We start from the raw sequence: 105,000 nt of genomic DNA, 5'->3' as shown, positions 1-105,000 counted from the left end.
AAGGAGACGGTAAGGCCCGGCCGTCAACACCAGGGCTGGACGGGACTAGGGAGGGGGAGCGCTGTCGGCAATAACAGAAAACACAAGAGCTATTATCACTTATTGAGGAACTATAAATATCTCAGAAATTTGGTTTCCAAACTAGACAAAGACATTGAGAGCAACCCACGCCAACATAGCCTACAGAGACTACAAAGTAATAAAGAATAGCTGTTTGTAGCGTTAGAAGTGATGGACGTCTGATTGTAAACCGCTTTGGATTGATTGACTGATTCGTTTCGAACACAATTGACTAGGCTGCTTGTAAACTAAGGTAGGGGTGTTGTCACATAGAAGCTGTCATTGAACAGAGAGAGAACGTCATTTCATGAGCTATAATCATTCTGATGTCTTTATTTCTCTCCCAAATCCCCCCTCTAACCTCCCAGACAGGTGTAGCCAGGTCTATCAGGTAGAAGAAGGTAGTTTCTGCCATACTGTAAGTACTTAGTAACCTTACACTGCTTGTTGTTTGGTCACACAGTGTGAGATGTGGATGGGCTTGTCTCTGTTTACACTGGCACTACCATGGAGAATACTACCGCAGCAGTTGTGTAACGTAACTTGAGAGGAGCACTTTGTCTCCCAGACCCTGTGTAGAGAGGAACACACCCTCAAAGCTTCCAGGGGAAAAGGCTGTTGGCTAAGGGAGTGGTCTCTGGAATGCCACTCATGATAGTGCCTGGGTTTGATGGTTTCAGAGCTAGGGGTCGGCCAGCTCTCTTTCCCCTCCCCCACCAAACACACACACACACACACACACACACACACACACACACACACACACACACACGCACACTTGAGGCTACTGCTGAATTCCAAATAGCCCCCGGCTATAGGATTAGGTAACCCCTTATCTGTCTGTCTATCTGTCTGTCTGTCTGTCTGTCTGTCTGTCTATGTCCACTCAGATTTGATCTAACAGATACTGGTACAATGATTCCAACTAGCATGTCAGAGGGCAAGATGGAACTACTTTCACATCACAGACGCCTGTCTGATCCTTTCATGATCTGCAGATGCCTAGGGGTAGGGGGCTATCATAAGAAGGATAGCCTACAGGTTCACCCTCGAGCCCCATGTCCCCTCCTGTGACCCCTAGGGGAGAGTTGTCATGGATTGGGTCACACCTTAGAGGTGTGTGTGTGTGTGTGTGTGTGTGTGTGTGTGTACATGCTTGTGTGTTGTTGTGTTGTGTGGTGTGTGTGTGTGTGTGTGTGCGCACCTTGTGATATGAGTCATGACAGATGATACTGCAGGTGTATCTTATAGCCTGAGTAGCCCAGTAAAGATTACACTTGTCGGGAGCGGCAAACAGTAGGCGGACAAGGACATTCATTCACTTCCTTGGCATTCTCTTGGTTTCTCTATAGAGGCCAATATTTGTCATCGGCTCCTGGTCCATGTTTGTGGCACTGGCCGTGTTCCTTTTCATGAATAGGAAGCACTGAAGCAGACATTACATGAGCCGAGGGAGTCAATGTCAGTGTACGTCATCTCCACCTGAGATCCAAAGCAGTGTCTGTTTGAATATTATTAACCCCGGGCTGTGGAGAACCGTTGCTGACTTTCAGCTATAAGCAGCATGCAAACATGACCTGTTTTTAGTCTGTGGTAGAGGTGGGACATTAACAGGTTTACTTGGAAGGGTGTGTTTGAACATGATCAAACTCTGTCTTTGTGTGGCTCAGTGTCACCTGGGCCTACTCAGCAGACAAACCACAGGTTCTGTCAGTTGGAGCAGTGAGTGTTTTTACCCATGATCCTCAGGGAGAAGGACCTGGGAGCCTGTCTGACCGGCTCTGAGCTTGTGTGTGAAACACACACACACAACACTCTCTCTCTCACACACACACTCACACACACACACACACACACACACACACACACACACACACACACACATACACAAACACATTGCCCTCTCGTCATCCACAGAGGTATTTCAGAGAGGGGCATGACTCGGTCACATGCGGTTGCTAGGCAGCAGGGAGTTTTAATGAGTGACGGGGTTGGCTGACTTTGGTTCATTTGATTTAAGGCAGTTTTAGGACAATCGGGCCACAGTTCAGTTCAGCTTCAACTGCAGACCTATGGATTGCAGGGTTACATGAGGCGACCTGCTTTATGTCCACTCAGTGCATTTAACGTTCATAGACAAAGGCCTTGTTTAGGGTCCATAAGTAGGCTTGTGTAGTATACTGTACATTGTACCTGTGTTTAGGCTAGGTGTTCTGTTCCCTTCAGTAGCCAGGGAGAGAGTCTGTCTCTCAGGGCTACACGTTAGCTTAAACTGCTCTGTCCTCTCACAATCAGACTAGTGTTTTTACTACTAGTGATTTAATGAGTAAACAGTTCACGGAGAGTCATCAATTACCTTGTAAGGGGAGAGCTTTGTGTGCTGAGAGAGCCTACTCCCATAGATGTGTATTGTAAAGGCCTCAATGTTGGCAGGGTTTTGTTCTTGCCTTTTGATCAGTGACCTGAGAGCCCCAGGTGTGTGAACTCTTGACTGGGCAATCATTGACATGAATGGACCAGTTTGGCCCTAGCCTCAGGGACCATCAGGGAGAGAACCAAAACCAGCAGGACAATAGTTGCCTAGTCCAGACAAACTGTATGATTAATACAATAACACAACTTTTTGTTTTGCTTTGCTCTCTAGTCCACGACATTTAATCCGTTTGCTTCTTTTTTCTTTTCTTCTCTAAAGATTTCGTCAAAGGAGATTCTGTCTCATTTCCGACGGGCTGTCAGAGAACAATAACAAGAGTGTTTCTCTCCCCCCCCCCCCTTTCTCCAGAACCGCCATGCCATTCGTAACGCCAGTCTCTACAAGAAGCCGTTTGTGGAATCGTTCGAGGAGACGCCTCTCATGGTGGCCGTCTTCACCTACTTGGGCTACGGCATCCTCACCATCTTCGGATACCTCAGAGACTTCCTCAGGGAGTGGGGCATCGAGAAGTGCCATGTGGCCAGAGAGAGGGAGGAGCAGAAAGTAAGCCGTGGCGCATTGGTGCTGCACTGCTCCCACCACCTCAATGACTTCACTTCATAGGCCTACACTGCCTTGATATGCTGCCAAATTAATATTGACTCTGACACGGTGTGCAGTGGGTGTATCTGAAACAGCCCTGAACAATACAGGGGTTGTGTGGGGAAAGTGTGAAAGTGAGCCCAGTTCAAGCAATTTCCACACTTTTTTTTTTTTTGCGTTGTCTAAATGTGTGGTGGCCTGGGAAAACCCGTCGGATGTCGCTGGCGTTCGTTTGTGGCAAAGAGCAAAAATAGATGGAAATGTCCTATTTCGGCGATTTTGATATTATGTGGTATTCTAGTACTCCATACTACATTATGGTGAATAAACATTTTAAGAAAACAAAAGAGAAAGTACTTATTTTTATGTTTTTGTGGTGGGTAGTTTGCTAGCGAAACAACGTCACGTTGACGTACCGTTAACGTCAACGTCACGTCGATCCTGTGGTTTGAAGCCTTTCACTTTTTTTGACATGATACATTAAAATGCTCATAACTTTTTAAAATAAAGGGCTATCTCAGTCATTCAACCAGTTATGAATAGCTGAGAACTTATAATTTATGGAAATATAAAAAATGAAAATGTCAAAATGCCACCATGTGAAGGGTTTTCCCAGGCCGCCACACAAATATGCTCATCGAGGATTCAACGACAGTGTAGACTAGAGGAAATATGACTTTTGAACCGTTTGACTAGTCAAGTGTCTGAAAGCTTGAAAGATTACACATGTGGGGGAAAAAATTTGCATTTACTCAGATGTACACTCAGACTGACTGGTCCTCTGTTCCGTAGGACTTTGTTCCACTGTATCAGGACTTTGAGAACTTTTACACCAGGAATCTATACATGAGGATCCGGGACAACTGGAACCGACCAATATGCAGCGTCCCTGGGGCCAAGATGGATCTGGTGGAGAGGGTCTCCCATGATTACAACTGGACATTCGAGTGAGTGACCTCATCCGGAGCGTGTCTGTGTGTCTGTCTGTGTGTCTGTCTGTGTGTGTCTGTGTGTGTGTGTGTCGGTGTGCTGTATTATGGCTGTTATATGACTGATGAAGGAGTGATCCATTTTATTGATCTATTTGTGTAGGTGGCTGGGTGTGTGTGTCATTACTTCTACAACATGGAAGGTAGGGGTACAAAAGGTATTTTGCTCGCGTCGCAGGTCTTTTTCCTGAGTTGCTGAGCGTTTGTGTCCGTCTCCTTCTCCTACAGGGACACAGGCAGGGTGGTGAAGGACGTCATCAACATGGGTTCCTATAACTACTTGGGCTTCGCCGAGAACACGGGCCGATGCGCCGAAGCCGCCACCGCCGCCACGCACAAGTACGGGGTGGGAGTGATCAGCACCCGCCACGAGATGGGTAAGAGAGACCGCCGCGGTACTACTTCCTTTACCGCCACCGCGCTCGCATCCTGTTTTCGCTCTTATTACGGTGGAATCTTGTTTTCCTTGGAATGGATGAAACAAGTTGTCGTGGTTTTTGACAGTACCCCGTAATGACAGAGCGGACAGAGCATAATCATCATGTTGTAGATCGTACGTTGACATGAAGGCCGAGGCCTCTCCCGTGCCTGGTGTTACAGCACTGTTATTGTGAATTGTGTTCTGTTTTCTGCCGAGTTGTTATTGCTGAGCAGACGTTGTTGCTGTTGTTGAACCAGGGAACTTGGACATACACGAGGAGCTGGAGCAGCTGGTCGCCAGGTTCCTTGGTGTTGAATCATCGCTGGTGTTTGGCATGGGCTTCGCCACCAATTCAATGAACATTCCTGCTCTCACTGGGAAGGTTAGAATGTCCTCTCTCTCTCTCTCTGGAATCATACTGGAGTTGTAGTGTGTCTGTGATCACTCTGGAGTTCTACCGTACAAGTGGGACTAAGCCTATTTCCTATGTGAGTGGAAAACATGTTTTGTTTCTGAAGTTTTGTACTGTGGACTCACACTGGAGTTCACAGTGTTCCACAACACGGTAGTTTCCTCCCGTGTTCTCATAACATTTCCAGTGCATGGAGTTGTTACGGCAACCCATGAATGGCCTTGAGCGAGAATAGGAAGTTCTCTCGCGCTGAATCACATGCACGCAAACACACCCACACCCACACACACCCACACCCACACAAACACACCCACAGAAACCTCACTACTCCACTTCCTCTCCCCTCTAGGCCTCTTAAGTGCTTGTTTTGACAAGTAAAGCTCCTCACTGACAGACACATGCACTTCCTCGTGAGCATAGTTCCCGACAGGCACCAAAAGCACGGCGCTCATAGAGTCAAAGACCAGTCACATGTCAGTGGATAGGTCATGAATTCTTAACCCAGCGACTTCCTCCTCCTCCCTTCCTCACATCTGCTTGTAATTGCGTGATTGCGGTGAATCATTCATATCACCAGATGAGGTGGCGTGATGTTGTGGTAAAAAGGGAGCGGTGTCATATGTCAGGAGATGGAAGAGGTGTCACTAAAAGGAACTGACTGACAGTGTCCTCTGCCCCTCTCCTTAAGGCTAATTGGCTAATTACAATTGGCTAATACAACTGTAAAGGACTTTAACCCTAGGTTTTATGAAAAGTGCTACTGTACGCATAGAAAAATGTATATTGTTTTTTATTATTGTTGTTCTGGTTCTAGGGTTGTCTGGTCCTGAGCGACGAGCTGAACCATGCGTCGTTGGTCCTTGGGGCTCGGCTGTCTGGGTCCACCATCCGTGTCTTCAAACATAATAGTGAGTAAGCGAACACCGCTACGGACACTGTAATTATTCACCACACAAGCAGAAACACCAGGGGCCAATGGGTCCGTTTCAATCATCTCATGCAGGGCCTGCTCCATACAATGCAATCATTCTGTAGTCAGGTGTGTCACGTACAGTAATACAACATACCTGCTGTTACTATTCTGTCACACAGTATCAAACGATACAATATTACATTTGAATTTAGATTGACTGACTGAGGTGAGAAATGAAGCTTAAAACGTTTAGGCTCCATGTAGTAGGCTGTGAGTCATTTGGATGTGTGTATGCTTTAGTGTCATTCAGAGAGAGAGAGAGTGTGTGTGTGTGTGTGTGTGTGTGTGTGTGTGTGTGTGTGTGTGTGTGTGTGCGTGTGTGTGTGTGTGTGTGTGTGTGTGTGTGTGTGTGTGTGTGGCGCGCACGCGTGCTCTCCTCTGTTACATTCCCAACCCCTGTCTGTTCTCCAGATATGCTGAGTCTGGAGAAGCTTTTGAGAGACGCCATCGTCAACGGCCAACCCAGAACACACCGGCCCTGGAAGAAGATCCTCATTCTTGTGGAGGGAATTTACAGGTACAGACACCTTTATCTGTCATTGTACTGAAGAGACATGTACCATTTACCACAATCCTCAGTCATCAATCATAATGGCTCAATCCCAATACACCCCTTGCCCCTACTACTTAGCCCTACCCCTCCGTTTTGTATGTTCACATGTAGGGGTAGGGTGTCCCAATTCTTGTTGGGATGGAGATATAGGGCAAAGTGGTAGAGCTACGTGGACCTCCAAACTGAGGTTTTTCAGAGGCTCAAAACCGAGTGTTATGAGAAATCTCCCAGAATGCCCTGCGAATCATCGGTAAGCAACAAAAGAAACCCACAAATGTAATTATTTTCTTTGTTAATAAAGTTTGAAAAATGATGATAACCATTGTACTATCTTAGTTTAATGTTGTTTAAATGTATTATAGACCTTGTCTTTATAACAAGCATAACAAAAAATCGCTAGTAGGCCTATGCTGATGTCTCTTCGGTCTCTTAGGTATGCTCTCTTAGGTAGCTAATGTTACAACATTGTTTTAAGGCTGAGTTGTGCATGACAGTCCCGCATTTTGAAATATTTCCATGTCACACATGCCCCCTTTGATGGCATATGACGCCCGTTACACACCTTTTTACAACCTTTAGTCAGCAAATGGTCATGACCCATGTTCCTGTTTAACACTCTCTAAAACAGTATGGAAAAGGGTGTGTATTATGGAAGGAGTGTATCTTTACAAGCCCTAGTCATACTACAGTATATATGTTAGGTTAAGCACCATTTCCAACCCAGAGGTATATACAGTACAACATGTGAGGTAAACCTTTTATAGCCTCCCCATACTGTATCTGTTAGGTATACCCCAGCCTTAACAACCTTGTGTTGGATCTGTGATGTATAAGGAAGCAGTATGGCTCGCTGAGGGAAGACATGTCAGCCTATTCTGTTTTACCTGAGTCATGTATTGTCAGTTTCAAGTTTCATTGTTATGTCACATGACGTGTAAGAGAATACAAGAGAGTACAATCCTTAGAGCCCGAAGCACGGCTCCATCTTGATCGGATGATTGATGTTGTATGTATGTCAGGGTGCTGGCGTTTCCTGGTAGAGTACGCCACGGCTCCCAGCTGTTGTATGGAGTCATGCTGCTGACTTGGACAGACTGTAAAATCACTGAGCTCTTCAGAGGGCGACTTCTGTAAAAGGTCCACCAGTCAATGCGATCAATATAGTTCTTAGGGAGGCAATTGGCCAGTCACTCACTAATGTATAGTTAATCGACTGGCTCATCCCTGGGGACCTAGACAAAAACACATTGTAGTGCCTAATAAAGTACACACACTCACACACACCACAAGAAGCTGCCAAACACTTTATATGGTGGTCTTCTCAATGACTGGTTAAGTAGGTGAAGTAACATCCTATGAAAAAGAGTGTGTGTGTGTGCGTGTGCGTGCGTGCGTGTCCAGTATATCTCACCCTGTTTGTCTCCCTATATCCTAGTATGGAGGGTTCCATCGTGCGTTTGCCTGAGGTCATCGCCCTGAAGAAGCGTTACAAGGCCTACCTGTACCTGGACGAGGCCCACAGCATCGGTGCCCTGGGGCCCCGCGGGGGAGGTGTGGTCGACTACTTTGGTCTGGACCCCAAAGACGTGGACATCATGATGGGCACCTTCACTAAGAGCTTTGGGGCTGCTGGGGGATACATCGGAGGGAAGAGGGTGAGGCACTGCTCCATAACCTGGGACCAGTGGTACGGGTCAAGGGAAGAGAGTACTGGGTGTGTGTCCCGAGATAACCTGACCATGGTTCTGATTAGCAGCTGTCTGATTCAGGGTCAACTTATTTGTTTTCTAGTGACACTATTGGTTAGGAATAAGCCTCAGTCACCACCACCCAGGATTAGGGCCATCAGCTCCATTAGGATTAGGGCCATCAGCTCCTAATGGTAGAAAACTGTTTGAGTTTGTCAGAAAGAAAATGTTTGCCGCGTCATTTCCGGATATGAATGAATGAATGAATGAATGAATGAATGAATGAATCGTTTAATGACCACACGACCTAGGTCGGTGGAATTTGTTTTTCGGTACAGGTGGAAAAGCTCAAACAGCAGTGTAAAAAAAAATATAAAAAATACACACATTGCACATAACTATCACATGGACATGTACACACATAACCACAAGACAAGAACATAGTCAATATTTACAATATTGATATGATTGTGCATAGCCAAAGTATATAGACTGAATAGCCAAAACAGGTTTGGCATGGGAAGGACAGTAATAGGAGCTTGCTAGATATACAATATTTGCGTAGAGGCAGGCACAATGGAAGCACTGGAATGGAAGTGCAATTGCTATACTCCACCAACAGATGGCGACCAGGTTAAGTGTTTGTTTTAGAGGATTACAATGGTTGTCTCTCTCTCTTCCTCGTCCCAGGAGCTGATCGACTACCTGCGGAGCCACTCCCACAGCGCCATCTACGCCACGTCCATGTCTCCGCCTGTGGCCCAACAGATCATCACCTCCATGAAGATCATCATGGGAGAGGACGGCACCACACTGGGTGGGTGTCAACAGCAAGCCTCTAGCAGTAGCTGGGAATACACTGTCCTAGTGAAATAGAAGGGGATTCAGTCATGTTTGTGAATAGATTCATATAGATAGTTTTTTGCTTTAGACTGGGGTTTCAACCAGTGCTTCAGGGCTTTCTGTTGGTCACAGCGGGCATGGCACATGCACATTTGGGAGCAGCTGTATCAGACAGTGCTTGGCACTGTAGTGTTAGAAGTGTCATACTATGTTTAACCACAAGATGGCAGCACAGGCTTATGCAGCAGTGCATGTCCTCCATTGGGGTTGTATAAAACCAGCTCTTCTCGTCATGGAAAGTCATGGCTTCTCTAACAGGGTTTGGGATGACGTCATGGGCAGGGTTTTTTAGATTCGCCCCCACCTTTGTTCTGTACTTTGACCCTGAAGCTAGGTGTTTTTATTGACATTGGCAAGTTCTCACCCAGAGCCAAGTGATAAAAGGCTATATATATGCGTCACTGAGGAAGATAAACAAAGGAATGGCTGGCTAGTCATGCTCACATGGCACATGTTGATGCCATTCTATTCCCCTTTGGACCCATGTACTCCATGGGTGCGCGCACACACACACACACACACACACACACTCTTATTGGTGTCTACGGGTAAGTGGATGATGTTGAAAGAGTCCATTTCCTGTTCAATAACAGTCATTTCCTGTTTTTGAGAGAGTTTCTGCAGCTGAGCTGCACATGGATTCGGGGGTCCCAGTGTGCCCAAGCTGAATAGTACAGAGACTGTATAAACAACACTTGTGAGAGCACTTAAAGTATGGATTTTTTTTTTTTTTTTTTTTTTTTTTTGCAAGTCAGTGGAGGTAGAAATCGTAGGACAGGCTTACAATGAGCCTGTCCTCTGACTTCTACCTCCACGAGCCTCCTCTGGTTGGAGTAGAAGTAAGGGAAGGCACCCCTTTAACACACAGTCCACATGTGGAGGTCCCCCCCCCCCCCCACCTTCTCTCTATCTATCCCCCTTCCAGAGCCAGGAGTCAGGGTCAACTCTCTCTGGACAGACCCTTACATCCCTCACATTCCCTGTGATTGAAGCTCTTGAAGTGGTTGTGTGAACTTTCCCACATTGGGCTTTACGGCGTGTGTGTGGCCTCCAGCTGGGTACAAAGCGGCATGGCGCTGGGAGACAGAGCTCTGGTGGCTCCCTACCCTTAAGGGACCTCCGAGTGGGATTGGACTCCGCTCAGCCCATCACACATAGTCAGCCCAGCAAGAGATCAGGTCATTCCAGGGCCGTGTTGCTCTAACAGGGCGTTTCCTCCGGACTCCTGATGGGGGCTTGAGGTACAAGTTACCCGTAACCACAGATGTAGGATCAAATTACTCAACCCCAAACCTAACCTTAACCATTAGGGGACTGGATAAATAGCTGGCCCAGTATCAGTGGTTAGTGGTCAACTTCTACCTTTATTTCAAGCCAGGTGTGAGACTCAGTACAGCATATCTTTCGGCTCTATCCAGACCATTCTCTGCGGAGCAGGAACGGCTGATCTTGCAGTCCTGACTTGACACTTTCCTCATAGGAGAGTGACATTGACAGTCTGATTGGTTGGTTTCAGGCAGCCTCGTGTGTTTTGAAATTCAGGCCTTTGAAGCAAAGCCCCAAGAACATGGCTGAGTACCGTAAGTTGAAATGGCATTGTAGCAGCTAGCTAACGTCGGGGTGTTGTATTGGATGCCAACATAAAATGTCCGTTCCTGGTTTGAAGCCGAGATGAAGTGGATCAGTAGGAGTATGGGACATGAGACAAGACAGGAGGACATTCCTCAACGAGAGCCCCTCAATATGAAAGGAATGTCAAACGAGTGAAAAGCAATCCGTCTGAAAAATATCTCCCTTCTTTTTTTTTTCTTCAGCTAATCACTCCACAGTGCTCAGAATGGCTTTGAATTCCTGGGCTCTGGGAAAAAATTGAATACGTCTGTGTGAATTTCATTTCAGACTTGTTGTGTCTGGGGATACAGCTTTGAAGCTGTAGATTTTCTACTTTGTTTTTCATGTGGCACGAGAGTGGCAGACGTATGAGGTTGTTGTCGACATCGTACACCTGTTTTGTTTGGCAGGTAGATGGAAGATGGCAGGTAGACGGAAGATGGCTTTTTCAATATAACTACATAGTAGCAATCATCAGTGACAACTGAGCATAGGCCTACATATGTAGAATTGGACCAGGAGACTGAGGCCTGGCTCCATTTCAGTCCCTAGTCCTCTTACCCAAGCCCTGTAGTAGTGTCTTCAATAGCTCAATTCTGGAGGGTACGGTGGAGCCATTGCCAAACAGCACTACTAAAAATCACCAATGACATACTCCTCTCTGCTGACTCTGGCCACCTCACCATCCTCATCCTCCTCCTCCTCCTCGACCTCAGCGCCGCCTTTGACACCATCAACCATTCCATCCTCCTCACCCGTCTTCAACACTCCATTGGCATAACCGGCACCGCCCTCTCCTGGTTCAACTCCTATCTCTCAGACAGACATCAATAAATCTCAATAAATAACTGTAAATCCTCCACTGCTCCAGTCACCCACGGTGTCCCCCAGGGTTCAGTGCTAGGCCCCCTCCTTTTCATCCTGTACATCCTTCCCCTTGGACAGGTCCCCCGCCGCCACAGCCTCCGCTTCCATTGCTATGCCAACGACACCCAACTCTACCTCTCCTCCAAAACCATCTCCCCTACCACCCTCACTACCTGCCTCAACGACATAATATCATGGATGCAACAGAACTTTCTAAAACTCAACTGCAATAAATCGGAAATCCTCATCATCGGCCCAAACTCCCTCACCCGTTCCACCCAGACATTCTCACTCAACATCGATGCTTTCACCGTAACCCCCTCCGCAACCACATAACCATGTCTGCAACCTCGGCATCATCCTTGACCTCACCCTCTCGTTCCCACCCCATGCCAACCAGGTCACCAAATCTGCATTTTTCCACCTCAGAAACATTGCCCGCCTCCGACCCTCCCTGTCCTTTTCCGCTGCTGAAACACTCATCCACGACCTCCTAACTTCCCGACTCGACTACTGCAACAGCATCCTCTATGGTTTACCTAATAACATCCTAAATAAACTCCAATACATCCAAAACTCTGCTGCCCGTCTGCTCACCTCCACTCGCCGCTGTGACCACATCATCCCTGTCCTCCAAAACCTACACTGGCTCCCGGTCAAATACAGGATCCAATTCAAAATCCTACTCTTCACTTACAAAGCCATCAACAATCTGGCCCCCTCCTACCTTGCCGTCCACCTCCACACCCCCTCCCGTTGCCTCAGGTCTGCCGACCAAACCACCCTCAAGACCTGGGGTGATGGGGCCTTTTCAGCCACAGCCCCGTCCCTCTGGAACACCCTCCCCAACCACATCAGACAGGCCAACACCCTGCCAGCATTTCAACAGGCCCTCAAAACCCACCTCTTCAAGCTTGCCTTCACCAGTTAACCCTCTCCCCCTCCCCTTCCCATGTCCCCCCAGCGCTACCGTAATTATACCTTCTTTTATTTATTTTGTTTCTGTTTCTCCTCCTCTCCAGGTGGTGACCGTCTCAGGCAGCTGTCAGACAACACAACATACTTCCGCAGGAAACTCCGCGAGATGGGCTTCATCATCTACGGCAATGACAACTCGCCTGTCGTACCCATGATGCTCTACATGCCTGCCAAAATAGGGTAGGTTCCTTTTAATGAAAGATATTGGATAGTTAGGAAATCACCTGTGTGCTTTAATTCAAACCCTAAACACACAGTGGAATTCTAACTCGAGATATGCACGACATGTTACGTATCACTCTTTTACTGTTGTGTAAATCGTACATTGACGTCAATGGGAGATTAAGGCTGGCCTGGGCAACAGCAGTGGGTGCGGTGGAAAAGTCTTTCTAAGTCTTGTTTTGTGGTGTCGTGTTCGCAGGGCGTTCGGCAGGGAGATGCTGAAGAGGAACATCGGCACGGTGGTGGTCGGGTTCCCGGCCACGCCCATCATTGAGTCCCGAGCGCGTTTCTGCGTGTCGGCCGCCCACACTAGAGAGATGCTCGACATGGTGAGTCACCAATCAATCGCAGACCCGCAACCAAGACATGCCTCCTCCAACACACCACACCGACCTTGGGTGTGTCGTAGCTCTTTCTCAATAGTCTCAAAGTGCATTTTTCAAAAGGCCTCCACTCGATTGTTCTCACCTTATAATTCTCACCTTGACTTGATTACTGATCCATGGGGACGAGGCTTACTTTAGACTGGAGATATGCATCTAAAACGGGTCCTAAAGTGGATTGTGGGTACGTGAGTGAAGGCGTTACTTCTCCCTCCTCGAGAGAGGAGCATCCTTCAATAGCGGCCAGGCACTCCCCTTCAAAGTGGTGAGAGTGAGGGAGTGATTCCCAGTGGCGAGTCAGTAAGGCCTCTCTCTCTCTCCAGTAAGGGTTGATGTGGAGCAGGTGTGTTGTGGATAATAAAGGCGTTTCAATGTGTCCTTTATTAGTGCAGCTCAAAGGGGCTTGGAAGGCAGTGCCATAACTATGGTGGAGCCCAGACGTTGTTTATTTGGGGTTTGTGTTGTCCCTTCAAAGACACTTTATTCATATTTTTTGGAAAAGCATGTCAATGTCGTTTTATAATATTACATTTAATGCATGTCAACATTCCTTTGTCGAATGCTAGAAACCATGTTTTCGGTCTTTCTGAGAAAAAAAAACCTGCCAGCTCTCCCCTGCTGAAGTTGTTGAATCTTGAAAGGAGAGAGGGAGAGCAGGAGAGGGAGAGGGGGTAAGGGAAGGTAAATTGTTTCCAGGTGGCTTGCAGTGTTGCAACACAGATAACCTCTCCTGCGGAAGACTAAGGAGTTGTTGCTCAGTTGTTGTTTTACTTTGCTGTGATTTTCTTTGTTCACTCTTACTGTAGATTCTCTCATGGTAGCCCCCCGGTTTACTCCACACACGATCACACACACAATCGGTGATGAATCCTTCTGAGTCATTCTGTATTTTCTCAATAACTTTCCAGCTCATGACCAATGTTGTTTCTCTCTCTCTCATATTACTCACTCACTCACTCTCGCTCGCTCGCTCTCTTTCTCTCTCTTTTTCTCTCTCTAATTACACTTTCTCTCCCATCTCGTTTCTCTCAGGCGTTGGAGGCGATCAGTGAAGTGGGAGACCTGTTGCAGATCAAGTACTCCAGAGAGAAGCAGCTGCTGCCTTCCCAGGGATGGAAGTCTGAGGAGAGCCTGTTGCAGGACTGATACAGCCCATCTCCCCCCAAGCAACGGCCCACCTCACCCCCACCAACAGCCCACCTCATCCTCACCCCACCCACACACCCACAACCCAACCCTCAACCTGACCCCCCCCCACCCCATCTCCTGGACCCAAACCACTCTCCCGTATCCCTATCCTGACCCACTCACCAGAACCAAAGACCACTGGTCCGCCCTGCCCTGCTGCCCCCCCCCCCCCCCCCCCCAAGAACAGTCCACTTATGGCAGTGTCGTTTTGAGCCGTGTGAGTCCCACGCTTGTCTTATCTTAAATTATTGTGACCTTATTTGTGTTGGACCTAACATTTCAAGTCTTACTTCTCTGTGCACACTGCATTAGGATGTTGTTTTCGTGCAATAATAGCAACGTGGAGTTTCTTTTTCGTAAAAGATAAGGAAATCCAGGGGTTAGACATGTGTTGCCATTAAGATATACCACTTGTTTGGTTAAACTTAAACATAGATAAATAAATATAGAGGTCGGCTAATGGAAGATGTTCTAAAACACAATGAAGTAAAGAATTAATTGTAAATAATATTTATCATGACCTCAGTAGAGCACTGTTTTAGGGTAACAAGCCCACAAGGTAACCCACTAAAATAAACCCACAAGGTTCAATTTTAAAGGTGGTACATCATGTAGTGTACCTTGCTTGTTTTGAACTTCAAGCTCTCCATTCTGCTATATGAGTTACTTGAATATTGTCAGTGGGTTCTTTCTCTAACCAAAGTATATATTTTCTATGATCATCTCTGAATGTGACACACTCGGAAAAGATCAGATAAAGGTGAAAAGACAGAACCCAACGGAGTGAACTTGTTTGAAATATCTTTTCTATATTTTCTACATTTTCTACAGCTTTAATTCTTTTCTATACTTTTTCTGCCTTATTTAGAGTTTAGTTTACACCTGCACTCAAAGCCCAAATGTCTTTAACATTTCTACGAGCTAAAGAACTACATGTGATCTGGGTTTCTGTCTTCACTAAAGTGCTAATTGTTAACCAGCGTTGATGTTCATGCCTTAACACAATGAAACGCTGTATAAGCCCATCTGTATATATGACGATGCTGCATTCAAAAGCGATGCTCCTCTGATTTACAGATATGTATATTTATTTAAGATGTCCTCGTTTTTTTTCAAGTGTTTTGTGGAAGATGTTCTTTATTTTAAAGGCAGCTCCAAATATGTTCCAGAGTGTGACGTGTGTGTATGTTGGTAAACTGTACGTCACATTCAGTGCGAGTACTACTGATATGCATTAAGAATGCACAGATGATATAGTCAGAGTTTTTTTTGGGGGGGTGGGGGTGCTTACGGTGCTCAGCTTAAGGAAGAGCCTTTCGCCCACTGTATCACTATTATCTTATCTAATGGCATTCCAGATTTGAGCTGTCTTGTGATTTTGTTTTGTGTTGTGTATGACTTTCTATGTCAGCTCTTGGGTCAATCCAAGTATGGGTCATTTCAAGTATGCCTATTATGTCATTGTCGAATGTCCAGTTTGTAGTGTTTACATGTTGTTTTTATTTTTTCCCCCCACTCTGTCCATTTGAATTGAGATACACTCACTGAACACTTTATTAGGAACACCTGTACACATTCTCATTCAGGTGGTATGATGGTGTCGGGAATGTTTTCTTGGCACACTTTGGGCCTGTTAATACCAATCAATCAACGCTTGAATGCCATCAGCCTATTTGAGTTGTTGCTGACCATGTGCATCTCTTCATGGCCACAATGTACCCATCTTCCAATGGCTACTTCCAGCATGATGATGCACCATGTCACAAAGCAAAAGTAATCTCAAACTGGTTTCATGAACATGACAATGAGTACAGTATTCTTCAGTTGCCTTCCCATGTCCAACATCTGATGGAATCAATGCCACAAATAATTGAGGTGGTTTGGGAGGCCCTATCCAGTATTAGTATAGTGTTCCAAATAAAGTGTTCAGTGAGTGTATACTGTAAATATGTTTGACCTGAAGCTGGCTAGGTGATCATTCCTCTTACATGCTCATTTTGGAACTAATAACTACGATTTGTGGATTTGAATATGAACGGTATTATGAACACAAATAGCTCTTGGTGTCAGAACATGTCTGCTCACCAAAATTACATCACAGTCATGCATTGTCTTCTGAGAATGACACTTATTCTGAAGAGGTCACTGGTCTCTGCATAGCAGCAGATTCACTTAGTAATACTTCAATGACACTTGAGCCAAGCGTTTGATCAAAGAAACACAAGCCACAGAGAATGGTAGTGCACACTAAACGTCTATCGTCTTGTCTATAATTTGTCATGTGGATTGAAACCGTGCTTCTTGTCAACACTGTTCCAAGCTGGGTGGGCCCATGTTTTTTTTTTCCCTCTGTCGGTTTCTTCCTCCTTTCTGTTGAGGCACAATGTGATTGCAGACAGCAACATGACCATTTATCTCAGGAAGGCTGTTTGGGTTGAAACATAACATGTTAAAACACATATGTACAGTTAATCATATGATTTGAGAAAGTAAATGTGTTTGAAACACGGGAAGAACCCTTTTATGTCAAATGTCCTTGTTCAACCTGGCACAGAGAGATCTGTGAACCGACCTACTACTGTATAAACATGTTATCAGTAGATTGTACCCTTGGCAGGTTCAACATATTTGGGTTGAAGATAAACCACTAAAAGAGGTTTTTGAAGCCATGATGTATGTTGTTGGAAACAGTGCAACAATTAAATCAGTCTATCTTTGTATCAAGTCGAGTGTGTCTTTATTGGTCAAGGCATATACACACAAACAAACACTGTTTAATCTGAAGCTTATTACAGGATGTCATTCAATGACATTGCAATATGTGGCTTTTCCTTTGCTCTGAGCACACACACATACACACACACATACACAAGCACAGTGCATTAAAAACCCTATTGATTCACATGGCGATCTATGACATTCATATTGGAGAAAAATGGTTGTGAATGAGTCACACATTTGGATGAGATACTTTTGGTCTGTTTCTAAGTACTCCCACACTCAGTTGATGAACTCTTGAGAAGATAATGAGAAGATATGGCTTCAGCTATTGTTGTGCCTTTGCGCATCTGATGAAGGCTAAACGTGTTGTCTACCTGTCCACCGAGAATCATGTCAGTTGCTCTCCTTTACCTTTATGCGCACCAATTGTCAGTGTTGAGTTCTTATATTCGATGGCATTCGATCTCCCCCTTCGGGTTACTGGATCCTAGAGATAGAATAATTCTGATTGTGTCGTGAGCCACTCCACCTCCCCATCAGCAGTCCGCTAGGGAACACGACAGTGCGTAAAACAGGTTGATGCGTTACGAACGCGAAAGGAGACCCACTCCGGGACAACCTGCGTGGATAAGGCACTTCAATTGGATGATGGATTAGCGCGTCAGAGAGAGAAAAAACCCCACACAGGGTACTCTGAACGCCAATGTCAATGTATTGGAAGAAAACACCCACCCAACCACGAGAAAATGAGTCGAACTCTAAAGTAGCTGAATAAACGTGCACCAGTGCGGACGGGAACATTGCGTGGGTATTTTTGAGAGTTTTGGTACTTAAAGGCTCTAGTCTGGTTGTATGGGGAAGCTTGATGAGCGCCAGACATTTACCTAGACGCGCCATACGGACAGACAGAGACACGTGAAAACAGGCGCTGTGAGGGTGAAGCGAGAGTTGCGTCCTGGTGCGGGATATGTGCGTCGGGTGCTAGTGGACACAAGCGCACTTCTTTATAAATGGGTGACTTCGATGCTCTGGCTGAAAATTCACTTGTTAAGAAACAACTTGCTTTGGAAGGAGAATAAGTGATGAGGGACACAGAATAACGTTCCTTTAAAAAAAAAAAGTAAAGAAATTCTTCAACTAAAATTGACGAATAAGTTGGATAGATTTGAGGACCACGAAAATACCTCTTACTAATCGTTTCAATGGAGAAAATGTGTCAAGTTGGAGGGAGATTCCTGATGCTATTGATTATCTTTCTAATACTTTTCGTTAGTTTGGTGATGGGATTTCCCACCAGACATAAGAACTCAGCAAACAAGGTCCATAACGGAGTTTCTTTGGAGGTAAGCAAATGCATAAATACAATCCTGGTCTGTCTTTATCTGACGCAGTGTTAAAATAGCTGAGTTAATCAGCAAGAAAAAATAACAAACAAACTGTAAATTAATTAATTGAGTCAGTGTAAATTAACTTCGCTGCAATCACTCAAATATACACGTACTTTATTGTAATTAATATTAACAAAATGTTCTTAACCCCATTCATGTTTTCTTTCTTAAAATGTTGATTTATATTTTGGAGGCCAATAACGTTCTGGTCTGAGTGATGCTATGTGATGCATTAAATGCATAAACATGCTAACTTTGTCTCACTAAACCAAGATATCAAAGAGTCTAACAATGTAATGAATGCTAGTGCATAGCCTATTCACTGCATCCCATCTGAGACAAATGAATGAAAAATCTCCTGGACTGCAGGGTGGTGTGTTGTTGGGATTGTTCCGTCTCTCCATGTATAGTAAGGTATCTTGAGCATTGAAGCTAGGTCAGTCTAAGCTGAGCAGGCTGCTCTTGTACAGCACCTTCAATAAATTCAAAAGCTGTGTTTCTTTTGACACACACCCAGGTCTGTTAGTTACCTCTGACTGAGTATCCAAGAGGGTGTTTGTGCTGCTCATGGACATATATGGATGTATAAGTCTGAGTGTATTTATGTGTGTTTATTTGTGTGTGTGTGTGTGTGTGTGTGTGTGCCTACATACATGCCTGTACTGTATGTGTGTGTGTGTGTGTGTGTGTGTGTGTGTGTGTGTGTGCGTGCGTGTGTGCGTGCATGCGTGCGTGCGTGTTTGTGTGTGTGCATGGAGCTGAAGGGTCAATGTGATCAAAATCACATAAAGATGTGAAGGTGCACAGAGACAGACTCCAGGTCTCAGCATGTTTCAGATCTTATTTTATCCTTTTCTGTAGCATTCTGTCAAGATACCACAATCATGCCCTGTCCTATAGCCTAACTCACAGATTGATGTCAGTTGGCATTATGTAGAAAACCAAGAAAGAGTGTCAGAAACGAGGGTGCGTTTTGGGCACTGAAGGGTCAGTGGTGCCATGGTGACTGTGCACCTTTGCCATTGACCTGGTCTATGAATGTCCAAAGGGGGGGTGGGAGAAGGGGGAGGGGGGGGGGGGTGTACATAGCACAGTACAGTAGAGCTGCACAATAACGAGGGCTTATGTAACCGGGCTAAAGCGAGCCGAGACCCAAAGCGGCTCTCACACTGGAATAAGGTCAAAGGTTATCCCTTTGATTGTTTACTTTGGCCCTTTTCTGTGTTAATGTGGAATTTCCTGTTTTTGGTTTCCCTCATCTTAGGGGGGAGGGGGGGGGGGTGGGGGGGGGGGGCTGGGAGGGATGAAGTGTGCATGGCCTCTTTCCCAAATATTGAGACCTGTTTGCCCTATCTGTTTCCCCTCCTCTTTCCAAGCCTGCATTTGTTTTTCCTTTTTTTTTCGGTCCAACATTTCCAAGAGGCGATCAAAGGGGCCCCATAGTTTATTGTTCTTCTGTAATGGTTTGGAAATGGCCAAGTGCAGAGTCTTTTGATATCTGTGGCCACATAAATCAACGCTGCCATCACGCCGCCTGTCTGCCTGCCTGCCTTCCCCTTTCTGCTTTACCATACAGTATGTCAACCTCCTCTCTCCTCTACCATCTGAATGTGTGTCATCACCAGTCCTAAATGGATCCAGTGTCCCACCCGCCACCCCCTACACAGGGACACAAGGCTTTGTTTCACATTGGGAGGGGGGGGGGAATTCAATAGTGCTGTGTGTGTGAAGGAAGTCAGAATAGCCGGGACTATTGCATCCCCGTAGTGGCCTGTAAAGACAGACCACATACCATCAGCCAATAGGCCTTTGATCAAGACAGCCTCTCTGCTGAGAGAGGGAGTGAGGGATCAGAGAGAGGGAGATCAGAGAGAGAGAGAGAGAGAGAGAGAGAGGGAGAAGGGGATCAGAGAGAGGGGGAGGGAGGGAGAAGAGGAGGAGAGTGATATACAGGGTGACTGAATACAGGATCCAGATGTGTAAAAAGACAAAATGAGGAAGGTGTGAAAGTATGTGGCCCTCATGACTCTAGTCTAAGTCTTGTCTGTCTGTCTCTGTGTGTGTGTGTGTGTGTGTGTGTGTATGTGTGTGTGCATGCGTGTGTGCGTGCGTGCGTGCGTGCGTGTGTGCGTTCTTGTTTATGTATGTATGTATGTATGTATGTATGTATGTATGTCTGTGTATGTGTGTGTACACATTTATGTGTGTGTGTGTGTGTGTGTGTGCGTGTGTGTGTGTGTGTACGTGTGTGTGACCTTTTTCCAGTGGTGTCTTACTTCACTGAACAGCACAATGGAGCAAAAATAAATATTGAGTAGGAACCCTAGGCAAACAGAGACAGACTGAGACCCAGATCTAGCTACAACGACACCTCTCTAAAGTCAAGAAAAGATCCACTGAGAATACCGATACCAAGCTACACACCACTTAAACACGGCACAAGTAAGGAGGAGGAGCTTTAAAGGCTTGTCTTGTGGGACTGCACTGCACTGGAACTGTCTGGTTCATTTACAAGCGTTTTGAGCCATGTATGATCATGATAATCCATCTTAAGAGAGAGTGAAAGAGAGAGAGAGAGAGAGAGAGAGAGAGAGAGAGAGAGAGAGAGAGAGAGAGAGAGAGAGAGAGAGAGAGAGAGAGAGAGAGAGACACAGAGCTGACCGGGCTCCTGAGGATTACAGGATCTTCCCTCTGCCACTGACTCTCTGCTCCTCATGATGTTTGACAGGCTTCGGCTCTAAATGGCCACCATGTGTTCCCATGGTTGAATCAGACCGGCTGAATTTTTATGGGACAATTGCAGCCACTGAAAAAGTACGGTCTGTTCTAGGGACCGTAACCACAACATTCTCAACCGTTTTGTCACCGGGCCAGATTTTCTTCTTTTTCTTAAGCTCTCCCCGCATTGTTTTATTAAACAGCATCACATTGCGAAGACCACAGGCTGGCGTCCCTCCAGTCTTGAGGTCCTCTGTCGCATGTTTGTGGTATTTGGTTGCACAGGAGATACTGTACTGGCTTGGTGAAATGGGGGGGTTGGGGGGGGGGGGCGGGGGTAGAACGTCTGGGGTTAGGGGTGTGGGGGGTAGAAAGACTATCTGACTCTATCAGTGGTCATATACAGTGTAACCTATAACCATTCCCACTTTCTGATGGGTGGCCTGTGGAGGACCTGAAAGGGAACCTGTGGCATGTTGTGCTTGTGGTGGGCGATGGCGAGTGGTGGCGGTGGCACGGCAGGTTCAGACGCACACAGGACGGCCCAGGGGTCCCACGCCTCCCAGGCCCTCTCATTAAAATGGGAGAATCTGGCACAGGCTCCTCTTTGTCAAAGGCCTGGATGCCATGGCTGCTGTGGGAAAGGGAAAGAGAAACGGGGGTCGGTTAGTTGGCCGCCCCAATGGTTTTGAGGGGCACCGTCTGAGTCGGTTGCAACATGGGGAAACGTTATAGGGGTTTTTCGCAGTAGGAATCTTCTTGAGAGATTCATCAACCAACCATTAAACCAATTATTAAGACACTAGCAAATGTATTGAGCCAGTCAGAAGCCAGCCAGTAGCTATTTATGATTCATCTTGTTAAACTGACTGCTTGGGGAACCATTCAATAACATGGTTCTTGATTGTGTTTTTTTCCCTCAGACTCGTGCCCAGCAACTCCCAAGTGGGGTCCACCATGCAGGACCTGAGGCCCTGGAGCAGCAGAACCAAGTCCAGAGTCTGCTGCCTGCCACCGGCCTTCACCGCCACCAGAGGAGGTGGTCCCACGCCCAGCACAGGTCCGTGGGGGTCTTACCCCAGCCTGAGCCGGAGGAGGAGACCAAACCCTTCGTCCTGGACCTGAAGAACTTCCCTGACCTCGCCAATGCAGACATCAGCTCCCAAAATCCCAACATCCAGGTGAGTGGTGGGGTTTATGCAATGTGTGAGGTTTAGTGTATTTCAAACAAATATAAACAATCAGTTAACCTGGGTCAAATATACACTACATGTTTGAGGTGTCCTTGGATTAAAATGTTCATAGGCTCTATTTCACCAGACAGACTAAATCAAGCACAGCTCATGTCATTGATAAGACATCAGAGAGACTTAAGACCAGTGTATCCATCTCCATTTACTCTGATTTCAACTGTGATTACCCCTCAACCTCTTTAACATGTCCCTTTATTCAACCCATCTCGCGGTATTTATAGCCTACTTTTACGGAAGTAATCAGATTGTGGTTAGCCCGACATAATGAACCCTGCCGTCTCTAACCCTAACCCATGTGTGCGTAAGTCAGTCCCAGTCTTTAACCCTCCTGTTGCCTAGTTCTAGTCTACACGTCTACAGAAGCTCGGATCCCCCCAGCTAACATCCAGAGATACACTCACACATACAGGCGTATAATGAGATGGAGTTAACTGTAATAAACGTTGACATTTCCCCCTCTGAGACGGAAGGAAGGGAGGAAGGAACTGGCCTCATCTGACTGAGTGTTCATGCTTATGTCTGGCTGGTTGAGTAAGACCACTGAGTTGGTAGTTTCCCTGGAATTCCCCCCCTTGGTTGTGAGATGGTTGGTTTGAATTGAGTTTGCTACTCATTTCTGACTGTGATTGTGGCTTTTGGATAATCCATAGCCATTCCATTGTGGAACATATACTTGGTCTATTCAGAGTCAATGTCTTTTCATGTTTCCTACTTTACGGTCTAGTCCTCTAAAGCAGCCACTCTCCCCCCCCCCCCTCCCCTCCCCCAGGTGACCATTGAGGTGGTGGATGACCCTCAGATGGAGGTAGAGATGGACCTGGCTAAGGATAAAGACTGGCTGCCATCCTCCTCCTCCTCCCCCTCTTCCACAGTGGACTGGCTAGGAGGGAAGAAGCTGTTCTGGCCTCTGTTCTGGGGCTACACCGATGCTGACTCCAGCGAAGACGGGACGGGCCGCTCAGGCCTGGAGGACACTGGAGAGGAGGAAGAGGAGGAGGAAGATTACACGCTGGAGTACGGAAGCGAGGAGCCCCTCCCCAGCGGGGTGGGTGGAGACTGGGACAGCCATTGGAATGAAGGGTGGGATGCGACGCAGACCTACTACGGTGAGCCTCGCCAAGCTGGCTCAGCTGGCACTCCTGTCTGAAAAATGGTTGAACATACTGGGCACATCCAAGCGCTTTGCCAAGTGGTTCACTGCCACTGTCACTCCAGACAACATAACACAGGACTTTATCAACTCAATATAATTTAATTCATCCATTCAGGATCAATTAAGAGGGTCACTTCTGGGACCACTTGACCTAGTATCTTCTACATGCTAGTCGCTAGCAATACACCTGATCAGCTTATAGGAGGGAAAAACGTGATTTAGGTCACTTGATTTAGTTTTTCCATACAAAATTGCAGTTGAAAATGACAAAATGGCCTCCAAATGTCAAAATAGATTATTGTGAATTCATCAGGCTAAAAGTAATACAAAGAAAAAAAGAGAAAAGAGAGACAGACAGACAGAAACTGCAAGAGAGAGAGAGAGAGAGAATGAGAGCGAGAGCGAGAATGGGAGCTGTTGGCTTGGTAGAGGCTAACAGAGAGACAGAGAGAGAGAGAGAGAGGGAGAGCGAGAGAGAGAGAGAGAGAGAGAGATACACAGAGAGCAAGAGGTAGATTGACTGAGGTCTGCGGCGGCCGGGGGGCTGCCTGTCCTGACTGAGCGCGAGCACTCGACCGTCAGGGCATTGTGGGCCCCGGGCCTTTGAAGTCGACACTGGTCCTGCTAGCCGGAGAGGCCTGCCTTTTGAAGACGGGCCCGATGCGCTCGCTAATGGCAGCGTGAGGCTGTTCCCCCCCGACAAAACAGCCCACTGCTTGTGGACAATTAGAGGGGCAGATTGGGAACACAGAATGACAAGGGCCATTCGGCTGGTCTTTTCATCCCCCAGGGCCCCAGACCCTTTTGAGCCAGTTCAAGAATTCAGGGGCTTTCAGGGTCGTGCATAACATTACGCTCTATTGTGTTTTTGTTTCTCTTAATTCTCCTCTTTCCCTTCTGGTGGGAAAAAGAGCAGCGTGCCTTCTGGCTGCACAGCTTGATTCAGCTGAGGGACAAATGAAAAGAGAGGAAGGGAGGAAGGGAAGGGACAGTGGGGTTGATCTGGGTAGGACTGGTCTAGGTAGGACTGGTCTGGGTAGGACTGGTCTGGGCTGATCTGGGCTAGACTGGGCTGGGCTGGATTGGATTCGGCTGGGCTAGGCAGGGCTGGGTTGGGCTGGGCTGGGCAGGACTGGGCTAGGCAAGGCTGGGTTGGGCTGGGTTGGGCTGGGCAGGACTGGGCTGGGCTGGACTGAGCTGGGCTGGGCTGGGCTGAGCTGGGCTGGGCTGGGCTGACCAGGTCAATGAGAGTAAAGAGGCTACAGTGCAGAGAGGGGCTGAGGGGCTGCATCCCTGGTGCTAATGAGGGTCTACATGTATACAGGTATTCTAACTCATTCTTTGTAGTGAATGTGTGATTTTCCTCTCTGCTTCAGATTATCTAAAACAATAGGCTATATTTATTCCCAACTGAATACTGAATACATGGTCTTTAAGTAACCATGGTCTTTAAGTGATCTTGAAATTCTAGCAGACACACAGCATGTACCTGGAATCCCGAAAATGCCACAACATTAAGCTGTATTGAAAAGCACCATGCTAGGGTGTGACATTTACCCCCATGTTTCTAAACCATTAACCTTCAACGTCTAAATGAAATGCATTTCAAGTGGGCCCCATCATGAATGGGCAACAATGTCTATTAAGTGGTCAGATCTAAAGGCTTAGTGAACATAAAGCATGGGATGCCAACCAAATGTTGGTTTCTCCTGTAATTAAAAACTCTCCTGTGGAATCTATTCCTGTGTGTGGCCACTTGGCGAGCTGGCAGCGTCACAAAGGAGATGCGGGCGCACGCTGCACCAAAGCTGCCATTTCTGCGCCCACCTCGTCTCTAATCGAGGGCTAACATGTTTTCAGTATCATTAACACCAGGCAGAAAACCTTTCAGAAGGCACATAGCTACAGCCCCAGCAGCGCTCCTCTCTAATTTGACACAAACCCTACATTACAGGACTATGGGCCTGGGAAAGGTTAGACCAAAGGAAAAGTATAACTCTACGCTGTTTGAGATGGAGGACATAGACATAAGGCCTACTATATGAAAGACTTGTTATGGATTTTGTTTTAGTTAGTTTAGTTTAGTGGTCAATGTAATAACAGGAAATAGGATTTGAGGCAACGGAACCTTTTTCACTGGAATGCCCTCTGTGTCATTAATGCAATGTGATGACATTAGGGAGCTTTCAAGATGTAGCCTAATGTTAAGTTAATATAGTTATCTTTCTACTAATTCATTTAGCCTATTTATGTAGTACATTTTGGTTTTCTAATTTCCTGTAACACAATTTTGTTGGAGGACTTTCACCTGCGGCCACCCCTAATCCCATAACAAGTGCTTTGAAGTTGCTGTTTTCCTCTTCCTCGAAAGCTCGTTAAATGTATGTGGTGAAACGAGCCACATTTTTTTAATGTAGCTCCGCGGCCGCAGGTATGACGTAGCACCCCTCCTAACTGAGAGAGGAATTCAACTCTCTCTGATTACGGAGCGAACATCCTGATCGTCATTGCTCCTTTATGAGATTAAGGGAGATGGGCAGCTCGTAGGTCCTTTATCCAGTTAGGTTCATCCATTCGAATCAAGGACTCTAAATGAATGAAACACGGTGTGTTGTGACGTGTTCTGAGCATTGTGACCTTGTCTTTCCCTATGTACAGAGAAGGAGGATGCAGAGGAGTGGAGTGCCTGGTCCCCCTGCTCAGTCACCTGTGGCCACGGGGAGAGGAAGAGGACCCGGTCATGTGGCTACTCCTGCACACTTACCGAAGCCTCCAAGTGTGACCTCGAACCTTGTACCGGTGAGCTGTTATACTCTATTCTAGGTGTACTTAGTCTTTTGTAGAATTATATAGAAGTAGTTCGCAGTGGAACTCTGATGCAGGCCCGGCGCCAGAACCAACACCTTGGGCTGACATGCCCACTGCCCATAACTCCCTGAGGAGCTGAACGCAACATTTACACAAATGTCAGTTTCTTGTGTCAGAGTTACACATGCATATCTTGAGTTAGAATTCCACCCTCTGAGTCTGTCCTACATGGTGATTGTAAGAGATATACAGTACGTTGTCTGACTGTGTGGTTGTTGTTGTTGTTGTTCTACTCGTCTCTCTGCAGATGATGCTAACACAGTGGTGGAGCCCTTCCCCTTCGAGATGGAGAATGGCACTGAACCTTTTGGCACAGGTCAGTAGAATGTCTTGTACAGGTTAAACAGACAAATTAACACAGACGGGATTAGTTAACTTCTAGGTTTAGCCAAATAGGTTTATCCTAGAAATCCCAGCAAACATCGATAATAAAACTATTACCACCTAGGTAATAATCATGTAATAACCATACATAGGTAGGAAGACTTTATGTGTGACCCAGACATTTTATACAGTATCTCTTTGTTCAACCCACAGATGTGGACAGCTGTGAGAAGTGGCTCAACTGTAAGAGTGAGTTCCTCCAGAGGTACCTCCACCAGGTCCTGTCCGAGCTCCCCAGCTGCCCCTGTGCCTACCCCTCGGCCACAGCCTACACAGTAGTCAGCATCTTCGACGAGGGACATGAACGCCCCTTCCGGTGGCGAGACGCCAGCGGACCCAAGGAGCGCCTGGACATCTACAAGCCGTCGGCGAGGACGTGTGTCCGCTCGGCACTCTCCGGGGACGGCACCACGTTGGCCGCCCAGCACTGTTGCTACGACGACCGCAGCCGCCTGATCACACGGGGGAAGGGCGCGGGCACGCCCAACCTCATCAGCACGGAGTTCTCGCCCGAGCTCCACTTCAAGGTGGATGTGCTTCCCTGGATCCTGTGTAAAGGGGACTGGAGCCGCTTCCATGCCGTCAGGCCGCCCAACAACGGACTGAGCTGCCCGGCAAACCCCCACGAGGACGTGTTCATGAACGAGCTGGAGGAAGCCCGGGAGTACTGAGCAGCCAAAAACATTTCCTGTCGCAAATGCTTTTCAACCTGTTACGCGTCCATCCAGCATGGTAGAATCAAGCTCTTTCTTTCTCCTTTAGTCTGGTACGCACTGTCGTGTGCATGTAACCATGACGTCTCACTCGCCGGTGGCTTTTTATTGGTGTTTAGGAGCTATTTGGCTGATCATCAGCAACAAAAAAAACGAATCAAACTTGCTGATTTGATTTTGCTGTGTGAAATGATGTATGGTACTGTGGTATGTTTTATAATCCAGAGGGTATTGATGAGACAGAATGTGTATGGAAAGTCCAACCTATTATGAATAATAATACAGACTATGCTGCTATAAAGGAGATTACGACACTTGCTAGGTACTGGAGGGGCCTTTTTGATTGAACCAACCTGCATGAATTTGAAGAATGAAACAACACATCAGCTTCAGGGGAAGACTTCCAACCAAATTGCTAGCATTTCAATCAAGGTAACTCCATAGAAATGTTGCTGCCACCTACGTCTCGCATCAAGCCTTAGGACAGTATTTGAGTCAAGGACCACAGGACTCTATCCATGCAGATAGGAAGTCATTCGAGGAGTCATCTCTCGTAGTAAGGTTAAAGGTTAAGGCTGAGATAAAGACATTTGGTGACAAGCTAATACATAGTACATACAGTATGAATCTATTGATAGATAGATCAATACAGACAATACCACCAATCACCTCATGCTCATACCTTTCAATATGCCAACAGAACAGTGGTGTTTCTCTTACAGACTGGTCTCCTACTCAAATCGTATACATATTTATATATACAGTATGCGTCCCAATTGCGTGTACTGCCTTCTTGTGACAACTGAACCTTACCTTAACCATGCAACGTTAATGCCTAATACTGCCTTAACACGCAATTTGAAGTTAATAAAGATTAACTTCTTACGCAAGTCATGTAAGAACAAATTCAAATGGACTGACTTATATAGCGCCTTATTCCAAAGCGCTTTACAATGGCCTCTCATTCACCCACACATTCACACACCAATGGCGGCAAGCTACCATGCAAGGCGCCAGCCCGCTCATTCGGAGCAATTTGGGGTTCAGTGTCTTGCCTAAGGACACCTCGACATGTGGCCAGCCGGGGTTCGCACCGCCGATCTGCCGACCATGGGATCATTAGATGCCGGCTCTACCTCCTGCTCCACAGACGCCCCACAAATTCACTTCCCCTTATGTAGCGTATCTTCAGTTTTTGACGTATCGTCCAAAAATCTCTCAAATGCGTCAACCAGGACACGCAATTGGGAAAATTTACTATCATGCATAGGTACACGATTTAATTAGGAGAGTGTGTTCTTCTCTTCATAGTATCTACTAAGCTGAGCTGATCGTACAGTGCTCAGTGTAACTGACAGTTTGAGAATCTATTCTTCATGGATGTGTTTCTACAGTTTTCTCAGGGGGACTCACATTGTTGTTGTTATTAGAGATTAGTCCATTTACCTCTGCAGTGGAGCACTGTTGGGACCTGGTTCAGTACTTCAGAGTGTGCATTCAAATTGAGAATAGTGCATATAAGGGGACACAGAACGTTTGATCTACGGTGGAAAATGAATAAAGAGTGAATGAATACAATAGTGACTATAAAAATTATAATATGATGCTCTTTGTGCAGTTTTTTGGCAAGCGATTTAACTGTCAATAAATCGAATAAAAATTTGAATAGCTGTTGTCGTTATGATATGATATGTTGCGTTGTATTTGCTGAGGCGTCATAGATGTGGGAACTGTTGGCTTGAAGTCTTCATGTTTATGCTCCAAACCTCTTTCAGGAATTCTATTTTGAAATGTATGCGAACACGCGTTACATTTCTGAATCACATTTTTAAAGGAAGGCACTTTATTTAAGGTATATATATATGTATATATATAAATATATATAAATATATATATATATCAATAACAATACATCAGTATATATACAAGTTATTATGTGTATGATGAATCTCAAATGTACTCATGTTTTGTCATTTGTTTATACATGTTAGTGTTATCATGAAGAGATAACTTGCCAGAAAAACTGCATTGTTCTTTGTAAGTATATATCATGTGAGTTTCTGTTAAAGCATGAACGTTTTGTGATTTCTTAAACTAGTATTACATATGGTCTTGTACAGTATTTATTGTCCTTTTTTTAAAGTTTGCTGAAGCTTTGAACAGACTCTATAATCCACATGGTGCACTACTTGGACTGATATACACACAGGCGACAGCCATAAAAAGGGAAACCACTTGCCTCACACAACTTCAACAGCAACAAGCATTGAGTGTCTGTATATCATTTTATCTTGTACTTCAGTGCTAAAAAATATGTTGTGATAATTACAATGAGGAATATTATAAAGACGTTGCATTCATTGTCTGGCTCATTTGAAGTGTCCTTATTCTATACACAATATCTTCCTTATTCTTACTCTTCTTTTTCTTTCTTATTATATCTTTGTGCACATTATCAGCCGAGTTAGAGAATACTAGTTATCTCTACACTCTTCAATTCAAATTATTCTACCTAGAACAAACATGTGTTCCTCGGCTATCCTCATGGGAGAATCCTTTTGGAACCCTTTTATCTAAGAGTATTTATAGGTCACTTTTCCTGCGACAATCCACTATCCATTCACAACACAGCACAGCAACACCAGTGAACTTTGGTGAGCATGAGCCTGCTTAGTTGTGACCAAAGTAAACATTTTCACAAGAATGGGATCAGAGTAAAGGATCGATGCTCTCCTCCTAGTGTCCCAGGCCAGTCAAGGAGAGAGGAGCTGAATGGGTTTGGATGTCTTTGTTGTTCCACTTGCTGTGCCTTAACCAGGACCATGCAGACATCGCCCACTGATCTTACAGGGCACAAACCCTCAACATATGTGAGCCAATCTGTTTTTAATCAGTAACCAAGGCCTGAAACTTCATACATATTAGACCCGGCAGAATGTTTCATTTTATGTGTTGTTTATTCCTGTCTCTATCTGCTATCATCTTAGACACAAACACAGTGTGGGATCAAAGAGTCTTTTGTGTGTACGAGTGGGAATTGTGGCATGAGAAGAACATTTAGCTTAGTTCACTACAACTCCAAGGGCCGGTTTCAGAGACAAGGCTTAAGCCTAGTCCTGGACTAAATCACACTTTCAATGTAAAATCTCCATTGAAGATGTTTTTTAGTCTAGGATTAGGCTTAAGCCTTGTCTGTGAAACCGGCCCCAAAGGATCAACCTACAGTAAGTGAATGTGGAGACTAACACAACATGGCCTTTACTTGGCTCAAAGTTGAACAATCTTTTTCGAATAAAAAAAATCTAAATAGACCAACACTGTTAACTTTAAACAAAACTATGAAGTTTCAAAAGGCTCTTTCTCACATGTCCAACATTGTTGACACAGAGGAACATATCAGCCAACGTTTTTTGGAGTTTATTGAGAGATTTATTTCTCAACAGTTCGTTTAGGAGTTCAAAAAAAGGCATAACCGCATCACTGTGTCTTCTGAGTGAACTAGGAACAAAGATTTGACTTTGCACCCTGACACAGCCGTTTCAGTAACACATGGATGGCGTGTGTTCAGTGTTAAATTAGCTTAGCGAAAAATACCACGGATCAAAAGAATCAAACATCTACTTGCTTTGATCCTTCCTATTGACTGTGCACTCTATATGACATCAGTTACTTCATCAGTTGAACCCAGATTCTGGTGACATTACAGGCACTAATCTATATGGAAATATTAGGAATAATTACAGGATTTGACCAGGATTTAGAATTTCTAGTGATTATGCATCACTCAACGGATAATTAAAACCAAACTAACCCTAAAACATGTTTTCAATACCAGTTGTTTTCTCTCACTAGGAGAAGTGGCAGGGCACACAGTAGCTGCGGGGCCCGGTCCAGACCACTTGAGGCACAGAGAGCCGGGGACTTCGAATTTGCATCAAGCAGGCAAACATAGTTCAGATTCCAGGAGGCTGGTGGATGCAAAACATCAGGAGAAGAAGGACAGGTTAGTTGTAATGGATGGAATGGAATGAGAAATGGTATCAAACATGTGTGTTTGGGTACCATTGTCTAATTCCATTCTATTCATTGGAATGATTATTTCTGCCTCCACCAGCCTCCCCAGGTTCAGAAGTCTTCCCCCATTAATTCTACATATGGTAGTCGGCATCATGGACATTAATCTCTCCTTCTCTCTTTTCTGGGTTGTCCTGTACGAAATCATGACTGTCTGTATACTCTTACAAGGGGATTAAATAACAGGGATTACAGGGTCAAGGGTCAGGGTAACGTAAATCCACAGGCTTAGTTAATCTAAATACGCTTTCTAGATTCTCAAGTAATTCCTATAGGTCGCCATATGCGTTTCTTTTTGCTCTGTTTGACCTGTATAAGAAGAGAAAAACACCAGAGGACTAGTAATACACTTCCTATGGAACATTAGGTCAGCCTAAGCTTGGGTCAAAAGTGACACAGAGAGGACTTAGTTTGGGAGTGTATAATTAAAATCAGGAAACGCTTAACTAAGAAACACAACATTCATTCACACATGCGAGACGGGCTGATAAGGGGTTGGTGTGTGTAGTACTACTGTCTGCTATGGCAAGTCGAAAGTTGACTACAGATGAGCCCTCTATGGAATGTTGCCAGACAGATGTTGACCACATTTATGGTTCAGAATAATAGATAAATATCCACAGATGTGTAGACAGAACAGAGCCGAAGAAAAAGCTAAAGGAAAATAACATAAAAAGACTGGAGAGATTTTCGGGACTGATGTTATCTGAAATCTTGATCAGGAAAGAGGTGTTTTTCAATGAGCTGAATACATTTCCCAGCATGGGCAGGACACGCACATCATCTCACGATATATCATCTCCATATTTCACAAAAACACAGATGTCCGTCATCGGGTAGAAATACTCATCTATAGATTGTGCATTTACAGTATATACAACTGTGTATGTAAAAACATGTAAAAAAAAAAAAAGACAAATCTTCTCAAAGATGTATAGACCTACAAAAGTCACTGCGAAACCAGTTAAATAAAAAGTGATGATGAAAAGGAAGAAGGGGGAAAACACTGAGATCTGAGGCAGAGTGTGTGATGAGGTGATGTGCATCCATTCCTCCTCTTTAGTCTTAGTCATGGCTGCCCAGGCTGACTGCCAGCTCTTGGTGGTTACAGGCCTGTTTACTCTTCTAGGCTGACAGGAATATGAGATTTCCTCTGTGTACCGCACTGGACAGGCAAGGCAGCACGGCTCCTAGTCCTCCACCACTCCCTATACCACCCACAGAGTCCTCAACCCCCCTGTGGCTCACATGTGAGAGTGATACACAGTCCCACACACATACACACACACACAGACACACACACATACACATGCAAGGATGCACTCGCAAGTATGCAGTTGCACACACACGCACGCACGCACGCACGCACGCACGCACGCACGCACGCACGCACGCACGCACGCACGCACGCACACACACACACACACACACACACACACACACACACACACACACACACACACATACACACACAGACAGAGAAGGGCCTTGTCTCAATCTAGCTAATCTCCAATTCCAGCCTTCATTCAGGGCAAGGATAAACATCTGTGAACTGTGGAGGTCCAGAGGCTCACCTTTAGGGAAAATAGCTAATAGCTTTATGAGCTGTTCTCTCTCATTTCATCCTTAATTTTACCTGACATGGGTTCATATTGCAAAATGTTGCAGGCCTACTCTTGTACTTGCTTATGTTTGTATCATGAGGCAGTTGTAGTTGTAATGATATCAATGCCTTGCTCTTTTGTAGTGAGTGACCAAAAGAACATTATTCAGAAGTAGCATAGGCCTCAATTTGAACCCAACATGGGCAAGCAATATCCTCAGAAAAGTCCTCCAAAATATGGCATTCCTTTGTGGAATGAGACTCTAAAACCTTGTTTCATTGCAATGTCCAGTGGGAGTCTTAAGTCTTAATTCTCTCTCTCTCTCTCTCTCTCTCTCTCTCTCTCTCTCTCTCTCTCTCTCTCTCTCTCTCTCTCTCTCACACACACACACACACACACACACACACACACACACACACCCACACACACACACACACACCCACACACCCACACACACACACACACACCAACACATTATACCCTGCTCCCTGCGACACAAGGCTGACCTGGAGCTGCAGAGCCACTGAGAAGGCAGACAGCCAGCCATAACAACATCAAACAGCCCCTCGCCTCCAGCACTTACACAGGGCCATGGCATAGGCCAGAAATATGATTGGTCCTTTTTTTTTTTTTTTTTTTACTGAGAAAAGACAGTGCTAAGGTTATTGGGAACAATATGTACAGGTATATTGTGATACAGTACTAGAGTTTGTAGTTTGTGCCACAGGTGTAGGAGACTGATTGCCAATTTGGATTTCTTTACAGTATCTAGTCAGTATGGGATACTCTTGAATATCAATAGTGTCAATCCAGTTTACAACAACAATATCAACAACAAATCATGTCAAAGACATTTTACTATAATAAAGTCTTTAGAGTGGTTGGGGGAAGACAGTGCAGAGGAGGCCCTCAGGATGACAGCATCAATTTCAAGACCTAGCACACAGTGCCCCCTGCTGTTCAACATTCTTCAATATGCATCGCTGAGTCATGGGCTGCGTTCCAATCATCTGAAGCAGTGTCCTCTTCTACGCTCCTCACCTTAACCTGCACCGATCTGAAAACATAAACGACTTATTAAAAGAGACAAGGAAGGGGAAGCCATTTGAGACTATGGGGAAGATGCGTCCCTAGTATCAGGCGGCTGTTATCATCATAACGTTTGAATCAAATCAATAAGCCTATGAGTATGACCTGCACTCAGCCGTGGACCTTGTTCTCTCACGAGGTGAGAAAGTGCTGTTTTGGTGAGCAGATCACAGAGAATCACAGTTAACTGACAAGAATCATGAGAGTATTAAAAGAGTGTATTAAAAGAAAAAGTATAGGCCTACAGATTAAAACGAATATTCTGAAATATATCCTAAAACCTAACCACTCACCCCTGCCACCACCACATGTTCTCCACGTCATTCAAGCACACACAAAGAAGAGCCTCTTGTCTTTGTGCGTCTTTTCTGGTTTAGACCCAAGTGGGTCGTGGATGTGAGTCGTGTCTCTATGGTAACATATCAAAGTGGATAACACATTCAATGTTTTCGTTCTACATAATGACTTGACTAAAATGAGAGATGCTCTCTTCTGGACCAATTCATGGTATTTATCGAACGTATCAAAACTTCAGAAGTGATCAACTTTATCCATTGGAAGAATCCCAAACTGCGAAACTGTTATCCCCTCCAAATAAATCACGGTCATCAACCTCCATGTCTAGCCAGAAGACGGCCCACGGTCTACGCCTCTCTACCCCTCTTCACACACTCATCATTGCACTGCACAACAAATTCAACAAAGAGATAGGAACATCTTCAGAGTAGGCTAATGCATGACGGAGGAATGTTCAACCACTCATATCTTTGATTTTTCATGTGCGTCGGTCGGCTGCCCCTTCGGAATTCCCTCCCCACTGAAGCAGATTTGACACAATGTGACAGGGTCTGGTGAAAAGGGCCGCAAGTAGGGGGAGCTCATTTTTCAGTTTTTGACAGATTTTGAAAGGGCAGATTGTAAGCTTTCAAATGATGTGTCATACAACAAAAAGTTGAAGAAGATATGCGTATTTGAATGCACACTAAGAGAGAAAATGCCATTCAAAGGTTTCACACTTATCACAGGCAGGTAATGGGTGGGAAAAGCTGGTTAACTCCACCAAGAAGGATCCATCTGCAACTGCAGCATAAACATGTAGTAGTTTGTAGGAAGCTCTACTACCATAGTATACGTTTGTATCGTCACAGAAGAGACCGTGCCCAGTACACGGTCAACACACAGTACACACAACTGTGGCTGAGGAAGACCATAGCAGATAAAAATAATAATTGTGTTGAGAATAACCCTAACCCTGACCCCAACCCTAACCTTAACCCTAAACCTAACCTTAACCCTAACGCTAATCCTGATCCTAACACATTCAGTTGTACGTGTGTCGTGTACTGGGCGCAGTCTCTTCTGTGACGATGGACCAGCCCACGAACCATATATGGTAGTACAGCTTCCTACAAACTACTACACGTTCATGCTGCGGCCGCTGTTGGATATACTTGACTCCACCCTCAACCAATCCCCCAGGACAACCACTCCCCAATTACACTATCTGTCAGCTAACCTCAGGAAACAAACTTGCAGGGCTGACATGTTTAAATGGCTAAATAATAATAATATTTCAAGATTCATGATTTTTTATTGCCATGTGTGCAAAACGTTTATTACATCCCACTATACAAGAACAAGAGAGTACAATTCAGTACAGTTCAATCTGGCTTCAGTTCCAGCATTATTTATGAACAATAATGCAAAATATAATTGAGCAATATAATAATAGAAAAGTAAAAAATAATAATGTTGTGTCCGTGTGTATGTGTTACAGGTTCCCCCTGAGACTCATAACTCCGACCCAACACAGTTAACGATCACTCTGCACCCCACTCCACACAGAAGACCAGGACAGGTGGTTATAAACATATGTATTTATTATTGCCATTTAAAAAAGGATAACATATACAGGGTCTCCCATGTACTCCCCAACCACAGTTCCTAATGGGGGCAGAGGGACTTCCTTCCCTTAGCTATGGGGATGGCTGTAACGTGGGATAGCAGGGAAGGGTAGTCACACTACACTACCTGCACTTTGTAGACACACTGCACTCTGTGATCATCAGGCACTGCAATCAAAATAACTATGGCACAGCAAAAGAAATGTGGGAGGACACTACAACCGGGTGGAGGCACTACAAACGAATGGGACCCACCCAGGGACCTATCCCAACTACCAGCCCCCCCCCCTAACGTGGGACCCCCAATGGCTATGGGAAGAGAGTGGCCAGGAGACAAACATTCAAGACAGACAATATTAATGTTCAGATTGTGGGGATAGACCCTCGCCTTCCCACACAAAAGAGAAAAAAAAGAAACAACTGTCCGGGGTTGGTTCTCTGGGACGCCGCTCCTCCCACTAGACGCGGCCTTGGTGACATCACCCACTGCTCTGCGTCAGCAGCCACGGGAGGGTGGATCAGGCAGGAGATCCACACACAGCAGGGAAACCTGTGGGACACAGGGCTTTCAGTGCTGGGCGGGACAAGAGGCAAAGACAACTGGGCACCAACAACCGTAGGAATTTATTACGTTCCTTACTGGTTGGAGCTTAGCTCCAGTTGTGCAGGGTATAGCCTCGTAGTCTCCGGTTCTGGCTAGGCACGGCTCTGGTTAAGCTTCACAGAGGAAAATAGTAGTCCGTCGGACAGAGTGCCGCCCTGCACTCAACTTCAGGGAACACAGACAAACATTACGCTTTTAAAGGGGGAATCTGCCTATCGCTATCCTGCTCTGCCAATCACTAATATAGGCAACAGCTGAGCGAGGTAGGCTCACACTGTGACATATGCATTTATCATTATAGTCCATAATGCATCTAGTGGGACTTTGGTGGAGGGCATGTGATGTTTCGTGCCTCATCAGAACAGAATTCTCTGATCTTCACAAAAAGATAATTCTGCCCGGCCATGTCCAATGTTGTCCATGTTCATTGTCCATGTCCATGTCCACAATGTGCGTCGGTCGGCTGTGTCATCCGCCGTGATGACCCGGGACCGATGATCCTATTTTGAGTCATGGAGGAATTCCCTCCCCACTGAAGCAGATTTGACTCAATGATATGTTTGGGCCCTGAGTGAGAGAGGCAGCATAGGCTGTAACAAAGTTTAGAGACTCTAATTCACCTCTCCTTTAGCTCCATTTAATTGGCCATGCATGACTAGATTTTATTGAGTGCAAAGTGCATGCCACATATAAATCTATGATACATCACTTAGACCTAGACTGTATTAGAGCTCCTGGCATATTCACGCTGTGATGCTGCTCATCCTCTCATTTCATTACACTGGAAGTTTGAGCAAACTCTGCTTTTTCTCCCGAAGTTCTATACTTTCTGATAATGATTGTCTATGTACACACCAGTTACTGTACACACTGATGAACTAGAGTGGCCACTCAATTGGGTCTTGGGCATCAAGGGCATTTTCCCCAATTTGTGACCCCTAGTACTAGCAGGCCGACTGAGCTAGGGGTAATTTATGGAGTTGTATGAGACCCTCAGTTAGTCAATTATAGTGAAGGCTGAAAAGTTTCCCTAGTCCAGGCGCCAACAAGGATCGAACTCGAGACCGCTGTTTACAAGAACTGTGTGCTATGGACCCAGCTGCAAGGCTTGGCGACATTGTACGGGTTCCCCTTATCTCACATTCAAAGATAAGGCAGTCTGGGTGTGTATGAGAACGCAGCAGAAATCTCAGATGATACAGTGTTTGATCAAGACTGTCTGGTGGCAACATAGCAATGTTTTATTTCATCAGAAGTTGGATTTTTTTTTTTTTTTAAAGGTTATTTTTTCTGAGTGGGGCAGTCCCACTCATATTTGTACATTTTATTAGACAGATACAGTGAAGACAGACAGGAAAGTAAGGAGAGAGGGCATGTCAGCAGGGCATGGGCCAGATTCGAGCCCATGCCGACATGGGCATGTGTGCACTGCAGACCGCGGTGCTAGACCACTGGACCACCCCAGGCCACAGAAATTGGATTTCTTATTAGCGTGGTCAAACATTCTGGCCACTATACTATCCCTATGACGAGTTGACTGTCAGGCAAAAAATATGAACTTTTTAAATTGTTCAAAATATCCCAAACCAGCAATAGTTGGTCTATAGTTGGATTAGATTAGATTCAACTTTATTGTCATTGCACAAAGTACAAGTAGACACGAAATGTAGTTTGGCATATAACCAGTGCAAATGTGGCAAAGTAAAAAAAACATGAGAACGTAGAATAGATGGTGCAAGGTATTACAGTATAGGTATTACAGTGAGTATAAATAAGAGTGAATATAAGAATGAATATACATGAGAAGAATATCAATATGATATGTACAGTTATGATATGATATGTACAGTATAATAATAATAATAATAATAATAATAATAATAATAATAATAATAATAATAACACATTAGACTTATATAGCGCTTTTCTAGACAGCCACTCAAAGACCCTTTACAAACTGAAAAGATCGAGTAGTAATGATAAAAAGAAACAAAAAATAAATAAAATAAAGTATAGGGGCCTAATTAAGGTAGTGCTGGGGACACATGGTTAGGGGAGGGTTAACTGGTGAAGGTAAGCTTGAAGAGGTGGGTTTTGAGGGCTTGTTTAAATGTTGGCAGGGTGTTGGCCTTTCTGATGTGGTTGGGGAGGGTGTTCCAGAGGGACGGGGCTGCGGCTGAAAAGGCCCTATCACCCCAGGTCTGGAGCTTGTTCCTGGTGGTCTTGAGGGTGGTTTGGTCGTCAAACCTGAGGCAACGGGAGGGGGTGTGGAGGGGGATGAGGTCGGCAAGGTAGGAGGGGGCCAGATTGTTGATGACTTTGTAAGTGGTGAGTAGGATTTTGAATTGGATCCTGTATTTGACCGGGAGCCAGTGTAAGTTTTGGAGGACAGGGGTGATGTGGTCACGGCGGCGAGTGGAGGTGAGCAGACGGGCAGCAGAGTTCTGGACGTATTGGAATTTGTTTAGGATGTTATTAGGCAAACCATAGAGGATGCTGTTGCAGTAGTCGAGTCGGGAAGTTATGAGGGCGTGGATGAGTGTTTCAGCAGCGGAAAAGGACAGGGAGGGTCGGAGGCGGGCAATGTTCCTGAGGTGGAAAAATGCTGATTTAGTGACCTGGTTGGCATGGGGAAGGAACGAGAGGGTGGGGTCTAGGATGATGCCATTGGATGTGGTTGGAGGGGGTTACGGTGAAGCCATCGATGTTGAGTGATAATGTCTGGGTGGAACGGGTGAGGGACTTTGGGTGATGATGAGGATTTCCGATTTATTGCAGTTGAGTTTCAGAAAATGCAGTTGCATCCATGATTTTATGGCGCTGAGGCAGGTAGTGGGGGTGGAGTGGGTGTTAGGGGAGATGGTTTTGGAGGAGAGGTAGAGTTGGGTGTCGTTGGCATAGCAATGGAAGCGAAGGCCTTGGCGGCGGAGGACCTGTCCAAGGGGAAGGATGTACAGGATGAAGAGGAGGGGGCCTAGCACTGAACCCTGGGGGACACCGTGGGTGACTGGAGCAGTGGAGGATTTACAGTTATTTATTGAGATGTAATGATGTCTGTCTGAGAGATAGGACTTGAACCAGGAGAGGGCGGTGCCGGTTATGCCAATGTGTTGGAGACGGATGAGGAGGATGGAATGGTTGATGGTGTCAAAGGCGGCACTGAGGTCGAGGGGGATGAGGATGGTGAGGTGGCCAGAGTCAGCAGAGAGGACTATGTCATTTGGTGATTTTTAGTAGTACTGTTTCAGTGCTGTGTTTGGAACGGAAGCCAGATTGGAATGGTTCATACAGGTTATTGGAATCAAGATGGGATTTGAGTTGGGCAGCAACAACTTTCTCAAATTTTGGACAGGAAGGTGAGATTGGAAATGGGCCGGTAGTTATTGGGGGTGTCGGGGTCAAGACCGGGTTTTTCAAGTATGGGGGTAATAGCAGCGAGCTTGAGGGCAGGGGGGACAAAGCCGGTGGACAGGGAGGAGTTAATTATGTTTGTGATGAGTGGGGTGAGTGTGGGGAGACAGGCCTTGACTAGGGAGGAGGGAATGGGGTCCAAGGCGCAGGTTGAGGACTCCACTGTGGAGGATAGTACGGAATCAGTGATAGGACTGAAAGATGTAAGAGGATGACTTGGGGGTCGTGGGGGGTTGGAATGGAGGTCAGGGAGGGTGGTGGTAGAGGCAGTAGTCAACTGGTTGTGTATTGTGTAAATTTTGGTTTGAAAGAAGTATGATATGTACAGAACAAGGGTGATAATATATCCCCATATATAATATAATATATATATATAATAAACATCTTCAATTACCCCTTGCATGCACACGCACACACACACACACACACACACACACACACACGTACAGACGCAGAAGGGCATTCCAGGTGAATAATAACAATGATTTCTGAGATTGAGAGTTGGCTCGAATCCAGAGTTAGAGATCTGAGTTAGAGCAGCTTGGCCACCTCATGTCTGAGGGTTAGGGTTAGGTTGGGTGCTGTTAATGTGATGTTTCACAGGGCTGAGATACATGGACCAGTATTCATAGCTTTCAGTCACGTGGTTTCTTCCCTAGCAACCACCAACCTGACGGGCAAAAAGTATCATAGCAACTAGGGATGCTCCGATCTGGATTTTTGGGGCCGATACCGATCACCGATTTGTTTCCTCAAGATCAACCGATACCGATACCGATTTTTTTAAAAATACATAACTGACTGGATAGCCTAAATATTTTTAGCTTTTTAGACAAAAGTTTTGATCCATTAGGCACCAAGCAAACGCAGACCCATTTTTATGGCATAGTAAAGGTCTGGCCTATCACCCAGTTAGGGCCTGAAGCCCAAGTCAGTCGATATGGCTGTATAAAAGACATCATAAACGTGGCCTTCATGGTTTACATACTGTTACGTCCTCCTATGTTTTCTGTTCAGTTATCTGTCTTCCCCAGGGGGAAAAAAAAAAAAAAAAAAAACGGTTTTTGCGATCGGCCATTTTTGCCGATCACCGATCGAGTCATTTGGAGTGAAATCGGCCGATTTAAATCGGTGGCCGATAAATCGGAGCATCCCTAATAGCAACATCGCTCAACATGGCTGCCTTTTATTTAGACCACCTCACCCATGAAGAACTATCAAGATACACGACGGTGATAGGAGTGGAGGATTGACTCCATTCAAATAGTGTTGGATTCCCTGTCTTCTACTCTATCCGAACACGTTGGAATTATTTTCCTAACCCCCGGAGAATCAAAGTTATTGACCTGCAAAGGGTGCCTCCTTGACCGGCTTTTCCCGTGAATAACACCGGTTATGGAGGTGGTACAAACATAAGACTATTATTGCTAAATTCACCATCAGTATACGGTCATTTTGAGCCCTTAACCACCGCGCTGACACCCCGAGAAGATATACTTTTAATATGAAACTCGATCAACCGGGCGTTCACCGGCTGCTGGACGAAACTCCCAACTCCCGCTGTCAGCGAGGCAGGGAATATTTATATCCGGGAATTCGCTCCTTGCTGTGTCCACGGTGATAGGAGTGGAGGATCGACTCCATTCAAATAGTGTTGGATTCCCTGTCTTCTACTCTATCCGAACACGTTGGAATTATGTTCCTAACCCCCGGAGAATCAAAGTTATTGACCTGCAAAGGGTGCCTCCTTGACCGGCTTTTCCCGTGAATAACACCGGTTATGGAGGTGGTACAAACATAAGACTATTATTGCTAAATTCACCATCAGTATACGGTCATTTTGAGCCCTTAACCACCGCGCTGACACCCCGAGAAGATATACTTTTAATATGAAACTCGATCAACCGGGCGTTCACCGGCTGCTGGACGAAACTCCCAACTCCCGCTGTCAGCGAGGCGAGGGAATATTTATATCCGGGAATTCGCTCCTTGCTGTGTCCACGGTGATAGGAGTGGAGGATCGACTCCATTCAAATAGTGTTGGATTCCCTGTCTTCTACTCTATCCGGACACGTTGGAATTATTTTCCTAACCCACGGGAAATCAAAGTTATTAACCCGCAAAAAGTGGGTTTTGCCCGTGGGTTTTGCCCGCAAAAAGTGCCTTTTGCCCGTCAGGTGGGCGTTTCCACTATGCTGTGACGTCACATGAAAGCTATGAATACCGGATCAATGGTCTACACATTGTTATGATATGTGTCAGTAATCCAGAAGCCACTAAGGTAAAACTATCCCCAACCTCTCCACACCTGTTTTCCAGATATGCTTCACTGATATGCATCACAACTGCATAATAAATGTATCAGGCTGAAAATTCAAAATAAATGAAATTGAGCTTCTTCACATTTATTGTATGGTAGATATCTTTCTCTCTCTCTTCCATTCAAAGTGTTCTGGAAACTTCTAAACTACAGCTGCCTCTCTTACTCAGGGCCCAAACATATGTGACACTTTGTAATGCTTTAGTCCTCATCTCGGGATCCGATGTAATGATCAAACTTTTCTTTAGAAATTTTTTAATACATTTCCGCTTTATTGAAAATCAATGACACATTGCTAGTTAACTAACACAGCTTGTTTTGTGAGCCTGCTTACAATGTAAAGTAGTATTATAGTTAACTAGGTAGCAGTGGGGATTACTCACCAAATCGATTGCGTTGCAGTATTTTGGCTTGACTAGTGAGTTTGTGTTGTGATTCTCAACAACGTTGAAACGTAGTTCCCTGTTTCAAAAATAAAGTCCGAACATTTTGATTGGTTGCCGATATGAAGACCAAAGCATTAGAATGTGTCACATATCATTGAGTCAATTGCTTCAGTGGGGAGGGAATTCCTCCATGACTCAAGATAGGATCATCGGTCCCAGATCATCACGGTGGATGAGGCAGCCGACCGACGCACATGAACATTGTAAATCAAAGATATGAGTGGTTGAACATTCCTCCCTCGCGCATTAGCCTACTCATGCATTAGGTTTACAAGACCAGTGTCCTAACCACTGTGCTATGGACCCAGCTGCAAGGCTTGGTGACATTGTACGGGTTCCCCTTATCTCACATTCAGAGATAAGTTTCAAGTTTCAAGTTTCAAGTTTATTGTTACGTCATATTACACGTGTAAGATTCTTAGGCTTCGATTCCTGACATTGCAGCACGAGACAATAAGGCAATAGGCATAATACAAGATCATAAAACAGTGACAATAGTACAGGGCATAAGTGACAAATAGGATTATTTACAATTAGCAGTATTTTGCAATTTGTAGACAATAAGGCACTAGGCATAACTCAATAAAAGTGTCAATAGTAAAGGACATAAGTGACAGTAGTAAAATTACTGTGAGCTTAAGTTTAGACCGTATGTATGGGATGTGCTTGTGGATGATAGTCAATTGTCTACAGTGGGCTTGTTCATGAGCCTGATCACCTGGGGTAAGTAGCTGTTGGTTAGCCTCTGAGTTTTGGCCTTGAGGCTCCGGAAGAGGCAACGTCTTTTGGACGGCATCGGTTCAAACAGACAGTGGTTGGGGTGGCTGGGATCTTGATGATCCTCTGGGCTTTGCTGACACACTGTTTATTTTATATGTGACACCGTTTCATTAAAAGGCCCTCATGTCGGGAATTGTGAAACCTCGCAATCGAGCCAAACACGTCTTGTTGTGAAAATATGTTTTCTGGCATAGGACGACAAATGAAGCGATGAAGAACCCACTCGATATCATAACCAATAGTTTTACATTCAATAAATATGTACATTTAGTTAGCAAAGTCGGGTGGGGGGTATTAGTGTGGCACTGTGTGTAGCCACACCCACCCCAGTTGTATTTAAATAGCCATGTGCGTGTGGACCTGTTTGTTGACAAGTTTACAAAATGGATGCTGAAGCTCTCGCTAATGCTATCAACAGAATTTCAGGAGCAGGCAGACAGTGGGCAATTCATGAACTCCTTCATATTGGACAATACATAACGGGAACTCAGAATCTGACAATGACGAATAAGACAACAGAATTTCAGACATTGATCTCTTTGTTAGAGATATAAGAGATAATAGAAAAAGTAAATGCTTTTGTAATGAAGGGTAATGTTGTGTGGAATCAAAAATAATGATTAATTCATTGATTTGTAGATTTGCTGTAGAATAATACTGTGGATTTAAATTATTTCACTAGCCTACTTCTTACAGTACAAGTACAGTACAGTACACTGAGAGTCTATGGAAAAACTATGCTCTTGCGCACCAACAGCTGGAAGCGCTGGGACAACTGGGACAACCCTAGGGTACATAAGGTTCAGAGAATAGGAAATGTTAGAATAGGTATAGCATAGCATAGAGTACAGCACAGTGTTTTATTTGTATAGTATAGTGGATAGTGTACATAGCCTTTATTTATGTAAACCAGCTCTTTTCCCTTCTTGTTTTTAGTTTTTTTTCCTAGCACCAGGGGAGCCCCCCCTCCCAAATGTTGTTGTTTGGTACCTGTACTATATCAATGACAATAAAGACCATTCATTCATTCACTAGAGAAGTGTCCACACCTCTGACCTGAAATTTGTGTTACAGATTGACGAGGTGAGAAGTTCTTAGAGATGACACCTTGATGTGAGTCACCAGCACTTATATTTATTTGTCATTGTCATTGTATAAGCAATTCTATTTTATGAACATAGTAGTATAAATCAAACACGATGCATTGTCTCCACAGGAGATCCTGATGTCCCCAAAGTACCTTAACCGATTAGTCTACGCACGTCTTTTCTACTTGTTTGGACAGAGGTGATTCCTTCTGAATTGTGTTGGTGTATCTACTGTACAGTGATGGACAAGAGGGGAGCCCACATGAACAATACTTTTATATTAGCCTTTTATTTGTCTCTGGACCCACCCAGGTTTCCCTAATGTTGAGCTCATAGGACTTGATTTTACAATCCCTTATGATAAACGGCAATTCACTGAGATCTTGAGTGGCGGTAGGGGTAATTGCTTCATTGAGGTCAGCAGGTGGGTACCATCTGGCATTGGTGTTTCGATGATGAAAACTCCTACAGAAGGCTCATCGGTGTTGTATGATGGTCATCTTGCAGTCCAGTTGGGGTCCTTTCCTTTCAACCACAGCCAGTTGCTGCTTCGCTCAGCAGCCTCTGACAGCGACCTGATGGCTTGCCGGAGGGCCTGTCCTCAGACTCCTGTCTCAGCAGTCTGGTGGTTGATGTGGCTACAAAGCCTCTGCATCCGACCTCTACTGGGAGCCCCTGTGTTCTCCATCCCTGTTGTACTGCCTCAGCCGCTATGTCCGAGTACCTTTTGCGCTCGAAAGCTTCATCCACTGTAGCCTCCCATGGCACAGTCAGCTCCACAATGTACAGGTGCTTCTGCGAGGTTGAACACACAATCAGGTCTGGTCTGAGATTGGTTGTAAGGATCTCAGGTAGAAAAGCAGAGCTTCTGGTCTAGATCAACTCGCATTCTCCAGTCCCGGGCTTTGTCCAGACGATCTGATTCCTTTTTTATCAGATGGATTCTTTGGGAAGTGTCCTGCTGGTACAAAGGCGATGGTGTTTGACAAGCCGGATGTTGGTGTCGGGATGGTGTTGGTGGTAGTTCTCCTTCCTTCTAGGATAATCGCCAGTTGCCGGAGGACCTGTTTGTGCCTTCAGGTATAGTGGCCTTGGGACAGACTTGTTGTGCAGCCAGTGAGGAGCTTAGTGTCACTGGAGATTGGCAGAGAGGACATAATGGATCATCTCCAAACCACTGATTTAGGTTCTTGGGAGTAGGAAGTACATCATAGGTGGCTCTGATGACGAAGCTAAGTCTCCTTCCATATCCCAAATATCCCTCCTGGTGAGTTTTCGATGCTCAAGGTTTTCTTGTCCACTGGCCCAGGTTGGCCTGTGACACCTCCTTTGCGCATCACTCTGCCTCCTCTTGCTACCGGACCTCAGCTACCACCAGCATTCTCCTCTGGGCGGATGTTGCATATTACAGTTCCTACACTAGCCAGAGGGAAGGTATGTACTAGTTAAAGGAAAGCTAGAAAACAAAATGGTGACATTGATCAATGTATATGCCCCCCCAGAGAGTACCAAAGGTTTTATTATTATTTTTTTAACTCTGTTTGACATTATTGCCTTAGAGACTGAAGGTAACCTCTAAAAAGTCTTAAAAAAAGAATCACCTGACCAAGTTTATTAATGTTTCAATGCAGGAAATGGGATTATTTGATGTTTGGAGAGAACTCCCTCTGGTGAGAGACCACTTTTCCAAGGAAATGATATTGCTTGCTGATGTGCTTGAATAAATATTATCTTAATGAACAGTTCAGTAGTGGTGCCTGATATTTGATTGGATCATATCATCTTAAGAAGTGATATCAAGGACGTCTCGTTGAGATTAAACGAACTCGCTTGTAAAGTGACGACTCAATTAAATCGATACTGGAGAAGTTGATCGCCTTACAAAATTGACACTGTAATGCTGCACAACGATGCTAACTGGTTGGAGTTCAGTTGTTACACGAGAAACTTGATGGAAGCTTGCAACTTATTCTCTGATCTGAATCAATGCGGTCCAGAATGCACTGCGCACTTAAGGTGGCAGGTGATATTACGCACAGCTTAGCTCTTAAGGTGGAAATGATAACCAAATATAATAATCATGAATCATGAATATTTTCTACTTATCTTAAATGCATTAAAACCGTTATTAAATCCCTCTAAACTGTCAGAATACGTCCCAGACGAGTTGTATCCAATTGTATCGAACCTTTCGAGTTTTGATACTTTTTTGCCAGCGCCAGCCCAGCACACATATTGTTTGCACGAGAGAGAAGTTTTGTGGGGTCAGCTGTCAAACGTGCGTGTGTGGATGTATCAACTAGTCTGGGACGTATTCTGACAGTTTAGAGGGGTTTAATAACGGTTTTAATGCATTTAAGATGAGTAGAAAATATGTTTAGACACAGACCGCATTTAGCTGGGTTAAAGGACAGCGATGTATAGACGCAATTTAAACCACCTCTTCTGCATGAATAACTATGCTAGACTACATGGAATCTCAGACTAAATGACGGTCTGGTACATATTTTGACAATCTACAGGCGTTTAGGGTATTAATTTAAACTCAACGTGCTGCTAGACTAAAACAGGTTTAGACACAGACCGCATTTATCTGGGTTAAAGGACACCGATGTATAGACGCAATTTAAACCACCTCTTCTGCATGAATAACTATGCTAGACTACATGGAATCTCAGACTAAATGACGGTCTGGTACATATTTTGACAATCTACAGGCGTTTAGGGTATTAATTTAAACTCAACGTGCTGCTAGACTAAAACAGGTTTAGACACAGACCGCATTTATCTGGGTTAAAGGACAGCGACGTATAGACGCAATTTAAACCACCACTTCTGCTAGGATAACTATGCTAGACTATATGAATCTCATACTACATGACGTCTGGGACATATTCTGACAGTTTAGAGGGGTTTAATAACGGTTTTCATGCATTTAAGATAAGTAGAAAATATAGCCGTAATATAGCTGGTTTATATGATGGCCAAGCGTAGACGTGAGGTTGAAAAGACGTCTATTGCTCAGAGGGGCCATCTATTGGTGAGACTCAGAATGAGACCATTACCCATTTACAGTTGAGGAGTTGGATGCTGCAATCAGTAAACTAAAGACCGGTAAATCACCAGGCAGCGATGGGTTTCCACCCAAATGGTATAAAACCTTCAGAAAGGAGCTAACTACGCAGATTTTATAATTGTAATAATAATAACTTTTTATTTGTATAGCGCTTTTCCTGCAAACGTTGCATCTCAAAGTGCTCCAATCGTTATATAATCATAATTTAATTGTTTAGTCATTTAAAGGCAATATTAAAAAGATGGGTTTTTAGTCTTGACTTGAACATATTTACTGAGGTTGCATCCCTAATGTAAACTGGCAGTGCATTCCACAATTTGGATGCATAAAATGAGAATGCAGCCTCGCCAAATCTCTTCTTTTGTACATATATAATATAATATAATATACCACACATCACAACTTCACTAACACATGCAATGATGATGTTGTGTTCTTCTGGTGGAACCACAGACGACCAGGATGCAGCTGAGCCAGCTGTCCCGCAGGGTGGTGAAGGTCATCACTGAGACGGCCTTCAAGGTCTTCCTGCCGGCCCTGGTGATGATCCTGGAGCAAAGCGACAGAGAGGAGGAGGAGGAGCAGTCTTCATCCCCCGGGTCCAGGCACGCGGGAAGGTATTTTGACTGGGGGTGCTGAGGTGCTGTCTATATACGCTACAGGGAAAAAAATTGCCAGGGAAAAAATTATAACGATTTCTCTCCCTCCCTCCCTCCCTACCTCTCGCTGATTGCTCGTTCGCTCACACGCACACAGTGGCATAACGACGGGCCCCAATGCACGGGCAATAATAGTTAAGCATGCACGCACCCACACACTACAAAGACGTAACGTTAAATATTTTACCAACAATGTGTTGGGATTTACAGTAATTTCCACTCAGCTCACAGTGTCCCACAATGTCCACAAACATGATGTTGACCATTATTACAGACAGCACTCCATGTCGATTGTTATTGCCTCTTAACGGAAGCCCTTCGCTGCCGAAGAATCGGATGGATCTGAATATCAGTTCTAATACGTTTCTGGCCGTCTGTTGCTCTTTCTCAACAACGTCCGACAGTAGAGCATTAATGGGAGTGTGCTCAGCATCTTCTTCCAACTCCACTTCAATTGTTCTGGCTGATTTAGCATTTTTGCTAAAGAACTCAGAGATTCCCTAGCAAGATATGACCAAGTGATCACTAACATTAAAACTAACAAACATATTTTTACATTTATTACAAAAAACACATTTATTTTTATTCCCAAAAGCAACAATAGTTATTATATTGTTTTAAATTATTGTTTGAATATTTTTTTTATTTTTTTAATTCAGGCAGGAGGAGCTCCTTCTGCCTGCCGCTAGGGGGTGCTGCAGCACCCTCAGCACCCCCCTTCCTGCGTCCCTGCCCGGGTCCAACCCAGAGAGCTCCTCCAGTACCAGCCCCCAGGGCCAGGAGTCTGGAGCCGCTCTGGTCTCTCCCCCGAGGTGAGGCTCATTTACACTTCCACTGAGGAAGAGTCACAACTACTCTTTAGGGGGTCGATGATAGATGTTTATTTTTTTGTTTTTAGAGGTTCATCAACTACAGCATAAAAAGACCCTCATTAACAGGCCTCATTAGGCTCAGGAGGTTTAAAAACTGAAGGGAAATAGAAGTTACCATTATCATTACATCCAGAATAAGAGACATTGTTTACAAATGTAAAAAAAAATGGTGAACTTAAGCTAAATAGTGGAGATACCTCCGCTCATCCGTAATCAGACTTAGCTGAGGTGCTGGAGCTGAAGAGTATCAAATGGAATGAATAGAAACAGCATCCGCACACTCAAAACTGTGCAAAGATGAATGTTTTATTGCGAGCTTTCGGTCTTTCATAGCCACACCTTCTACAGGCATACAGCAGAGACTGTGAATTAAAATTAATTGTGTGGCATAATGTTCCAGACATCAGACTGTAGTGTTCATGTTTGTGTTTATGTTTGTAGCTCCAAGACGTCCCTGCAGAGAGCGCCTGTGAGTGACCCCCTGAAGGTCTTCTTTGGGGTGACGGCGGACACCATTATCCAGGCCCTGGGTGACGACACGTCTTCCTCACCTGAACTGACCAGAGCTCTGGTGGGGGAAACGCTCAGCCAGCTGAACTCTGCCTTCTCGGTGGTCATGGCATACACCACCTCTGGAAGGTCGTCCCCAGTGATGACCGAGAGCAAGAACGCCGTGCCGGCCACCGAGCAGATGGTGCGCGTGATCTCTGGAACTCTCCAGGCGTTCGGGGTCACCGGACAGGTTCCCTCATGAAGGTAGATGAAGGGATTCTTGCTCCATTGACAGGTGAGGTAATGGCCGCCCTTGTTGAAACCATGGAGGGCTGCAGGGAGACACTGGGAGGGGGACAGGACGCGGCGGAAATGCTCAGGGAGGTGGCACTGAATATACAGTTGCTGTCCCAAAGCAACGACCGAGATGGCTCACATTCCTCAGAAGAGGCCAGAATGACCCCCCGTGATTCTGGAGCCTGTGAGGATGTGGTGAGCCAGCATGACCTGGCCATCATCGGTAGAGACCAGCCTGAGCCCCCTGGTTGTGGAACGTGAGGCGTCAGCAATCGTCGAAACGTTCGCCTCTGACTTAAAGGTGGTTTGCCAGTCAGCTTGGCCTAAGATAAAATCTTTACCTGTAGCTATCAGTCTCTTTAAGAGACTACAGGCTAAGGTTCGAGGGTTTTATGAGCGTTTGGGGGTTATGGCTCAGGATCAGGTCCCACTTCAGGAAGAAGAGCCTCTGGCGTCGTTGGAAGTTAATGCTCAAAGTCCCCTCAGGCTAGCATGAGCCTGCCTACTCTATCAGGGGTGGGGTCAGAGGTCATGAGAGGTCAAGGGTCATCGGGAGCTGTGCTCCATAGGGGGCGTAGCGAGCCACTTAGAGGGTCCTCTCTGGTCAGTCAGGTGTTCCTGGACACCCAGACTAAAGAGGTGGTCCGCAGGCTTGTGGTGTTGGCCAGGACTGACATGTCAAAAGAGGAGGTGTCGTCCTCTACTCCAATGACACGATCAGATGAATCCCTGCAGATCTCACAGTTTGTCGAGGGTATTCTTGGCAGGCTAGATGACATCTCCTCCACCGAGTCGACGTCATCGGAGCGTTTGAATCTCGCTCCGAATGATGTCATTAGAGATCTTTCCACCATTGAGTTTAAGAGGAGGGGAACTCGCGCTATGAGGAATGTCCTCATTAAGTCCTCTGAGTCCGTCACCAGTGGGGTCAGCCACTCCGAAGGTTCTTCCACCACGTCCTCTGCCAATACGGACTCTGCGGCAGCGGATATTTCTGGCACCGTTGTGGACGGTCTGAAAGGCCTTTTCCAGAGAGGCCAGTCTCCTAGCGCTGTTGGGCCTGCAGATTCTGGTCTTCTGCCTGGCAGCGTTATAGACCCGGAGGCCTCTGAGAGTGGGGTTAGCGTGTCCGAGGCAGACATTTGGTCCACTGCACAAAGGCTGTACAACAGTCTGCGGCAGAAGCTGAGGAATTTCCTGTCTTCGAGTAAGCAGCCCCAGACCAAACCCCAAGTAGTGCTGGCAAAGAAAAGCATCAGCCAAATCCTGGGTGTGGTCCAAGAGGAAATATCAAAATCAGACCAGTTGAACAGGACAGGTGAGCTCTCTGGGTTATTCAGTTTAGTGGGAACTATGCTGGAGAACTTAGAGACGACCACCTCCCCTATATACACGTCGTACTCTGAAACATTGAGGTCGGAGAAGACATTGGAAGATATGTCTGTCACACTCTCTGGGACGCCCTCTGCATCTGAGGTCCAAACGGTCATAAGTTGCCCTACTGTGCGTAGGTCAACAATTGACATGAGCAATGATGATCGTCAGAATGATTCGGTGCTAGAATCATCATCGGCTGGTGCTAGGGACACCATGGCTGCCTTTGTGGACGCCATGTTCAATCCTGCAGAGCTGCAACAGGCCTCTTCCCCATCATCTGACCTCACTGCCCCTCTGAATAGACTGGAGGAGCTCCTTTCCGAAGGGAAGGTCCAGGCTCTGTCCCGTGACCTGGTCGACCGACTGAACAGCCTGATGATAGAACACGGAAAGATCTCTGTGGACCATGCGGGAACTGGCAAAAGTCCCTCAGACTCTGCTCTCCTAAAACACACCCAAAGAGGGAGAGTAACAAGAGGACTCTCTTCCTCTGTGGTGATCCACGCTTTTGCTGAGGAGTTGGTGAAGCGGTTGTTGGCTACTCTCCTCGTCCCTCCCATGTCCTGGGGCTTGGATCAGAAAGCCTCCTCCTCCAGTGTCTCCTCCTGCCGCAGAAGCCCCATGGTCTCAGAGAGCAGGTCACAGGTCTACGAACAGACTGTGAACCTGTTCACAAAGGCCTTGGTCCAGCAGGTCACAGTCTCTCTGGAGGAGACACACTGTCTGCCTGCTACATGTCCCCCCTCCCCCACCCTCTTTGGTACCGATGGGCGCCAGAGCAGCGTGAAGGCGAGTGGCCCAGTAGAATCAGGGTCTGTTAGCAGGTGTGTGTTGCCGACCGGATCTGAGGCTGAGGCTGAGCCCAAAGGAAAGAAGAGGTCCAGGTTCCTCACGTTCCTCCCTAAGTTCAGCCAGCTCAAGGCCGGCTTCAAGGTAAACCAGATGTTACTATACTTTATACATTCCTGTCCGAGTTTGACATTTTATAGTCTCTGTAAACATTAAGACCGTTCAATGTTATCTGTCATCTATATACACAATCTCCTCTCATACACAGGAGTTAGGGTGTCTTACCAATTCCATTAATTATAGATACCGTAGGCCTATCACGTAAACATGTTACTTTGTTTTGTAATACTTTCACAGAGCTCCAAGAAGAGTAAGAAGAAGGACAGCCTTGCCCCAGAGGAAGAAGAGGAGCCCAAGGTTCATGGCTGCTTCTGTAAGTCTACTGATTGTAAGATCCTTCTGCTGTAGGGTTGATACTGCATGAATCAGCTAATCCTCAATATTACTACAAGCATCAATATACTATGAGACAAAATGTAATCCTTGAAAAACCAAGAATTCTGTGTTAAGTTAATGTCTCTCTCTCTCTCCCTCTCCCCCACCCCTCCCTCCTGTCCCTAGCAGCCATCTTCAGGAGGATGGCATCAGCCGTCAACCCCTTCAAGAAGACCTCAAAGAAGACCCAGAAGCCCACCTGAATGATTAACTAAATGTGTTTCTGTGGCAGTCAATCTATTGTATTCCTTGTCTTTTCTCATTTCACAGTTGGATTTAATCATCCACCTTACCAGACTGATTCATTGACACTGAATAGGAAGTACTCCTACTGCTAGCATATCAGCCCAATAGAGCTCTCAGGTCTTCTGACGCTGGTTTTCTCTGTGTACCACATGTACAAAAGAAGAGATTTGATGAGGCTGCATTCTCATTTATGCACCCAAATTGTGGAATTAGGGATGCAACCTCAGCAAATAAGTCAAGACTAAAAACCCATCCTTTTAATATTGCCTTTAAATGACTAAATGATTAAAGGATGGTTATATAATGATTAAAGCACTTTGAGATGCAACGTTTGCAGGAAAAGCACTATACAAATAAAAGTTATTATTATTACTGCTTAAAGCCACCAGAGGGTGTTACCACTACACCATTGTGTGGGTCGATGTATTAAGGCAGTAGATCCATTCTGACCAATGCTCCAGTGAGCCTCACACACTCTACCATACCATTATTACAGGGTTCCCGCGCTGGTCTTAAAAAGCCTTAAAGTCTAAAATCCAGCAATCCAACCTATAAGGCCAAAAAAGGTCGCACATTTCAGTTATTAGGTCTAAAAAACGAGGTGCTAGGTCTTAAAAATGAGATTAGCTTGTCCTGCAAGGAAATCAGTCTGACCACATCTATTTACGCGGAAATTAATCAAGCTGGAACCAATATTAATTATCCTTCAGACTTTTTTGTCTGTATGGCAGTTAAATCACTAATTTCATCACCTTGAGGATGACAAATAGCTATCATATGGTATCGCTAATAGGTCTATATTCTATTCAAAGAGGTCTAAAAAAGGTCTAAAAGGGCTTAAATTTGACTTGTTGAATCTTGTAGGAACCCTGTATTAGTACATAGGTCTGAACCTATGAATTGAGAATCAAGGACCCCAATTGAAATAAGCCAGTGGCTTTCTTGGGTTTTTATCCTGTTAGTTGACCTTGTATGTAATATGTACTTTCATGTACCTACTTCTGCAAATCTTCTAATAAAGTTTTCAATCAATCAATCAATCAAAACCACAGCCAGGCAGCTTGTTTATCTCTGTGCCTTAGTCACACAGGATGTATGTGATGTGAGATGAGGTAACATAAGCATTGAACAGTCTATACAGGCCCAGATAAAACTCTGTAACAGGATAAAGGGTTTATGAGGAGAAGCATAAGGAGAGTATGCAATGTTTATTTATAACACAACAGAAAAAAAACTAAACATGTATTGTTCCACATCTCATCCAAGTCACAGGATGCGCAAGCTAACTAATCTTCCTGTCTGCTAAACTCCACCGCTGTTGAAATAACCTTTAGCTTCAGGCAGCTAGGTACAATTCCACACAGTGTGGAGAACACAGTCACAGTAAACTGTTTTCGAAGTAATTGCAGGTGTTAAGTTCAGGGCCTTCTGTCCCCCCTGCCCCCCCCCCGCCAAAAATGTTCTCCTCTAAGGTTAGCCACGCATTGATTATTAGTTTTCAGGCAAAACAAAAATGTGTCACCTTTTTGGGCCATCACCAGTTTGCACCCCTGAATAGTCCTTCCTTAAAAAATGTAACTCCAGCTTTCTGGGCAGTTCGGCCTTTTGGCACTTTATTTTGTATGATGGCAGGCACACATGAACAAGTGGCAGTCAGTGTTTCTGTATGTTAGAGACGAGTAAGAAAGATGTAGGCTAGGCCTAATTTATTGTTTGTTTCATTGTTCACAATCAGCAACAACAAAGTGAATGAATAAAAAACATAATTCCTGCTTTTTGCCTTTATAATGGTATTTTTTATTCAGTTAACACAGATATCGTGATGTATCGTTGATGACTTGTCTTACAATGTATCGAATATCGCAGAATCGCTGTATCATGATACCATCGGTATCGGGCGCAAAATATCACAAGGTTATTGTATCGTGTGTTACCCACCCCTAATGTGAACTGTGACCCTGCATTAAACATGTGGCTCACCTGTACAGAGAGGGCACGGAGGGTGTAATTGGGCCTGTCTGAATACTCTGAAATAGCACTTGTCATTTCACTGATCTGAAATGACTACTGATTGACAGGTTACATTTCTGCCATATTGCTTTTACCCGTACATGCTACAAAGAAGTTAATAGTTGGAACCAATTCTCATCTACTATTAAATATAATGATTGATGTAATATAGCTAATTAACACCGTTTTTTAAGAAACGTGTGTTCTGTAGAGATTTACACACAATCAACAGGCAACGGATCTTAGTTAGAAGTATGTTGTGAGAGAAATCTATGCGCCACACAGCCGGCAACGGTAGGCAGGGGCAGGGCAAGTAAAAATGTAGATGGGGCAAGTAGATTTGAGAAAACCGTAACGTCGAACCCTGCTTTTGTCATGAAATGTTGCCCTAAATATGCGGAGTGCTTCTCGGTAGCAGTATTATGTGTGTAAACAAAGCAACCAAGATAACTGTCTAACAACATAATCTAGCTTTGAGCCACAGGCCTCAGGTCCTGGTGATTCTTCATAGTAGTATAAATGATTGGAAGATTAATGTAGTTTATTGGAGAATGCATAGGGGGGCCAATTGGGGCCATAGGGGGGCCAATTGAGCAATCTCAATTCCTGATGTTTTAGCACTTACCTACTTGGGTGTGAATTCAGACACCTGTTTATTGTTTTATTTTGTAGTGGAAGAATGGGATGTTGATTTATATCTGTTGAGAAGTAAGTAAGTAAGTAAATCTTTATTTATATAGCGCCTTTTGTACATTCGTACAAATGCAACTCAAAGCACAATATTTCTGTTTATTTAGCTTCCATGTTACCAACCATTTGAAACATAACATAATAGGGTTAGGGTTAGGGTTAGGCCCTACGAGCCAGAACGATCGCAAGGATTAGGGTTAGGGTTAGGGTTAGAATCCTTGCGATCGTTCTGGCTCGTAGGGCCTAACCCTAACCCTAACGAATTACTAAACCGAGGGAACAAATTACTAAACAGAGGGAACGGATTAATAAACCGAGGGAACAAATTACTAAACCGAGGGAACGGATTCACACATCAACACACATTTTCTACCATGTGACCCCAGGGGGACCCCAGGATTTATGGGAAGGTGATTAAAGTTGATTTGAGTGTCATATAATTATTGCATCTTAAGATTGATGTAGCTACTTTAATCCACAGGGTGGCGCTATGCTCCTACTGTTCCGGAACATTCTCACATTTTGCACCTTTCTGACATGTTTGCTCTCTTTCGACCTCTTTTGGTATTTAAACACCTGTTGATTGACATTATAGAGTCACGGGTAAGTCCCTCTTGTTTCTTTAGCTTTCATGTTGCAATGATTAACCAAACTGGGTTGACAGTAGAATGGATGTAGGCTATTATTATTTCCACAAATAATATTAGATTGATTGTGGTCAGGAGTTTACATGAGTTTTAGAAAGGGGACACTCCTATAATAAAATAAATAAACTAAAAACTAAAAACTCACTAGAAATAAAATCTCACTAGCTAAGACTAACATATAAATAAAACAAAAGCTGTTAAAATTCACCTAATTAAGCCTAGCATTCATGAAATCTCCTGAAAACAAAATACACATTGTCACAGTAGCCTACTCAGTTTATTTTATTATAGGAGTACGATTAAAAAACAAGTCTCATACTGGCCCTTTAAGAAGGCAGTGCTGTTGCGTCGACCATGCTTTTCATCTCTACCTGCTCACACTGTTTTCCTATGTCTTGATTGGCCGTCTTGGCCGAAATCCTCTTGAATCATTTCAAACCCGAGTGTTTGGAAGCGGCCAGAGGCTATTGGAGGAGGACGAGGACGCTGCTAATTCCGATCTGGGAAGGGATTCCCGTTCACCAACCACCACCACTTGGGGAACGAAAGCTTATCTGTGGGAGAGCTCTCTCGGTTGTAAAGGCATTTATTTCTGCAGTCCCTGTAACAACATGCGGGCGTAAGACTGGACTGTTTATCCTTAAATAATAACAATAATATATATATTATTTAAAAAACGTATATTTTTGTTCGACCTGTAACTGTATTTTCCAATCCGGTGCATTTTTTATTATGTTTTGTATCATCATGGAATAATGTCCATAACAGACTTTCACGGAGAGTAGGCTGTGACAGTTCTGAGCGCGAGGGATAAGTGATGGGCACCTGACACACTGGTAATCATTGTAATCGCTTGTTGTCTGAGTTATATTGTTATTATATTAGGCTACACAATATTGGCTGCACGATTTATGAAGCGCGAGAGTAGTCGCATACCCGAGCTTTTTGAATGACATGTGAGGGTGCGTGCAGCCTGCTGTATGGTTGCCATAGCGAAGACTAGTGCTACACATTTGCCATTTCATTTGATTTAATTTAAACTTTCCAAATTATTGTGACATAGCTATCCTATCATGTATTCGCATTTCAATACAATTCTACAATTGAGGGTCCGGTAGTAAGTAACGGCTATTCTGCAAATTGCCAACCTATTCAACGCATCGAATCAAGAAGAATAGAATCAAATGATAAAAATGGCTAAAAATCCATCCGAGGATGACCTGAGCACACTCTCGGACGAGGAGCTGCTACGATGCAGTAAAGAGGAGTTGATTAAGAGACTGCGAAGGGTGGACGGTGAGCAAATGAACTTGATGATGGAGCACGGCAACATGATGAAAGACGTCAACCGGAGGTTGCAGGTGCACCTGCACGAGATCCGAAACCTGAAGGAGATCAACCAGAAACTCCAAGACGACAACCAGGAGCTCCGTGAGCTCTGCTGCTTCTTGGACGATGACCGCCAGAAAGGCAAGAAGCTGTCGCGGGAATGGCAGCGTTTCGGCCGCTACACGGCCAGCGCCATGTGGAAGGAAGTGGGCACCTATCAGCTGAAGCTGAAAGAGCTGGAGGTCAACCAGGAGACCGTGATCAAGGAGAACTCTGACCTGAAGGAGATCATTCTCATGCTGGACGAGGAGAGGAACGGAGCCGGGTCCAGGAGCTCCATAGACAGCCAGTCCAGCCTGACCAACCTGAACGGCGGCACAGGCACGGTTCGGGATGTCGGGGACGGGAGTAGCACCTCCAGCACCGGGAGTGCTGGTAGTCCCGACCACCACAACCACAACCACATACACAAGCCCACTGAGAACAAGCTGGTGGGTACCACCATGAGGAGGTCCATGGATGACCTGTCGGCTCCACATCACCACAGGAGTATCCCTAATCTACTCAATGGTGAGTTCATACACCTGCCTGCCTGCCACACACACACACACACACACACACACACTTGCCTGCCTCCCTCCCTGCCACGCACATGCACATGCACATGCACATGCACATGCACATGCACACGCACACGCACACGCACACACACTCACTCGAGCAATAACTGGCATGCTGGCAAGGCTTTCATGCCTCTTCCGCCTCTCCATACATCAAGTCAAGGCCCAAGACCACACACACACACACACACACACACACACACACACACACACACACACACACACACTGCGGCTCTCTGTTAGAAACGGGTTTGGAGAGATGTCATGATCCCTGTGTGTCAGGGCCCACTTCAAGTGTACACCGTCCACAAGGCATCATATTAATTATCTACTCTCTTGGATGATGCTGTCCAGCTTGAGAGGTTTGCCTGCCAAACCAGCCAGAGGATGAGTGTGACAGTTTTTCTCTGACAGCACCATATGTGTTAACATACATCTGTAGACTGTGGATTAGGACTGTCACTGGGCTTAGCCTCAAGATGAAGTCATGATTGGGGTGCTTATGACACAGACACACTCACACACATACCTACACACACACACACACACACACACACACACACACACACACACACACACACACACGTACACACACAGAGGACCCCAAAGTCTATTCTCTCCCACACAACCCTATCAGATGGATATAGCCTACTGACTGAGGTCACTGGTATCAGAGCCCTCAAGGAAGAAGACTTAGGTCTGTTCTTAATTGCTTTTAGAAGGGCTCAGGCAAATAGATTTTGGACGCATCCTCTGATTATCATTGTTGTCTGTGGCTGTCGAGGGGCTCCCTGACCTGTTTAAAGGACCTTTTTAAATGCATCGAACGGACTAGAAATCATTGTCCCTGTTCTAAGACTTAAATACCCCAGCTGAGCAGACTGCTGTGGCGGGATGAAAATTCCATAATGAAATAGGATGTTAAGCCTGGTTTTAGCAAGCTAGCACACTAATGACACCATGATCTATTGGCGAGATAAAGTCTCTTTCGTGGAATACGATGCAAACTGAAATCCTGCAACCAGTCTCTTTTTTGGGCACGAATAACATAACACAACACACACACATACACACACACGCGCTAAAGGAAATTGGCATAAAGTCACATAGCAAGTCAGATCCACTACCACAGCTGGTGGTGTTGGTGATTCCAGGACTTCCGGAATCTTCCAAACCAAGTAGGTACATGGGAGCAGAGCTTAATCCACTAATCCATTAATTGTGGATCATTGCATAACAGCAATATTGTTTCTGAGAAGGCCTTGGCGCCTCTCTAAGCTGCTGTGGCTGCTGGAAGGAGTGACCTTGCCTGATCCCCTGAAGCTGTAGTCCTCTGCTCATCAGCGCCTCACAGGCACAGCAGGCTTTAGGCTGCTCCCATCCTCTTCACCTGGCTGTGTGTGAGGACAGGGAGTGATGCCAACCAACTATTTCCCAGCTCAAAATCAACACCTCCACACACACACACACACACACACACACACACACACACACACACACACACACACACACACACACACCGAAGCTGACTGATGAGAAGAGGAGGAGGTATGAACTAGAGCCCACAGGGAGCAGTTAGCCTAGTAAGTGTCCAGACAGAGACATGAGTCTGGATGTAGTATGCCAGTGTGGGTCAGAGCCACTTCACTTCTTGGCATCCAGATGCTAATGACTCCTCTGGGATTTTTAGCAGATAAACACGGAAACCGTTGCTGAGGTGCTAAATGAGCAGCAACTGTCAGTGCCAGAGAGAGAGAGAGGGAGGATGGGAGAACAGAAGGGGGGGGGGGGGGGGGAGTGAATGAGGAGTGGGGGAGTGAGGGAGGGTGAACCCTAAAATAATTAATTTAACAGACTTGTTTGAACTTGGGTATTTACTCTATTTCTTTTTACGTATCATTTTCTGTTTCACTTTCAACCAAAACTTGCTCTGCTCTAACTCAACGACCAGACAGAGAGAGAGAGAGAGACCCTCCCTGCCCCAGATAGAGAGAGAGACCCTCCCTGCCCCAGATAGACCCCCATATCACCCCATAGCGGGCTCCCCTTCTCATACAGAGAAAGACAAGGAGAGAGGCAGCGGGAGTGGGGCGTGAGACTGAGAAGCAAACAAAAGGCCTTCAAAGAGAGGCCCGGTAGTGGGGGGGTTGATGGTGGGGGGCTGGTTAGCTAGGCAGAAGTGGGGGGCCGAGTGGTGAGAGAGGTGGGATTTTTGTGGTGCATCCTGCTGTCAGTGTAATTGAATCGAAGCTCGAAGTGAAACTATGCTGCCACTAGCCTAGATTGCGTACCTTTGTGTGCAGCCCTCAATGACTATTGTTCTATTTAGGACCTAGTGTTTGTATTCAATCGGTGGTTCCGGAATCCGACTCCCCCGCTCGAAGGCCTTTTGAAAAATTATTCAGTTGCAGATGCAGATAAACTTTTGTGTTGTGGTGGCTTCTTGAGTGCAGTCCAGTCTGGTTTGTGTGGATCTGAGGCTGCATACCTGATGAGACAAATGAGACAAAGACATGTGGACACACTGGTAGTTCAGGACTTGTTTGAAACAGGTCAAATGAGCAGATGAACATTCCCCTTCGTACTGAACGCCTCCTGACTTGACTCAAACCTCTCAACGATAGGCCACTGCATTGGAATGACACGATAACAATGTCAATGTTTAAGGAGTCTTTCATGATGACGACTGGCTTTCGTTTACTTTCATCTCGAAAACACCAATGCAAACGACAGATTGTTCAAAGAGATCAAATTGGAACTAAATCATAATAATGCAAATGTATTGTAACCCATTTTTTTTTATGTTAATCACTTGTGATGATGGGGGGGGGGCGTTAATCTAAAGGGGGGTGTGTTGATTTAGTAAATAGTTTTAGTCCAGCTGTGCTAGGATCATCAGAGCTAGGCCTAATCTTGCCAAAGATATGCTAATTAGAAAAACAGCACTGGTCCCAGCAGCTGCTGAAACCTCAGTGGTTAATCCTACCCACAGGCTGTGTTTGTGGTGTGTGTGTGTGTGTGTGTGTGTGTGTGTGTGTGTGGGGGGGGGGGGTTTAGGGGGATGCAGAATTAAGTCCTTGTGAGTGTTAGAGGCCATGAGTTAAAACAGTGGGCCTTAGACAGTTGATAAATGACCCATAGTGCTCTGCTCTCCTCCCTGTCCTCCCCAACTCCATAATGCCTTTCAGAGCTTGTTACCATGGCATTACTCAACAAATCTTTTAAGGTATGCGGGTTCCCTGAGTACATCCAGACTGTTTACGTAGGCTAGCCTATATACATTTTAACCTAATGTTTGCCATTCAATGAGCTAAATGTGAAGTGTAGGCTAATTTTGTCATGAGCAAGAGCACTTTCCTCACATTCAAATTAGACACACACAACGCCATAACATTTAATGGCTGTTTAAACTGTGTCTTTTAACACCTACCCATTAATTTGACTACATCGTTACTTGTCCTAGCCTAGCCCTGTGTGCGTGTGTGAGTGTGTGTGTGTGTGAGTGTGTGTGTGTGTGTGTGTGTGTGTGTGTGTGTGTGTGTGTGTGTGTGTGTGTGTGTGTGTGTGTGTGTGTGCGTGTGCGTATGTGTGTATGCGTATGTGTGTATGTGTGTGTGTGTGTGTGTGTGAGAGAGAGAGAGCAAGAGACAGAGCGAGAGACAGACTCACATCCACATTTTAACAAGTTGATATAGGCTCCCTTCTCGTCCAGCCCTGTTTGACTGAGGGACTGTTGTGTTGCCTCACATCTAGAGGGTGAGGCAAATCACCCGTGCTTCTAGCTAACTGGGTGTCGTTCCAGAGATAATAAAGTCAGCAAAGTGGCTATGATTCATTCAGAAGTGGAGTAGACTCTCAGTCTGAATATGTTTTCTGTGTGAAGTGAAAAGGTGTCTCCGGAAAGAGCTATTTGCGTCCGCTGTTACTAGATGCAATCTAATATTCACAATGCATTACCATAGCACTGCAATGTCTTTATAACTCTTTTGTATAATGAAACTTCTCTCTACCGTGTCCCCATATTGTATTTTAATATCCCTTGCGCTGTGCTGAAACTAACATGAGTAAAATGTCAAGCACAGCCAGTTTTTACTCTTGTGCTTTCTCATTTCAAAGACAACTCAACATAGCAATTTTCTCTTTGCCTTCGGTCCTTTCTATTCATCATTGTATTCAGTGACTTGGGGGCTCAGAGATGTCTGGCTGGTATGGTTTCTACAGCTAGGATCCTGTTTATCCAGACGTGTGTGTGTGTGTGCGTGTGTGCGTGTGCGTGCGTGTGCACGTTCAGTTTATATGTCTCTTTGTCTCACGGCTCTGATTTAGTTTCACGTTGCCCTCCTCACCCTTGTTTGGTGTTGTCATGGTAATGTGGCATCGTTAGTAAGGCCTCGCCCCTGACTAAAGCTTTTGTAGTTGGTAGAAGTTGCCTTTTAACTAAGGGTCAGATGCTTTGTAATCCCGCTAATGGTTGGTTACTAGAAGGTATATGGGTAATCTGATCTGATCTGTGGTTAGCAAAGCCTTAATCCACTTCCAGTACGGAATCTTTGGTGAAGTGAGCCCGTGGCCGTGAAGTGAGCTCTGCGTCAGTGAAAAGTCTGACCTGGGAACCTTTGTACAGCCCAACACCATTAAAAGTGGGGTCATCCATCCCAAGGTTCCCCACTTAGAATCTACCGTGTGTCAGGGTTGCATTAACCAGCACTCTGCCTTCGCTGTCAGTCTCTGGCTGGGCTGGCTGATAACAGAGAGACTAGATCGCTGATAGAGAGCCAGCCTGCTTGGCCAACGCCACAGGGGGAACCTCTCAGCTGTGTATTGTCATGGAAACAGTCAGCCTGTCAGGACGTTCCACATTCCTGGACACAAACAAAGGTGGAAGTGGGTCTCAAGAGATAGCTTGGAGAGCAGGGTGACTTGGTCTGAAAGAGGAAGGGAAGTTGCCCCCCCCCCCCCCCCCTCTCTCTCTCTCTCTCTCTTGCTCCCTCTCTCTCTGACAAGAGTGCTTCCTCTCTCTGTCCCTGAACCTGCCATCTGATTCACTGTCCATTCATTCCCATCAGCACAGTGCCTGTTCGACAGAATGAGGTTAAAGGCCCAGCCAGCCGAGATCAGAGCCCGTGGAACCACACAGGCAGCAATGGGAGTAGCTGTGCTAAATGAGATGATAGTATGGATATGAGTGAATATCTGCTGCAGCAGATAACACTATATGAACTTGCCTTTGTTATGTGATGCATTTCTACACAGTTTACCATCTACTGTAATGGAACAGAGAAAGTGATAAGTGATTCCTGGGAATATTGTGCCGATTCAGATATAGTCTATAATCTCTCTCTCTCTCTCTCTCTCTCTCTCTCTCTCTCTCTCTCTCTCTCTCTCTCTCTCTCTCAGACAGTCTGTCTGTCTGTCTGTCTGTCTGTCTGTCTGTCTGTCTCTCTCTCTCTCTCTCTAAATGGGGAGAGGCTGGGTGCCCTTTTTTCCTGAGAACTGGGCAGGGGCTGGAGGGGCTGGGCCGGTTGCCTAGGCAACAGTGATGATCATTGGGGCGAATGGACGGCACCCACGCCTAGCCTCAGAGCCAGTGAAGCGGAGGGGGAGGGAGGGGGGGGGGGGGGTGGGTGGGGTTGAGCGGAGGAGAGGGGGGATGGGATATAGGGTGTATGTGGGGTATGTAAGGGTGATTGGTTACAGGCCTTGTTGGCCGTAGTTGTAGCTGTAATCTGTAGGCTAATGTGTTAAACACAACCCTCCCTACAACCCAGAACTCATCTAGGCCTAGCCAACTCTCAGACAGGAATATAGGGCACGTCGTTTGTGGTCAGTGTGCTATATCCCTGGTGAACCACGTCATATCACTGCTAATTCACTAAGAATGTGTTGCCTGTCTGTTATCGCTGGAATTCATGAAGATGGCATGAAGGAAGAGAAATAGCCACCACATGCAGGTAACATTATTGTTGATTGACAAAGTTAACATTATTGTTGATTGACATACAGTAGTTGCCATAGAAATGCAAATACAAAAGTTAACTTATCCCTCTGTACCATTCTACACCCTGTCCTTGGTGGTCTGTTACTTTGTCTCTGTTTCGATGTGGCAGAATGCCCTGGTGAGCCCACATCGATCTGTGCGTTGGGATGAGATGCAGAGAGAAGGAGTAGTTGTCGACGAATAGAGGGCAAGTGGCACGGTGACAAAGGCCCCGGCCACTGTAAACTCTGGGCTCAGCAATACCATTCTGTCTAAACACACTTCAGTTGACCTTCAGAGGACTGCTCAGCTGCCAACAGTCAGCAACTTAGTGTCCTAACACCGTCCTCCCTGGCCAATAAGAACAAACATAACCTCGTCTTGAATTTTTGTCCGTCAGCTCTTTGTTGCAAAAGAGATACATTGGAGACACTCAGCAAAGTATAAGCCAGTGTAAGTGAATGTGTGACCCTCACCTCTACGTTTGAGTTATCACCTTGCTTTGAGATATACAGTCATGGACAAAAATATTGGCACTTCTGTCAGATAATGCACCACTTCTCCCAGAAAATTGTTGCAATTACAAATGTTTTGGTATTCACATGTTTATTTATTTTTGTTTGCACTGGAAAACAAAACACAAAAAAGACACAGACACAGACAAAATTATTGGCACCTTTTCAAAATTGAAAGAAATAATTTCAAGCATGTAATGTAATTTCAAGCATGTAATGTAATAATTTGTATTTAAACTCACCTGTGGCAAGTTACAGGTCCTGGCAATACACTGCTCAAAGAAATTAAGAAAATCTTCCCCTATGAAATGGGATAACCCTTCAAGACCCTGATACATCATCGGTAGTATCATAGAAAAGCATGGACGCTTGCAATTCGATCGCGTTTCGTTCAAAGTTTCACGCTATAATTCGATCAAACAAGTCATCAAATAAAAAAGAACAATGCTTCATTATCAGGCCAGTTCATGACAGAATAGCGGTGCTCTGTAGGCTAGCAACCCTGCTCCTACCCTGCCATTCTGCACTGATATTAGAGGAACGGTAATAACAACTTCACGGCTGAACTTTAGTTACATTTCGGGTGTCATGTGCCATCAAAGGGGGGAAATGCAACATGGAAATATGTCAAAATGCGGGACTATCATGCACAAATCAGCCTTAAAACATTGTTGTAATGTTAGATAGCTAGCTAGAGACATCGGCATGCTAGCAAAAATTGTTGTTATGCTTGTTATAAAGAAAAGGTATAACAGGTATAAAAGGGTTTAACCCTCGATTTGGAGTGTGCATCTGAGGGCTCAGTTTGGAGGGCCAAATAGCCCTACCACTTGGCCCTACCCCTGCATGCCAACAAGAATTGGGAAACCCCTATCCGACATGTGAACGTGCAAAACAGAGGAGTAGGGCTAAAATGTAGGGCCAAGACTATTCATGAAAAAATATTTGGTCTATTTTTTTGTAACATCGGAACAATCAGAAAGCGAAATGTCATTAGAGATCATCGTTAAAGTGATTTTAGTGTTAATGAGTGTTACTGTATGAACATCAAATTTGCTATAAAGCTATGAAAAAATGTATATGATGAGCCCTAGTTGCCCCATTTCCAAGTTGTCATGCATCTGTGCTCACTTGTTTGAATTCTTTGAGTCTTCAAGGCTCCAGCTGAAGGCAGATGGCCATCATCAGCAAAGGTTCACTGTCTGGTTCTTTCACATCTGATAAGAGAGGTTATGCCTAAGTTTAGCTGCAACAGGAACCATAGACCACACCATGCTACTTTGCACTCCAAACACTACTGCAGAAATGTGAACTTTGACTAGCCCAGTCCTAGACTGAGATGTGTGAGATATGCAGAGTTTAAACCGCAAACCATCTGGAGTTGATTGCTTTGGACTGGGACTGTTGCCCCATCTTCAGGAAGTGTTGTTGAATGGTTTTGAAGTGACCTTGCTCTGGTTTACTGCATGGCAATTTCCTCCTGCAGTCTACTGGAGTCTTTTTCAATTCTCCAAAGTGCCAAGAGTGGTTTCTATAACTTTGGAAAGACTTTCTGTTTTGGTTTGAGACAGCCCCATGAGTCAGACGTTTCTTTCTAAAACTTCCTTTGTGTTAGAAAAAAAATGGGGTTGTTGTTTCTCTCCTTACTGAAACTTTGTTAGATGGGGGGTTGGTGGCTTGGAAAGGGAGGGAGGAGGTCGGGACTCATTCTGTGGGGGGCTGTTGGGGTCTTCTCACTTGTAGTGGAAGAGGTCACAGAAGTGACGCCCCCCTCCGCCCTGGGAACGGTGAGCCATCTGTCTGAGGGTATTGTCCTCTTCACAAAGCTGAGGAGAGGAGAGTCTTTTAAAGGCCCTGCCTGCCCACACCCTCAGTGGACCCATAGGGGCCTGAACGAGAGTGTGCTGTCTGCACAGAAAACTACTGGGTTCTGGGGAAAAGAAATAGAAAAAAAGTGCCCAGGTAGTTTGATGGTGTGTGTGTGGGGATGGCGGGGGACGGGACGGACTCCTCCATCACTCTCTCACACACACACACACACACACACACACACACACACACACACGCACACACAAGGAGGATGACTGCTCTAGATGCCAGTCTACAGAGGGGGAGGGAGGAGACTGGAGTCCTGGTGAAAGGTTTCGTCTTCTCCTGTAAATCAGACAGCCACTTCAAGCCTTTTACCCCTCTATAGGAATGTGGCAGTGGCTGTGAGAACGAGAGATCCAGTCCGAACTAGGAAATTGAGTCACGTCAGAATCAGAACCAGCAACTTGTACACACCAGATGAACACGTGACTCCTTTTAATGTTGTTCTGTGCTGTTTGGAGGACTATTGAGGATTTTGGCTAAGCAGGAGAGGCTGGAACAAACACAAGAACAGCCAAAGAAGTCACACAAAGTCTGCGTCATGGCAGCGTTAGTGCCAGCCATTGTTTAGCTGAAATATTAGAGCTTTTCAGTTGTTGTGTTGGTGCCGTCAAAAGCCTTTGCAATTGCTTTGCAACAGAGTGATATTAAGGTCACCTTATACTCTCACCTGGGCTTACTGGATGATCAAAAAATCATGTATTTTTTTATAGAGCATAAAGAGTACTGGCTGTTTTTTCCTCTTTTTTTTCCGATTTAGTGTCCATGGAACATTGTAAAGAGCTTATGTAAAATCCAGTAATAATATGAAATGCAGGGATCATGAAAAGGCAGCTTCTCTGAATGGTTACAGACCTAAGCTAGCTTATACAGGTCTCTCTGTCATGCTTAGGGGAGGGGCCAGAGGCCAGGGGACACACATCCTGAGGTGGAGATGGAGAGAGAGGGAGGGAGGGAGGGAGGGAGGGAGGGAGAGGGACACAGAGATGTGCACAAACTGATGTTTTAAGCTCTGTTTCAGCATCTCAGCATTCATCATCACTATGGTTGTAGTGCAGACTTTTCCCAGTATGGGTCTATGGGGCCATAGTATGGCATTCTCCTAGTTAGGCATCAGATGCAGGCATTGGCCTGTGACTCTTCCCCAGTGGGTGGCTTCATCAGAAGCATATTTCACAGACCCTCTCAGGCACCACAGCCTATTTCACAGACTTCTCACTCATACTAAGAGGAGATGATCCATCTGACAACCAATTAGACCAGAGCCCCTCTTTGGTCTTGAAACAACAGAGAGCTCTCTCACTGCGTGTTTTCTGGAGTTCAGCAGTTAATTTTTTTTGGTGGGGGGGCTTGGCATCGACTCCAGATGGGCCCCCCCAAAAAAGAGGTCTGGGGTAATAAAGATGTATTGATGATGTCTGTGTGAAAATCCCAGCGGCCCTCTCTCTGTGCGATGGTAAGAGGGATCAATGGTTATGATTAGACCGCCCATGGTGTCTTTCAACATACTGTGCTACTGCAGACATCGACTTATTCTAAAGGCGTGAGAGAGCAGTGAGTGAATATACTGTGAGAGAGCAGTGAATATACTGTGTGAGAGAGCAGTGAATATACTGTGAGAGAGCAGTGAGAGAGCAGTGAATATACTGTGAAGTCTTGTGGTCGATCGAATGAAACAAAGTTGTGTTTTCTGGAGAGCTCTAACCAGCAACTGTAAGTAGACAACAGAAGATGTAAGGGGATGACATGGTTGATGTTTTAGCTCTGCAGAGGCAGTGTGAAACACAGCCCTGGGTTACTACTCCCTGTTAGGGCGATTAGACAAGCTTGATCTTCCTCTGTCTTTCCTTACTCTTTTATATATGGCACGTAGTCCTGCATAGCCTAGCTAGCATTTACTGTATGGAGAAAGTGGTTAGTTAGAAGAAGTGGTGTGTGCGTGTGTGCGTGTGTGTGTTTGAGAGTGTGTGTACGCGTGTCTGTGTGTTTGTGAGTGTGTGTGTGTGTGTGTGTGTGTGTGTGTGTGAGAGAGTGACCCATCTCTTCAGGCTTCCCCTCTATATTGTTTCTCCTGAGATACCTACTACCCCCTTGTACTGTTTCTCCAGTGTCCCCCCAAAAATACTTACAGTTACTGGTCAGAGCTCACCTGTTTTATTCGATCGACCACAAGTCTTTCTTCTTCTAGCACGACGACTGCCAATGGCCTGAGCTAGATTACTTTTCCTGCTACGACTGGTGGATTGATGATTCACTTACTTAGTCAAATATTGTAAGTCGCTTTGGAATAAGGCGTCTGCTAAATGCCAAAAATGTTATGTACGTGTAAATGTAATGTATGTGTGAGTGTTTGACTAGTCTGGTGTTCTAGTGAGGCTTCCACAAGTTGCCCTCTAGGGTGCAGAGAGTAAACGGAGAGAGGGATGAAAGCCGCCCTTGGGTGTCAGAGGAAAGGAGCTCAAGTCTGAGGATCTCGGACCGGGAGAAAAATACTGCAGTACAAGCAAGTACAAGTACAAGTACAAGTTTTATGGGGTGCACTGCACACCCTCCCCTTGTCTCTCTCTCTGTCTCTCTCTCTGTCTGAAAAGTTTCTCCTGTCAATTTTCTGTTTGTTTAACTTCAAAGCGAGTTGAGGCTTGTTGGAGAAGAATGCCGGTGGACCCAATGGTTTCCTGGCTGGGAGTGTAGATGAGAAACAGTTGTTCCTTGAGCTGCATGGACCACGTGGTTTCATTCAGTAGGGTTGGGGGTAGTGGTAGTGGGGGTAGTGGTCCTTGCCTAAGATGATATCTGAGGTAATCACTGCACGTGTTAGGGATGACTGTCTGACTAGAAATGATTGTTCTCTAGCTACATAGGCTATCCCAGCTTTATGAAGGTAGCCCATGTTATGGTCATGCCAGTGTGGTATCAGGACGATAGAGAGGGTGGTGAGTTCATCTGGAGGGGGAGGGGGGGCGAGGAGGTTGCCGGGAGCCACAGCTGGAGGCTGGCCACCCCATAATAACCCCCAGTTATTGCGAGAGAGAAGGTGTGGAAAAAGAAGCCCTCATTCACCATCTGCGGCAGTCCAGAGAGAGTGAGAAAGAAAGAGTGGAAATATCTCTCTCCATCTGCAGAGCAACCACCATGCCCATGAAATTGTGTCTGTGTCTGTCTGTGTGTCTGTCTGTGTGTGTGTGAGTCTGCGTGTGCAGCAGCAGCCTGCGGTCTGAGCTGCTGAGTTTCTCCCTTCAGTTCAAAGACAATCTGTCAAACTACCTCCAGAAGTGGGATTGGTTGGATGTCGGAATCGAACCGCTCACAGCCCGAAGAAGGTCTATGACCGAAAGCTCGCAATAAACTATGTTCTTTTGCACAGTGTTTGAGTGTGCGGATGCTGTTATTTTGCACTCTATTGATACTCTTCCGTTCCAGCACCTCAGCAGTCTGATCACGGATGAGCGGTGGTATTTTCACTATTTAGAAGCGAACTGCTCACAGAAAACCAAGAGGAGGAGGGGGGTAGTGTGGCGGTGAAAGACCAGAGTGTTAAAAGTTCCTTTGACCATCCTTTGCGTCTATGCATGCTTCCCATTCCCCAGGTGGGTGTAGCTATAGTTGTGTGTAGCTGCTGACCACCCTGGAGGAGGGTCATGGATATGAAGGGCCAGCGTAGCGTGAGGAGGAGAGGAGAGTGACTGGTCATGCATGAAACCTCCCACCTCCAGCATCTCAGGAGATCCTGTATACACACACACACTGCTGGAGAGATCTGGACCCACACATGCACATGCACGCGCACGCAAACACACACACACACACACACACACACACACACACAGTCCATTATCTAGAAGATGAGTAGAGCCAAGCCTCTATAGTAAGCTGTGGGAGGCTCCATCACGCCTGAGGAGTTAGAATGGGATTGGCGTGTTATCGTCGTTGGCTTGTTTCATAATGCGCCCGACATTAAGACGATCCCTCTTTCTTTCTGAGCGATTCCAGGAAAACCAGTTTTGGAGGCTTACAGTACATCAGTACAGATTTTGAGTTCCCTCCCCCATTTGTAGTGTGACTTCATATCTTTGAGTGTTGTGTATTATTATATTGTCTGCAGACAGACTGTGTTGATTGCGGTGTGGGGTTGGGGCTTGGCCCAGTCATTCCATTCCTATTTCATGGTATGGAAATAGGAGGAGCGTGTTGACAGGGACTTGGACAGAGATGCCGTGTACATGGCGTATTGTTATTCTGGGATCTTGGTCATAAAACTCTCCAGTTACCTCAGTCACACCCCAAAGTTTGTGGTGTGTCCTGTCCTGAATGCACACTGAACTGTGCGTGAGTGTGTTTGTGATGCTATGAGAACTTGAGAAGGAATAGGGTCGTACAGCATAGCACATGTCTTCAGTGTACAGGCAGCAAATGAACATACTGATTACAGCGTTGACATAATGTATGATATTGATGTCTATATTGATGTCTCTAGAGAGAGAGAGAGAGAGAGAGAGAAAGAAAGAAAACCTGGACAAAAGAGACAGGAGCATAATGTTCCTGTATGTTAATCTAGGGATTATCACAGTAAGATCATTAGAGCTTGGTTGCTCCGCATTTAAAAAGAAACAACAAGAACAGATAACATTGCTAAAGCCCAGTTAGATCAAAGCCAGTTAGTTACAACATTCCCATCGACTTCCTCCCTCCCTCCCTTCTCTCAGACCTTGATTACAGATGACCTTCCAACTGTACTACAGCCTGCGAGTCGGAAACCAAGCCAGCACCACCTGCAGACCACTAGGCCATCGATCTGTGTCAACTTCAATTGTCTTTGACCCGCTTGTTTTCAAAGGGCAAGCCATTCAAAGGCAATGAATACATTTCTAAAGGCTTAAAGAGAAATGGTACTTTTTAAAATTATTATTATTAATAAAAAAAATGTTTCCTAAAAACAAGGTCTTCCGCTGCAGGATCAATGACATTGCTTTAATCCAAGCCCTAATAACATTTTGATGATTATTTTCACCTGAAGGGAAGGTTGTAGCACTCTGGGGAGGGGTTATTCCCAATGACCCGACCAGAGGAAAATAAATAAATAAGCTACGGCTACGCAAATGATGATGAGTAACTGCTGGAATGCTAATTCATCTACTCTGAGGATGAAAGGTCCAACCAAATCCCTCAGGTGGGACATGGGTTCTGTCATGATGCCTTGCTGCTTTGGTGGGCTTATTAACCCAGATCACCTCTTTAACCAGCCAGGTGTAGACATGGGAGGCTTCAGGCTTTATAATCGTTCCCTAGGTCCACAGAGACTAGGCTTAGTACAGTGGTGAGTGGGCCGGGATAATGAGAACTGAGGAGGAGGGTCAGGGGTTTATGAATAAGGTCTTGTTAAATGAAATGACTGGTTGACGAGGTTCCGTTTAAGTTTTATGAGGGGGGGGGGGCGTCAGATTGACTCAGGGAAGGGGTTAAGCATCGGGCTATAAACCTCTCATCTCAGCCTCTAATGGAACATGTCCCCCCCCCCCCCCCCGATGGTTCTGAGTAGCGGAATGAGGGAGGCGAAGGCATGAGGGAATTATAATGTGATGAGACGATAAAAACACATTTCAATCAATGTTTTGCACTAAATATTGTCTTGTCTGCCTGTGTACGTTAGTGGTCCTTGTAGCCTTCTGCTTTATCATCAGAGTCCAGGTCTTTACTGTCTGCCCTCTGTAGCAGAATTCTGACTTAGTCCTTGTGTTCTCTTGACCTGCAATTCCCCCCAAAACCCACTATTAACCAATTATGATAGAGAAAAGGGAAATGGCATCACCCCGTCATGCAGTGCCTCCTTAATGTGGTCTGACACCACCATACCCTTCTCTGCTGTAGAGGTCACTGAGATGCAGAGGAGGGAGAAAGGGAGTGAGAGCAGCGAGAGAGAGAGAGAGTTGGTGAAGTGAGGTGAGGTGAAGAGCAGAGGGGAGGGAGTGTGGAGGAGGAGGAGGGAAGAGACAGGATGAAGGGCAAAGAGAAGAGAGTGGGGAGGGAGGAGGAGGAGGAGGGGAGGAATGGGGAGAAGAGGGTGAGGTGGAGTAGAGGGGAGAAGAGAGACAGGAGAGCTGTGAAGAACAGAGATTAGGGAGGAGGGATTGGGGAGGATAGGGGTAGAGGAGGGGAGGGAGAGGAGACGGGGGAGAGAGGTGTGAGAAGGGAGTAAGGACACTTTGAATGTTTCACCGTCGTCTCACCACGCAGCACCACGCCTGTGATGGCACAGTTTTTTCAAAGTCTTTGGAACCGGAAACAATTAGACAAGATCAGACACCTTGGGAGGGCTTGACATGTTCAAGAACATCAGAAATGTTCCATGAGCGTGTCAGGGCTAGTCGCTTTCCTTTTTCTCCAAAAGTTTGTGTCATTTATTAATTCTCTTATAACACAAGAACTAGAGTTTGGTTGTTTGAGGAGAATGTGTTTCTCTCTCTCTCTCCCTCTCTCTCTCTTTTGCTCTCTCTCTCTCTCTCTCTCTCTCTCTCTCTCTCTCTCTCTCTCTCTCTCTCTCTCTCTCTCTCTCTTATTCAGACAGTTCCGTAGGAGGGGAGGGTAAGATTGTCTTGCTTCAACTAGAGATAGCTTCTACCAATGGGACATTACGTGCCAGCCTAATTCCTCTGTTTTGTCAGGGGACGGGACATGTGTGTGTGTCTGTGTCTGTGTGTCTGTAAGAGTGATGTCAAAATAGAATTTACTCGTCTCTATCTAATGGCTTTTTCTCTGGATAGAACCGTAACGTCGCTTTTGTTTAATTTCACAAGATCTGATCGAAGTGAGTTGATGGATATGCAACCGTAATCTAATCTTGAATCCAATTTTTAGTAACCTTTAGCATTGAATCCGATAACCCTCAGGAAGGCAATCTGTCTCATTGTTATAACAACTGTATCAATAGCATTTGAACCCTCTTGTCATCCATCAATGCTTGTTGATAGCTGGATAAGATGCAGCTGACATTGATGAATGGAGAGGGATTTGCTTTGAGGAGGTTCGACCAGTAGTGGAAATCTGGGTCCCATTTAACTGTTTTTTTTATGTTTCACAAAATAACTGTAATCGAGGTGTAATTATCTTAGCTGCTTCAATACAGAGATTTATTTCACAATATCCTGTTAGGCCTAACCTATGTTGGCGATGGATTTCTCTAGTGTGCCACTACTTATGGGTGTAGGTTTGATTTTATATGTGAGGGAATTTCATTTGGTACAATCTCGTCAATGTACAGAATGTAATTCAAAGGTGAATACAACGGTGAATTTTGTTCACTGAAATAGGCCTAATTGAGTTTAAATCATAACTATAAGGGATGTCAAATATGCCATGGAAATTTTTTATGTCCACAAAATGTACCCACGACCATGTACTTGCCTAGAATGTCCTAAGAAGTACTGTGAATAATGGTTATAAGAGAATCCCAATAAGGTCCCGGTTTGGTCTTTAATGATGTCCTGGAGACGCCATGGGAGTCAATGTTAAGTAGATAGTCTTCCTTAGGACGTCCCAAGAAGGTGATTTTGATTGCTGAGAAGGCTCCTTGTTTCTTTCTGATACTGTACTGTATGATACCTACTGCTGAAAAGAGCCAAACCTCACAATACCTTTACAATAATGCAAAAACCACCTCTATCCCAAATATTGAATGATTGACATGCAGTTTGACAGTGAAGGCACCCACTACGCAAACCAGTATGTTTGGCACTGGTATTGGAATCCTGTAATATTACAGTAAACAAAATAATGATAGTAAATATCGGTGCACTCTTTGGAAATTTCAAGGCTTCAACCATTTCGCTTGGGGTGCTTGTAGGCTGGGCCAGCTGTCATGGCCTGCCATGGGTCTTTGGTAGTGAAGTCAGCCGTGGCAAGGTAGAAATTAATCTGTCACACACATTGGAACAGGTTTTTAACGCTTAAATGTTTCAGTCAACATCTTGGTTGGTTTCAATGCCACAGTCACAACAAGGTATTAGTCAAGTTGAATCTTGTCCATGTCATTTGCATAAACAAAGAAAGACATCAAGAAAACAACCTCTTTATTCATGCTTACAAGTGAAGGTCACATTTTCCAGGGACAAAAAAAACAAAACAAAAAAAGCTTGACTTTTTTACTCCACATTATGATTGTATCAGATGCCACATCGCTGATGGGATTTTCAGAGCTTGATAGAATCGGAGGGAGAGTATACTTATGGAGGAATGTCCTACTACAGTATGTACTGTATACTTAACTGCTCCCCGTTAGTTCCACTCTGGTTATATAAACACAACACTTGCCAGCAGGGCTGTGAGACACTGAAATGAATGGCAGTATGTAGATTTATGTTAATGGGGTTGCCAAGGGGTTTGCTGTGGCGATCAGCAGAGACAGGAAGAGAGAGGAATGGGGTTATGGTGGGCCATAGGGGGTCCTACCCACAGTGCTCTCTGGTAAATAACCTACATAGACCGTGGTGGTGGAGGCGGGTTGTCTGCGTTGAAATGTGCCAAGTCTCCATTTCCTACCTAGCCAACTGGTTAACTGGCTTCAGGGCATGAAGTAGAAGAAGCAGGGAAGAAGACTATTATCTCCTCTACAAAGAACAAAGAGATAAAGGGCATGTTTCTATCAATTTTGATTACATTTTCAATTTATGAGGCTTTATTGGCATGGGGAAACATACGTTAACATTCCCAAAGCAAGTGTGAAGATAAAAAACAAACAAAAAAGAATGTAATGTACGACTAGAGTAAATAAATGATTAAACAGAGCTGTGTAGTACACAGGTAAAAGATAACTTAAAATAAAAATAGAAAAGCGTGGACATTGCAGTTAAAAAAATATAAATACAAATAAATTAGAACTGTGTTAAAAGCATGGTGCTTGTAAGTGAAGAGACTTACAGTTCTTCATCTTTATCTTGGAGTCCTATATAAATGACCCATCACCTTCAGTGTCAAAGGCCATCTGTAGTCACTGAACCAAGTGATCAAGCGACGTAGAATATCAGATGGTCGTCGTGGGGTACTATGGCTTGTCTTTGCTCTCTCTGTCGAGGCAATCAGTCACACTGCTCTACATTAACTAACTGACACTGACACATTTGTTTACAAAAGGGGTCAGTTGGCACTTGCTGATGTACAGTGGGTTGTTAATGTCTATTGACTGGGGATTAAGAGTCTGCTCAAAAACCCTTGTGTCCGAGTAACGACCTGTCTGTGTGAACATCCTCTGGGAGGGAGGGTGGGAGGTAGAGAGGGAGAGATGGAGGAAGAGGTATAGCGAGGGAAGGAGAGAGGGATGGAGAGGAGATAGAGAGAGAGAGGGTATGTATTTATAGCCTCCTCGGGAGACTGTAATGTAGACGGCTGTCTTGTTGTTATCACACGTCTCTGCTGAATGGAAGCTACAGAAGTGATGCGTCCATCTTCTGTCTCCTCGGGTCACTGTCACCACGTCACAGGGTCAGATGACCTTCATTGTTTGTGTGTGTGTGTGTGTGTGTCTGCATAGGTGTGTGTGTGTCCATCCAGCACCATGCAGTAGCACCATGGCACTATGGTCTCCCAGACGATTACGCCACTTTGGATGTCTAGGCTTGTGCCCTTCATCTTCTGAGTAGGTCGTCATAGCAACCTGTGACTAATCTCCTGAAATCAAAGCTGGGGACTTTTTTGTCTTTGTGCCTAATTATTCACTTCTATGTACACAGAGGGGTGACACCTGAGAACTGACATTTGTGAGAGAAGTTAACACAGGCTTTTTTATTTTTTCGTTGGGGAGTTTTCCTCTCCCTCCGGTTCTCGTCATGTAGCATTTTGGTCTAGTTTGCTGTACTTGTTATCACCGAAACAAGGCAGCGTCATGAATGGGAGCAATAGCCGGCTTTCCACAGCGGGGCTTACGCCATGCGTGCCAGTGCGTGCCAAGGCCAATTGCTTTTCCACCGTCAGTCCCAGGCTTCAATAGGGCTTACTCCAGTTCTATTTGGTGCTTAAAACCCAGGCTTTTAGCCTCCTCTATACTCCCCCTGGGTCCTTATGAGGCCAAACGGGGCAAGGGGCATGATTTAGAGCACGGGTGGGATATTCTAATCATTCAAGTACTTTAGTTGGCTAGCGAACTTGGTGGGTGGCAAGCATAATCCAAGTAAGATCGCTGTAACGACACAATCGGATGGATTTGAATAGCACTTTTTACAAATACAATAGTCATGACGTGCTTCAGTTACCCACATCTGTTGGGACATCAGAGAATGTGATGTATTGATAGTAGGGTTGCAAAGTTCCCCTAAGTTTGGGAAACTTTCCGATAATTTCCAAACTTATGGGAATTTTGCAACCCTAATTGGTTGTGTCTCACAGGGTGGGGGTCTGGGGGACTAGAACTAGACTTGTTCCCTAGGGGCACAGGGCTTTGAGCACAAGCTGGCCATTAGTAAGCCTTGGCACGCACTGGCACGCACTGGCAGGGCTGTAAAAATAATAATAAAAAAATAATAAGCGTCTATTGAATGAAGGTCAGGTGCTAAAATAGACACCTCCTCAGGGACTGAGCTCCATACACCTGTAGAAACACAGAGTCCCCTCTCACACCTCCCACTGCTCTGACTGTACAGGGTCAGTAGACTAGAGCTTTTGTCCACTTCAAGGTTTAGCCAGCACGACGGCGGAAGTGGTGGCGGCCACAACTCAAACACAGTCACATGGTCACTCTATCTGTCTCTCTCCCTCCTTATGCATATAACAAAAGGTCAAGGTCCCTTTCAAAGCCAGGCCCAGTCCCTACTGCTACCACACCAAGTCAATGATTACCAAGGTACAGAGGTACAGCCCTAATTTGGTCAGTGTGTAAGAGTAATGTGAATGGTGAGACACTGTGGTCTTCCAAGACAGGATTGTCTCACTGTGTCTCTTCAGCTTCCTGTCGACCTACTGGGAATATGTAGTGTTTTTTTAGGGAGACAACAAAATGTCTTTCATCCATTGAAGTGCCAGGCACCTGACTGTTGACAAATTGGGTTTGGTTTAAGATAACACACACTGCACACACACACACACACACACACACACACACACACACACACACACACACACACACACACACACCCCTGAGTGTGCGGGGAGGTGAGGCGTTCACCCCTCTCCTGACAGCGCTAGCGTTCGTGTCCTCTCTCTCTTCGCTAGGTCTTGTCTCATGGGGTTAGAGCGTCCCTAACTGACGAGCCAGCCCTGCCAGGCGTGCCTTTGAAGCCTTTCCAGGGCCTGTGGAGACGTGCCTGAGTTGCCAGGTTCTGTCTTTCGTTCCCCGCTCGTTAATGCAGTATGGATGCCCAGTCGACTTGTTTCTCCCCCTCCTCTCCTGGCTGCCCTGGCTGAGCAGAGCTGAACAGAACAGAACAGAGAGGAGCAGGGCAGGGCAGAGAGTACGCTGGGGGATTTGGAGTTTAGAGAGCGTTCCACAGCCATGTCACATGTCCCAAGTGTGTGCCAGACCATGTCACTGCTGCTCTGCTGACAGCAGCGGCAGGCACGGAATCATACAGGTTCATAAATGTCCTGGAATATCTGGAAGTTCACCTGGGCAACACCAACTGACAAATAACGGTGCCTCCCTTCCTGCCTCTCAAATTCTCTCTCTCCCTTTCTCTCTCTCTCTCTCTCTCTCTCTCTCTCTCTCTCTCTCTCTCCCTATCTTTCTCTGTCATTACCTCTCTCTCTCTACCTTTCTCTCTCTCTCTCTCTCTCTCTCTCTCTCTCTGACTCTCCCTGTTTCTGTATTTCTCTCTTTTCAGACTGACATGCAAAAGCTTTTGTCTGGTACTTTTTGTTGTCGTTGTTGTTGTTACATTTATTTTGTTGCAGTTGTCTGTGTTTGCATGGGTTTGTCCTCGAGTTGACAGCCCCCCGCCTTTCCGTACTTTTTCCGTTCTGTGGTTCCAGTATTTTCTTTTCCTTTGTCCGTCCAGAGTTGTTCTCTCTCTCTCCCTCTAATGAAGAACTCATTGTCGGACGGATAGAGCTTTCTGTAGTCAGTGAGGTCATATTCCATGGAATGTTTTGCCTCTGCGGAGACTATAGTTTCTCTAGTTTCTCTTCTTCTTCTTCCACATCTTGCAGTAATTCACCCAGCCCCCCCGAGCACACAAACACACAGACACACACAGACACACACAGACACACACAGACACACACAGACACACACAGACACACAGACACACACAGTCACACACACACACACACACACACACACACACAAACACAGTTGCTGATGGGGCCCCCTCCACCCCCAACACCTTCATTCACACATGCTCTGCGTGTGTACAACCACACACAAGTACACCCCTCACCAGCAAAAATCCATCCATGCCTAGGCTGAAACCCTCTCACATGCAGCTGTGGAATATATAGGCTAAGATGAAAGAAAAATCCTTTCCAGGCATAAAAGCCATTTCAATGCACTGCAGGCATGAATACATGCACATGAATGAATGAACGAGTTTACAGCAAAGAGGCCTGCTTTAAACTGGAGGATGTTTATTCATCCCTCATCCCATGGCCCACAGCCTGCAGTCAGTGTTTAGGATTTCATTGTGTGTGTGTGTGTGTGTCTGTGTGTCTGTGTGTCTGTCTGTCTGTCTGTCTCTCTGTGTGTGTGTGTGTGTGTGTGTGTGTGTGTGTGTGTGTGTGTGTGTGTGTACTGATACAGTGTGTGCGTCCGTCTCTCTCTGTCATCTTGTTGTAGCCCTCTGTCGAGCTAGTGGGTGATTTGAGTTGGACTGTGTTGACACCACCAGAGGGGGTTTAGCCCCTCCTGTCCAGATGGACCCACCTGGAAGGCCTGTCCTGCGCCCCCCACCAACCCCAGCCATGCACAAGGAGGGAAGGACGGACTGAGGGAGGGGGAGGGGGAGAGTATTGAAGATAGAAAGGGGGGGTTGGACAGAGAGAGAGTGAGGGATGGACAGAGAGAGCGTGAGATGGATAGAGGGTGGGGAGGGACAGGGATGGAGGGAGGGAGGAAGGGAGCGGCTGCAGAAGTGGGTCATGGTTGCGCTGACGCAATGGGAAGCGACACACCGAGAGATGGACAGAGTCACAGACGCGTCGGTCTGCGTCGCGCTGCCTGCGTGCGCACACGGGCACAAACATGCAGCGAAACCTCAGCTCACTTCACTGAACAAACGAGCATAGAGGTGAAAAATAGAACACCACAATGTACTGTAAGGACAAAGTTTCCCCTCTGCCTGGTGATGTACTCTTCTCTCTTCTTTCTCTCTCTCTCTCTCTCTCTCTCTCTCTCTCTCTCTCTTTAACTCTCTCTCTCTCTCTCTTTAACTCTCTCTCAGGGGAAACTTTGAGTGTTTAGTTGGATGTATATGTGTTCGCATTCCATCCACAGTGAATTGCATACACTGTCTGTGAGATCAAATTCAACTTTATTCATAAGTAATATAATCAGACCTCCCTAGATGCTTGTTTTGTATAGGCTAAAGGTAGTAGTCAGGCATAGTTATATTGTGTCGAATAGCCCAGCTTCACGGGGTAATTATTTTTGCCTTTTCTATACGATCCCTACGTGATCCTTGTATCGCCCTAGCCCCGTGGGGAGCGGAGATTAGGAGATGTGAGATGGAGGCATATAGAGTGATGAAGGATTGGAAGGGAGGATGGGGTTTTAATTGGCCAGCCCCTCTCCCCCGAGATGTGTCTCTAGAGCAGGTTGTTAAAGAGAAGAGGTGTTAAGATTCTCTCTCTGGAGCCCCTGGGTGAGAGAGCCCCTGGGTGAGAGAGAGAGAGAGAGAGAGAGAGAGAGAGAGAGAGAGAGAGAGAGAGAGAGAGAGAGAGAGAGAGAGAGAGAGAGAGAGAGAGAGAGAGAGAGAGAGAGAGAGAGAGAGAGAGAGAGAGAGAGAGAGAGAGAGAGAGAGAGAGAGAGAGAGAGAGAGAGAGAGAGAGAGAGAGAGAGAGAGAGAGAGAGAGAGAGAGAGAGAGAGAGAGAGAGAGAGAGAGAGAGAGAGAGAGAGAGAGAGAGAGAGAGAGAGAGAGTACCTCATCTATAGCATGTCGTGAGATGCTGCAGTAATCTCTCATATAATGTTTCTAACCCTTCCTCATCTAAGACCTTCGTGCCCTAGACGTGAGATGACAGAGATGGTGTGGTGGCCTCTGACCCAGTCACAGCTTTGGGATTCCTCTCTTGTCCCCTGACAGACAGTCGTTATAAGCCTCAGATGTGACTGGGGTTCTTGGCCTCACAGTGTTTGTCTGGGCCATGACATCCTGACAGCGCCCTTGACATGACATCCTGACATTCTTACTCATGGCTTTCCCCCCCCATTACTTAGGTCATAATATGTCCCATGTGTATCCATCTAAGGTGTGTATCAGTCAGTGTTCGTTTTGTCAGTGACAAAAATGACAAAAATGTTGGGTAAACACCTATTTCTCTGTGGCAAAAGACGAGAGGATGACTTAATACTGTAGACCCAGAAAGAAAAAAACAGAAACTTAAGACATAAGACGAAATTATCTCTGGTATTTGTCAGAGGTGGGAGTAAGTGACACATGTGCAAGTCTCAAGTCTTAACCTGCAAGTCTCAAGTCTTAACCTTCAAGTCTCAAGCAAGTCTCAAGTTATTACTGTGGTGAGAAGTCAAGCAAGTCAAGTCAAAGCATTGCTCAGGTCAAGCAAGTCTGATGATCTACACCAGTTTCCACATTTACAAAAAATGGATTTGATATTACTTTGTTGCTCAATTGTGAGCGATGGGGTCGCATTATCACCCCGCCATGGCTGAACACACGTTCAACAGGTGTACTTGATGCAGGGACCATCACTACTGCCACCTTGAACAAAGAGGGCCCAAACATAACATAGCTTAAACTTAACGTTAGCTTTCTAGCTAACGTTTGACCAGCCAATAAGTTAGCTAAAAAGACACATTCACGTAGCTAACTTTCTTTGTGGATGTTGTAATGACGGATGAAGTTGGATGTTATGGTGCAGACTTTGCATACCGCTGTTCTCTTCTTATTACCGTCATCGACAAAATATTCCTTGAATCCAAATGTAATTATGGTCTAGCCCGCTACATGATGCCTCGTCCATTGGCCTCTACTGGTTTGCTGCGTCCAGTAGGTTGCCAGGTAACAGGTGACGCAGATTGCGCTAGAAATCACCCAATCGTGTTTCAAAAATGAAACATAACTTCTCAATATCTAGAAGAAATGCTAATATTTAATAGAAAAATGAGACGTCCTTTCGAGTCATCTGTCTCAACTCAAGTCAAGTCCTGAATGCCAAGTCAAAGTCAAGTCATGTGTCTCGAGTCCCTCATCTCTGGTATTTGTATACTCAATACACTTTGATACTGTTTTTTTTGTTTTTTGCCTCGCTTGCCTCACTTTTCTGAAAATGAATTTTTCAGCTTTATTAAAAAAAACACTTGAGTAGAAGACATTTCAGTGCTCCCTTCTTCTCTCTCCCTATAACTCTGGGGGTCTTGGTCAGCCCATCCTGGCTGAGGAACTCGCTTCCTAATCGGCTTGAGAGCTGACCACGGGTCAGAGCAGCAGATGAAATCAGATTAGAGGGTCACAAGGGAGAGAAAGAGGATTATCAAGCTGGCAGCGGTACTGCCTCTTCTTCTAACACCAACCGACACCAATCACCAGTCAACCAACCGTCAACACCAACACCACACTTCCCACACCTGAACAGTCAGGGAGCTAAGTAGGCTAACTGCTAACACTGCCTAAGCATCTGATCCATCACTGGACCTGTTAGTGATGAATACAGATGGATCAATAGTGTTGTTGCTTCTTGCCCAGTGCTATTGCTTGAATTAGACTAAAAGTGTCCCTGGTTTCCACAGATCTAGGATCAGATAACACAACCCACAGTAACATTATTAAGGGCATTGCATGGAATATCTCACCCTGTCAGGGTTTGGGGGTTACTGTTACCAACTCCAAGGTTCTATATTCCCGAAAACCAACTGTCTACTACTACTACTATGTCTCTGTCTATGTACACAAATGTGACCACTATGGGTGTGTTGCTCAACAGCATCTCTTTCTCTGACAATGGTTGTTCTGAATATCACCACCTGGTGGTCGGGGTGGGAATTTGAGTTATCTAATGAGTGAGATTGGATGAATTAACGCAGCAAGTAGGCTAAGTAGCCTCACTGACGCGCCTTATAGTGACTCACTTCCGTGTGTGAGTGTTTGCGTGAGCGTGTGTGTGCATTTCTAATAGCTAACACAAGGAAGTTGGAGCCTGCAGTGTATTCCATGGTGCCTGTCTGACAAGTTGTCAGAGAACAGCCCCTCTGATAGTTCCTCTTTGATCTAGCTGTACATTTGCGACGCGTTTTGAAAACAAACTTCAGGACACCCACAGACAACACCAATACCTGAATTCTATCTGAGTTGCTACTGTCCCTAAACTGAGTCTTAACTGATTCAAGTGGGCTAAATATAGGCATATAGTCATTTTGACAGGTGTGCTGTATTATTATTATAGCGTTGTGTAGTGCATGACAAGTAACCTGATTAGATTACTCATGCTGTTTATGAAGCTAATGTCAGCCTCAGGGATTTGCAGAACAGCAACTCACCATCTTTGCAGAGAATTAGGCTGTAGCTAGACCCTATAGCATTGGAGTCCGTCAAATCATGAAAAATCAAGAGCATGTTTTACATCTCAGCATCTTACTGTAGTTGATCTACATGGTGCCTCCAGTGGATTATCAAAGAAAATGTCAACATGTTAAGCTCTTTGGGACCATTTGCTCAAGTGCCCCCTCATTTTATCTGTATGTGGTCTTTGAAATGCTAATCCCTCCCTCTCTTTTTCCTTTCTCTCTTCTATTCCCCCTCTCCCTGGTCTAGAGCCCTCTTCCAACTACATCAGACAGCTGGAGACTAAAGTGAGGATTCTGGAGGATGATAACACCAAGCTTCTCACACAGGTGTGGTCTTACACACACACACACACACACACACACGCGCAGCAAACGGGTTTTGCTAACACTTTCCCTATCCACTGTGCAACACTATTCAGAAGGTAGAATACAACTAGTGTGCAACTTGTTTTATCCTACTGAGAAAATCTAATTGATTTAGGGGAGTGGTGTGTATAAGTATAGTATGTGAGTCATAATTCACCTGGGTGCAAGTGCGAAAAAAAGCTCAAACCTTGAAGAAACAGATTATAGTAGCCTACATACATTTTAATGAGGATATATATATATATACTGTATATATTCTTTTTAGTCACCAGGCCTAATTCTCCCAATTATCACCCCCTTAGATTCATATGTAGGCATTGTGTGGGCAGAAATAACCTTCGCCAAACTTTTATGATATGAGTAATTAAGACAAACGAGCTCCAATTATGAGCTAGATATTGTACTACCCTACTTTTACATGAGGACATATTATGTTCCTTTTGTATAATAATTGTGCTTATCTGCATGCATTTCTTACAGTTTAACACTGTATAGTTATCTCCTCTCCCTCACTGTTAAACATAATGGCATTTTTCATCGGCTGAAAGGTGTGGGGTGATTCTTTTGTGTGGGGGGGGGGAGGGGACGGTGAGAGTCTGCAGTGTTACTGTTAGTAAGTAAGTAAGTAAGTAAGTAAAGCTTTATTTATATATTTATATTTATTTATATATTTATATTTATTTATATAGCGCCTTTCGTACATGAAATGCAACTCAAAGCGCTTTAAATACCTCTTTCAATCTATTTCGTCCGGTTCGCACCATCTGACCTGTCTCCAGCATAAACACAATTGATGTGGTCTATCTAGGGTTACAAACATTGTAGGGGCATATACGTAATCATGCAAAATCCCAGATTGTCAGTTGACTAACTGCTCTGAACATGTTTGTGTCGCCTTGACTTATATAACATATATGTTAATGAAGGGATGGGGGGGGGGGCAGAAACATACAGAACCCCCCCCCCGATGCCTCGTTCTCGTTTCCCCTATTGGGAAAAACGCCTATAGTGTGTGTACATAGGCGTGTATAGACTAGTACATTCATGTATTAGTATATTCATGAGATATTACCAGGCAGTTAAAGACTAATATCGTGACACTATAACTGTTTAAATGTCTTAGAGAAACGGTCTGCATGAGGCAGTTCTAGAAGTTCTAGAAGCATCTGCTGTCGTTTGATAAGACAATCGTGTTCGACCTCCTACTTACCAAGTAGACAATGACATTTTTACCCTTCTTAAGACATTTTGGACTCCTCCCATCTCCTGTGTCACACAGACTCTCTACTGTGTTGAGGTTACAGTCAAACGGACACAACTAGGAATATCGACTCATAACATATTTTTTTTTCTTCCTCTCAGCCCAGTTGCCGATATAGCTTATCACAGATACAGACGAAGAAGGTAAAATCTCCCTCTCTCTCTGACTCAACTCGCCTGCAAAAAACTGCTGTGGTATCTGGGACAACATCCCCTCTCTCTCTCTCTCTCTCTCTCTCTCTGGTGATGGGACTTTCACACCTGTCCGCTTGTTTGCGATTATCGGCTATAACGGCGTCGCTTTCTGGGCGTCGCTTTAACGGTGTCGCTTTCTAAGCCAATGACTGTACACGGCAGGGGGGCACACCTTTACACCTTTACGCCCAGAGTGCCTTGGCACTGGGGAGACAGCACCGTTGGTGCCACGGGGCTCTCCGCTGGCGCATGAAAAGCAAACGCTTGTCCCTTCTTGTAGGGACGTCTGGCAGCCTGAATAATTTACTGGGTGGCGACGCACGTAGATCCAGATCGTTCATTATGCATGACCGACAACGTGTGTGTGTGTGTGTGTGTGTGTGTGTGTGTGTGTGTGTGTGTACTTGGATTACATGAATATGTTTTACATTTTTATGAATGTCCCTCTTGGTGGTTCTTCTTGTCGTCTAGGAACTTTTGCTGTCTATTAATAAAAAAGGAACCGATGTGTCTTGGCTAGGTACGAGAGCAAGCAGGCTGCCGTTTTCCGCGGGGCTTATGTAATGTCAGCACTCTAGTGTTTTGTAATACAGTGCTTGATAGGATGTGTCAATAACAAGCAGGTGGGATTTATAATGGATAACGCTGTTCATTGGAGACATTGCTCAACCCACAACATCCAGTGTTGTGAAACTAAGGCTTTGAAAGTTGGTTTGAGTCTGAAGGAAACAATGGAATGTTGACCCTCCCCAACTGGCCAGATTGTGTGGTACTTTAAAACGTTGTGAATGACTAAGGAGTAGACACACACTGACACATACACACACGTACACACACACACACACACACACACACACACACACACACACACACACACACACACACCCCTATACATTCAAATGCAGAACATCCAAAGAATACAGAAATGCAAATAAATACACACACACACACACACACTCACACACAAACAGGCTTGACTATAGGGATATGCAGTATAGCCTAAGCCTAAAGTATGTTCACTCTCTGTCCCTCTGATTGATGCATCGACCGCGGTGCCCTGAGAGCCAGTGGAGTGTACAGTATTGGAGCTGACTCCAGCCCAGCGCCACTCCATCACAGATGACGGCCCAGTAGGACCAACAGTGATTAATATGACCGATTGAATTGACTGCAGATGGCATCCATTAAGTCTAATTACCTGAGTGACTTTGTCAAAGTGGCCCTGGGACAGTGAGTGGAGAGGGGTCAACAGGATAATCTGATTTGCCTTGACTGATGAGTGCCAACTGAAATGGAGGTGGTTGTTAAGCCTCTCTACCGATTCCACCAGCAAGGAATTGTATACACGAACTGTAAATGATGTATCATCAGTGTTCTGATGCTGTGTTTTTGCACTCTCACTTGTATTATTTGCAGAGATCTTCTTCTGTGTTTTGAGTGTGTCGTCATCGGTCCCTGTGCGTTCCTGTGTGAGGGAGCTGGAGGCTCCAACTAAAAAGTGTCAATTCTGAATTGTCATTTGAATCAATGTATGACAAATATCATGCATATCATAATTCTTGTTCACCAGTCCCTCCTCTTGCATAGCAGCATTTCCTCCCCTCTTTTCTCCTTGGAAATGACACGCGTATCCTATTAGCACACTCTTATTTTAGACTGTTAAACTGCGGTGGATGTGCAAAGTCATTGGATGATGAAAAAAGTGCCTTGAACAAGGTCAGCAACGTTGAAAATGTGTTTTTGTCTACTTGTGAATTGAAGCGTGTTATTATGGACTGCATGGACTGCACTTTAAAGCTGTCCTATTCCAAAGCGCTTTACAATGGCCACTCATTCACCCATTCACAGACACATTCCCACACCAATGGTGTCTTGCCCAAGGACACCTCCACACATGGGCCAGCCGAGGATCGAACCGCAGACCTGCAGACCTTGCGATCATTAGACGCCAGCTCTACCTCCTGAGCCACAGTCGCCTGTTACAGAGCCTCCTTCACTCTCAAGTGGCTCTGTCAGGGTCATGTCGGCTCCGAGTAGGGCCTACTATTCTGTGTTAAAGTCAGGGTTGGGGCGTCCAAGAGAGAGGAGGAGAGAGTGACCCTGCTCTCTGTCTCATGGCTGCTCCCCTATAGCCCCTCATAACTCAGAGAAGAGACGTGTGACGGCCAGTGCTCCTTCCTGTCACCCGCCAGGACATGGGTGATGGATTGGGGACAGCTAGCAGTTTAGCCGTGAGGAGAGAAGATGGTGCCAACCTGTCCCGTAGACAAATGGTATTGTTTATTTTCATCAACAGCGAAGGTCAGCTTTAGCCAGACGTTTTTTGAGAAGCAAAGAAAAACAGCTCCTGGTAACCCGGGGAAGTTTAAGAACACGGAGAGCGAGGGGGACACACGGTCGAAATAGGAGATGGGCAGATGTGGATCTCTGAATTCCATAAGCCACTGAACAACAGTTATTGTGTACATAACCACAGCATTAATAATGCATTCGTCGTTTACAGTACATTCACCGGAGGTACACATTTGTCTTTCTGGATCGCTTCCCAGGCAAATCCTAGCTAACAGATCCGCATCCCTTAGACGTGCCATTTAGCTCCCGAGCCTACCAGGGAAAACTCCTGGAGCCTAGAGAAAAAAAGACGTGGGATGGCCGAGGCTGAGGCTGTGTCTCCAATTGTACACCCTTCTTCGGTAAAGTGTACGTCTTGTGCACTTCCCTGCATGGATTGAAAAGCAGAAGATTGGTAAAGAGCTCCCATGCTTTAAAACAGTACCCATCCTGTCCGTTCATATATATTCCTGTGGGGGGGAGGGGGGAGTGCACAAGTGTACACTTCAGAGAAAGAGGGTGTAGTATCCGGATGAAGCCAGAGGGGAGGAATAGGAGGAACAAAGGAGACATGGAGGGAATGCTGAGCCGGAGGAGAGATCCGATGCTTAATGAGCGATGTGGGGATGCTGATGGGATTTCTGCAGTGTTAAGCTGTATTTGGTGTTTGGGAGAGAAAGGCTGTGTTAGGTTCCGTGGCGCCTAGGAGCGGCAGATGCGACACAAACAATATCCTCTGTTACATACAATATAATATCCTGTACAGTATGCACACAGACACACACACACACACACACACCGTACACTGGGTTATTTATAGCCTTACTTCTCCCAGGCATCACGTGTGTGTGTGTGTGTGTGTGCGTGTGTGTGTGTGTGTGTGTGTGTGTGTGTTCCCGAAAAAAGATGAAAGAGAGAACACAAGTGCGTGACATCAGAAATGTCATATGGAATATCAGCAATGCTGTCCTTATAAGCGGGAGGCTAGTTAGAGCCCCCAGGCACCAGTGGTCTTTGTGAATAGGACAGCATGTTAGGGAATGTTAGAATGATCGGTTATGTTAGAGAATGTTAGGGACTACATGAAGCGAATCCTTTTCACTTTTTCAACTGTAATAACGTAAGTAAGTAAGTAAAGCTTTATTTATATAGCACCTTTGATACAAGAAATGCAGCTCAAAGTGCTTTACAACAGGAATAAGAACATTAAGTGAATATAAAAACATATATAAAAACATATACATGCATAGAATGAATATAAAAGCAGGGGAAAACAGTAAAAAGAAAAGGTCAAGATCTAACTTTACATATCCCTTTCAGCTCCCTACCTTACACACAACATGATTCAGTTAGGCTTACATTTGAAGGCTTGTGGAAACTCGTCCTTCCTCACTTCACTCCCCACCATCTAAAACTGTGTCTGTGCTAAGTATGAAGGTTTTTGATGTGTGTAGGAGCAGTGTGTGACGTTGTCTCTCTCTCTCTCTCTCTCCGTCCCTGTGCCCAGCAGTGCAGCCCTGGAGACCTCCGTGTCCTGAGGAAGGGGAGTCTCTACCACTCTGAGTCTCAGCTGTCCTCCCTGCCTCAGCGCCACGATGCCCTGCACAACGTGAGTTCTCAGGAGAAGCACACACACACACACACACACACACACACACACACACACAGACACACACACACACACACACACACACACACACACATACAGTTGAAGCCACAGCTGTGCCTCTCTCTATAGCTGTGGAGTAGATCCAGTGCATCAGTTTCTAACACACTTTACAATTTAGCAATTACACCTACACAGGCTCTAGAGTCCCAACCTTTTTATACTGTATATCTCTCTCATTTCTCCTACACATGCCAAGAAGTTAAGCACACACCCACTCAGCCCTCTTCTCATGTCACCTTCTGATCTCTCTCTCTCTCGCTCTCGCTCTCTCTCTCGCTCTCTCTCTCTCTCTCTCTCTCTCTCTCTCTCTCTCTCTCTCTCTCTCTCTCTCTCTCTCTCTCACACACGCACACACAAACTCAACCTCACCGCTTAAACCACTCATACCGGAGCCTGTTTGAACTGAATCCTGAATAGTATGAAAAGAATTATCCTCTACAATCCAGCACGCCCCCTCTGACCCCCCACCCCCCCCAATTGTGCATTTAATGAGGACAGCCCACCAGCCTAAGACCCAGCACCCTGCCCTACCCCCTGCAACCCCAACTCACAGTGAAGAGGTCGGGGGTGGGGGGGACTGTGTCCTTCACTGTCCTATGATAACGCCTCAGCCAGTTGCTGGCAGACAGAGGTCCGAGGACATGACACCATCAAGTGCCGACGGTGCAAAAACACCCTGCCTTGAGTGACATACTGTAACAACATACACACTGATATTTTGGGAGATATTTAGCAGACTCCTTTATCCAAAGCGACTTACAACAAATACATTTATATAATCATCTATCCATCAGTCATCGCAAGAAAAAGTAATCCATGCTTGGCTAGGGGCCATGGCAGTCATAATGCTGGAAGAAGGAAGAATTAAGATGATTATATATATATATATATATTTACAGTAGAGAAACTGTACAGGGGGGTGGGAGGGACAGTTAAGGTGTAGTCTTGAAGAGATGGGTCTTCTGTCTACGCCGGAAGATAGGGAGTGACTCTGCATTCCTGACATGTCATGATATACGTTCATGACCGAGCAAGACGCGGCAGCTCAAGTAGAACAGTGTCATGACGTTCCGCTTGCGGTGTACATCTCAGTAGCAGTAACCTGTCTCATTAGCCATGTACAGTAACGAGCAAAACATCAAACACGATGATCAAACAGACTGGGTTAGCGAATCACGACAACACTGGGGGGGCTAATGACAACAGCTGAACAGCCAGTAAGGTTGAACAGTGCGTAGCGTGCTGTTATATGGCATGCCATCAAGTTGTCCTTCAATTGCCTGTCTGTAATGAAGACATGAACAGGCCTTCTTCCACCCATGAGCATATCGATCAGGGTGATTTTAGCCTGACTCACTTCCTCCATCTAGTCCTATCGCCATGGAGACCTCCTCGTTATGGGCGATGTAGTAACTGATTGGCTGAGCGGTGATGTGGCCTGAGTTCATTCATGTGTGAGAGATGGCCCTTATTGGGACAGAAAGATGGAGGGGAGAGAGAGAGAGAGAGAGAGAGAGAGAGATGGGGGGGCCACAGACAGTCATCTGAGCATCAAAGGACCAAACTTCCTGTTCTGTGTTGCCTCTTCTCTCTCTCTCTCTCTCTCTCTCTCTCTCTCTCTCTCTCTCTCTCTCTCTCTCTCTCTCTCTCTCTCTCTCTCTCTCTCTCTCCACCACCATTAATACAATGGCTCCTCTTCTCTTAACCTCATCTTTATATTTAGCCATGCCGTTCTATCGTTGTTCAAACTGGGATCATCCTGCCCTAGTTTCAGGTCACTGTGTGTGCGTGCCTGCGTGCGTGCGTGCGTGCGTGCGTGCATGATAGACAAAGCTTGATGTGGTTTGATTCACACAGGTAACAGATAGTTCAATTATATTCTCCCTGTTGATACGAGGTTCCATCGTTCTTTTTTTTCTTTTCTGAGTGGGGCAGTCCCACTCATATTTTTCATTTTGATTGACAGTACAGTATAGATTATGACAGGAAGGATGGGTGAGAGAGAGAGGAGGGATGACATGCAGGATATGTCCCCGGCCAGAATCGAACCGGGGACCCTGCGGTTACATGGTCGACGCTTAACCCGCTACGCCACCTAAGCGCCCCGGTTCCATCGTTCTTGACGGGATGCGTTTCTGCTGTAATGGAAGGCCTTAATAAGGCCTATTTATGCAAGGCACTCAGCCAGAACTGCACATTCAAATGAATAGTAAACAATAGCCTGGAGCTGTGTGCGTTTCTCTACAACTGTCTGGAACCTTTTACTTCTGAGGAAATCAGAATGTAGCCCAGCACTGCAGTTCTCTTTAAACACCATCTAAAACAGTACAAAGTAGCGCAGGGAAATAAGAGGACATTGAGGCAACGTTTTACATTCTAGTGGTGTTTCCTACACAAGGGAATATGTTCTGTAATGCAATATAACATGTCATGAAGGACCAGCTAGTTGTGCCCATTCGTAATCACCTTTTTTCCGAAGGAATACTGAATAGTTACTACTCTAGTAATAGGTCAAAGTGCGCCTGAGAAGTATAATGGAGTGGGTTCTATAAGGGTCCCACAGGTGAGCGTAGGGGAGATTGTCAGGAGTTGGGAGTGGAAGGCCAAGGAAAGAGACTGAGAGAGAGGTGTGTCAGCGCAGATGCGAGGGGGCAGAGAGAATGGAGGTATTGTGGAGCTCCTCTCTCTCTCTCTCTCTCTCTCTCTCTCTCTCTCTCTCTCTCTCTCTCTCTCTGTCCCCAACAGAGGAGCTCTGTTTAACCAGGGAGGACAAGTCAGACGAGTCAGGTTGATTCAGTTCAGTGGTGTGACCGGGATCTGTTCCTCTACCGCCAGGGTACGGGCCGTCTCCCGACCAGCGAGTCCACGCCCGCCACGGGCTACCTGTCCTGCGTGCAGAAACCGGAGGCTGTGGTCCACGCCATGAAGGTACGACAAAGTACAGTACAATGTGATACCGCTGGATGATCCCACACGGGGCACAGTTCAGTCTCATCATGACATTTCTACATCCTACTGTGTCTGTCCTCGTCCTCATCCCTCCTCGTCCCTCTTCATCCACACCTCTCTTCATCCTCATCATCAGTCCTCACGTGCTGTAACGCAGCCCCAACTTCAGCCATAGAGAATGGATCATTCATATACAGTATGAGAACTCTTATACTGATTTTGTGTGCGTGCGTGTGTTTGCTTGCACCAGGTCCTGGAGGTCCATGAGAACCTGAACAAGCAGGTTCCTGAGGACTATGAGGAGGACCTTAGTGAGAAGGAGAAGGCCATCGTCCGGGAGATGTGTAACGTAAGTACACTAGCTTACAGTCCTGTACTGTATCCCTCCGGGTCCTTTCCCACTCCTCTCTTCTGTCTCTCTGTCTATCTATTTCTGTTTCTGTCTCTGTCTCTGTCTCTGTCTCTCTCTTCCTCTTCTTCTTTTCTAGTAGAGAATATGTGTTCCTCTTCTGGCCTAGTTTTCGCCTGTACAGAGCAGTAGAGGAGAAGTAGAAGAGCAGTGTTTTTTAACCAGACTTCTCTCTGTCTCTTTCTCTGTGTCGCTGTCCCATCATGGAGGGGCTCTAATTGGAGACCTTAATAAGAGGCTTGTAGTCGGAACTGTCAGGGCAATTAAACCTAAGCGGCAGGGAAAAGAGCACCCAGCCCCCTCCATCTCTGTGGTGCTGAAAGGCCTAGTCGCCTAGTCCTTTAGTGTGGAAAAGGGGCTGCTGATTAGAGTGAGGAGAGAGAGAGCTGGGCACTCCCTATCAGCAGGAATCTGGGGAGCGCTACAATGGCACGTCTGTGTTATCTCTGGGTCCTCTCCCTAAGAGAGATCCCTCCTGAGACGAGGTCAGGCGGCTGCTTCCCAAAGACCATGTGATGACAGAGACGCCTCGATTACAAGCGTACTGTAGATGGATGCCTCTTATGAATTTAAAGTCAAAAGTGTTTGGTCAGTTTGTGTCCACAGAAAGTGTGTATGTGAAGAATCGTTTAATGTGTAAGCTAACTGTTTGTGTGTGTGTGTGTGTGTGTGTGTGTGCGTGTGCGCGTGTGCGTGTGTGCGCGTGTGTGCACAGGTGGTGTGGAGAAAGCTGGGCGATGCAACAGGATCAAAGCCGTCCATCCGACAGCACCTCTCCGGGAATCAGTTCAAAGGCCCGAAGTAATGTGGACGACGAAAGAGAGAGAGGAAGCAAGACGTACCTACCTACACTCCCCCTGTAACCACCCCCCACCCCACTGCGTCTCCCCAAATGTGACTGGACATCATAAGAGCCAGCAAAACAAAAACACAAAAAAAGGACCGCCTCTCCTTCGCCTCAATCCTTAACTAAACACACTTGTATTTTTTTTTAACCTTCCAAGTGTTGATGACGGGCAGCTAGTTTCACTGATTTGCCACTTTCCTATGATATGTTTTTAGGGTTTTGACGTCGTGCTGCAGATTATAATATTTCTGAGTAGATTCTCCTATTGTTTTATGCTGAGAACAAATGTTTTAGAATGAGAGCTATAGCACAGTTAGTCCATCAGGTGAGGACAGTGTCACTTTAAACCGGTTGGACTGCATAGATTCTGTAGCGGCGCTTGAACGCCGGAAACGTTTCTTTGATATTAAAAGTAACGTTGTGGTCACGTCAGGCACCATTTGTTGTACCTCCCATAGACACCCAGCCAGATCCTCTTGTCAGTTGTGCTCCCCACTTCTAGCTGGTGAATTAGCATAATTAGCATTAGCACCCCAAAGTGTTGAATTATGTGAAACCCACTGTGACATTCTGTAGCATCCTTTGCTCATAAGAGAAGTCTATTAATACAGTGTAGAGATCACTTTTAAACTTGTGTAAAATATGTATAAAACCATAGCACTACTTTGTTGTTATTGTTCATTTTACTTATTGTTTTTTTGTTCATTAAGTTCATTCTAGCATGGCCATGTATTAAACTGTTTTATGTTTGAAAAGCACACAACTGAACCTTCAACAGGGTTTTTCTTTTTTTGTAAGTTCATCTTTTTATTTCTTTGAAATGAATTGCTATTTTTCATTTTTCCTCTGTATCCTCTCTGTAAATGTATCAAGGCCAGTTTGTATTGAACCCTCTCAGCCAGATTCAATGGAATTATAATTTTTGGGAATGGTAAAACCATAGAATTAGAATGATCATTTGTATTCTATGGGGTAAAACCATAGAGATGAAACACTAGAGAGGCTGATGTCAGGTCAACTCTATTGTTGTATTTTCTATGATAAAACTCTATGATGTACAATAATGTGCATGCTTGACAATCACATTCTCAGGTTGGGAAATGACCAGAGCTTTATCCTTCACCCATCAGTGACTGTCTGTGAAGACTGAATGGTTGTCGTGATTTTTAACGTCTGCCTGTGAATAGATCCCTCTTGAACCCTGGTTACAACACGGTTGAAGACTGCTGAACACATCTGCTGCATTCAGTTCCATGCAAAACAGGTTTCAGAAGAGCAACTCTATTTGTGGCCATGGATAATTAACCATATAACTTTTTTGTTGTGAAGCCATCGAGAAATTATATTACAGTCATTCCATTTCATGAATTGAAGCTTTTTGTCATGAATAAATACAGCAGCTGTGTTTCAGCGGTGGCTGCATGTCTGTAAACGTTGTACATGGAATGTGAGAGCAAGTCTTCCCTTAGATGTTTTTCGATACAAGTTAATTTTTAAAGAATATACCTTGATGTCAAATGAAATAAGTACTGTTAAAAATCACAATAATAAGGGTATTTATTGCCAGGTGTAAGGTAATGATGGGAGAGCTACCAATAATAGGGCTGTCATGTTTTTGACATTCGATTTTTATGAACCTATCAGAGGAGATTTGCTTTCTTAGCAAAGTCTTTTGATTGGTTAGTAGAGGTTTGTCATTGACAGCTCCAGCTCTCCCGTCTCTTGTATTAGTTGCTCTATTATCAACTTAAAGGCTGCCTGCATACCGTAAATATTGTAGGTGAGGCTCACCTATTTTTCTCAAATGGGTCTACAAAAAAGAAAATCAAAGTATGGATTTTGAAGTGTCCTTTTTTTTCTAGGAAATTATTTGAAGCCATGATGCAATTTTGAATACTTTCATTCTATGGCATTTGATTTGAGATGTGCCACATTTTCTGCATGGGGTTTTGATTTGGAACCTGTGTTTTTAAACTTCTGTTGTTGTTGCATTTCTTTTATCTGTATGTGCTAAGCCAGAATACAGGATCCTAGAATCTAGTGTTAATGCCAACTCCTCTAGTTTACTAGTCTGTGTACCTTCTCTTCCTATGAAAATCGCTGATATATCACAGATATTTGTAGGCGAAAGTTTAAAAAGAAATAGAACAGGAAATAGGCCACATTTAGATGATTTTGGAGAAAAAAATAAACAAATTATTACTTTCTTTGTAGTTCTGTGTCATTTCAATGTGCAGATTAGTTTGGACAATGCTACCCTCTGCTGGTACATATTATGAACAACACAGAGGGGAAAGTGGATTTCTTAGAATGAGCCAGACTGACTAGTGTCAACACAGGAGTGATTCTAATGCACCCTACACAGCGGAGATTGTGACAGTGTGAGTGTGGCTAACGTGTGAGAGACCAGTTCAACCTGGTGTGTGTGTGTGTGTGTGGTCGTCGACAAGACAGCTAAACTGATTTGTTAGGTCAGACACAGATACTGTGAACTAACCAGAAGTTAATCTGACCTGAACACTGTTTTAAAACACAACTCACACAACACAGCACATACTGCACACATGTATTTCAAGGTAGGAAAGCATTTTTTTAAATATCCAAAGTGTCTATAAGACACTAAAGCAGTGTATGCACTTCAGGGTGCATGTAATAATTTGTTAAAGGAAAGCCTAACTAAGGCACGTATGGATATAAGCTCTCAGATCCATTAGTGAGTTCTGAATTTCACATATGTACATACTGTATATAGTCTGTCCAGTGTTGATTTAACAATGTCCGCTTTACATGTAATGTCACAGAATAACCTATATTCATACAGCAAAATGAAGATGGTGAACACATACTAAAAAAATATGTTTGTACTTTTTTTACACTGCAATTTGTTTCCACACACATGGTAATGAAGTTATCACAGCACAGAAATTCATAATTTCTGACAGACTGAAAATGAGAGCAAAGACTAGCAGACGTTTAGCATCGGGCAAAGTCTTCGGCCTAAATAAAATGACATTTCCTTTTCATGTGTTACAAAAAAATACGATCGACCAACTGCCTCAAGAACACACAACATTGTCTGTCATCAAAATGATTTCCAAGGAAATGTCTGGAATGTGGAACTAATACAAGCTCTCTCCTAAAGAAGAACAGCTACAGTTCCCTGGTTTAACAATGGGGTCTGTTCTAACCATAGAAATAGAATGTTCTAACATTTGCTCCACTCCCTCCCTTTTCTATTGACCATCCATCCATCCTTTCATCTCATCCAGCCTCCTCCGTGGTTCATCGGCATGCCGTGGGGTGGCAGGGGCACCTGGGGCTGCCCCGGGGGAGGGGGGTACCCACCAGGGGGCAGACCCATCCCTGGTGGCGGTACACCGTGGACTGGGGGCATGCGTGGAGGGGGGGGTGGGGGGTAGCTGTGGTTATAGCCGGGAGGTGGGTAGGCTGGGGAGGGGGGAGGGGGGAGGTTGGGGTGTGGGTAAGAGTTGGGAGGCAGCGGCGGTCCTGGTGGGGGGGCGTTAGGGTAGACGTGAGGGTGGTAGGGCATGGGGGGGCCATAGTTGGGGGGCATCTGTGCGTAGGCCGGCTGCTCGGTCTTCATCATGGACTGCAGGCTCTGGAAGCCCTCCCCTGACATGTAGGAGCTGGAGGTGGACATGCCCATGATGTAATTGGAGGGAGGAGGAGGAGGGGGCCGGTGGGGGAGGGGAGGGGGCTGGTGGGGGGGTGGTGCTTGGGGCGGAGGGGGGTCGGCTGGTTCTGCTTCAGTCGGTGGGGCTGGAACAGGGGCCTTCCGATCTTTTCAGATGAAAAGGGGGGGGAAAAAAAAAAAAAAGAAGAGAATGAATGACTTTCGTAACTCATGGGAGTCATCTCGGACAAGACGGACAACTCTCCAGCTCCTCTAACCCCAGACAAGGAGCATGTGCCTGCCTGCCTGGACTCCCCCCGTGTAGGCCTCATTAATAACAGGCTGGAGCAGACAGTAATCAGACTGGGCTCAGAGGCGCGGGAGAGGGCGTACTGTACTGCATTCTGACTGGGGCCAGTTATGTAACCCCCCCCCACCCCGATTCTAAGATGGACTACGATTGGGATTCCTGGAGTTCTCTAAGCTGCTCTCCTCACTACTCACTCCTCTGATCTGCTCCAAACACAGAGACTCACAAAGTCAAAACAGGACAGAGTACAATATATCTGCTCTCATCCATCAGATAATAAATATAACTCACAAAAAGTGGTACACAGATGAGTATTGAGTAATGATGTACAAAGTAATAACAGGAGCAGCTCACCAGGCGGAGGTTGTGTTGTGGGCAGCGGGGGCATGGGGCTCTCCAGCCGGGGAATCTTAGAACCCACTTGCTCTGTGAATGAGAACAAACATGGAGGCAGACAATAAGAAGCTGAGAACTGGAATACTATTTGGCATTTTTAACATGAGTTCCTATGACGGCAGGAGAGGAAAAATGTAAGTGGCAAGAGCGTCAACAATCCTCTTTACCTGGAGGCTTTGGTTCCTCTTTCGGGGAGCCCTGAGGGAAGGGGAGAAGGAGAGTCAATGACGTACTACTGTCAAATAAATGACCAACAATAACTTAATAAACAATAACTCACTATCACATGTTCTGCTTTACCGACATATTTGCTATCAACAGCAGTGGAATATAGCCTATTGCATTTGTGTATGCTTTGTTTTAGTTTCTTTCTTGAACTTTGACCCTCTAAAATGCACTCAGTACAAGACAGCGAGGACAAATGTCGGAGACTGTCAAACCATTTTTAGACTGAAGCCATTTGATGCCTGAAGAAGGTCTATGACCGAAAGCTCGCAATAACCTACATTTTTTTGCAGTGTTTGAGTGTGCGGATGCTGTTATTTTGCACTAGACAAAAACAGCAACTGTTTAGTTGCTGTTTGCCATTTCAAACAGTAAACACCAAGTAAGTCACCTGGATACGGGGAAAAAAACTATGTTGTAGGCTGCTAGCTACCGTGCTAGCGCAGGTGACACTCACGTGTGGCCGTTTCAGCTGGCGCGGCGGGCTGCCCTGGGGGGAGTTCTTCTTTGGTGGCGGGGGAGGTGGGTGGACCCCCGGGGGCTGGCCCTGTGGGGTGGGGGGCTGAGGGGGGGCTCTCAGGCTCTTCTCCTCCTGCAAACCGGGGGGGATGGGCGCCTTACCCTGGGAGTACAGGTCTAGGATCTGGTGACAGATGTCTTGAGAGACACGACAACAACATGGATGGAGGTGAGCGTTAAGGTTCGGGAAGGGTCACAGTCAACAGGAAGAGAATGGAAACAATAATCTTGTATGTCCAGTGAAACAATTGCTTGGCTTGGGGGGGGAAAAAATAAGTTTTATAATGGTGGTACTGGGACACACTGATCTATACATGTCATAATAAACATCACACTTTTTAGGCAGGAGAGGAGAGGCGAAGGACACAGTCTCATTCGCAGTAGGGCTGCACGATTAATCGATATCGCGATTTGAGATGATGCGATTAGCAAATCGCAAAGCCTGCGATTTGGGATACATTATACAGCGCGTCGGATTCAACGTCAATGAACGCACACACCCAAGAACAACACTGCACGTGAAACGCCCACGTGTGAATCTATGAAGACGTTTCAGTAGCTAGCAACATTCATGGTGTGGATAAATGGCTTCAGCAGAGCCAGAAGCAACGATTTAGTCCCGAAGAAAAACAGCACTTCTGTTGTAAGTATTTCGGGTTTAGGACGACAGATGTGCAACAAAAGCAGGTGTTGCGCACGACCTGTCGTGGAACAATCGCTACATCCAGAGGCAACACCACAAACCTGTATCAGCACTTGAAAAAGTACCACGGGCAGCTCTATGACGAGTGTACGGTCAGAAACGGAGAGTGAAAGTGAAAGCCCCGTAGCCCAGTCTAACGTTAAGCAAACTAGAGTTTTAGAGTCGTTTGCGGCTGTTACGCCGTATGAAAAGGGCTCACGAAGGCACCGTGAAATAACCATCACGCACTACCTCGCTAAAGACATGGTGTCTATTAACACTGCGACCAACTTAGGGTTTAAAAAACTCATCCAAACGCTGGATAAAAGATAATGTGATTCCATCCCGCACGTACTTAAGTCATGCGGCCATCCCAGAAATGTACGCGGAATGTAGGAAGATACTGGAGACGGAGCTGAAAAATGTCGAGTCGTATGCAACAACAACCGATCTGCAGTTGAGCAGGTTCGACCGAGCCGTATCTTAGTCTCACCGTGCACTTCATACATTACGACGACGAGTTGAAGAGTTGCCGGCAAACGGTATACTTTCCTGCTTTATCTATTTAAATGTTTACAGAAAGGACCTATTCTTTTTTACTGGCCATTTTTATTATCACTTTATTTAACTTGATTGCAGTACCGGTATGTGCAATATTTAGATGCTGCTCCTGAGCCATAATTAAATAACCTTGTTTGTAGAAAGGTCCTATTTTATTTTCATATTGGAATTGGAATTGAATTTTTTTACATAAATATGTTGTTCCAATTAATATCTTTTAAGTTCTCATCCTTGCATTAGAATTAGAGCAGTTAACAGTTTGATGGTATCATGTGGTAATGCTCTCTGAAATTAGCCCATGATAGACAGATTCATCCAATCACCTGCCAAGTATTTTTGAGAGTACCTGCCCTTTTCCAAACAGCTTCCAATGAAGCTTTCCTAGATGGTTGTGTGTAACAAACCATCTGAGTCAGGTTAGTAATGCTCCATCACATGTTTTAATCTGAAGCTTGACTTTAAAGCAACCCAACTTTAAAGCAACCCAATGTAAGTTTAGTTCCTTCACTCGTAGCTCGGGCTGTGGGGGTGCTAGAGGAGGGAGCCAATTCTCCTAAGTCCCCTGAAGACGTACAAACAAACTGCACGTTGATATGACCTTCCTAGCCGGAGATATGTCCACACTTTACAAAAACTTCTGTTGGGTCGCTTAAAAAAATAATAATCGCGATCGCAATATCTGTCCAAATAATCGCAATTAGATTTCCCCCCCAAATCGTGCAGCCCTAATTCGCACATTTGTGAGCCACACAGCATTCACGTGCCATTGAACCATCACATCCTCCTGTCTCCATCCATACCTTCGAGCAGCTCCACTGGAACGTCCTGTACAAACTGCTCCCACCATCGCCGGGACGACTGCTTGGAGGTCCACTCCTGGATGTCAAACTTGCAGAGCCGCCCGGCCAGGTACATGACAGCCACCGCGATGATCTCAGGCTCCCACTGGAGGGACAGCATGGTGCACAAGCTGAGGGGCGCGCGCGCACACACACACACACACACACACACACACACACACACGTTAGTTTGAAGACTAGGTGCAAAGGGAAGAAATGTGAAAGAAGGAGACATTGACATTATAACCACAGAGTGATGTGAGATACTGTAGGGCATCTGGGGACATGCAGGCGAGTCCATTCTCCTCTGTGGGTTACCAACACCCACCTGTCATTGACAAAGGTCCATGCCATCTGCACCAGCTTCTGCACTTTGTTTTTGTCACCTTCAACAAAGGACAGCATTATTAAATGAATACACATCATTAATCCCCAGAGGGGAAGTCGAATGTTCTTCCCACAACGGCATCAAATCCTGATTTCTACAACATCACACAAAGACAAAAACAACAACAAAATAACACCACAAGCTGCACCTTTGAGTTGCTTGGCATAGCGCAGGAGGAACATGTAAGGGTGCTCTACTTGCAGGTCAAACTTGATTGTCTGAAGCAGAATTCGCTCCAACACCATCACCTCCTCCTGTTGATGCTATAATAAAAGTTTACAGGAAGAGATAGGCATCTAATTAATATTTCCAAACTCGAATAAATCTCAGCAACTGTCTGGACATGGACAAACTGTGCCTATCGCCTGAGGACAGAGGCAGACGTGAATGGATAAGAGCGGGCACACCTTTGGTTCGTCTCCAAACTGGGCAAACTGGATGTCGTTCAGCAAGCTGCGAGCCGTCTTGATGATGTCTTTGCACTTCTTTGGTGTCTCCTCCACTTTCCCAGCCAGGAAAAGACAACACCCACCTGTCACCTGTAGGGACACAATACAATCCCACAATCCTCTGAGCACTCTAGGAAACAGGAGGTACTCTCTACTATGTTAAGCAACCTGAACGTCTACCATTTCTAACACCAACAACAGGCCTAGAAACGGCAGGAATAGTTATACATAGGTTATGCATAGGTAAATAGCAATACTCACATATCTGGGAAACTGTTTGAAAGAGTGGAACATGTAGAAACGGTGGAAATATATAATACCAGTTGCTAGGGTGTCATAATGTCTGATGACAAAGTTAAGGATAACATCAACACATGTGCTAACTTCTGTATCTAGTGGATATCAATTTGCCTCGCTGTGTAACCTAATCACCAACTGAGAAGCTAAACTCGGAGGTGGGAACGACTGAACTCACTACAGTGTTTGAGGCCACAGTGATACAGATGTCACACAGAGTTAAAATGTGAGTCATGTGACCAGCTAGGGGTTCAAAGGATACAGCCCAAGTCGTGTCCCCACATCGAATATGAACCGGGCCCCCTCTCTCCGATACCGGGCCTCTGTAGCAGGGTCCAAACCCTCGGACTGGGAAGGCGTGTGGGCCAAGTCCTTCTTGTCCCAGTACCAACATGGCTTGATGTGGTCTAGGAAAGCTTGACCCCCAAGAGCCGAGATCTCCCTGTTGTCCTTCATTTGATGATGAGGAGAGGCAACGTTGGATGGACCCGCTGCGCTGGACTGTGAAATGGATGTTATGAATCATTATTAGATGGTAAATCTATCTGCACATGACAACTCTAGTCTGACATCATTCGTACAGCTAATTATACATTCCCCTAAAATATATTGAATTGATATGGCTAGCTATAGTGATGCAGAGCCTACTCTTAGCTAACTTAATAGTGTGTTATAGCAAGCAGCTATCTGGTATAATAGCTAAATAACTTACTTATAGAGAACGGGATATCTCTGACAGTTGCTGGCTAGGAAAATGCTATGGGGCTAGCTCGTGACTTTTTAATCAATCGAAAACAGTTTGAAGTTGAATTTACGCGATCTTAAATCATTGTGTTTGAATGAGAGAAACTTACCTTTAACATGTAGACTTTAGAATGAATAGCAACGCAAGCAATTGAGACGATAGTAATCGTGTTTCGATTTAATTAGTCATCGTCAACAATCCCATCCTACCAAGGGCGCCGCCATATTGTTTTACGTCAAAGGATAGTTGTAATCGTCATTACGCAACACGTGGGCCAGAAATATGGATTTCCCCCCCCCCCCCTTTTTTTTTTAAGCTACTCTTTATTAAATGTATTTTGTCTTCCTGCCTTCCTAAAGCGATTTAGATATGTTAAAATCTATATTTGCCAGTGTTACCATCTCTGTCAGTTGGGACCTCAGCTGCGCCAATGAAGAAGCTGCTATTCTCCTCTAGAGGGAGACATAGGATGGAAAGTGGAAGTAGCTTGAGGAAACCATAGACACACATCAATGGTTATAAATCATCAATGGATGACTACATGAATGAATGAATGTTTTACTTGACATTCTTGTGCATAGTTGCCTTTCAGAGACATGCAAGTACAACAAGACGTGAACAGCTTCAGTTAAGTTAACTTCCCAAATGTTTCGGCCCTCGTCATTGTCAGTTATGTGACAGTTTGTGCAAAAGCTCTCTTTTAGAAAAGACTCCTAGAGAAAAAAATACAACATTGAATCATTTACTTCATTCCAATTAAAGCCTGGAATCTGCATGCATTATTAACCTATTCTCGGACAAAGCCTTTTAACTATGGAAGGATGTGTCACAATGTGTGCAGTGAACTAACTGACAAATGACAAAGCCTTGTCTGGTTGTATATTGCCCAAAGAGCATAAGCTTTCACTCAGGCCTGCACTACACACACACGCGCATGCACACACACGCACAGACACACACACACACACACACGCACACGCACACACACACACACACACGCACACGCACACGCACACGCACACGCACACACACACACACACACACACACACACACACAACAGACACAGACACGCACACAGCAAGTAAGTAAATCTACTCATGAATAATATACTCATATCCTCTTTATTAATATTAAACATTGCATAATGAGGCACTATAACCAAATCCCAAAGCAATATTCGTATTAACTCTAATGTGTCCGACAGTGGACCTCTCTTTGTTGTTTCTTTGTCATTAATCACAGTGTGTTATCTCACATTACTTCTGGTAGTTTTGATGTGTTTCTGTACAGTATTGCTTTGCGTAAACTCAATAAAGATACCATGAAGGTAACTTGGTTATTTTGATTTTTTATATTTGTTATATTGACACACCAATGTCAGTGAGATTATCTTTTCTCTTATTGTATAGCTTTTCTCTGAGAGCGGCTCATGTATGATGCCCTGCCATGGTTTAGTGAGTCTCCTCCTCCAGTCTTTCCAGGCCATGGCCCTGATGTGACACGGAAGACTCATGTCTCCTCAGAATCAACACTTTGGGCTTAAAATGTTTCCTGTGTCCATAAACAGAGTATTGTGGTATCTCGGGCCATGCTAGCGGGCTATAATTGTCTTCGCCCCGAGCTAACAGAGATGAACCATAATGGAGCTGCTGATGTATTATTGAGGAACCCAAGGGTAAAGATCAAGGAGCTGGGAGCCAGAGGGAGGGATCATGGCCGTGTCTAAGTTTGGATGAGTTTTACAGGCTGTACACAGTGACGTGCATCTACTGTAGATGGGTGGGATGATGGGATAGAGAATGTCAGAAAAAGAAGAAGAAGATTAATTCAGATATCACATAGGTTTATTATGTCTCCAGGTCAAACAGTGTGTAGGACTGTAATTAACACTCTGGTTTAATGTAAGGTCAACTGGGGTTGAATCTGTTTGAGACAGAGTTGAGATGACATTTCATTTGTATAAATAATTACTGTCCTGAAAGTCCCGTAGGCCTGGCCTGAAGCAATAAGACTTCTAATGCTCTTAAAATTGCCCATCATGTATAATTGATAACAACTGTAGGGCTACAATCCTCTGCTGATCCCAGCCTATACAGTCCCTGGAAATTGTGTCATCATGAAAATGACTTCTTTTTTTTATCACATTATCACACACTATTATATCCCCTTGTTTTAAACATGGCATTGTTTTGCATTTGTGCATGAAAGGTGCTAAACAAATACAGTTTGATTTGGTATTGTAGCAATGCAGCATGGAATAGTATGTGCGATATGTAGATTATGCGTTATAGCCTACTGTAGATGATGTAACCTCAGCAATACAGCAATAAATATTCAGAGGTGAAGCCCTTGAAAATCACCATATGCATGAGGCACTTAACAATTTAAGTGCATGCATTGATCTGAAAGAATATTACAAACAATGTGGAATAATTACCTATTAAGTGTGTCATTAATCGCCCCTAAGTGACTCTGCTATTTAAAGGATATAAGTAGGCTTTTCCCTCTTACACTTGCTCACCGGTAGC

At 45.2% G+C, this 105,000-nt stretch overlaps 4 protein-coding genes across 6 annotated transcripts in view; 3 read left to right on the top strand and 1 right to left on the bottom strand.

Moving 5' to 3' along the window:
* sptlc2b (serine palmitoyltransferase, long chain base subunit 2b) overlaps positions 1-14,222 on the top strand; it is a gene marked incomplete at both ends in the record, with an annotated part of 14,354 nt that extends 132 nt beyond the window's left edge. Inside the window, 12 exons of one of the 2 annotated variants that reach the window (XM_080537841.1) lie at positions 1-9; positions 2,849-3,037; positions 3,869-4,023; positions 4,294-4,442; positions 4,744-4,868; positions 5,713-5,806; positions 6,283-6,388; positions 7,860-8,079; positions 8,803-8,929; positions 12,516-12,651; positions 12,893-13,022; positions 14,109-14,222. The exon at positions 1-9 is cut by the window's left edge and continues 132 nt beyond it. In XM_080537841.1, coding sequence (XP_080393967.1) covers positions 1-9; positions 2,849-3,037; positions 3,869-4,023; positions 4,294-4,442; positions 4,744-4,868; positions 5,713-5,806; positions 6,283-6,388; positions 7,860-8,079; positions 8,803-8,929; positions 12,516-12,651; positions 12,893-13,022; positions 14,109-14,222 — 1,554 coding nt within the window. Of the gene's footprint in view, positions 10-2,842; positions 3,038-3,868; positions 4,024-4,293; positions 4,443-4,743; positions 4,869-5,712; positions 5,807-6,282; positions 6,389-7,859; positions 8,080-8,802; positions 8,930-12,515; positions 12,652-12,892; positions 13,023-14,108 lie in introns of both variants that reach the window. The other variant, XM_080537840.1, reaches the window with a different exon arrangement.
* Positions 14,223-17,799: 3,577 nt separating this feature from the next.
* ism2b (isthmin 2b) lies at positions 17,800-29,817 on the top strand. The gene is made up of 6 exons (XM_080540360.1): positions 17,800-18,328; positions 22,015-22,272; positions 23,114-23,450; positions 26,156-26,296; positions 26,613-26,681; positions 26,903-29,817. The coding sequence occupies exons 1-6, from the start codon at positions 18,188-18,190 to the stop codon at positions 27,418-27,420; spliced, it is 1,464 nt and encodes a 487-aa protein (XP_080396486.1). The 5' UTR covers positions 17,800-18,187; the 3' UTR covers positions 27,421-29,817.
* A 27,808-nt stretch (positions 29,818-57,625) lies between these two features.
* On the top strand, positions 57,626-93,384 carry ccdc85cb (coiled-coil domain containing 85C, b; the record flags this gene model as incomplete). Of its 2 annotated transcripts, none has more annotated exons than XM_080540489.1 (6): positions 57,626-58,331; positions 83,648-83,727; positions 89,063-89,161; positions 92,057-92,149; positions 92,421-92,519; positions 93,295-93,384. In XM_080540489.1, the coding sequence occupies 6 exons, from the start codon at positions 57,626-57,628 to the stop codon at positions 93,382-93,384; spliced, it is 1,167 nt and encodes a 388-aa protein (XP_080396615.1). The 2 variants fall into 2 exon arrangements, with proteins under 2 accessions (XP_080396615.1, XP_080396614.1); XM_080540488.1 differs by having other exon boundaries at positions 89,060-89,161.
* Positions 93,385-96,004: 2,620 nt separating this feature from the next.
* ccnk (cyclin K) lies at positions 96,005-102,684 on the bottom strand. The gene is made up of 11 exons (XM_080550318.1): positions 102,581-102,684; positions 101,989-102,227; positions 101,691-101,772; positions 101,388-101,519; positions 101,129-101,243; positions 100,921-100,978; positions 100,554-100,723; positions 98,449-98,648; positions 97,934-97,964; positions 97,725-97,796; positions 96,005-97,227 (listed from the first exon to the last, which is right to left on the bottom strand). The coding sequence occupies exons 1-11, from the start codon at positions 102,587-102,589 to the stop codon at positions 96,683-96,685; spliced, it is 1,653 nt and encodes a 550-aa protein (XP_080406444.1). The 5' UTR covers positions 102,590-102,684; the 3' UTR covers positions 96,005-96,682.
* Positions 102,685-105,000: the final 2,316 nt, after the last annotated feature.

The sequence above is a fragment of the Nansenia antarctica genome (assembly GCF_963989245.1).
Source record: "Nansenia antarctica genome assembly, chromosome: 1".
NCBI lineage: Eukaryota > Metazoa > Chordata > Actinopteri > Argentiniformes > Microstomatidae > Nansenia > Nansenia antarctica.
The sequence above is the reverse complement of the archived record's forward strand: the minus strand, read 5'-3'. Positions and strand labels throughout refer to the sequence as shown.

Coding starts and splice junctions, on each gene's coding strand:
- ism2b (XM_080540360.1), top strand. CDS start 18,188: ATGGAGAAAATGTGTCAAGTTGGAGGGAGATTCCTGATGCTATTGATT. Junction 26,297..26,612: donor TGACCTCGAACCTTGTACCG/GTGAGCTGTTAT, acceptor GTCTCTCTGCAG/ATGATGCTAACACAGTGGTG. Junction 26,682..26,902: donor CACTGAACCTTTTGGCACAG/GTCAGTAGAATG, acceptor TTCAACCCACAG/ATGTGGACAGCTGTGAGAAG.
- ccnk (XM_080550318.1), bottom strand. Junction 100,979..101,128: donor CTATGCCAAGCAACTCAAAG/GTGCAGCTTGTG, acceptor CCTTTGTTGAAG/GTGACAAAAACAAAGTGCAG. Junction 97,228..97,724: donor CACAACACAACCTCCGCCTG/GTGAGCTGCTCC, acceptor TCATCTGAAAAG/ATCGGAAGGCCCCTGTTCCA.